Here is a 101,766-nt window from a genome sequence, read left to right as displayed (position 1 = left end):
CTCTGACAACTTGTATAACACGTGTGTATATCTGAAGTTTTGGTAATAATATTAGTTCAATTATGTAAGAGGGTCCTGCAATGCGTCGTTATAAAAAATAATTTATTTTCAAAATTAATTATTATCTTGCCTGTTTTATTTAAGTTGAAACCTGTGGAATTTTTATTCTATCGTGTGTATAATAAGAATAATCTGTAGGATTAAATTATTCGAAGTATTTTCTGCTCTTTTGAAATGTATCTTTTGTCGATATTTATGTTTGAAGAATACTGTATTTATGATTTATTTTGTTATCGCTACTACTTTCGATAGAATTGTTAATAAATATGATTTATTAAAGTATCGATTATCAAGTGTGCAATTTATTACGACATGAATCTTTTCTAAATGTGCAGAATTTGTTTATTATTTTCGTAATCTATCCTCGCATAATATGCCAAAAGTGGTAGAGTAAAGTGGTTAAGTCCGTTTAACACCACGAAATGGTTACATCATCGGTCTACGTATAATATCTGAAATCCTTAACGTCTTTGTAAAATCCTACTGCCGGTTTAATCGATTTGATAAAATTTTAGAAGCGTTAATTATTTATTTATGTAATTTTCAAGTACGTGGTACAGTTAAAAAAGAAACGGAGATAAAGAAAGTTGCAATGGTCTGTAATCGAAGTACTAATTGCACCGAGACTCTGTCTGTCTGACAGACACTTTTGAAACATCTATTAATTATAGGTCCAATGTACAAAGAGTATTTTATCTCTCTGCAACTTATCTTTGTTCGTAATCTTATCGTTTAACTGGCGCGCGACACACTTATACCAAAAATCTCTGCGCAAAATAAAGATTCTTGCAAAGTTTGATGCATTTCCTTCCTATTTCCCAGCATACATTACACTAGGTTCTTCTATTTTTGCTTTCCAGAAAGAAAACAAGATAAAAAATGAGACAAGATTTCATCTGATTATATTAAAAACGTTTCAAAGTATAGTACATATTAAAACTTAAGATCGATGAAATAATGCATTTATATTTGACAATGTAAATAAAATTTGCAGGGCGTTGTGACGTACGATAATTGATCAAGAAATAATGTCTTTTGAATAAATAGAATAAACGACACGTACGCATAAATATTATCGAAAATTGGGTGAAAAATATAGGTGAAAATGTTGTATCATCGAAAACACGAGGAACGAAATCTTGCTATGTAACGCAGTGTTACTAATACTCCGTTTACGACCCTCAAATTACAAACAGATAAATCTCAAACTATCTAAAAATGTCAAATTCACTGTAAATCACGGAATACGTTGTCACTCTTTCAGAGGACTTCTTTCAAATTACTTTTCCGCGTTTTTCAACGTATTCTTAAACCTGTTTTATTTCACAACCGGAAAGGAGCGCCAGTTAACTGGAGTCCGTCTTGACAAAGGGAATTTTACGCGCGGAAAAAGATGGAATCCCCGCCGATTCTACTTTTTCTTCGCGAGATTCGACTCTCCAACAAGTAAGACTTTCTTCCCCCTTCGGGATCATATCCAAGTACCGTAAAAAAGGGGAACTTTGACAAGTTTTCCCAATATATTACCTAACGCGCAACATAAAAATTAAAATATTTCCATTTCTGTTAAATATCTAATTACGAAATTTCAACTATAAATATGTATAAGATTGTCGTCCTTTTCTTTGATACTATTTGGTCTACGTTCTATTTATTAATAATTATACAACGATATAATATTATCCAATTATTATATACATTATATAGTTATTATACGTACACGCTATATAGCTATTAAATATCGTTGATAATCCACGTTGATAATCCTTCACCAACGATAAACTCACTCACTCCATTCCTTCCTTCAGTAGTTTCCCGCACCAACAATTGCTTCTTCTGAAATTAGTTTTCCTCCTCGTTTCTTTTCTCCTCATCGTCTTCAATCTCGATCCCAATTATCAAAACTCTTGACAATGGTATATCATATATATATATATATAATACTCACACCTGCCAATATCAGCTGCTCCTTCAGTTTGCTGTAATAAATAAATAATCGAGTTTTATTCGTTACATATCTTTTCGATACGGAATACGTACAAATAATCGAAATTGACATCTACGTTTTTGCGTAAACAGGCCGTATTCAACGAAACTTCATTGATAATTTCCACTACCTGTTCGCTTATTTCTGTTTCCCGACGTACTTGTGTGTCAAATTTACGTGGCAACCAACGCGTTAAATAACAGTTCCTTGACAGAATTCGTGGAAATAGCGCGAAGGGCAACGATTTTTCGACGTCGCGTCGTTTCGTCGTCGAGGTGTCCCTCGGCTGTAAAAAAGCTGGGTTGGGAGCATCGTCATCGGCGTCGGATTAGGAGGAGTCGCAGTAACTCCCGAAACTTCGCCGTTGCTCTTTCTTTTCGACTACGTATCGAGAGCCACGGGTCGCAGGCACGCGGAGCAGACTCAGGCCCGTAGAGATTCGAGGATTTAGCGACGGAATAAAATCGGATACGGCCTCGTGAATACGTTGTTGCCGTCGCCTGTTCCCCCGAGGACTGCTGGAATTCTGACATTGGAAACGAATATCGCAGCTTGTTCACCGAGAACCAAGATATTCCGTCTTCCAACAGCTGCTCCCGTCCTTTATTCCACAGTTGCTCGGGATATTGACTGCCAGGCGAAAGTTGATCGTAATGTGATTGAGGGAATGCGAGGTGGAAATCGAAGATGGAACGAAATGGCGTATAAACGTTTCATCTTACTTTTCTGTTTTATTATGAAACTTACGTTATTACGTTCTGGTACAAGTTACCTTTAATTATTACGTTTCGAAATTTATATCCGTGACTGCCGATCGCAACTATTTTAATATATTTCTACGTAGATCTAACATTTATAAATTGATCCATTCTGGAGGAATTCAATTTATTGAGATAAGTATTAGGTGGTTTCCTTTTATAAGGAAATATCGGATGCACCACATTTTCCGTTTTATGTTATTTTGTCGAATTGCGTATGATCCATTTTGTTCTATCAGAATAAAAATCACAACGAAAGACACTTTTCGGACAATCTATTATATCATCGTGAAAGTTGTACTTAATTTGTATAAATTTCTTCAAGCTTACATTTATTACGTTCTACGTATACTACCGTATTTAATAATATTCATTCGTTGTTAATCGTTAATCCCTGAAAGGGTTGAAAACGCTCACCTATTAGGTACATTACAAGGTCTTTGATTCAAATGTACTACGTTTAATCAGTGAAAAAATCGTTCTAATATAACAAAGAAGAGATTCCTACGGGTCGAAATAACGAAAGCGGCGACAGATAATTTTCCATCGACGAAAAATGCTTCTTAATACGTTGGAAGACAATTCGCGTTACGAGGAAACGTTTCAGTCCGTTGCAAAATTCTTCCGACAATCTTATGGTAAGCAATGCGGTAACGTCAGAGTCGTAAAACGTCTCAGGCGATTCCGTAGCAACAGTTAAATTAAGGTGCGCGCAACGAGCTTGTCGATGAAAGCGGTGTCTGCAAATAGCGAGCGAAAATCATCGAGTAAAGTTTGTTCTCGAAATTCGAAGGTCTAGTTCCGTGCTGGTTCGAGCGTCATAAAATTCGCGAAGATTACTCGTTCGAAATATCAGGCGTCTGAGCAAGATAAAACGGCAATTAATATTAACTTGAGCAACGTGTCTCACATAGGGTAATAAAGATACCGTGTCTCGTATCTCTGCCAACATCACCGAGAAACATTATCATTGTTCGCCATTGGCGTAGCCTGTGATCGCGTTTACACGACCTTCAAATATCTGAAAGAGTCGTTGCAAATCGCTTTGACCAAGATCAGTAATGTCAAACACTCTTCGATGAATCCTTCTGTACTCGTGACTCAAACCGACGATCTTCGTGGGTTTGTATACGTTTGATCGCATCGCTGAAATTCACTTCTTGGAACAGCTCGTAGATTTTTATCTACCTCGATTAAGCAATCTCCGTTTCCAAAGAGTGTTCAGCAATGACGAAAGATGGTTTTTCAATTTTTTTGAAGTGTACAGAGGTCGGAAGTGGTCCTTGATTTTTTTAAAGAAATTCCCTTTTACTTCGATATAATTTTCGATATTAACTAAATGTAAACATAGTTGCGATAATAATTGACGATAATTTAGATTAGTATTAAATAGCGCACGTCGTGTGCATTCTATGGATTTTTACATTTTACATAAATAAATAACAATCCGTAGTCTAACAGCGATCTTTAACCCGCGTGATAATTTCTATATTATCTAAATATTTTGGGAGCATATAAAAAATTTAGAAATCAGAGCGACGTTACTGCAAAACAATGATACAAATTTCTAAAAAAAAATTGTATCTCTATCTCGTCGTAATTTTCGGTAATAATCCATTTCTACGCCGCGTCTTCTATGTAATTATCAAATTTCATTGTACATAAAGAACTTTACTTTTATGTGACGATCGAAAGTAATAAACGCTTCGTACCCACGTCTAATTTACCTATTTACTTTCACTTTCCGAGACAAGACGAGAACCAATTTTTGAGCAGTTTTTGTCTCGATAAAGCGTATAACAAATTGTGTGTGTGCGCGGCAGTTATATATGTATATTTCAAAACGGAAGACACTTCTTGAAAGATAAGAAATTTTGAATATTCGAAATAGAATTTCAATGTGTTTAATCATTTTCGTTGGTACCTATAATTATTCGGTTGAGATTTAAATGGTCCTGTTATCGGCAAAACTTGTAGTTATTCCGTTTAATTAAAAGCTATCAACTTTGTTATTAAGGTACTCCGTTTTAATCGACTTAATTCCAGTTTAATCAACTTAATCGAAACACCCATCGGTTCCGTTTTGTACAACTCACTTATTGGATTTCATTTAAGTTTCTTTATTAATTTCACCGTGCAACTTCCATTCATCTAGCTAATTAAAATGACTGTATTCCTCGTCACTTTATTTTATTAACTACTCCGGTTTAAATATTATTAACCTCGTATCGATTAACTCTTCGCATATGGAATATTATTCGCTTTCCTTTTATTATATCCACCTATACAGTTCTTTCGTCCACGTATTCTAATATACAATAAAGACTATTTCGTTATAAGACTAATAAAATAATTACATGTATACGACAGAAAATAATTATATGTACACGACACGATAATAAGATATATTCGTCGCTCTTCGATAAAATCAATCTATCGTGCAAGATTTCCGGTTATTTTGTTGTTAAAGTGTTATTCATCCAGAGAATTAAATTAAAATGATCGTTAAAATTTGTCCACGACATCCATCGTCGCATACTGAAAGTCGCGCGTAATTTTCCTCGACTTTTCCTCCTTTCTTCCAAATTCTACGCTTATACAGGTTATACCATGCCGTATCCTGTATATACCGCATAGAGTGGATCTCGAGCAGCGTGTTATTTATTGGCGGTGCGCTGGTTTGAATCGAGCCAAAGCAGCAGACCAGTGCTCCGTCTTCGGCTTACATTCGATACCAGCTGGCTCGTTCGATGTTGAACGAAGTTCAACCATACGGATCGTTCGTTCGCGAGAAACTAATAGGGTTTGCTAGCTTTAATTAGGTTTCGAGGATAAAAAATTGAGAGAAAGCGAAAGAAAATGATAAAAAAAGAAGGGGGGAATAATCAAGGAGGCTGAAGAGGACACGGGGTGATGAATTTTAATAGCGATAACAGGGTGAGGGAAATTAAGGAATTGGAAAAAAGATGAAGAAGGAAAGTAATGAATATATAAGACAGATATATCGTCGTGATTTTTACGTGGACTTTAATAATACTGTCTGACGATGCTATCCGTGAAATTTAATTTTGAATTATTTATCTTATTAATTTAACTCTGCCGCGATCCTCGAATTCTTATATTCTAATCTCACTCTTGTTCTAACAAACAAAGGGCGTAATATTTAAAGATAAGCTTCGGGGAAAAACTTAAAACGAAAATTCGCGCGTATTCTTTCAGATTTACTTCGAACTTAGAGGATTCGTTGACGATTGAAAAGTACGATCGAGTCGAGGATATTTCGAAGAATTTTGAATAATTGAAAGTAAGTTAATACATAAAGTTGTGTATTGCGTGTACATCGCGAGTTCGTATAAATAAATGAAATCTAATCCAGATAAAATAGTTCTACAAAATTTATTATATCTTGTATTATCAGAGACTTATCAGTTACGCTTATGATATAGAGTACGCATATGGTATAGACTAATTTTCTATTTTTATATTATACTTGAAATATGTATTTTACCTTGGAATTATTATACCTTGGGATTTTTAATTTACATTTGTCGTTTATACAATTCGTTAAAGAAAGCTACTGCTATAATTGGTATTAAAAACATTCGGTAATCCCATTTTAATCTAACTGAACGAAGGATTTTCTTCTCATCGTGTTGAAAAATTGGATAAAGATTCAGGATCCTAAGTGTTCTTCTCTTCTACTTCTTCCAACAGTTACGATGCAACGATTGTTCTCCATTTAATACAGTCGACAGCCTTTGTGACTGTGTCGCAATCAGCGTGAGTGCAAAGTGTGATAGTACTTTAGCATGCACGCTAGCGCTTTAGTATAAAACTGAAACGTGTACCCTTTCTAAATTAAATGATAGTCCGTTTACAATTTCAAATAATTACGTCGGTAGATATTGGATAGATACAGGTATTAATTCAGTATTCAACAGAATAGAGTTGCCGTAGAAATCAATATTATCGCTATACGACAATGTTCTTTCTTTTGCATATTTTTTCAAAATTTACGCACTTTATACTAAAAGATTGTACGATATATCGCAAAATTTTCAAATGATCGACTTTAAACTTTGCTCCATTCTGTGTATAACGCTGATATTGTTTAAATTAAGAAGAAATATATATGAAAAAAAGCACGATGAAAATGAAAATACCAAGATATATAACAGAAATCGGTGCCCGATTATTTTTATGACAACCAATTATTTTCATCTTATGTATAAATGCAAAAATAACGAAAGATCCAAAGATCCATCTACTTTAACTTAACAAGTAAATAATTAATTACGACATCACCGTCAACATTTTCGTAGAGCAAGTATCCGACGCTTTTCTAGTTTACCGTATTCTTCGAAACAAACGATTTATTTTTACAAAATTCAACATCTTACTTTATACCGTGAACAACCTCTTTCCAAAATCGCTACGCTAATTTCCTTCCTCGTCGAGGAAGCGTCCCTAAAAAGTCGATATCCTTCTGTTTGATATTATTCCCGCGTTAAGGGAGCCCGACACGAGCGTTCTGAATGCCGCGCGTGTAGATATTAATTTAGCCAGGCCGACAAAGTTCCGGGGAAAGTTAAAAAGGCTGCTTGCTCGCCCGGGCACACGCGCTCGCCGTCGCGGCCGCATAATTTCCCGAAACTTTTTACGAGACAGGACACGACGCCCGCCAGTAAGACGATACAAACTAATCTCGAGCACCGACAAACTTTCAGTAGAGACGCTTGAAATATGCCTGGCTGCGACCGCGCCAACGCATGTGCTAACTGCGAATACGGTTGCGTGCATTAACGCTTCCTCAACTGTACGTAAAGCCTCGTTCAGATCAATCGTGTTACTATCTTGCTTGAATCCAAGTCGCTCAAATTTATATAAGTAGATTAACTTCGAGTTAACGTTCGTACGAGTCAGGTTATGTATTTGAATCGAAGTCATCTTGAGTTCGAGTTCCCGTCATACGAGTTAAATTACTTGACCGAAGTCGTTTTGACCTCGAGTTTCTGTTCGCATAGACCAGGTTACTTGACTTGAAGTTGTTTTGCATGCGAGTACGTAATTTCACTTCGAGTAGGTATGCGCCAGTTCGCTGTACGATCATTCAATTGGCAACGAAATGCCTTTGAGCTTCGTGCACCGTGTAACCATCGATAATGATTCTGATTGCCAGCAAGTAGCTTTTGTTCCGAAGTTTCGACAAATTTTTACAGAACATCGATTGAGACTTATAATACACCAAATACAAGTTAAATTAAATTTCAACTTGAAAACAGTTTTAATTGTTCACGATCGACCAATAACCGATAAATAAGCAGTTCAACGATCAATTTCTTCTATCGAACGAATCGTAAATTTTTAAGTTTAATAATTGTTTAATAGTCATTAAACGATCAAACGGAGAATTTTACTCTAGACGACCGCCTAATCGACGTGCTTTCGAGATAATTATTATATTATTACATTTTTTTTAATATTAAATACCCGCATACTATTCGAGAGTGTGTGTGACGGATCATTCTCGATGTTTCTACAGGATGCCCATGCATAGATGCATATCAGGATCATCTCTGGTACTACATAATGCATCGCCGCGATTCCAGTTCCCTTCTACGTTTTCCTGTATCTATTCGGCGTATACGGCGCATCGACTAACGTGTTTCAAATGGAGCCTTTTGTGGCCACCGACTCGACCGAGATTGAATATAAACGCGGGAATAAGAAGCCGTTTTATCACGTTCTCCGTTCAGCTTTTACTCTAGTGAAATTGAGGGCTTAGAGACAGGGGCTTAGAAAATCGGGCAAATTCTTCGTCTCCTTCGTTCGCCACGAAAATGAAATGACACCGGGCATTGAGGATGGCCTCCGTCGCGCCACCTTACCACCGACCTATTCATTTAATTCTCATGGTAATCGCTATTCGTGCTTTCGAATTTTCCGCGTTACGCGCCGTCCTGCTTCCTCCTCTACGTCGCGTGTCGTTCAACCGCACCGTGTAACACCAGTACCACGGTAATTGAGTATTTTCGCTAACGGAAGTTCCGAGTTGGCTAATAGAATCGAAGATTTAACCATGTGCCCGTTTCCAACCCGATTACCTCATCCCCGCCTTAATCGTCTGCTCGATGCGGCGTGAATTTTGGAGCAGGAGGAAAATATTTAATTTTGGGGGAAGTTGGAACATCGTATTGGCCTTTGGAAATGAAGCACAGTCGAGTCTGTATCCGAACATCCTTTATCCCAATAACGTCTAAACATTCTGTTAGCCGAACAGAATGTCTGCCGGGAAGATCGTTCGTATGTTGCAAATACTGTTATTACACGGGTAATTGCATGTGCCAGAGCATAAGCAGCAAATGAAAATGACGAGGACGCACCTTCTTACGTTAAAGTTTTGCACGGTTTAGAGGTTAAAAAGCACGGAGCCCTTAAATATTTACTAAGACGAATTGACAGTTTCATTGACCTCGAATGTTGGGATTTTTTCATGGACGTTTGATCTTCTGAAATTTTAATGGGTTAGCAGATCGTTTCAGCGATACGTATCTACATACTGGATAGAGTGGGAAAGCTTTATGTGTAAATACAAAGTAATATTAAGTAAACTTTTTATTTTCATATCGAAGGTAGGTAGAGAATTTTCAATATTATTGACAAGTTAAGATTTCCTGACTTTGATGCTTTAATTCTTCGGGATCTTTAAAATATACTCTGCTTATTTTTTTTTCTAGATTTCTGTTTTTAATGTTTTTTAACTTTTTAGTAAAAAAAAAATAGTAGTTACATATTTTGACGTCAGTTCTCTGTTTTTCACAGATAGAATTAAAATACGATATATTTATCCGTAGGAGGAAATTTATTACTTGATGCAAGTTATTTTTTAATACGTATGGCATTTAAAGTGAATTATTTATCACACGTTTACTGTTACATATACCGCTACTTTTTTACAGCATGTACGCCTGAACAATATACAAACAAATTACACGAGTATACAACGTTACATTCGTTTATTACATACACATACGATCATGCGTAGAAAAAAGGATAAGAAATATTTCAAAAACCCTAAAGACAAATCAATCACATCCTCACCAGTCGACCCAATCGTCGAACATCGTATCCAATCATTTCGTTTCACCACCATAAACAAAACCCAATATCTTCTTTCTCTTTTTCGTACAATAACATTAACACCGATTAATCGATCGAACAGCGTATCACATGTGCAACACCGATATATACGAAAGACATGACCGGTTCAAACGTAGATCGCATTTGAAAATTTGAAATATCGAAACAGCATTCGGACAAAACCTATCGTTCGAGAGGGCGGAATTCGTGGGATAAGACGAAGGCACGTGGACGAGAAAAATATGAGCGTTCGGAAAAGGAGCAGAGAGTCGAAGACGAGCACGCACGCACGGTATCGTTAAAGTGCAACTGACGCATGATTCAACGTTCTGTCGTGGAAGAGGATCCGAAACGAAGAGCCCGCACCTGCAGGGCACTTTGAAGTAAGGTAGGTAATCCCTGCTCGCACGACGGCTACTAAGCCTCCATGATTTAGAAGCTCTTGGAGTATTTTAAGAGTCCCCTTTGCTCTGCCACCCCCGAAAACAGCCGCGTACAAATACTCGGACCCGCGACTGGAATGCAACACCGGGACCATCGTCGTTTTTGATTTCTTAATCCCTGTCGTCCCATGTATCGGGTAGTTGATCGAAAACAGTGAAACAGTGACTGGTTCAGCAGCGTAGAATGGACAAATACAAGGTGAGATACAAAGATGTAAAGAACGACGTTTCCAATTTTGAGAAAAGTGTTACGCAATCGGCTTACCGCATATTCGTCTTGCAGATTAATAATTAATATGCCGATGAATGGTGAATGAATAGCGGTATATCGTGAATATAAGAATATTAATTGTCGTAAATTGTAAATTAATATTGTTAATTGATAGTTAACGATAAGCGAATTCAGAAGTGTATATTGAAATGGAGCGTTGTTGAGAATAATGTAAAATATGTTTGACGATTAGTAATTGGATCTCGCTGTTAAGAAAAGTGTTAAAAATATTGTTCGCGCGCTACAAGTCACGATAATGATCGTTGATGTGATAGATATATCAAATACTACGATTAATAATTAAATTACCTATTATCGTCCAGCATTTATAATAGATGTCATACTAATCGAATTAATAATAAATTAATAATCGAAAATAAATTTTGGTATACGATATACAACAAAGAAATATAAAAGGTACAAGTGCAACTAAATATTTTGAAACACGTTTAAAAATCATGTATTACGAGATTACCAGAACTGTAAGGAATTAAAAAGAGTAGATATTAGGTATACCTATCATCTTTGTGAGTTTCAAAAAATGAATTATATTTTTTCTATTTACTTATTTAATCATATATAATGTAAAGGATATTCTGTGAAAGTTTCATTAAAAAATTCCGAAAATTGACAAAATTATAACTAAAATTGTCTAGTTGGTCAAACTTGTCTGACTGACCTATAGCGTCTGTGTCTACTACGAGAGAGAGAAAGAGAGAGAGAGAGAGAGAGAGTGAGTTATTATATAGAAACGATATCATATAGAAACTTCTAGGTAGCACATCGTTGTTGATTAATTGATTAAATTATTGTAACATGGAATGCGAAGCGATATAAATATATTAAACGTTTTACTTTGAAAATGAGAAAAATAATTCTACATTTATATACATTTCATCTTTAGTAAAGGAAACCGTTGGAAGCAAGCAACTCCAAATACAACTCTTGGAGAAGCAAAGGAAACGTGAGAAGAAATACAAAGATCTCCCAGTCGATCTTGGACAATAAGCCTGTTGAAAGAGATATAACGCGAAGTAACAAAATTCTACCCTAACTTTGTATCGTGTAACCAAGATCTTGAACACAGAAGTTGCTTTCTTTATATACGTCAGAGGGAAATTTGAATAATATCAGCGAAATTATAAAGTGACGACACGTTATAGATTAATCGATCGCAGATGAATGTAAAGTTTATAATATCAATGATTTCTTTCCTGTTATATTTTTTGTCCGCGTTATATAAAATATCTCGGCTGTTTTATTTAAAACACTCAAGTCGTTGTGGCAGGTTGTCTAATTAATTATGTATACAATTATTTTTATTATAAAGGCGTTATTCGTTTCATACGTAATATGTAAAATAGTTGTAGTATTTATGTCTACATAAATTTGCTTCAAATTAACAACATTGACCATTATATAGTATCAACAAACATTTATTACGTTTCCGTCTATAATTTAGCACCAGTCCTCCGTTTTAAATTATCATAAATCTGTACAAAATCGTCGACTTCAGGATTTCCTAGTACGTATTGGGAATTTGAAGTAGATCTGGACACCGCGAGTCAGACAAACGACTCGTAAATACAATAGATCCTTCTAAATCTTTACATTTCCAAGATGAAGATTTTACGATGAATGATTTTTTAACGTGTTCCAATAATATTTAATTGTATTTATATTTTTCTATCCATTCAGAAAATTAAATATAACGATCAATTACATTGGTATGGAAAAATTGGTCTTATATATTTCCTAAAATCGCTATTTAACTTATGTACGTCTCGGAATTGATTTAAACGATTCGATAGACTTTTTCGAAATTTACTTTGTGGACTCGAAAGAAATTGATGTTGATAAGATGAAACTATTACGACTCTTCTAAAAGAAGGAGAAGGTTTTATGGTTGTCTTAATTCAGGTCATGTTAATCGTGTATAACGTTTACATTGTTATAATTCATGAAAGAGGCCAGAACTACGAAGCAAATAGTATACGTAATAAGTAAACATTGCAAAAGTCTTTTAGAACGTTCTCTATGATAATTTACGTACGTGAGACACAGTGTATGTAAGTATAGTTATCGAAAGTAGGAAACACGCTTTTTCATCGTTTTGAAACGTCTGCGGATATTCTTAATTATACGTGGAATATTTTTTTTTTTGTATTCAAAACGGATCTAAAAGTATAAATTCGACTAAACATTGATAGAGCAGAACACATTTAGGAAAGATCTATTATATTCATTATCTATGTCGCCAAGGGTTTCCTTAATTATATTCATAAAAATATGAATTTACATAAACCTCCATAGTCCCCATATAACGCAGAATACTAAACAAACTAAAATTTGCCAGAGTTTTCCAACAAATGTAACGAGTAGGTAATCGAGCGCCTAAGCATTAAAACCAAAAAGGAAAAGAACAAACAACAAAAAAACCCAAAGTCCGATATCCAGAAAAACGAAAGATACTCGATCCCCGGGACAATTTGTCCAAATATCAAACTAAAAGTAGAGAATTAGACGGGAGTGCGATGTTGCGCAATTCGAGCTCCGAAGCACATTAAAGTCGGATCCTAATATTCGAGCGGAAAGATAGCCTGCACCTTTCGGATCTCCATTCCTCAAACAACATAATCCCCGGAGACTAAACTTCTTTCCGACGTTCCACGGGCAGCCACGTCAAACCAGCACACATCGTGAGACCGAGAAACGGACGGAAGACCGTGTAGAAGAAGAGAGGATGGTATGGGGGATCGGTAGCACGGAGAGAAACAGAAGAGGAAGAGAGTCTGGACATCCGGAGGCAATGGCCCTCTTCAGTAACCGTAGCTCGCTCTCGAGCTACCCTCCTGGGCTACCCACCACCTTTTCCGACCTACGAACCTACCCACCGCCTTCCCTTTTCGCTCGTTGAATCTAATTACACCCGCCAAGACCCACCCGCTCGAGAGGGAGACACGTAAAGCTGCTAAGAGGAACGGAAGAAGAGGTCGTACGGTCCCTGGAGCGGAGCAAGAGGGACAACGGGACTCGACAAAGGGGGGTTGGAGAGTCGAAGGTTCGAAGGAGAAAGAAGGAGAGACCCGGAGAGATACAGAGAGAGAGGAGAGCGTGGAAAAGCAGAGCGTTGCCAAGCGACGGGAGCCATCTTGGAGGGTTGCAGCCACTAATGGCCTAATGAATTTAATGGAGGCTTCCCGGCATAGAGTAGCAGGAGAACTGAGAACCGAGAATAAGAGGGACAGAGCAAGAAGGAAGCGTGTTCCGAGTGGAACCGTGAGGAAACTTTAGGCGAGACAGAGAGGATGAGAGCTAGACGTCGTCGTCGACATCGTTGTCGTTCTCCTCGTGCGTCTCTAATTCTCTTCTCTACAGAAGAGAAAGCTGGCCAAACGTTGCTGGTGACGAACGAGAAGCAATGGAAAGGTACAGCATGGAACGGGACGTTGGATGATGATAGAGAGAGAGAAAGAGAGAAAGAGAGAGAGAGAGGAGAACTGGCGACGTTAGAGTCGGGGTTTCCTGTTAACCGAACCCTACGCCTGGAAGACCGAGCCTGGTCTACCTTACGACTCTTGGATTTTCGCAATTAAGTAAAGGGCGAGTGGTTGTCGCCTTCGAGGGAGCGGACTTATACTTCTGTCCGCGAAATTGGTCCTCGAAATATACATAATTACATACTTTTATAAAATTCCATTTGACGTTTTCGACAATTACTTTTATTTAAGGTTCTCAAAGAATTCTTAGTAGACAGATGTTACGCGAGCGAGGTATCTTTGGTAAATAATATAGAGGGTGTTTGTTGAATGAACAAAAATTTATCGATCTACTCGCAGGATGATTATGAAATATCGTACACACTATCGTTCAAAAGTCAAGACGCTTGTTTATTTTTGATTATGTAATATAAGCGTTATAAGGTATCTTAATCAGAAAATTACAGATAAAATTGATTGGTAATCATTCCTTATATAATAAGATATTATGATGTAATTAAACCGATTCTTAAAGGCCAACTAGTATCGTAGATATTACGAAAATTCCTAACTTTGACATTTTTTACGTCTGTTGGTAATTTAATAATTTATTGACTGTCACGGTCTCAGCTTGGGAACCGTACCAAGAAATTTGTATAAACTTCAATAGCGTCGATAGCAGCCGTCGAATGAGAATTTTCTTTTTGTTTAACGTTTATAGAAACAGATTGTGAACGACTTACAGTACAATAATGGTAAAAGTACGTAACATCGTAACAACCTTCTATCGAAGCGTAAGTGTATTAATAAAAGTTTTACGCGACCCCGTGAACCTCGAAATCGGATAAATCCGGATCGAAAAACACGTGTGCTCGAAAATGACCCTTGAAAGGGTGGTTTACTCATTGATAACCAACGCATACGATATGAGATTATTACGAAGATACGAAAGTTAAAACGACAGTTGTACCACGCTTTGCCTGCGCGTAGATAATGTAATGAGAAACATGATGTTTCTATCTCTTTAATTGGTCCGCTCGTTTATTTACGTAGCACTTGTGCCATCTTTCGCGCAAGCACAGACAAATAGGACAATATTTGAACGAGGGGGATGAGCACGTTTTTCTTTTTTACGAATTACCTCTTTCAATTTAGATCATGCACATAGTACGTACATGCTTCTCTGAACAAATCATTCGCTTACAGTTACATTATAAGAAGAAAAATTAGAAATCGACACTTTAATCTCGATAAAAGACGTTCTTCTGACTTTAGAATCGAATTCCGAAACGATGAATTCTAAATAATTTCGTCGAAAAAAGAGTCGAGACTCGTATAACGTTTTAACAATAAACGCGCAGCAACTTTTGTGCTTTAATTCACTTTCTTTAACGTGTGTGTGTGTGTGTGTGTGTGTGTGTGTGTGTCTATTCGCTTCCAATGGCACGTAGTTTTGGTATCTGCGCGTGCGTGGATGAACTATGAGCGATCAATCCCGAATTTCAGAAACTCACTTCGTCGAAGATGTACACACTTTACAGCAACAGCTACTCGCCACATAAAGACGAAACTCGCAGCCCATTTTTAAGCAGATCGAATAACGAACGAGTACATGGTAGTTCTGCGTGTACTTTGAAACTGTTAGGTACACGCGATATTACGTTTATTACATTCATAATAGGCACTGACGTGGTATCGTAAGAAAAATAAGGAAGAAGTTTCTAAGGCTTATACTAGTGGAGTTACAAGGTAATCTGACTATATACACAATGTACATATACATAGCATATATATATGTATGTAGACTTATTCGAGATTTTATAAAAGTAAATTAACAAATGACGATATTTATTATATTCATAAAGCAATAGTAGACTGGATGAAAAAGAGAACGTTGCGGAATGTCGCGAGAGATAGAGTTTGCTACTTAAAAGCTCTTTACAAAGATTCGCAGATGCTTAGCGCTGAAGGAACTATAAACAAGAAGCAGGATGAAAATCAAGCGTTCGGAAAATGCGAAGACGCAATGTCCAAGAAACTTTAATCGCGTCGATTTGGCCCAGAAACGCGAACAGAGAGTCGTAGTACATAAAGACCGAAGTTCTGCCTCTTATCAGCGAAGACAAGAAAACCAAAGAACCGTCTAGCCAAAATCCACATCGCTCTGGAAATGGACCGGTGAACGTGAAAGCAGTAAATCCTTCTCGATGGAACGCTTCTAATTACGAGTACGTTGTATCCACGTGTCGAGGTAATTTATAAAATTTGTCCGCGTACCTGGTTCGATTGCGTTCAGCAGGTAGATCAAACGAATGGAAGAACGCCTTTTCACGTGTAACGCGGTCTAATTTTGAACAAGGAACGAAAAGAAAATTTCATCCAAGAATATTCTTCTCGAGTCGAATAAAATGCATGTGCGTATGAAGACCTTTGTGCGACCGTGTGTGTATATTTGAGAACGGAAGCCAAATGAAAAATCAAGCGATCTGACTCTAACTGTTCCTCGTAAAATTACAAGTATCGATCAATTTAAAATGGTCAGCTTGCAATCCTGCGACATAAAGTTACAAATACTCGTATCGCGTATCAAGAAAACGTTCGTTTTATCTTTCGCAGCGAGGAATTGGCGGCAAATTGGCTCTCGATAAACCAAATCAACGATCTAAAGTGTAAAAATCCTAATTACAACTATTCCAGGCAAAATTGTAAGTAGGTCGCGCGATTCGTCGCCAATCGGCCACCGATTTCTCCGGCACAGTTCGCCGGTTGATCCAGTGTCGTGGGAGGCGAGGAAGCCGGAAGAAGTACGTAAAGAATGACAAGTCCCGTCTCTTTCCCGACAGGGCAGAGAGAGCCACGGGTAAAGATGGGTCGAAAGAGGGAGGCATTGCATCCGGAAAATAAAGGAAAGTAGCGGCGGTAATCCAGAGCGCAGGCCAGGGTCTTACCGAGGCTTCTACGGATGTTTATTGAGTCGGTACGCGCACGCGCTACATGCAACACTATCATCTCATCTCATCCGGTCTCGTCTCATCGCCCGTGTACCTCGGCCCAACTCTTTCCTCTTCTCCGTTCTCGCGTCTCGCTTCCTTTCCTCGCTGATTTTTTTCCACCTATCCCTGTCCATTCCCTCTCTTCGCTATATTCCCTCTCCTTCTTCTTCTATACAGTTTCATCTGGTTTTCCCTCCTTTTCCGCCAGTACGCTTTTTCATACCAACCCTGTCTCTTCGTGCGCTCTTTGGATCTTGTTTTTCCTCCCCTCGCCCCCTCGTTCCTCCGTATTCTCTCTATTTTCTCCAGCTTTGTCTTTTTGTTTCCACCCATTTCCACACCCACGTGTGTTCGTTTGTTCGCCAGCCCTGGCTTCGTCTCTCTACACCTTATCCCCAGTCTTCACGACGTCCATTCAATCCTATCTCATCTGACGGAGGTTAGCCGGCACCTAGCGCAGCCCTCCCATTCTCCTCTCTTCGACCGGCAAGGTTCATTCATTTCTGGCAGCGGCCAAAGGAAATCGAGACCGTCCTAGAAGTCGATTACGAGTGTCGTTTCTACATGACGCCCTCCTCTTGCCCCTTTCTATTCTCCGCCGAGCTTTTTCTAGCGATACACCCTCTGGCAACCGACACGATTCCTCTAAATAACACGTAGCAGGATATTAGAGGAGAATCGAAGGCTGACTGGATCTTCGAATCGTTGTAGATATCGCTCCAAGGAACTCGAAATATCGAAACTATATCTACGAGACTGGATATTTTATCGAAGGATGCCTGGAACGCTGATAAATTAAAATTGAAAGATCATCGAGAATGGAGATTACGTCTCCCTGGTGGGCCAGTCGAAGAATATAAGTGAAGAGGCACTCGTGATATTTCAAATGTTACGTCATATCGTTCTTACAGAGTGAGTATCGTACTCGATTTAGAAACGTTCTTCTTCTTTCGGGAATTGTCACTCGTATTTGTTATTTTCGTTGCAAATGTTGTTTGTCTTTCAACGGTATTCGTAACAGTCGAGACATTTTACAAAAATTAATCGAATTAAGCATAGACTGCAAGCAAAGAACGGCATTGTACTTATCCTGTTTCGTGCAAAATTTGATTCGTACTCTTTTGTTCGCCGTATAACGCTGTATCGTATACACGTGTCATGTAACGTAAAACAATTAACGAGTTAGATTTTTAAACAACTTACGAACGATATAATTCGATACTTCCATGTACATGTATTAAATTGAACATTAAGCGTTCTATTCATTCGTATTAAAACCAGAATTAGTCCGAAATATTAGTCTTACGTTATTTAATTCTACATTTCTAAATCGTCCAAAATTTCAGCGCGAAGCTCTTCGAGATAAGTTTCACGATCGAAAATTAAGTTTACGCGAATACAGATAATATGACGATATTACGATACCGCTAGCAGCAACGATGAAATAACGCATTCGCAACAATGGTTACAATAACGATTCGCAACTGTCATTAAAATCTGTGAAAGCAGCCAGTGAAGTACCCAGTAAGGGTAAGCGAATGAGTAAATAAAACCGGTTTTACGGTTAAGAGATTAGTCGTCGGATTTTGGCACGATCACTGTGATTACGCGTCTTATAATATTTTAGTACAGGCGATTAAAGGATTGGCTTCACGACTGATTCGAGATTTTCTTCTCGCTGTTCCTTCGATATCTTCTACAGAGAAAACAATTTTTCTTTCCATTGCACGATCGGTATAATTTTTCCAAATTTTATTTCAATAACGCGTATAATAATTTTATAAATATTTATAAATACACTGCTTCATACAGAAGTATTGTATTATTCGAATTGAAAGTTACTTCTTTCGCAGGAAAATATGGAAACTGAAGAATTATTATCTAATTAAAGTTATCTAAAGTTATCTCGATCGATTAAATATTATCGAGTGACAAAAGCAAAATTAAAATACCGATAACGAGGTGCCAAAGAATGAAATATCTTCCATTCTTAACATTCGGCTGACAATCAAATATTCGACTGATACCAGTTTCTTATGATTAAAAATCATAAGCGATATTCGTTTCTTTTTCTTTTTTCTTCTTCTTTTTTTTTTTTTATTTCAGATTCGTTTTAATTGCTGGTAACTTAATGTTGCTGATACTATTCCTGTAGACAAAACGACCTTTATTTTACGCATCGCTTAATGAATTCTGTCGATTCCCATATTCCCTTACTCTCCTCTTTACTTTATTTGCTCCTTATGTTTTTCAGTATATTTGGCCTGATTTCTTCGTATATGGGACACTCGCATAGTACATAGGCAGTCCCTGTTTTCTATTTCCCGTGTATCGTACATCCGACACGGCAGCTTTTCCGCCCTCTATTTTGTGCCTTATCCCAACTTCCGTCGTTACTGTCCATCCTCGTTCTCCTGGCAATCTTAGCTTCGCCATTGTCCGTTTCACTGATAAAGGAGCGTCCATCTTCAGGTGGCCAGCCTTTTCTAATGTTTTGATCTATTTAATATTTCTACATGTTTCGCCATAGGTAGATTTCGATCTCCTATTTCCGTCTTCTCCGATCAGATTCTACTGTACGAAGGCGAATATCGAAATCTAACTTGCCTTCTTCGAAAGAAGTCCTAGGACACGTTTATCGTAAAACATCGCTTGGTAATTTACAAGGAGTGAGTTTCGCCTTCTTAAATCATAGCAACAGGGCCATGGGTTCGCCTCGTTAAGGAATAAGAGTTCAGGTGAAAGTGTTTGAACGTAAGAAGAGGTTCGCGTGATGATGAGTGGCGCAGGAAGAGCAGAAGCGCGGAAGAATAGGTAGCCAAGAATGCGAAGTAGGGTGATTTTGTCGGGCCCTCTAAGCGGTGGGATTAAGTGCTACGTAAATTCTTCCGGCGCGGCGCCAGCCTGTTCTTCCTCTCTGTTCCTGCGGATAAAGAATCGCCGCTTGGTTAAACACAGGCCAAGGAAAAGTGAAAGTTTTTCGAAAGGTCGAAAGAGGTTGAGTTATATTCGAATATCAATTCTAACGATACACGTAATTTAGAAGCAACAGTACGATAATAACGTAGTTTATACGTCGATTTTGTAAGTGCAATGATATATAGAGGTGAATAGATTGGAAGTGTAATAAATAGAATGTTATATTTTATTAGGAGTAAGGAAAAATTGTAAATAACGTGTATAATGAAATTAATGGATTAAAGCGTAAACTTTAGTTATAAAAATGTAACGTTTGTTAGTTCACGCATTAGCGTGATTTACGGAATATGTTTATCAATTTTATCGAGCAGTCAAGTTATCTAAGCGAATGAATAATAATTTGAGTAATAAATTTTAAATTAGCCAATAACGAATTTGATAACTCTCGATGTTTGAGAAATTCTATTTATTTTATTTTTAAATATTTGCTAAAGCATTATATAGGTACATATATGTAATATGAAAGGTACATCCTTAAATAATTTGTAGATTTACAATTTACGAAAAACTTAAACGAGTTAAATTGCTAAAATTAATATTATTTTAATATGCTGGTATGTTTTTCTTTTTACTACAAAATTTGTTTCAAACGTTGTAAATTCCTGAAATGTAATATAACGTCATCTGTCGGTACACATTATATTTATGAAAATAATTTCCTCGCTTCTTTGTACATACATACATAGAATATAATTATAGTCTTTAATTATATTTCGAAATTCTATTATGTGTGCGAAGACAATTGTTCATAAATTACGAATAACAATAAATTGATATAATGTAGAATAATAAATATTGGGTATACCAATTATTATCTGCAGATATGTTCATATGTACGTAAACTACATTATCGATGTAAGTTAAATTAATATAAAATCATAAAATTTTAATTTGCTGTACGTATGTGTTCAAAATTTAATATTTCCGTTGCAAAATTTCCCAAATGGTATTTAAGAGGATATCCAATGACTTCGTAAATTGAATTTATACTTTGAGCCACCAAAAGAAAATAATTTCTTATGCTGTTTAAAGATATTAATGCGAATTGTAAGTTTTCACAAATATAACAATTATATTTGAAAAAAATAACTATATATAATTTTATTTTTCTTTTTAATTATCATGAACGTTGTTACTACTAGCCAGGAGAAAAAGTAGTATAAATATTATATATTTGCATTATACTATTGCTATTTCTTATGACGAAATTTTAAACCAGTAATGTATGCTGGAAATTTTACTGACAATTAAATTTTTGTGAATATAAATTATTGTGTTACTATATATAGTTTTTACTTTACATTGCAAATATGAAAATTATTATAAGCAAAAATATTAAATAATAATACCTATAGAAGTGTAAAAAATTTGGAGAATACTTGTTTCAAGGTAATAATTATAGAGAATGTGTCTAATTATTGCAATTTTACTTTAAACTATTTAAATATGAAGATTTTCATCCATCGTTAAAAATAATTTCAAATAGCACCGGATATTCCCGCCAATCTGAATAGACCATTGATATGGTCTAGTATGTATATATATTATGTCTCAACTATTGAAATTTACTCCGTCGATAATGTAAAAATTGATATACAGATTAATAGAAACAGAATAAAAAACATTTGTAATATATGAAATATAAATACATATTTGCCTATTCCAAGGATTTATAAAAAAATTTGTTATCTGTTCTATTACATTGTTTATTAATACCAAACATATTAACTAATTAAAACTTATCTGTAAATATTTCTTATCATATTTAAAACTGCAATGTATATAATTGCTAATAATTTACATAAATATTATTGTTTATCGACGATAATTGTAACATAATTTTATACATTACAAAATAGATTTCTATAAATTATATATTCGATCGTTGGTTTTTTAAATGTCCCCTATTTTTTCTTTTCTTTATGTACTACAAAATAGAAATCATTATAAAAATAATAAAAAAATACGTAGTTTTTATATGAGGTGACCATCGTTCGCTTACACTACCAATGGTTATACATCAGGTGCGGAAGAAATTTGTGTAAGCGGATGGATTAATACGTTGATACGTTCACACTTATCGTCATGGCTCCGTTCGTATGGAGTTTTAGAGGGAACATCAACCGGTTTTTAATCGATGTTCAGATATTACAATATCTTATCATACTGGTCGGACTATTTAATTTGTCTCTGTGTCTGTACGAAGATCAAGTTGGAAAATTTGACTGGTAAATTATTTGGAATCCTTGAACAAACGTTGCTTACAATGCTGAATCTCTTAAATAATGCAGTAGCATGTTACCATGATTTGACAGCGTATCAGTTGTGTCGAATCATTCTCAATGAACCATTTGCCGTTGTGCTTGCAGGAAACAGAATTATGTCGGCAAAATTAAATTCGCCAGTTTTGATACTGTCTCGACCGCAAAAAAGATTATTGTTGCTACTGAAGAAAATGTTATTGCTGCGCTAAATCTAAAGTCAGGTGGGCTATAAACATTGACGTAAAGCCGTTTCGATTAGATATGCGAAACTTTTTCATTTGTTTAATTTTACATATACGTGTGAATATAAATTTATCATATTTAATTGAAATCTTTGAAATTAGCCGAAAAGATCAAAAAGTATGTAGCATTTGTCTTTGTGCTATTTTTACAATTTATCATTTTAAATTTAGTATTTTATTACAATTTTATTAAACATTCCTTTGCAATGTGATTATATGATATCATACGTACATGTAAACTATAAAAGTATAAATTATAAGAAAGATAGGGAGACATAATCTTTTGATTTAGGACAAATACTATGGAGACGTGTATTAGAAAAAGGATATGCAGGTCGGATTCGAGCATTGGGTGGAATTGCAGATGGAGATCTTGTTTCTGTAAGTGGAGGTGTACCGGCTATTGTTCGTGCATGGGATTTGGCTACTGGACATATACTTCATGAATGGCCAATTGCTGAACAAAATCACGATAGGTTTGTTAATATTATATATTTTAATTAAACATACTTCTATTTGATATTCTATAGATAATTATAGATAATTAATCGTTTTCAAAGATAGTTTGAACGTTGAAAGAAAATTTTTATATTATTTAATATTAATGTTATAGATTTATTAACAAGATTTGTTTTCATGAAACAGTTATAATATACAAAATAAAATGTAATTATCATTATTGGTTTTCAGACGTTTCTCACCATTTATATCCTTTTCTACACTGGGATTGTACAGTGCTAACAGGTTTCTTTATCCGTATTTAATGCACATTCAATAATATCTTTTTACATACTACATGATTATATCTCACAGTAATATGTTATTACACTTGATGTTACCTTTACGTTATTACGTACTTACCAGGTAGTTCCAGTGTAAAGAAATCTGTAAAGGATTTTGTAAAACGTAATACAATAGAACAAGACAATGAAAGATTTTTTACTCTGAAACAAGATGAATTCGTTAAGCAACTAATATAAACTGCTTCAGATCTTTTTAAGTTTCATATATTAAAATATATCTTGTTTTGTATTCAAAAATATTTCATTTCCTAATTATGGTCAATTTCTATAAAATAATTTCTTTCTAAACATGAAAGTATACGATAATTTTATAAATGTTATATTTCAGCAGCACATAATATTTTACGTTACGTATACTGGTGTTACTAATAAAATCATTTTTTCATACAGAATTAAAGATGTGAAATGGCATATAAAAGATGGAACGTTACACCATATTTTACCAATTTATAATAGTGGCGTAGAAGTAACATCCTATGACAGTAAAACAGGAGATAAATTGAAAACAAGAAGGGTCTCAGCACCATTTATAACTCAAGAAACAGAGTAAGAAATTACTTTATAAAGTAGAAATATGTTATGTTAGTAAAAAGCTCGGTATATTTAAAATTCCTACGTAATAAAATTTTTATAACTTTTTGTCTTTTAGATGTGTTTTAGCAGCTCCATATTTAGCTTGCTTGAAAGGAGACAGTTCATTAGCTATATTGCTTTTGGTACATTTATTTGATACACATTCTCAACCGCAATCAGTTACAATAAATACCATATTTGGTGCTGGTGCACAAGGTCCATATCATTTAGAATCAGTGTTAGGTGAAGAACCTGTTGTATCAATTAGCGCAGATAATAACCAACGGAAACGTATTCTTCTTGTTGGAGAGGTACCTGTTCCTATCCAAAGGGATATAGCAGAAGATTCTATGCTCTATATTGTTTCAGTTGATAATGAAAAAGTGCTTTTAGAAACAACTTATAAAAATGGAGTAAGTATTTTAAAATTTAACTGTATTAAAAAAGATTTTTTGAATATTAATTAACAAAAATACTGAGAACTTCTATTGATATAATTCTAGGTAACAGAAATTGTTGCTTCAGAACTTTTAACATCAAAACCTATGCCAAATTTATCTATCGTTGTAACGCATAATTCACTACTCTCACCAACAATTATGGCTTCTGTTTGTCCTCGACAAACAAAAGGTGTAACTTGCCGTCATTTATTAGCTTCAGAAGATCACAGTGTTGCGCTGCTACAGCATAATAAATTAGTGTGGGCTAGGGAAGAAGCACTTGCTAGTATTGTAGCAGTGGAGATTATAGAACTACCTATGTCAGATAGAGATCAAGAAATAGAAACAGAATTCGATCAGAAAGAGAGTAAGTATAAACTATAATATATGCTTATCATATTTTTTAAGGCACAGCAAACGTTATGATAAAATAAATTAAATATTTTTGTATAAGATCATTAAACGAGATATTAAAAAATAATATTATAAAAATTGATAATTATAATATTAAAGATTCACATTGAGATTTGTAATAAGTGTCTATCTGTTATAAGTAATTTAATTGCAACATTTCTTATATTTGATATAAATATTTTGATATTTGTCAGAAGTAAATCATTTTTTAATGCAAGTAAGTAGTACTTGTATAAAAGTAATATTCTGATTAAAAACTATTTGTATTATTGTCTTCGTTTCTATATTATTACTTAGAAAGTATTAAACAGCTTAATGTTACAGTTTAATTGTAACACACACAACAATAAATAAATCACATTATATATTCTCAACTTATATCTTAATAAGAAAAGTATTAGTTATGTTGTATTAATTACATTTCTTTTGTGAATGGCTGCTGGCAGGTATTGATGTAGACAGTTCATGTAAGTAGTGGAGCAGCAAAGGCTGGTTTGAAAATTACTTTATTCCTGCTGTTTATTAGTCTTATAGGCACGTTAATTTTCTTTAGAAGCTCAAGAAAATATAAACGAATTAAATGCAGACTAGTAAATATTTTTATCTTTGCTATTTAAGAAAGTTCCTACAATGTTATTATTTGCATGACAATATAAAGTATATTAATATAAACTTTTTTAATACAACAGTATGTTTAAATTTGCCTTACAAATAGAATATTGAAGCACTATGCATGAATGATAAAAAAAGATAATAATTATTATTATACTTGTAAATTTGATTGTGCTTTACTGTAACTTTTTATTAACATATATTATTAATATTGTAGTTGTTTGTTAGGTTTGCAGTTAAAAAGTTTGTTGTTCCTTTGTTTTTTATGATAAATATGTTATAAAAAAATAATTTACAATATTAATATTACACATTTGACATATTTTATAATTTTGTGTTATATCTAGGGGATGTATTGAGCATGATGTTTAGAAGAGTCAGTTCTCAACTTAAACAAGCAAGAACATTCTTCCAATCCATATTAAGTCTCACACCTCAACAATCCAATCAACGTACTGATTTAGTACGAGATAAATTTGGTTTACATAAAATGATTGTCCTCGTTACATCAACAGGAAAAGTATGAAAATAAATATACTTACATTGATTAATTAACATATATTATATACATTTAGTTCAAACCATACATTTAATGTTAATCCTTGATTTTATATATTTATAGTTATATGGTATTGAAACTAGAAAAGGTGAAATTATTTGGCAACTTAGGGTACGAGGTATTCGAGGTTTCAATAAAAGATCTGATGCAATAATTTTATACGTACAACGTGGTAGCAGACATTTTCCATATCCGCCACAATGTGCGTTATTGGCAGAGGATAAAGTATGTATTGTATGCATTAAAACATTAATTCAATATAAATAGATCTCTTATTTGATTTTAAATATTTTAGCAAACGGGAGAAGGAATTGTATATACTTTTAATCCGATTACTGGTCAACCATTGGATGGTTTAATAAAATTAGGATATAGAATAAAGCAATCTATGTTACTTCATGTAACGACGGATGATTTTCTGCGAGGCATACTTATTTTTGACACACGAGATAAAGCTCATGTATATCCTGAAGGTGCAACTGCAATTGCTGCATCACTCGCTAAAAATACATATATATTTACTGCTGATCAAACAACTGGAATATTGTCTGGATATTCTTTATCATATAGTACAGCTCAAGTATGTATAAGCTTATTTAGCAAACTTTCTAAATATTCATCTTAATTTCATCCTTTAGGAACTCATTTCTCATAAAGTATGGGAATTACTGCTGTCACCAAAAAACCAAAGAATAACACACGTCGTATCGAAAAATCCAATTGAACGTGTTCATTCCCAGGGTAGGGTTCTAAGTGATAGATCAGTTCTATATAAGTATATTAATCCTAACTTAGTCGCAATTGTAACTGAGGGTGTTGGACGCACTCATAAAGGTACGTTTATTATGCTGCTGTATAAGAATATTGTAATTATTGAAGTTCCATATCATATATATAACTAATTTAAAAATAATTCACGACTTACAGATACGCTTAATTTATATTTATTGGACGTGGTGTCTGGAGCAATGATATTTTCTATTATGCACAAGAGAGTTCGTGGTCCAGTCCATGTTGTGCATTCAGAAAATTGGATAGTGTACAGTTATTTTAACGAAAAGAGTCGTAGAACAGAAATTGCTAGTTTAGAATTATATGAAGGAAAAATACAGAGTAATACCACAGGTATTGTTCACGCCATTTTTTATTATAATTATGTTGATTCATATCCTTGTTCTTGTTTATATTAAATATTATAAATTCAATATCTTATTCTAGTGTTTTCATCGTTAGCTACAACTAAGTTGCCAATTGTAGAAAGACAAGCTTTTATTTTCCCAGCAGCAATAGAATCTATGCGGGAAACTATTACAGAGAAAGGTATCACGAGTAAACACATCATAGGTATGTATATGAATTGTATGACTAATACTATATAATTAGTACTATAGTACTGTACTAATAATTTATAAATAGGAAAACATAATTGTTTATAAATTACTTTTTATACGTATTAGTGGCCCTAGCTAATGGCGGAGTATTGGAATTACCGTGGATGATGGTAGATCCACGGCGGCCTATTAATCCCGAAATACGCGAAGAAGGTGTCATACCATATATGCCAGAAATACCTATTCATATGGATGCAATAATTAATTATAACCAAAGCGTCTTTAGGGTTTCCGGCATTCATACTAGTCCTAGTGGCCTTGAAAGTACTTGCTTAGTTTTTGTACATGGTCTTGGTAAGTACTTTGAGATACAACTTTGTTTTACCGTAACTTTATCAATCACTGAGGGACTAATACATTTAACCCATTAGTAATGTATTACAATTAGAAAATTACAAGTAATTATGTATGTAATACGATGTTCGCAGACTTGTTCTACACACGTGTGGCACCGTCTAAAACATTTGACGTTTTGAAAGAAGATTTTGATTATTATCTTATTGTGATAGTATTGGCAGCGCTTTTAATTTCGTCGTACATCACAAAGAAACTAGCATCCCAGAAAGCGCAAAAGCAAGCATGGAAATGATGTTTGATTTTTCTAGAGAATCAATACATTACATTCTTAAATATTTGTTCACTAAAAGCAAGACGTTTTGCTAATAATAATTTGTAAAAAAAATACTGTTTTATAAAAAAACAATGTTACTGCAAAGTGAATGTTAACAATTTATTATCTTACCTAAGTATCAGAATATATACATATATATATACATACATATATATATATATATATGTATTATTTATCCTTTTATTAGTACAGGACGCACACAATAGATAACATATTTCCGAATATTTTAAAGTGTGCTAATCATCGTATGACAACAGTGGACCAGGATCACTAATTATTAGATTATTAAAGTAACTGACAACATGCTCAAAATATAGTTATTTTTCGTTAAGAAAATACAAAATATAGAGTTACACATTTCTTTAATATACGTACATCTATATTATGTAAATTAATTTTAATAGAAAATTAAGATAAAAATACCAAGAATATTTTAAATTATTAATTTATTTTGTCATATTTAATATTCCAATACTGGAAAAACTAACATTTTCGAATACATATTTAGAAATAATATTTGCAAGACATATTATGTCAATTTAAATTTGCATATTAAATTAAACAGTTTCCCTATCACCCGAAAATTACAAATTCGTCAAGTTTAAAACTCATGATATATGTATATATGTTATTCTAAGGACTATATTTTATAGTTCTTTCTTGCAAGAATCGAAATATTATCATGTAAGCATGTAATGAGAAATGTATATAAATGTGCATATACATAAATGTGTACTTACACAATCTTGTATACACAATAATTATACAAACATCTTTACGATATTGTCTGGTTTACTTCCCTTTTCCTTCCTCTTTGTTTGTGACTACAACATGGAAAAGAATTTCGATGCATTTTCTTAATTAACATTACGATAACGTAATGTTTCCTTAAACGTTATGATAACGATAACAAACGGAGGAAAAGAATGGTAGAAGAAAACATTAAATATATTTGCTATACTGAAACAATTACTTTTCCAATTTTACCATTATGGCGAGTAATACTATGTTATTAATATTTACAATAATAGTTATTTTATCGCTTCCCCTCTCCCTTACTCGCTTCCTCACTCATCCACTCGCACAATCAGTTTTAAGCTACAATCGTCGTAGATTTAAGATGTATCAATTATTTTGATTTAATATAAATCAATGCATCGAGTTAGGGCACTCATTATCAGGATCGTGTTTAAATTGCGGCTACAATCGTAGCTCATTTACTAAGAAGGTAACTATAAATTCTATCTTCTATTTGAAACCTACTTGAAACAACTTTGATCTCAGCGCATACTGATCATTCCTGCCACAATGCCCAAAATCATTGTTTCCGTAGCAGCGACATGTATACTAATAATAATAATATGTTTACAACGTGACCGATTTTTCGAACGTATTGTATTTTTTGCAGCGACTACGCAAAGAATGAGATGATCGTTGAGCAGATATTTTTACACCATTGTCGATACAGCCATGATGATCGCGTTAACATGTTTTCAAACATCCTCAAATGCGCGTTTCCCTAAACATTTTCACTCGTACACCTATATATCAAACACTTATTGTTATGACATATCGCAATAGTTACTTATCATACTTCGGGAGCTTGCACCTTTTTTCTTATAGATTTGAATCAAGAAAAGTCACATAGAATCTTCATCGTTGTACAAAAATGATCGATCATTGCATAATCCGAAGTAGAAAGAAAGAAAAAGAAGGCAATACTATACCAGTGTTTAAAGGATATCATAGAAAGATAATTTTGTGTATAATTACCCACCGATCCTCTTCGTTTTAATGTAGCCTTTACTAATCTCTAAAATCATTCTCTACATGTATTGTATGATGCGAAAATTTTTTAATATATCGCAACTTGCTTAGGATCTTATTAACACATTCAATGCGGCACACAAAATCGAAGGGGATCTCTAGTGGCGGAAATCGATTTTTCTACAACATGTATCCATTTATTCAGGTGCCATCCGCAAAAATATAAGAAATTCCCATGGCGCGTACGTTCACGTCTTACGCATGGAATGTGTTAATATTACGTATACACGTGTATACAAACGTACATAAAAACTGTTACCAGCAAAAGATTGCTTCAATTCGTAGACACTATGTTGATCGTACGTTTAATTCAGTAATTTTTAAGCTGCACGTGCACCTATCAATCTTAATGTAGTATATGTAGTATATGTATATGTATATAATTGTCAAATTTACACATATGCTAACTTGCATCGCGATGTCAATTTACTTGGTAACGCGTGCTGGAGAAAAGGAAGGGGGTGGGCACACGCGCGCGTTAATGAAATAAATTCAAAAATATTTTCTCCATTCGTATTCCATTACATGTTCGGTGTTCGTTTTCTTTATGCCATTACTTATGATGTATAGCATACAACATAATTCGGTATTTCTCTCTCTTAAGATTGGCTTTTTGTAAAAGTAGTATGTAGATTAGAAGATGCATAACATAAACAATCAACAGAAAGTTAACTAAAAACGTGTATCATTGACATTGTACTTCTATTCTACGAAATATTGCATCGTTTCTACGATCTGACAGATCATAATAATAATAGTAGCGGTAGCAACAGAAGTAGTGTAGTAGTAGTAGTAGTAGTATAGTAGTAGTAGTAGTAGTATAGTAGTAGTAGTAGTAGTAGTAGTAGTAGGACTAGGAGTAGTGTAGCAAGAGTAGGAGTGGTGGTAGTAGTAGTACTAGTACTAGCAGTAGCAGAAAGCTATTCAAGCATAGTGAAAACACATAGCTACAAAAATAGATACATCAGCTTTCTTTATTCGACTCCTTTCTCCTTTTCCCCCGCTGTCTTACCTTTTTATTTACTCTTATTTATTTCTCTTTTTATGGTATTCCATTTTTTCACAGAATTCAAGAGTTTGATTAAAATTATATATATTAATTACATATATTGATTAAAAAGATATATATTAGCAACATTGATCCAGCGTATGATTTTAATTGAAAGGTAAATATATATAGGAGATTGTTCTTTAAAGCAAAGATTCTCCAAATGGAGCGAGAACCATAACAGAATATATTTTTTGAATCGTTACAAGGATGGAACGAAATTTTGTTGCTTATCATTTCGATCGCTAACTACGATACGTCCGCACGATATTATATACAAATCACATAGCGTTTTATACATGTACAATAAAAAGGAAAAAAGGAGAAGAAGCAAAAGGGAAACTGAGAGGAAAGGAAAGTTGATCGCATGTGATAACAGAGAGTGTCAGTATTACAAAATGTAAATCGATGCAAATATCGACAAAATACATCGTTTTGTAAAGTTTACTCTCTCCGTGCTTTGCGCTTCGCTTGAAAATAAATGAAAAAATGTAACCGTCGAGTCTCTACGCGGATCGATGTCGATATAATGTCCTTCCGACAGGTGTGATAGACTCACGGTAATTTCTATTCACATTATTTTCGAGTCTCAAGTGAAAGGATTGCTTCTCCTCTTCAACGAACCGAATCGTTTTTCAGGTTCTCTTATTACTTCGAACGGCGCGATTTTCGTATTCCTAATCTGTCTTTCCTCGTTCTCGTCGCTCGGAAAATCTTCGAAGCTCATGTTACTGAAACCAGCAGCTGTGCTAACGACAGAACATTTTTTCGCTCTTGGTGTTTTTTTACCGTAACAAGTCGACTTACTTTTGTGAGTTAGCTTCGACGATGACAGTACATCGCTAATATCGCTATGAATCTCACTGATCAAATGATATTTCGACTTCTCCGATTTATTAGATTTTTCTCTTTTATGTCTTGGCATATCGTGGTGATCGTCATCGGTAACAACCAACGGTTCCGGTGACATGGGTGAAACAATATCCGACGCAACATCTGGTTTCGATACACTGTTCATCGTTTGAACAGTGATTCGAGCAGTATGATGAACCGATTTAATCGTATATACCTCTTGTAGAGTAGATGTTGCTCGATCAGAGATCGGCGGTTGTGCTTTATCTAATAGCATCGCGTCTAAGTTTTCGCCAACAAAACCCGGCTCCTGTGGCTGCGACTGGCGCAGTTGCGTCGATGACGATGACGATGACGATAATTGAACAAATGGTATGCGAGTCTCCGATCTCTTTTTTTCTTCGTTTAATTGTAAAGATGCGAATTCGTCGAACGGAATGGAACCAAAAAGATCTTTCGAAGCATCCAAAAACGTACGCGAATAATCGCTATTCGCAGAGACATCGGTAAATTTAGAGTTCAATACTGTTTTTGTAGTCGATGATGCTGCCGCTGCAGCAGTAGTAATAGCTTGTTTCAAATGACAAACGTTCGGCGAAGATTGCTGGGCTTGAATGGGATGGACAGACACTTGAGTGTAATCATCGTACGATTCTTCTTGATTCGCAAACGTCATTTTTGCCGATTGTTTCGGTGGTTGCTCCGTAACGTTTCGCAAACTGTTAAAATCAAATGAATTTATTACAAAACTGCTCGGGCTAAACGGCGATGAACCAAATAAATCTTTCTCTTTATTTTCTCCTTTTTCTTCTTCCGTTTCTTTCTCTTTCTCTTCGATTATCGCTACTCTCGCTTTATCTTCTTCTTCATCTTCTTCTCGGTCTCCTGCTCCTCCCGCTTTAATCTCATCATCTTGATCCATTTCCTTTATTTGATTCTGCATCGTGTTCCTTTTCCGTTCAGAGTCTCGGCGAACAATCGAGATTGCCTTAGTAACCGGAGATCGTTGCGTTTCTCCGGATAACAAGTCGATGTTCGTGAATCCCTCTGTTTTCGTGACATTTGCACACTTCCAGGATGAATTACATCTTCCTGTAGAAAGCAACTTGTTTTCTACATCCGTCACCGTCTCGGATGGAGCCGTCACGTCAAAGATAGCGGGAGCTACGTTTTTAAATTGATTACTCTCTTGAAAATCGTTACCTTTTTTCGAATAGCTGGACGACTTTGGAAACGGAGCTAACGCGAAAACGTCCTTGTCGAATTTCCATAATACGTCGCTCAGGAGTTTCGTCTTCTCGATTCTCTTTGACGAACCGATGTCGTTGAACGACTGATAATTTGACCCATACCGATCATCCATAACGAATGGATCGCCATAAGAGTAATCGAGTTTCGGTTCCGGATCAAGTTCGTCATCGAGCAAAAGAGGCTTCTCTCCATATTGATGGCCGACAACTGGATCCGTATTTACCGGACTAATCGACGATCGCTCTTCTCGATAATACCTCTTCGACTTTTTCGTTCTGTAATCTTGTTCACTCGTAGTAACAACATTTCTTTCCGAATGATGAAGAGAACCACAAACTCTATATATACCATCCGGAGTTGCTTCGTTTATACCCTCATATTTTTCATCGTTTTCATTAGTTCTTTTTTCGTTGTCGTTGTCGTTATTGTTATCATCTATGTCATCGTTATCTTTATCGTCGTCTTCCTCTTCCTCTTCTTCCTCCTCCTCCTCCTCCTCCTCTTCCTCCTCCTCCTCCTCCTCTTCCTCTTCTTCTTCGTCTTCGTCCTTTTCAGCTTCCCCTTCCTCTTCTTCTTCTTTCTCTCTTCTTTTATTTCCTCCTTCTGTTTCTTCCTTTTTCATACTCTCTCCCTCCTCCTGCACCTCCTCTCCTTCCTCCTGTATTTCTCCTTTGTTACTTCCGTTTCGAATATTATTATGCTTTCTGTACCCATCAGCGCCGATACCATTCAATTTAATGGCGCTGTTACAAATACTTTGATTACGCCAGTTATTACCGAGCGTCTTCGAATTACCAGCCGAGCCTGTCGAATCACCCACGACTTTGTTCACATTCTGCGTTTTCCTCTTCCTGCGTATCGCATTCTTCACCCTTTTTCTCTTTTGTTGAATTCGCTCTTGCGACAAATCTTTGTCGCTATCGCTGGATACGTCTCCAGCGTTGAACGTTAACTTTTCGTACTTGGACCGATCTTCTAGAGGAACCCGAACGAATGGCGGAGAAATAGGAGGATTATTTCCTGTCATCCTGTGGTCCAGTTCGGGGCGCTCGAATCCCGGGTTCCATTGTTTCGGTGGTATTCTTGGTCTACCGTTTAATTGCGACTTGCCTGAAAAACAGAATGTGTCCATAACTTGTGTTATCGTATCTTTTCTAATTCTAACAACTTTCGTCGCGACTCGACAACATATCGATTCATACATTTCCGTATTGTAATGATGTCAGTCTGGCGAAAGGAACAAATAAACAAAAAGAAGAGGAAAGAAAAGAAGAGAGAAGAAAAGAAAAAAAAAAGAAGAAAGAACGATAGCAGCAAGATAATTGATATTTCTTACCAATAGAGTCATGTACATAATCGGCATTCATAGTTTCTTTTGCTAAAATCGTCCCGTCACCCACGTTTCTGTTTAAAACAGCAGAAACTAACTTGTACTTACCTACATATACATATATGCGCAAATATGTTAGAAACCATTTAACGTAATACCAATACATTCTAATTGTATCGTTATTTCGATTCGTACATGTTATCAACCTCTTAATATATCATTCATAATGATGAAAGATAAACGGAAACATCGCGCTTTGCAATCCTACTGCTTCTTAAATTACACGTTCGATATATATATATATTTGCTATTGCCTTTCGCATAAAACAATTTCATCCATCTTACTACGAAGAAAACAATCAAATATTTTAAGTGGTTTGTATAATAAAGAGTCATATTAGGCCTATTCTGTGTCTGATTAGGTCTGTTACAGTCGGTGCACTGTACTTCTAAAACGCTTAAACGTACGTTAAGTACTCCTTACACGACACCAGATATACTAAAAATTAAGCGTCAGTATTTATTTTCTTCGTTCCTTTTCTTTTATCTGCTCTCTTCCTCCTCCCCTCCTTCCTCTCTCCTGATCATCCTTCTTTTTCTCCTTTTTTTTCTCGGTATCAGCCCCGCTTCTATTTTGCAACTGTCCCTCATTTTTCTATTTTAGACAACGTTAATTACTACCATCACCGTGTTACTTCATACCGTCACCATATGGTCTGGAACAGTCCTAATCAGATTCAGGGGGTTAAGGATAATATGTAAGAAAACGCAGTAATGATCTTTGTGTCAAGGTAACATGATTCAATGATATATTATTGCATGTGTCTAGCATAAAAGCGATCAACCCAATACTAGCAGCGGTACTGCGATCAGTTATGTTATCATTTTTCTATATGTAGAATGAAATAGAGTTGCTCCACGGACAAAGAATTGCTGCGTTTTACATTCGAAAAAAACAATAGTCCATACACTATATGGTAATTTACATGTTTATTGCTGTAACATTATCTTAATACAGCGAATAAGAGATGTCCAAGATTGTCAGCCTCCTATGGTGCTCTCGAGTTACGTGCTCGTCATTTGGCATTCGTGATTAAAATGCATGTAAATGCATAAATGCGATTCGTTATATTGCGTATTGAATGGATGGATGGATCAAAGCAAATGTATCGGAACAATAACAAATTGAATCATATTGTGTGTCATCATTATCACCACAACAATCTAAAACTTAGATCTTATACACAAATCTTAAACGGAAGACACAGAGACACAATGGAAGGCAAACGACACGGGACAAATTCTTCTTTTTTAATGCCTCTTTACGAAGAATAGTACATTACTGTATGTGAACGTATAAACTGATAATTCAGTGAAAATTAATTATATATGCCTCCCAAACTCATTAGGGTGTTCCAGACAGTGAGAAATAAAATACAAATATGTACGAAGAAAAACGACAATTACGAAAAAATATTCGGAAAAAAAAAAGAAAAAACCTATCGAGAAGAGTTTTTATTGGCTTTGAATGGTAATGACGTGGCAATAAAATATCACGTTAAAGAAACATTTCGATCAACTATATACTGCTATTCTATTTACATCTTAATATAATCTGCAGTCCGTGAAGACAAAAATCAGCGAAATACTTGCTCGGAGTCACATACGTGCTTATCAAACGATACGATCAGACATTTTAGCCATACAAATAAAGAAAAAATACTTGATGCTTCTCCATTAACATTAGTTAAAAACGAAAAGCAAGACGCAACTACCTACAAGACTTATGGTAGAACTACCATATAAATATTCAAAATACCGATGTATACGCGGAAATACAGATATGTACTACGTGTTTCCACAAATTATAAAGAAAATAAGGAGAGATATAAGCAAGAAGTAAGTAAGTGGGGAAACAGAAGATTAAAGACAAGAAAGAAAATAGACAGCGTGAGCAAAAAGAAGGATAAGTACGAGAATAAAATTTACAGAAGGAAAGGAACGTTACACAGACAAAGATAGAGAGAAATGTATCAAAGAAATAAGAAAACATGAAACAAAGTGAAATTCAGTATGTGAATACTTAGTGTGGAGTTGTTAATCGATTGTTATATTCTTATACGTAGCTGTATATACAGAAAAGCAATCTAATAAATATATTTTATAGTAGAACTCCGTTTATATGAACAGCCGATTATATCACGAAATTTTAATTACATAATGCCTAATTACATAAACTTTTGCCAAATAAATCTACTTATGTGAACGTAAATTCCTATTATATATAAATGAAAAAACATATATAACGAGAAACATCAGAGAACTCCTATTATCAGAATTGCTTTTCCTATGTTTATACGACAGATTCACTCATAAACCAAGTTCTACGGCATAAATATATATATATATATATATAGATAGATAGATAGATAGATAGATAGATAGATAGATAGATAGGAAAGGAAAGAAATAAAAAAAAGGAAGAAAATCGAAAAAAGAGAAAAAGAAGAAGAGAAAGGATTCCCTCGCCTCTTTTCGCTTACTGTTAACTCACCGCGTTGGTTGACAGTTTCCTAATACTTCCTAATTTTTTCATTTTTCCAATTTGTTTGTGCTTTAAAACCAAAATACTATTAATAGTAATAATATGTGTCCAATAAAAGATGAATGAGATGTATGAATGAAAAAAAATCGATAACTACCCGTAAATTCATGTAAAGTCATTCACTGCACTCTTAACTTCACGTAACCCCTTCTAAATTGTACACTATGCGGATCGAAGTTTGTTAAACTAGTAGATAGATAATATTACACACACTATGTTTTTCAATACCATATAAATTTGTCTTTTGACATCGTGAAACATGTGTCTCTTGATGTACGTGCACGCTTGCGTGTATATATATATATATGGCTATGTATACACATATTTATAGAGTTATAAATCTCTCATTCGTTATTTAGTCTTACGAAACTGTTATTTTAACAGAAAAATTAATTGTGCCTATGCACGTATACCTGTAATACGCTAATTAAAATTACAGTTTACTTAAAGATTACAATGCATCGCATTTCTTGACTATGACGTGTACAATTCGTTAAAAGGGATAATATGTAACAACGAATGGATATTGTAATATACATTTACTCTCCGTCTCAATTCCGTATTTAACCTATTTATATTTCTATTTGGAATCTCACAAATTTATAATTCGAGTTATATGTATGAATAAACATTGAAATTTGTTTCGGATAGGTATATACATATGTACATAAATACGTACATAGTTGTGTAATTTCATGGCATAAAAATCAAATTAAAGTATACTGTAACACATATTGTATGAACAATTGAAAACCGAGTATCGTGAAATTGTTTCTAACGTGAAATATTTTATTACGGACAGTACTATCGCCACCATTTATTAAATTCTTATATTTGTAATCTTTTTACTTATCTACAGATATACAACCACGAGAAACACCATTCGATACACTTCAAGTGTATTACTTAATAAACACATGAATAATACAATAATACATCAGATAGCAGCAACGATCGCGATTAGCATCTCACAAATTTTCCCCTTCGAATGCACACAACGAAAAAGTGAACTCGACATCAACGTATCAAATATGTAATATTATCCCTTTCCGATTATCTTTAAAACCCTTCGTTAAATATAGTAACATTGGAATTCTCTCTATGTCTCGCAAACATCAAAATCAAATTTTTCACCTTGTATATAACAATAACCATCATCGATACTTATCAACAGCGATCTTTACAATTTTTACACACGTTTCTCGTGTAATGTATCAGTTTTTCTTCCTTTAACGATTCATCCTTGCCTATACAATAATATTATATATTCTACCACCCCTCTCCCTACTTTTCCTCGCGTCACCGTACGTGATAGAACAGACATTTGTCAAAACTTATTCCTCTATCTTTGGTAATTCGAACAATTATTAAAAACACATCTTACAAAAGACACCAATATCGTACAAATTAGAACGTGAATTTTATGTAATCTTTATCATGGTAATTCGTTAAGTTAGTACGAAATGATGGTAACTTTTATAACGATTATTCATTTATTGTTAGCAATTATAGTTCAGCTTAAAGCGGACTAACTGTTAACTCTGTCTGCGAAGAACCCTACCTATGGGTCGAAAATCCTAACACAAACCCTTGTCGAATATTTTCTAATAACTTCTTTTGCTTTTAATATTCTCTTTTCCCACTTTATCTTTCCTCGTTTCTTTTGTTCTAGAATCGATCGTCGTTTCGGGTCACTATCCTATTCCTGTATATCGCAAGGAATTTGTACACATTATTGTTCTATTGTTCTATCATGTGCGTCATGACCCAGCTGAAACTAATTTTGTTCTGTACCTGACATTACATACATAGCATAATCATGTACATATATATATGATTTCAGAGTATTAACGACAAAACAGAATAAAGAAATTTCTTGTTTTCTGTTATAGTTGTGTATACTTTATCCTTGCTTTAATAAAATCAAATCTCTTTTTCTACATCATCACAAATAATACTTGATCGTTTCTTGAATAGAGAAGCTGTAGTGTAACTCTATAAGAATAATCATGCCCGATTGCATTGCTGCGATCGTCTTCAATGTATGTACACCGAGAATAAGTTATTTTATATTATCCTTTTGCTTTAGATCTTCAAGCATACAAGTCAAGAAAGATGGTAAATTTGTACACATTGTTTTCCCATGTGCACATTATCTTCTAATAAATTTGTAAGTAGTTAGTAGATAGGTTTAAAACGCGTCTATCTAGGAACATAATTTTTGATAGAGATTCGTCTTTGCAACGTTTGTTCCTCGACGTATCGATATATCATTTTATAAATTACATTATTCGTATCACATTAGACAGCAGATTCGACTTAAGCTAGTCTTGCTATCTTTGACAAAAATCTACATTTAAAAAGTTGTACATAAATGTAAGGAAGAATTATACAGCCCTGAGTATACTATTTAATTACGACTTGGTGGAACGTGATTTAAAGAGTGAGAGAAGGGGGTGGAAGAAGAGAGAAAGAAAAGGAAGATTACGAAATATCGATTATGCTTAATACGCTTACGCACATTACGTATCATTTGTAAAACTCTGCTGTATACAGACTCATAAAGGAGAAAAAGGCAAATGGAATAAGAATGTATACGAAGCAGTCTATGCATTACCTCCAGCAAGTGCGGCAGTCTTTGATCCAATTTTGTTCTTCTTTCCTGCTAAAAAATACGTCAATATGTTACAACTATTTCAAACGAACAACAAAAAAGCATTATAGTATAAAGATGTCAATTCTTTTTAGTATAGAGATGTTAATTTATGTTACAACTAATAGTGATGATTTTTCAAAAAACAGATTCGATTAAAGATGAATTTAATCACAACGTGTACTTACTTGGCAAACTAAAAGGTGCAGATTCAAATGGATCTTCTGGTAATTCTGCATACGTCATAACGAGGCTTTCGCGACTTTTTACACCAGCGATGCTTGCATTACTGCCCCTTCTAATTTTATCAAACTCAGCACCAAAAATATGATCTTCCGTTAATTGGTTGAAAGGTTGTACATCTTCAAACGGATTCCAAGCTGCTACATCCGCACTTAAAGATCTTCCTTCAGTAGCAGTTACGCTTGAAAGTTCGCCCTAATTAGAAACATTATCAACTGTTTAGTGATTTCAAATGTATCAAAATATTTATTGACACTGTATACCCTGTATGTTTTTAAGATGGGTGCTATACAGAAAATAAAAACAATAAATTATATAATTCAAACGATTTAAAATCATTTAATGAACTTAAATAGTAATGAATTCGTGATCCAAAAATGTTTAAATACATTATTAATATAATACATATAATGTAATGTAATAAACATTTTTTCAGCGTGTAGTAATAAGAATGGTGATAATAGCAACAATACTGATATAATTAAAATTAAGTAATAGATACCAAATGAACGTTAAAGAAAATTATTAAGACAAATCAGTGCAGTTTATGTACTTACAATACGTACATGCGAAGCACTAGAACCTAGGCAAGGTCTTACACCAGTTAGAACTTCAGGAGTGTTAGCATCTTCTGAACGTGCTTTCACTGAAGCTTCGTACGGTGCTAGAAATTGTGTTGTTTCGCTTGCAAATGCTCTATAGTACAAACAACAAATAAGTGTTTTATAAATTTTGCAAACGTTTCGATATAAATTAGTTTTGTGGAACAAAAAAGTATATACTTACTTATTAAAAGCACTTGTATCGCTAACATTTCTTCTATGACGTACCGAGGAGAGTGTCGGACTATCGGGCGGAGAGGTACTTGAACTTATATTTTGACTTAAACTTTCAGTCTTATTGACTGGTTTCGGTAAAGTTGGTACCATTACAGGAGTAGCTTTATTAGGCCCCGTTGGAGTATTTAGCTTCGATGTTAACGAATTAACAGGCGTAAATTTTGGAGGTGGACAACTAGCAGAAACATTTGCCTTAGGCAGAATTTTAGAAGGTTTAGGAGCGACAGGTGGTGGTATTTTTGCGGGTGGTGGCATAGCTCTGTTATCATCTTTAAACGGATCTGGATAACCTATACAAATATAATAAAGTAAATAAGATACAATCTAATCTAATGAAGAAAAATTTAGAGAAATCTTTGCATATAAATCTTCTTACCAGATGGTGGAAATAGCGCCTCTAGATTTTCTTCATTCACGTTTGTTGCCACTGGTGAATCAAAGTAATATGAACCTACGGTATCTTGAACACTTACAGGAGATCGTCTAATCGTAGAACATTGTGACTGACTCTGTTGTGATTTTTGGATTTGCGACTGATGCGTTCCAAAGGGAACGTTTTGATTAGTCGTAGTACAACAAACTTGAGGCGAAACTTGAGTGAGCGTTGACACTTGATGAGTGGATGGTTGAGAGTTCACTGGTAATGGCTGAACACTTGCTTGCATATTTTGTCCTAAGTAAGGTTGTGACGCGTTTAACGAAGCAAGTTGTTGACCCATTTGAACATACGAAATCGTATTTCCTACAGAACTTTGCGACTGAGTCTGAGTTCCTTGACCAGATATTTGACTCACGATCTGACCGCTTAGACTTATCGGACCTGTGCTCACAGCCTGCCCCTTTGGTCGTTGTCTTGGTGTAACTGACGTACCCTCAACAGTAGTTACTGGAGTCGGTTTTGGTGTCTTCACTAATGATGATCTTTTCATATTTTCAGATTCCATAGGCGGACAAGGTAATGATTCCAAAACTGGTGTTTGAACTTTCTAAAAGAATAAAAGTGTTTCATTACAAAATGCAATATGCACAATATGTCCACGATATGTCTAAACATAAATCTGCATTTTGCATTATATTTATAACATATTATACGAAAAATATAACAATTTCAAATTGAATTTAATAATAAATAATATAATAATATAAAATACATAATATAAATAATATATAAAATAAATAATATAATAAAATATTCAAATATTTAATAAATAAGTACGTGCGCATTTACATACATGTAAATTCTGTACTGGACACTCTTTTCCCTGAATTTGGAATGCAATCACAGACACTTGATAAATATCGGGACGATTATCAGGATCTGGCTCGAGCATATAACGTATCAAACAATGAAGGCTTCTACTATATCTGCATGATGTAAAATAATTGTAATAGTTTTATTATGTAAGACGATCAAAAATAAAATGTATGAAAACAAAAAATATGAATGTATAAAACACAAACCTTGAATGATTTGGTATCGTAAAATTTCCCGATTGAATAGCAAGTGTGCTTTCTCCGAATGGTAATGTAAAGAAACAAAGTTTGTACAACAGACACCCCAATGCCTAAGGATTTATGAAATATTATTTGTTTATTGCTTCTTTCCGCGAGTAAATTGTTTAAATTTGAAATTCTTAATTTATTCTACCCATATATCTGCTTTCGTTGTAACAGGTTTTCCACAATACATATCAACCATTTCAGGTGCTCTATAACTGAGAGTCGTGTATTTTTTAATTTCTTCTTCGACTATCGCTGCTCCCTGTATACTGGGATTTAAAATTTTTGCTGTTGCAGAACCAAAGTCACATAATACATAATGGCCAGTATCAGAGTATAATATATTTTCAATCTGAAAAATATTTTAAGTAAATATTTAAAAAAGGATATTATAAAACTGCTACAGAATTATTGGCATAGCTGACAAATATAGCATGTGATAGACACAAACCTTTAAATCTCTATGTATTATCGGTGTCTGACAATGATGCAGTCGAGATACAGCTTCACAAACATCACAAAATATTTGCAGAACTTCAGACTCGCTAAATCCAGTCTGTAACCTGTAAATAATTCAGTCGGTAAGTACTTGCGAATTTTCTTCTATATCTTATGTGATTGTTCAGACTTATTTAACACATTTTTTTAACCTATTGTTCATCATTTGTAAAACTTGAGATTTGCAGTAAGGCATTAAAAGTAAAAGTTCATGTACTCCTCCACCTATGTGAGTGATACTGCTATCCAAATATCCTATAATATTTTTATGACCATTCAAGTTACTCTGAAAATAAAAATACAAATGTAGCTTTACAGGTAGAAGCTAGATTCAATTCCTTTTATGCGAAAGAAAATTTTATTTCAGTTGAAAAAGTATATAAAACTTACTGCAATCTGTATCTCCCTTTTACATACATTGAGATCATGTTCGTTATTAACATACATGCGTTTAAGTGCATAACGTCCACTCGAAGATTTTACCAGGAATACAATGGCAAATCCTCCTGCAATGATATTATTACAGTATATAACTATGTAGTCATGATAGATTGCAGATGTCAAATATTAATAGATGTTTTGATTAATAGATAATTGTAAAAATATATAACCTAAGCCAGACTATTGCTACAATATGATGTAAAATTCAATTGAATTTCTTATGACTAACTGGTTGTGCTTATCTACTCACAATCTCCTCTACATATCTAAAGATATCATATTTTTATTCAAGTATACACTTGATTAACTTTTATACAAATTAAAGGATCTGGTACAATAAAGTTTCCAAAGAAAACATATAAACATATAAAACAAGTTTTTAAATTCACACTCACGTAATGTAAATATCATCAATAGATTCTCTATGTATATATAAATTAATATAAATGTAATGTAGAAGTTGAGTGTTTCAACTAAAATAGTTGGAATATCAAACAGTATATATACATTACTACTAATTATTCTTAGTTTAATACGGTTAATGTTCGGCGTTCATGTTCGATATCACATAATGAACTATACTGTTGTTTTCTATAAACGAGTTGTATATGGGAAGCATAAGATGATCGAACAGACGAATGAAATAGTGGAAAGGGGTGATGAGTATTCAAGGTTGATAATAAGACGCACCTTCGGCTAGAATGTCTTCGACAGTGACAGTGTAACGTCCCACCACAAAAACTTTTCCTATGTAACTGTTAGGCTCCTTCGACGTGTTTTCGATTTTTGAAAACAGCTTCTTCATATTGGCACACGTCGTCGGCCCCTTCAATGTTGAACTGAGTTGACATAAGGCCTCCTTTACTAAATTTTTTAATCTACAATATGGCGAGTTTGACTTTCTAAATCAATAATATTTATCGTATTCGTACCTTTCAACTTTTAAGTTACGATCAGTTTTGTAATAATTTAACAGCAATGAACTTAACGAAAGGAAATCGTTCCAGTCATGATAACAGTTAACGTATTTTACCCAGCCGACATATTCAGGCCGTAGAAACTGCGCATGCACCATTTTACACAACCTATATCGTAAACATATGTGCACGACTTCCGGTCGAATGTCAAAATTTCCTAATACTTTTATTGTTTATGTCAAATTGACATTTATTCGTATACATTTCTACGTACATTATTTGTTGTGCAGTGATATTTTAAATGAAAAATTCCGATCAACTCCGGTTAACCTAACATTTAATTTTTAATGTGTTCGTGATCGAAATCTTTAAACTTAATCAGCATCATCATGGCTCCAAAATACGTATGTACTTACTTACATATTGAGGCAGATGAAAGAAAAGCAGCACGAATAGTCGAACAACACGTCTTGAAAACTACATCGACACATTTATTTACGTATGTAAATATAGATACACGCAGTTTAAAGTCTTAACACGTACCTATGTTTTTTAGTACACTTCATATTTTATCTTTTGTAATTTGCTTACAATTATTGGAAATATATTAATTATAGATATGGTTATTTTTCATAAATTGATGTGAATTTAATGTTGATCGAAAGTATAATTTGTTAATCGATAAATAATAACGAACTTATTTACAAATCTGTTCGTAATGAACACGGTACTCGATGAAGGTGATGAAAATAATGATCTAGTCGAAATGTTGTTAGAAAGTATATTTCCCAAATGTGAAGATGGAAATCATTTTGAGAATAATTACGAAATAAATGACATCGAATTAATCGATAACTTAAAACAGGAATCTGTTAAAAATCAAATAAGTGTACTACAAAATGAATGTCAAACCAAAGACGACTTTACGGAATATAGTATCGAAAATTGCTATGATATGCTAGAGTATAACAAACAAATAATCTCTTCTTTAATGGATTTAAAAAGCAACATAATCCTTGCTCTTACAAAATGTCAAAAAAAATTAGCAGTGATAGAAGGTAATTTAAAAAAAAATATAGCCAAAGATACAAAAATTTCAATTTGCAATGCTGGCATGCCTTATTTTAAGGATAAACATTATTTTTTTGCTTCTAATAATGAAGATGAAATGTTGAAGGAAAGCTATAAAGAATTACAGCTCAAAAATCTTCCCAAAATTTCTGCATGGACTAAAAAGGAAAGAGATGTGCTTTTAGATGCGGTAAGAAAAGAAGCTGAAGAAGAAAAAGAATACAACAACAGGAAAAAGAAATTTTCATCTACAGATCTTTTACAAACAGTCAATCCATTACAACAAAAAGAATTTGATTGGTTTAAAATATCATCTAATTACTTTGAAGATGTCCATTCTCCATTTGATTGTCGTATCATGTGGAATGTTTTTCTTCACCCTAACATCAACAGGAAGCATTGGACGAAGTCAGAAATTACTAAACTCAAGAGAATAGTACAAAAGTATGAATTTCAAAACTGGGACAAAATTGCCAAAGAGTTAAATACAAATCGTAGTGCGTATCAATGTCTTATTAGATATAATACAAGGAAAACATTACCTAAAGTCCATTGCATTTGGGAAAATGAAGAAGATAAAAGACTTTTGAAACTAGTAGAAATATTTCAAATTGGTGACTTTATTCCTTGGGGCAATGTAACTAGTTGGATGCAAAATAGAACTAAGCAACAAGTTTATTTTCGATGGTCATACAGCTTATCACCATATTTAACTAAAGGCAGATTTACTAAAACTGAAGACGATATCTTGAAAGATGCTGTTACTAAATATGGTACTAACTTTCGTAAAATATCAGCTGCATTAATGCCTAATAGATCTACCATTCAACTTCATGATCGTTATCAAACATTAACCATTAACCAAATTGAAAGTTGGACTTCGTGGACGCTTGAAGAAGATACAAAGTTACTTCATCTTTTTCAGTGCATTGGTCCAAATTGGTCTGTAATAGCTAAAAACTTTTCGTGCAAAACTAGGACTCAATTAAGACATAGATATACAGCTTTGCAAAAATACATTAAGAGAGGTGTTTCCATACTTGAACTGCATAAATATCGCTTAAAAAATAGAGTACAACATTCAGAAAATGAAAACAAGGAACAAAAAAAGGAAGAACTTTGTAAAAATATCTTCGAACCTAATAATAGTATTACCAATGAAGGTCATGATAATAATATTACGAATATAGATCAAGAACTAATTGACTATTTTCATAAAAAATGTAAAGCAGAATACTTGATACGTAAGTGGGAACTTCATGATGTGGAAAAGTTGAAATGTAAAACAATAAGCTTATATAATATTTTACAAGCATTGAATGCCAAACTCTGTATATCCAACAACATTATTGATAAAAAATTAAACAATAGAGATCAACAGCTTTTGCATTCATTAAGGGAATATATAAAACTAAAAAGTGATAAGAAAAAGTACTTTCAAATTGTAGAGGAGTATGAATCACGCATGTTTAAACGCAATGAGTCTGAACAAGATTCTTGTTTTTTACCTCCATGTCCTTTTGATTCGCAAATAAAATTGAAGAAATTAAAGAAGTGTATCGATTATGATATAGATAGAAGCAATAAATTTGTATTCGAACTACCTACAGAGTTTAATACATCAGAGCTTATAATTCCTTACATCGGTGGTGATGAACAAGAATTACAATTTCAAAAATTTGCTCGTTCCTTTCAAGTTAATAATCCAAAATGCTGTGAATCAGCCTTTGAAACTCAAAACTGTTCTACATTTTTAACAAAATTACTATTACAACGTCGATGTCGTACCAATAATAGCAACGATAGAAACAATTCAACTGACAAAACATTAAAAAAATTGGAATCAGTTGTTCGTTTCGACATTGGTACCGCTGCATCTCATGAAAATGACGATGTCAATTACAAATCTCAGTATATGGAATTTCAAAGCAAATGTCTATCTAACAGTATGACAGAAACTACTCAAAACCATGAAACATCTATGATGTATGCTAGCTATGCAACTTTGATAAGTTTTAAAAACTTAACATATTTGAAACGATTAAATGAAAAGTATAGTTTTCTTGATGAATATTTTATACCATCAAGCGAATTACAAGCATTTAATTTATTAGAAACACGTTTAGAACAATTATTTAAGTACCCATTAGGTCTGTCAAATATCTTATTGCCACAAGTTTATGTAGAGGATACATTTTTGTTCGAAGATATTCCACCGAAAAAGAGACGTCTCAAATATTAGACACATTAATGGAACATAAAACAAGGAAGTAACGAATATTAAGCGAGAATTTTAGGATATAATATAAGGATTCAGTTTAGGATATTAGACCATTTTTTATTTTAAGGGCGGAACAAAATTATATAACTTATAAAATCCATTTTATAAGTTTTACACTTCCAAATAAAAGCAACCTTCATTTCACTAAATTAAAGCACTACGTTAATTTTTGGGTAAATATTATTTTTCTCTGGCTTACGGTTTAATTTATGGGGATATTTCAGAAATTTCTGTTTTTATATTATGTAGACATATAGTTTTATTTATAACTAAATCTATATGAAACTGCTACCATTAGGTTGATAACATTTTTCCTTAGTAAAAATGTGTGAAAAAAGATAGTAAATGGAATTAAAGTTAAGTGAATGTGAGCTTGATGTTTGGACACATTTCTATTGAAAGAAGCTTATTATACAATGGCTAAAGGAAGCGGCAGTCCTTTCTTTTATAGGGTCAAAGTATTTTTATGCAAAAGCTTAAACAATTACTAAAGGGAGCTTATAAATTTTAGATGCTACCTTCTGCAAATTTTTCGATATTTGTGGACTTTAACAATTTGTGTATCCCCATATATGAGATCATACAGCCACTTGAACAGCGGCTCGTAGAAGCGACTGATAATGAGATATTCTTCTCTGTGTGAATCTTTATCTATTCCTATTATTAGTATTCATTCCTATAAACTGTAGCACACCAACATATATAATAAGTCGGAAATCTTTTTTAGAAAGAGATGAAACACGAAGAATATGAAGTGATTTTTACCCATACTTAGTAATTCAGGTAATTGTAAATTAGACTAACTGTCAGATGAATTAGAATAATTTCATAATTGCACAAAAATCGGGACCCAAGTTTTGCAACTATGTAAAGGTAGAAACGATTTTCTTTCTGAAAACCGAGATCTTAGACGTGCTGAACGTGGAAAAGAACAACTTGAATGAAAGATAACGAGGGACTGAGAGTCGAAGTGTTTGGCAAATATTAAAGACCCGCGATAAGCTGAGATCTTTAACTCAAAAATAAGACGTTCTTATTTTTAATTTTGGTAAATGAAACTTTTACCAACATGTTTGTTACATTTTTCTGATTAAAATGGTACCAAACACGATATGATTTAGCGCATATTTGCTTATATTAATAAATGATAGGGATATAACAATAAATAAATATAATTCAAATTATATCGTGTTTGGTCTCATTTTAATCAGAAAGATCTCAAAAATACGGTAGTAAGAATTGAATTTAAAAAATGTCGAAAATAAAAAAGTTCCGCTTTTGAATTAGTAGCCACATACATTGTCTCAACCATATCTAATATTAAATTATGTTATATTACTCGACCATAGTTGGTAGTTGAACATTGTCTCACGGTTGGGGGGGAACCTCCCCTCTGTGATGGGCATGAAAACCATGCAATTAACGAGAGGTTCTTTCTCTGCAATTATCGCATATTTCCTGAATTATGTTTTTCTCTTAATCCTATGTCTTTATTATACTACATTAGTTATATTTCAATATATCGATTAATATACTGACCACAATGATATTAACATCTTTATGTATCTTTATGTAAAATAATTATCTTTCAAGCATTTTACTTTATAAAAATCGTATTGTATTATACAAAATAAATGTTTATTAAAAGAAGGGAATCAATATTTCTTTCTTTTTTCAGGTCATTATACATCAGTAATAATTTCATGAAAATGTAATAAGAAATATAAAAATTCAAATATTAGTTGATGGCATAAATCTTTTATCGATCAAATTTTCGAAATGATTTCATTTACTTTTGTTGTAATAATATGATAGTTCTTTTCACTTGAGGAAGAAAAGTGACACAGAGCTACTATACTAACTACATTATGCAAACATATACCATTTTAATCCACCTGGAAGTGGACTTTCTGACCATTTTTATTTATTAAATGCACAACAAATTTCAAAACATACTATATACACTTATATTACATTGCAATAATTACTTAAAAGAAATACATTCAGAAAAATAGATCACAAATAATTTAATTTAAACTTAAATGCGATTTAGAGTATTATCGTATGTATGGACATATCATAGAACATATATATGTATCATTTTTGAATAAGGTAAAGTAAAACGATTTAATACATGTATAAAAAATTTGACAACAAAAAACGTACTTATAAGTTTAGTACAGATATTTTACAGTATTATTGATAGGAAACATATTGTATATTTTCTCAGTAAATTCGTTCTCTCCCCCCTCCCACACACCTTTTCTAAATTTTATGTAGATGCATATGATCAATAGATGTTTGATTAAGATGTATGAAAAAAAAGAAAGAAAAATGTATTGAGCAGATGATTATGTATTCATAAAAATATAATATATGCATAATTTATGAAATAATTTATATGTATGATACAACCAAACTTGATTACGACTATACACAAGCACGTTTTTATAAACATAACCAACTATGAATTATTTTTTACTGAGAACATGACAAAAATGAGATAAATACTTACTTTTTCTTTGACATTGAATTATTGTAACTAGTCATGATGATTGTACAACCTGCTGTAAAAACTCCCCATAAGAGAAGGCTAGCTTCGATTTTGTAAACCAGAGACCTAATGCTATCGAAGAATAGTTTTAACGAATCGTTTGTTATTTTGAAAGTCGGCTTATCTTGAATAATTTTCATTTTTGATAAATATTCGAGAAGCGGTGGATGATCGTGACTAAATATTGGAAAATATTCCCCGATTTTTTCTCTTGTCCACCAAGCTTGTTTATTCCACCTAATAAAAGATAAGATGAAACAGAAAATAATTAAGACTATTCAAACTTAAGAATAATTGAGAAGATATACATGCGTATAAATACTTACGATTGACTCCATGGGGTGTAATGATAACGATAAAGACTAGCTTTAATATATCTAGGTGGTTTTTCAGCAAATGGGTTTTTCATGTTATTCATTAGAGCCAACACTTCTGGTTGACCGCTCAAAAGGCGATACGCTAATGACATTAACCATGGATTTTGATGATAAGTACCTAACGCAGCAAACCACATTTGCCAATCGAGCCGTGGTTGATGAGGAGCTGAAAACAATAAAGATTAATAATAATTAATTGCAATTCTTAAAGATGTTGAATAATGTGATTTAGAAAGAAGAAGAAATGACCAACCAACAAACGGTAATGAATTATTAACATTTCCTGGTTTATATAAAAATTCGTATTCTTTCCATGGCCCGTCAATGTCATTGCTTCCTTCGATGATTACTTCTAGTCTACCTCCTACTCCGGTCATACGTCTAAATAATCCATAACTATTTACAAGATGAAGATGTTCGACTTTCCCTTGTATCTGTTTTAATTGCACTGGTATTGTTGAATTATAACTGTGATGTAAGGTGGCATATGGTACCTAGGCACACAAACATTATGAACACGAATATTAAATGACATAAACAGTGACACATAATAATAGCAGGTACATACGTACAATACTTATAGCGAAGATAGAACAAACTGCTGCTGCATAAAGAATCGTAACGAATGTTGCCAAAATTTTATTTTGTATTCCTTTAATGGCTAATAAAGACGTAACTAATGCATTTACAACTGTAAATGCGAGGGATATTATGCCGATGGAGATAGAAACTGGGATTGTTCGTGATAAAATGTAATCAAATTGTTCTTGCGTAAATGCTGAAATAATGAAGTAAATAATAAAAGAAATGGCAATTAAGAAATATATTTGTGTCTTTTGTTAAAGATATCTACATACCAATGTCGCTTTGGATTGTCCAATTATCAGATATTCTAAGATTGTAATACACATATGTTGCATAAAAAATTCCTCCATAAACTACAATACACAATATCGTAGAAAAAGATTCTATGATATTATAAGTACCATTTTTAGACTTTTTTTTATAAAAGAATTGATCATCAAGTAAAGAGATACATAAACAGATAGTTAAAAAGTTGAAAAAATTGTAGTTTCCTGTTGCTATAATGTGTATCTGAAGAAATACCTAATAGAATTAATATAGATTATTAAACAATCGTCATATATTAAACATTAGGTAATACAAATAGTTATGACTCAAATTATTGATCAAATATATTTACCTGTGTATAAAATGCAATTATTCTGACTTTTCTGTTTGGAAAGAAGAATAAAAATGGAATGACAAGTTCAATAATATTGACAATCACAGTAGTAAAACGTAAAAACCATGTTGGCAAATGATGTGCATACCATGCTAAATGAGTAGGTATACACTGTGACTCAAAATGTACATTTAAAGCTGAAACATTGTTGCAAAGAACTAAACATTCTTCTTTCACTTGGTTATAGTGTAAATGCATGTTTGACAAAATATTATACCATTTAATTTCCACCACACAGGACAACCAGAAGTAAGTTTCACTACTCCACTGGAAAACATTAAGCGGAAAAGTAGCCAACGCACAGTCCAAAAGGTTACAGCATCGCTTGGTGTACTTAATTTTCCACGTTGAGAATAGCAAAATGGTGCTACAAATATACATAAAAATCCTGCTTCCAATAAAAGTACATCCCTGTAAAAGTATACAAAAATATCTATAAGCTTATCATAAATGATTTATATGGAATTATTGGTTTATATTTTTCTAACTATGTTACACATAATTGCAATATGTTTTTATTAATTAACTTGTAAATTGCTTTAACCATGTTATATTATATTATACATATATTTGTGCTGATTGAAGTCAATTTCAGAAAACAACAAAATTAATTAACCCAATTTATCCATATTGAATTAATACTATTAATCGATATATTATTCTGTACTTTATAGATATATGTGTATATGTTTGCATATGTATGTGTGTATGTTGTCTCTAATGTTATATATATATATACATGTATGTAATGTGCATATACGACACAAGTATTAACAAATTTAGGAAATATTACTTGCCATTGAAACCACATAAATGTTTGACCAATTTGATACAAAGAATAATATAATGACCAAAGTAGTGCAAATACCAATGCAATACAAAATCTTTGTGATATAAATCTGAAAATAACCAATATTTACATTATTATAACCATTTATGTATACATACACTTTGGTTATATAAATTACAATGAAATGATCAATCATTACCCTGCGAAAGAAAGAGCAACACCCACAAGTGATAATACATCTAACATGTATTCTATATTTAACCCAAGATAAGGAGCAAACCACAGTAATGTTGGTTTCTGTCTTAATTTATGAAACAAAGGTGAACGACTTTTAAGATCCAGCTGAGTTCTAGCCGGTAGGATGCCATTATCTCCATATAATCCTTTATCACAAATAGAAAAAGAAAAGAATAAATGTTAGAAGGAACAATGTAATAATGTAACAATGTAAAATAAATATTATTTATTTTGAACCTTTCAATTTGTACTCACCCGGTATTTGTATATAAAAACTAAGAAAGGCAAAAAGATATATAATGCAAATTCCTCGTAAAAATAAATTACGTGTATATCGTACTTGAACCATCGTCGATTGCTATACGCTAGGATTATTTCAAGAGATTAAAATGTATTCAAATGTAATGATTGAGACCTGCAATGTGAAACAATATGTATATACATATACATACTGTACGTATATGTATACATGTGCGTATAGATAAAATTAAAATTTCATTTAAATCCTTTAATCTTTTAATTAATAATTATAAATATTTTCTGAAACATTGTTATTATTTTATAGATATAGTTACCTTATTATTTCATAATCTGATAGAATATTGTTCATCAAGTCGTAATCCAAATTCGTGACCTTTATTTCTAAATACATATACGATAAAACTTACAAGTGATACAACGTTCGAGCTGTTGTCAGATTTCGATTGTTTTTTCCTAGACGTTACTATCTAGTAGTATCATAGAGGAAATGAGAATGTTCACGCCCGTAGGTTGAGTTGCTGGTGCAAGTGCTGCACCAAGGGACCAAGTGTTGCACTAACTCAACTCTAGTATATAAAAGAACCACGGTCGTGACAAGAACTTATTGTGTTCCATCCTAGCATAGACAAGAACTTATTCAGTTCTATCCAGACGAGTTATGTGTGTAATTACATACATATAAGATAGATTAACAAACAGTGGTATACACAGGTCTGAAAACTCTTCTGGTGGGGTAAGACTCTTAGTGACTGGACGATGTTGATCACCTGCTGCAGTAAAGCGCTTCAATCAAGTAGTTAGGATTCGTTGCGTGACGCCATCATGTAAATATAGTTCGAACCAGGTTGTCTCTGTTTCTTTCTCTCTCTTTTTAATGTTGTAGTGTATTCGACTCACGGCGAACTGAATAGCAGGCGGGATGCAAAGAAAAGACGGTATCACAATACTGATACTAGAGACTGATCTTTGCCTTATATATATATATCATTATTACGATTACATTATTATTATTTTGTATCGAACTAATGTCTAATAAATGTTATATAACATAAAAATCTTAGTGAAACTGTAGAAGGACTGATTCGCTCAGTATATTTCAATTGAAAAAATATCCGAAGTAAAATATTACTATCAAATTAATTAAGCGAACACTCTATAAAAATAAATTACTCAAAACAAACCAATAAAACAGTGCTATTGATAAATTATAAAAATTAACAATAACACAATCCACATGTTATTATATTAAAGTAACACATAGTATATATACACATTATAATGATTACACAAACAATACTATTGTCATTTAAAAATTCTAACTGCGCTAAAATAGAGGAAAATAAGCGACGGACGAGTAATTATTTTAGTATTAAACAAATTAAGGACGCGTCATTATACTTTTACTAGAGACATTCACGAGCGGCTATCTTGGATTGTTATGATAGCTCTTACACGTGCGCATCGGAATACATACAATAATTATACACAGTAAATAAATGCAAAATAATATTATTCCCGCTGCAATTATACGTCAACTATTAAAATAAAGTCACAAATAATTAACGGATAAATAATAGATTTCACATTAATAAAATGTCACTGTATACTAGGGACATTCACAGGCGGCCATTTTGGATAATCAACACGTGCATATAGTAGCCTTTATGCGTTGCAGGATAAATCATATTTTTAACGAAGGAATAAATATTTAATAAATGATAATAAACTGAAAGATCGTAACGAGGAGGGAATAAATAATGATCAATACAACGTAACGCAAGAATATTAGAAATTAATAGAATCTAGCCGTGAGAAACAAACCATGAAATAATATATTAAACTTACTATTATAAAAAAAAGAAAATGATATTTTATTGAAAGAAACAGGAAATAACGCATAGGAAGACTCGGCAAATACTAAGTTGCCACGCACCTTGAACGATTCACTGGTATCAGCAAGGAAGTTACCAGATACATCGTAGATGCAACTTCAGCAAGGACAAGTTGGCACGCGCCTGCCACGTTCCACTAGCATCAGTAAGGAAGTTCTGGGAAACATCGCAGACGCAACATTAGCAAAATACGAGCTACTACGATACCTACATCTTATCACGCACCTTGCATGTCCCTAATACCCAACGAAATACGAGAAATTAAGAAGACGAAACTTCAGCAGCATCTACGTGTCTCAAGGATATGAGAAATTAGGAATAGCGTAAATAAGATAATCAAGAAGACGAAACTTCAGCACAATCCGCGAATGTAGACAGTTACAAAATTCCTAATTTGTCACGTAGCAATGCTGTGATTCCCATAGAGATGATCCATCACGTGACAATTAGGATATTATAAATAAGCGGGAATAACATAGAGTAGGAGAGTCCTTATTCAAAATTCAGACCATTCACATCGTCACTCTGTCCGTCGAAATCGAATATTAGAAAAGTTAAATAGTTTCAAGAGTCTTCATCCAAAATTCAAATTGTTCACATCGTCACTCTGTCCGTCGAAATCGAATATTAAAAATGGTTTCAAAAAATCATCATTCGTATTGTCACTTCATCTGCGGAATCAAAGTTAATTGTCAAAATTCGACACATCACCAAGCCATACATACCGCCGATCGACTTTACATCTAATCAAGGTAGGAAATTTGAAATTGTATATCCTCTTCTCTTTTAACTTGCAGTCGAACAAAGTTGTCTCTGAACAAAAGCACCCGTCGGCAGTTATAGTTGACAGATAAAACTATCAAGCACACAATTTACGTAGATTTCATCCGAACGTCTTGAATTCACGATATAAAATTGAAATAAACGTTCTTGGCCAAGATTTAATAAATTGTCTGGAATAAAACAACTTTATCAAATTTCGATCTATTTCGTTTACAATTGTTCGCTGTATCAACCAGTGATTACGGCGTTTTCAATGCAGAGAACTTCTATGGTTTTTCGTTTTCCTCTTCTCATCGTTAGCAGATTGCTCATCCTTGGGCGAGGCCTACGAAGCCACGCTGATTGTCCACAGTGAACCCAGTTGCCAATTAAAATAATCATTTCCGGCTTACGACTCCACTAGTTGCCAAGAACGACTTATATTTTCTAAATTGTTAAATCTAACTGATTATTCGCTGTGTTAAACCTGTGTTAACGGTGTTTTCAATTATCGAAAACACTTATTGATTTTCGCATTCCTCTTCCCATCGTTGGCAAATATCGCCAGTCTTTGGGCAAGGCTTGCGAAATCGCACAAGTCGCACACAGAGAGTGATATTCATTTCACCATGATCATATCAGATGACAAAAACAAGAAAGAATCGAAAAGATAAAAGTCACCTCAGCAAGAAGCGAGCCGAACGTTGGTACAAACGATTAATTGCTGCAGAAGTTAAAAGGGAAGAAAAGAGGCGCAGAGAAGAGATAGAATTAAATCACGAAGATTCTGTACCGAGTTTTTCGTCCTCGAGTTCGCTTATTTCCGAACATTGCGAGACGCATTCCTTCTAATCTCGATCGCCATCGCCTACATCATACGATAGCGTTTGTCATAAACCGTATTATGTTAATCGCCCGAACGAGTAAAAATTAGCTTTTGCCATTAATCCTATCGACACAAATAAATCTTACCCTACTAAACATTTGTAATACTTATCCGATTAGAAGTTCGAGTATTTACTATACCTACATATATATATTTATTGTACACCACCATATACTATTTCTATATTTGTATCCGACGATACTTATAACCGACATTGTAACACCTTTAATCGACAAAAATCGAATAAATTATAACATATTTACATCGATATAACTCAATAACTCGGACGAAATAAATTCATTTGTCAATATCAATTGTCTATTCCGAATAACTTTAATCCTCTCCCGTGCCAGTACTCCTGCGCATAGCAGGTTAGCCGAAAAGTGGAATTCGTTTGCCAGTTGCATTAAATGTTAGTTAACGCTACCCATTAAACGTAAATTATTGGATAAGCACTTACGAAGTAACAAAAACCCCGACAGACGAAGGTACAAAGATTTGTCTTCCTACAGCCAAGAACGTGCTACAGATGTACTTCCAGACTGGGAATTCAATCTAGTTACCAAAGACACTATAGACGAACAATATTCATCACACACTAATACTCTTAACTTGAAGAGAAACAATAATAATAGTAATAATAAAAAAAATTTTTTTTGAAATAGTCCTTAGTCTATTTCTGGTGGCAGCAACTACCGTATTAATCAGAAATCTAAATCAATATTTCATACACAATAATATCATTTCAATATTTCCCTTCCGATTAAATCCAAAATCAAACGGAAAATAAATTTAATAAAATTTAAATTTAAAATTTGATCGATTTAAACAAATAAATACGTAACAGAGGTTGATTTTTGGTATATGGATTATGGATAGTAATATTAACAGAAAGAAATGACTCGGACAGGAATTAAGAGTATATAGATACATGTTATAAAAACTTAATAAAGTTAAACAATATCTAAAAAGTTGTTTAAAAAAAACAACTAAAGTGTTAATTGAAAATGTTTTATTAATTGTTTCAACCATGGTAAAATTGTTTTATTTGAATTAAAAAAAGGGATATATTTCACCAGCAAGGCTCGAAATCCGCTATTTGATTTTCCATGTGTCCAGGTGACACATAAACTATACGTATGCAGTTTGTAAAGCCTGCTCCTTGACGCCATCCACTAACAATCACGATCGCATCGCCAACTCTAATGTACCCTTTTCTTCGGAGAGAGTCGATACCAGTCTGTATTCGAGTTTGCATGTCTTTACCCCAATCAGACAAGGGCTCCGCTGTATTGATAATTACATATATTAAATACAATAATTTTTACTAAAGGACTAAACCATTAGTACTAATTGCATTATAAGACAGCGATAAGAAATTTAATTTATTACGCTGCGAAACTCGTTTGATTTAGTTTCATCACAATGAAATAATCAACTGTCTATATGAGTTCACCACAGTTACAAATACTTTGATATATGTATCTTTCTTTTAGAAAATTATCCACGCATAAAAATCTAATGCCGTAAAAGTGGAAACGATATTGAAAGGAAAAGTATTGTTCTCTTGGTACATTTCGTATTTTTATATTACAATCTTTTAATAAAACTTTAAACGATCTACGTTTATATAACGTTTTTTACTCGACTCTACTCATAGAATATACTGGTAAGGTTTAGTCGTTAAACCCTTGGGGACTCTGTATAATAAAAGACATATGTGCACATCCATACATATGAAGAAATGAAAAGGACAGTATATTTATTTTAAGGAAAAACATAAGATATACTTACTTCTGTAATGAAGAGAATGGATACCATAATACAGCTGTAGCCATCTAGCAACTACTCCATAACGAGTAACTGCAAGAATTAGACATTTAGGACGATACATTGATAATAAAACAGCGCTGCGTCCTGTTGTTGTAGTAACGACAATTGCTGCTGCATTTGATTTTATCGATGTCTCAACTGCTCCAACTATGATAGAGTGTAAAGGATCTAGAGGTATTGGCACCTATTTTCGCACAAAATATCTTCATATCAATGCATATTGTATTACGAAAAATCGAATTATAATAATATCAGCTTAATTCCACTGAATATCCCTACCTTGTAGCTTAATTCATCGAAAATTTCCTTTTGCCACCGAGCGCTTTCAGCTTCTCTGCATACTATATCGACATCTCTTAATAATTTAGTAGTATCTTTCATATTCATAGCACCAGTTTTCAGAAAAATTGCATCGACTCCATTTAAAACAGCATGCGCAATTAAATTCATATCAATATTTAACTGTTCGTTATTATATACTTGAAACCCTAATACAATTGGTTTTCCTATCTATAGGAAAGGAAAAAGCAAAGTAGAAATTTATTTATGGATCATGATCTTGAGAATTATAGCTTGCTAGTTTCGTTAAATATTAGCTACGATTAATTAATATAATTTCTGAACAATTCCTCTTTCTTTTTACTTATACATTACCTAATTACAGAAACAAAAACTGGACTTAAAAGGAACATAAATTTTTGTGACAGATATTCGTATTGACGATTTGTAAATTTCTATCATTATGGCAAATCTGTTTTGTTACGGAACTGAATTGCATAATATTCTAAAGAATTTACAGTGAAGTTATGCAAGGCAAATATTTATTAATAAAAGCTTACCTTTATACATTTCGCAATAATTATTTTTTCGACTAAAAATAGTTTTTCATTCCCTACGTCTATTTCAATATTGTTTCTATCGAGAAGAATAGCATCAGCTGAATGTAAAATTTCATCGAAATTTTCGAATCCTTGCTGAGTTGAGATCTTTGCCATAACGCAAATTTTAGTAACACCTTTAATCAGTATCGATTAGCGTAATATCAATGTCGTGCATCGAACAGATCATTGGAATTATGTACAGTTTATCCATACCCATTTTCTTCAAGCGACTTTTAATGCCGTACAACATTTTCTCGTTACGTGTATGATTCATTATAAGGAAATCACATTCTAACATTGAAGCCAATTTCATATGTTCAGTGTCTTTTTCCGAAATTTGTGGTAATGAAACTACACTGTCTAGTAATTGCACCAATTTGTTATCCCTTACAATACCACCTTTAATTATTTTACAAGTTACAGCTTCTTCATCTGCGTTAAAAGTATTTTGGTTTCTATTAATGTTTATATCGTGTGCATATTAATGTTTTGTAAATCAAGCTCTATTTGCCGATCAAAAGCTAAAATAAGTTATTATTAATACTACTGTTATTTTCTTAAATTTATATTTTACAATCAGCGAAAGGTAGTTCCAGTAACCATAGCGAAAATTTGAATCTAAAACATTTAAAATCTGAAACATTCACAACTAATTTATCCATTTAGTTATTAATTTATCAACATAGGGTAAGTGTAACTAACGGATACAGGTGACTTGTAATAGAGCAGCGCCTCGATCAATCAATATCCTATCTCCTACCCGACATACGCGAGGTAATTCAAGGTAAGAAATCCAAAAACATGTAGCACACCCTCCACGTTTTGCGATATTGTTCGTTACCAATTTTACCATTTTACCTTCCTCTAATTTAGCGTATCCCTATAAATATTAATACTCAGTATATACAATCGCCACATAGAATGCCATGTAAAAATTTTACTAAAACATATACAATATACATGTATTAAACAATATCGTCAATAAATATCTTGTTTCAAGTGGTTTTAGATAATAATCATACTATACTCTTCTCATCACCACGGAATACACCCGTTCTTATTTCGGGACCCTGGAGATTCATTGCAACTCCCAAGGGGTAAACCTCCGTCGTCAATTCATACATTCTATTTCCTGCTTCTCTAACAGATTGTACAGTGATTGCGTGCCATTTCTCTGTTTCATGAGACATATTCAAACGAACTATGTTCGCACCAGCCATCATCATATTAACGACGGCGTCAGGATGAGAGTTCGCCATGCCTTATTAAATATATAAGATATTTTACAGTACACACTCTATTCATATCTAGAGTTTACTTATCTATTCCTTTTTAATAAACTTAAATAATATAACCCAATAATCAAAGGAATGTCACTACGAATGAGGTAGCCAGATTTTAAAAATTTAATGTTTTATGGTAAGCAATGATTGTGTCTAACAACTGGAAGACAAACTAAAGACACTTGTTAAAGGAAATATTTTAAAAGAATGTACTTTATGGACATCGTTTTGGTCATTGTAAATATAATTTCAAATATCTAGTTTTGAAAAAGCAAAAATTTTTTATTTAGAGACATATAACTAAAGTTTATCCGAGCATCTTACGGTACCGTCTTATCAAAAGCAATTTGTATTAAAAGACTAAAAATGACACAAATGTTTGCTCACCTAGGGTAACCATAATTCGTGTAAGCCTTGCTAGTTTAGGGCTGGAATTGATATCTAGTTGTATGTTGTGTTCAAGACGTGTATTTTGATATGCTGCTTTTACTTGATCGTCTGTTATATACTGATCTTCAAGATTTATCATCTGTGTATTACGAGATAAATTGACAAATTTAAAAAACATATTTTATGAGATCAGATTGGAATGAATCAAAAGCATAAAAGCAAAAAGTTATAACATAACAAATATGGGACATTAGCGTATTACTTATATTTTTACTATAATCAACGCAACTTATCTTCTATTTCGTTGTATAAACGTATTTGGTTTTACATTCTATTCTCTTTGTTCCCTGTATGATATTTTTATGATTTTTACTGTTTTGTATTAAAATATTAGAACTGTATTGAAGAAAAAGGAAAATGTTTCAAAACATAACGCTAAATTTTTATGAAAGTAAATAGAAAATTTTAAATTAAAAAATAAAACCATAATTGTATAAATTCAGTACGTTTAATATGTTCAATCGAAATAACAGTCCTTGATTCCTACTCATTTATTAATGTAAATGAAGCACGTATACCTAATCACGATAATTAATCAACTAATTTCTATTAGGTGCAAAAATGTCAATTATAAAAATAGTACCCATGGCATTCGGCGGCATGATTTTATCCATTTAGTTGCTGGTGCAATGTCATTGCTACATAACATTGTGTAATTCAGTATATGTTACAATTGTGTATCCTTCGAAGCTTAAAGAGATGTATGTGATTATTAAGAATGGGAATTGTAAGTTATTTGTCCATTTTATTAGTAATTTGGTAGAGGTTTATAAGTGGTCAGGTTACATGTTGTGGTTATTAAAAAATTTGAACACTGCATGCTCTGATATAAGAAGGTAGTCCAGTCTTTTGAAATTTAATACAAGATGTTAGAATTTGAAGTTTGTTATGTTTATGAGTAATTTTAAAACGATAATAAAAAAACGCATTATATTTATGTTTCCTGCAGAAGATAAAGAATCAAGCATAGCGTTTCATTTGGTGAACAATAATTCAAGTTTCAATAATTTACTATTTCAAATAATTATTGTACTTTATTATTGAACAATGGGTTTGTGTACATGTATATGTACATTTACATATATATACGTAAAACCTGATATACATACATGTATACACATGTAGATACATATGTATATATATATACATTTTGGTGTGCTGTATTTATGGAGGTACATTGTAATGATATTAATACTGCAGCTACTGGCATCTTTAGATTGTTATCCTTTCAATGATTTTACTAAGTTTATCATACATCATCATACAATGTAAGTTACATATTAAATTTCCAAAATCTAAAGTTATTTAGTATCTCCTGCTCTTTACAATACAGCCAGTGTACATTTATTCAACCGTCCTAAAAAAAGAAAAATAAATATTAAAATTATATCACGAGTTTTTAAGAGTAAAAAATAAAAAATATGAAAGTTAATTCGTTAAAAGTAAAAATACAATAGTTAAGGACACAAAAGGTAAGACAAAAACAACATTTACATTCTAGTACTTTTCACTATGTACAGTTTGCTATAGTATATTTCAAACAATTTTTTAATTATTATTTGTGAATCTATATATTCGATAAAATTATTAGTATAAAAAATGAATGTGAATTAAATCACACATTTTAAATAAAATACCTATTGATGATTTAAAATTTTCGTTGGAAACTGCTAAGAAATGAAAAGAATACGATCGTTACCAGGACAAATATAAGATATGTTTTGATATATTAGCCCTCACTAAAATAAAGTACACCCAAAAATATATCAATTTGAACCGATTTTTTCAAATTTTACTTTATTGATAACTAGAACAGATAACTTTCTTCCGATGAAAAATTTTCATAAATTTAAAATTACGATAATAAAATCGAAAACATTAATGCGAATTGAAACAAATCTTTTTAATGCAATTTATAATTTAAAAGTAGATAATATTATTTTTTAACTATTTTCTATTTCATTAAGCAGAACGATATATTTTTATACAAACTGAAAATTCACTGCATGTTTTCTGAAAAATATTCTTCACTTTCGTGAAAATATTGAAATATATTATTAATACACAACATAATATTAATACACAAAACGTTATTAACAAAGCCAAATACATAAATGTTAATTAGACTAACTATTTTCTTTTGTTTAATAAGCTTTGTTAAAATGGGCACATATAATGTAATAAATTTGTATTTTTGCAAAGTGCAAGCGAAATAAATTAGCAATTGATATCAATGGACTGCATACAATAAATGCAGAAATTACATAATAGATTCATAACTATCTGTATCACTACGTATAGTACATGCATCATCATCTCGGGGAACTTCTATATCTACGTACACAATACGAAGTGTATTCGTAAATCCTGGGCCTTGTTTCAAACCAGTAACTATTACAACTGAATCTCCAGATTTAATGAAACCGCGGCCTTTGCCGAATTTCAAACCACACTGGACGCGTACATCAACGTCTTTCACCCAATCAGCTAATGGCGCTTCTACACATAAATAAAAAAAGTGAAATAATTATTATAACATAATTATATACAAAGTTTTCATATTTAAATTATATTTATACTCTTATTAGAAAAGTTTTATTCTACATTACTTAGTAAACGTCAATAGTATATTACATAAATATAATGTAATATACTATTTTCTGGTTAGTACCTTCATAATAAAGGGGCAAAATGCCACGATAAAGATGTGCTTGTCGTGCAACTTGATGGAATCTAGTTACTGCTATAATTGGACAACGTGGTCTGTATTTTGCAACTATGTGCGCTGAACGGCCGGTAGTTGTGATTACTATAATAGCACTAGCTGCACATTTTACGGATACTTCTACAGCAGCGATTCCAATAGCATGAGTAGCATCAATTGGTGGTAATGCTTTGTGAGTAAGATCTTGGAAAATTTGTGTCTGCCAAATTACAGCCTCCGCTTCTTTACAGATGTTAGCCATTGTGCGCACACACTCCAGTGGGTAATCTCCTTTGGCAGTTTCACCTATTGAAACAATAAATAATTACATATTTATGTAAATACTAATAAATACAAATTTAGTAGATTAATTAAGAAATTATATATAGATGATAATCGCTTATTATGAATTAATAATATAGTAATTAAATAATTTATACCTGATAACATGACACAATCTGCACCATCAAGTATAGCATTAGCTACATCCGATGTTTCAGCTCTAGTTGCACGTGGTTTCTTCACCATAGACTCAAGCATTTGCGTAGCACAAATTACTGGTTTCCCAACTTTATTACATCTACTGATCATACATTTTTGTGCTAAGAATACTTTTTCTGGCGGTATTTCAATACCAAGATCACCACGTGCTACCATAATACCATCAGAAGCGTCGATAATTTCATCAAGATTTGTCATTCCTTGCTGATTTTCAATTTTGGATATTATTTTAATGTTCTTTCCCTTTTCACCAAGAATTGCGCGAATTTCTGATAAAGCTTTAGCATCTCTTATAAATGACGCAAAGATCATATCAACGTCTTGTTCAACGCCAAATTGCAAATCAGATTTATCTTTTTCAGAAACAGCTGGCAAATCTACTGGTGATCCAGGTAGATTGACACCTTTGCGAGAACCTAACATTCCACCATTTTCAACAGTAGTTACAATCACATCAGGATCTAAAATATTCAATACACTTTAATTAAATTGAAATCAACTAAATTGTATATTTTTTAAACATAGAAAAGGAAAGAAGAATATACGTAGAGAAATGACACGTACTGACTGCAGTAACTATGAGGGAAATCAAACCATCGTCAACGTAAACGCGACTTCCAACTTTCAATACTTTAGAAATATTCTCGTAATCTACGTAAACAAGATTTGCATTGCCTTTTTCCATGTATGCCTTATCGGTAGATAATTTAAACGTTTGGTCCTTAAGTAATTCGACTTCAGCAGATCCACCCTGAGAAAGTAATAAACAATTAGGTATTATATGTTAATTTTATGTCTTACACGATATAGGATGCGTGAAAAATCCTATCACACTACATATTTTCATTAAAAAATTTCTCGACGAGGATATTGTAAATAGACAGAATATTTTTATATATTTAAACTTTTTATTTTCATAATTTGTGTGTGATTGTGTGGTAGTGGCTCTGAAAGATCTTGAAATACTTTAAATTACTGTATTATGATCCAATATACGAACAAATAAATGAGTTACGTACACCTTCCAAAAGTCCAGTACGGATTTCAGGACCTTTTGTATCGAGAGCAATCGCTACAGGAACGTTAATGCCTGATCGACTGGATAAGTTCTTCTGCGCTTTTCGTACGTTGCTAATAGTCTCAGCGTGGTATTCATGAGAGCCATGAGAAAAATTTAATCGAGCGATATTCATGCCCGTTTCAATCATCTTTTCGAGAGTTTCGACGGATCTTGAAGCCGGTCCGATCGTGCAAATAATTCCCGAAAGACGGACGAACGATGCATGGCTGTCGATGTCCAAGGCACACATATGATCTAAATGGCTTTGAGCGTACAAAACTTGCGTGTTCGGCTTTCCAGCCATCTGTGAAGATACATAACGATTAAATTTAATTCTGTTTTCATAAGAAATATTTCAAGATTATTAAAAACAATTCAAACATTTAATAGTTTAAAGCATCGCTAGACTCTGCGTAACATTTAACTATAAAAGTAGTTACTACGTAAAAAATTGTCTAAAAAAGCACTGCATACTTGTTTCTTAATTAGCAAATAAAATCTAATATGTGCAAGTAAATGCAATTACTATCATAATATTATATAAGCTGTAAAGGTGCTCATAAGGCGTAATTCGTTTATATGGAATTGTGTTTTTAAAGCGTGGTTATGACGTAAAGGGAATGTCTTGTAACCCCCACACAAGAGTCTATAAACTACTACATCTTATTATTATTATAATATCGATGAATTTAAATTTAAAGTGGTGTTTACATAAAACTGCGCAAACAAAATTATTATTATATAATACCAGGGAAATTCGTTTAACTATTAACATAAAGATTTGTTTAAAATGGCAAAGCAAACAATAGACATCCTTCATAAAATTTAGGTTGATTATAACTACAAGCCTCCATTCTATTGAGGTATGCATAACATAAGATTAAAGTATCGTAACTACTTATGTACATATATATACATACAGGATGTTCCATTTGAAGTTTCAAATAAAACTTACGCTGTTTCGGGAGAAAAGGAGAGAAGAGGATCTTACGGTGGTCGCAAATCTCCTTTAGGTGCACACACTTCCCTAATTTCAAGGTGACCTTCGCTTTCTGTACGAAACCATATGTTTTTATTTAGGTAGGCGTATATCCCGTTTCGTAGCGAACTTATCGACCTATAATGTTGCCGTTCCAAAGTTATTGAACGTTATTTATTGTCATTCCAAATTTGTCTTCGTTGGACGTCCCTAAGATTTGATTTACCGGAGTAGTGCATCCATTAGGATGTAAACATGAATCGAAATCACACTAATGATGCGATTTATCATTATTTTTATTTTTTCCTTCTTATTCTTATCTATAATCTGCTGCTAGGCAGATCTTCTCAGTTTCTGTTACAGTTGCTTCGAAGGAATCAGTGTTATTGCAAATAGTATTACGTGTGCTTCCTTTCAGTAACCATCTGCTTTACTATAGTGCATTATACGCTTAATGAAATCGTCGGTCTGCTTGTGAGTTTACGAGAATGCGAGGAAGTTAGAAGAATTAGAGAAGAATTTGAGAAGAGTCGAGCTATCATTTGGGGATAGAGTAAATAATTGTATCGACGTCCAAAATTATTCTTTTGAATACAGGAGATAGGAAAATAGTAAATTTTAAATGACAGTAAATGATTTTGGATGACTTTAGAATACCAACACGTTATGGGTCGATGAATTCGCCATGAAACGGGGTATACGCCTACCTAAATAAAAACATACAGTATTGCATAAAAAAAAACAATGGTCACCTTGAAATTATGGAAGTGCATCCATCTAGATTTGTGGCCATGATAAGATCCCCTCCCTTTCTCGAAACAGGGTAAGTTTTATTTGGAACATTTTTTAAAACGACCTATGGCTTGGGAAACAATTGCGTACGAAACATTAAATAGAGCATATATTATAAAACCGGTATAAACCGTATATCGTACGTAGATGAACTAAGCTTGCATACATTTGAATAATTATTTAGCTTAAAATTAACTTAAAATATATTATAATATAAATCATAATTAATTTGTTTTAAGGGAGTAAAAAATGAATATGATACTCATCTAAACAGAGAATTTTTAACCATATACTAGATACAAGTTAAAAAATAAATTAGAAGATTCTAAAATTTGTCAATTACTGAAAATAACAAATATTTCTAAACATTTTGTTTCCATCAAAGTGTGTATATTCTCGTCAGTTGTGAAGAGCATACTACGTTTTGATACTTTTTTGAACACTTCTACCTGAGGCTTGCCGTTTAGAGTTATAGATAACTCGACAGACAAACGTCCATCATTGTTGGTAAGATGGTTGTCGATGATCACAACCTAACCCATGCTTAGCATATATTATTTTAAATTAAACTCATTCATTAAAAAACGTGTATTTACTAAGGAAATTTATTTTGCTTTAAATTTATGATGCTTTTATTCTTCGAGAGAAGTCGCTCAAAGAATGCAATGAATCCAAATTAAAGCTAATACACGTATAATACAAAAATCATAGGAATTGGTTATCTAGAACTATTAGGTACGTATACAATGATAATAATGATTCATCTTGTGATTATTTCAAATTATTTGTTGCTTTAGTTATAACATAATTTCACGTTAAACAAATAAATAGGAATGCTACTAATTGGTCTTTGTTAATTGGTAAACAGCTAATACTAGTCATAAAAAAAACGCTAATTTATTTTGTTAGTATCTACGAAGTGCACAAGGAAAAACAAGCATTCTGGTGGCCTTCAAGTTTAAATAGATCCTGTTAAAATGTACTTATGCTAAAATATTGCCTTGGGATGCTTAGTTGGAGAAAAATATCAATTTCATCGAGCATCAAACTTCCTTTTACATTTATCTTAATCGAGGAAAAACTTTCTGTTAATTATCTTGACCTTCATAGTCTTTTATATGATACAGACCGTGTTAAGGACAAGATTGCTTACAATTTATTAGGAAATTACGTTTTGTTGTAAGCTCAGTAAGTTAATTTCATCATATTTCTAATTGTATTGTATTTTTCAATACATTTCAGGTCTGAATATTTACGAACACTTACTGAAATTGCACATACGCCAATAATAGAAAATATTTTTTTAAACCCTTTAGTTTGAATGAATAATTTGTCATTGATATTTATTGCATGCTAATTAGTATAGATGTTGAGATTAATCGAAATAAAAAATGCGAATGTTGATCTAGTAATAAGATTCATTCAAAGGTCATGCATCTACGTTATTACTTGGCACTGAAAATAACATGGTTATAAGATAAACGTTTTAAAAATGCTCTTAAAGAAGAGTAAAGTTCTCTTGACATGCATCTATTAGTTTGTCACGTCGTGCATATAATCCTTCGCGACAAAAAGATAGCGCGCTATATAAATATAAATATTTGTAACTTTCGAAAAACATTACTTTTTGCCTTTTATACCGTTTAATAAGAATAGTGTATTATTTCGATATGTTTGAATACGTATATTACAAGAAAATTTTATTTTACAATACGTATTGAAAAATAACGAAAAATCGAATGCCTAAATGCCTAATATGTATAGAAAAATATTATTTCGTAGCTCAAACGTTTGCTTTTATAAGCAATTAAACGTCATTAAACGTCATACATTGGCAAATATTTAAATCATCTTTTAACAAACTTTCGGCTTAATATCCAGTTTCGCTCGATGCATTTTTTAAATTTCTCAACGCCGTGAAATTATCTTTCCTTGTCATGTACTGATCTTTCGTAGAGGCTCAACTTAGACCACGAATATGTACGATCGTGACTTAGATGGGCCACTTTAGAACCGTAGCTGAACCATAGAACGGTGGTTGGACTATGTTCGGACAGAACGACACGCCGACCACTCGTGACCATTCGCAGAACACGCGCGAATCACTCGTCTCTATTCTACCGTGTTTTGTACTTGCATGGTTGCGAGTAGTAGCGAATAGCCGCGAGTGGTCGCAAGTGGTCGGCGTGTCGCTCTGTCCGAACGTAATCCAACCACCGTTCTGTCCAGCTGTGATTCTAAAGTGGCCCATCTCAGTCAAGTCCTAGTGCGACCACCATCGAACATTTTCATTCTAAAACTTGGATAATTTGCTGTCTGAAGTATTCTTTTGACTTTGCTTTGCTAATACTTGTATTATTCTATTGGAAAATAAAGTTTGTGCTCGGAATTATTACAATGTATTTCTTCAATTGTTCGTCTATTAAAGTAATACAATTTGAGCTCTTCATCTTTCCACTTGTAAATTTAATCTCAGTGTTTCCATAGTACCCAACGCCAGCCCACACCGTTACTCTTCTACCACCTTCTAGTCGGCAAGTTAATATCTCTATGTTCTATCAGTTTTTTTGACTAAAAATAACTCTTCGCCATTTTTCTCTCTCAAAAGCATATATCTTTTAGGAAATTGTAAACGTGCTTCTTTACGTTGCCTCGTTAGTGGTGGTGATCAATTTTTGACGTTTTACGTATTTACGTTCTTTTCTAATACATCGTACATTACGCACATTAGCGTTTACACCAACGTCTGCAACAATTTCTCTTGCAATAGCAGTAGAATTTGATGCACTTGTTAAAGTCGCACGTCGTTGACGATCGGCTTTTAATTTTGGACGACCTATGCTTTTTCTCTTTCCATACTCCTTTGCATTTCTTAAAACATTGTATACAACTTTCCGACTACGATTTAATTGTTTCGCAATTTTAGAAATAGAACAGTTTTCTTCGCGTAAATTATGAATTGCTGCTACTTCACCGTCACTCAATTTTTTACCACGACCCATTGTTCTTAATTGCACAAAATTTCGATATTGAAACACGCAGTATTAAATATCTTCTCGTATGAGCAGTTTGACGTCTTCGCGCTAACTGAAAAAGGAAAACTTTGAAGCAGCGCTATCATTTTGACGCAGCGATCACCACTAATGTTTACGTTCTCAGTTTTAGTTTAACCCAGTAGGCAAAAACGAAGTGTTTACCGCGAAACGTGTAATTTATCGCTGACCGAAATGATACACAGAGTGTCTCCAATTGAAATGTCAAAACTTTGGGGACCGATAGTTATTTAAGTTTGTTTCACGAAATCTTGTAATTATTTTTTTGTATAGATATGAAGAAAGATTGTGAAATTTTTCCAGTTTCATTGTTGAAACATTACAATATAGTAGAAGATGTATTCAATTTTCAATTACATCTATGGAGTCTTTAGAACCATCAATATACAGAATCGTGTCTTTCGTGGACATAATATTAGGTTGTACACAAGAAAAATGAAAGTCACAGTAAACTTCAAGCATTATTTATTCAAGTATTATAGTTTAGTATAATAAATGACTATTATCACACAGTACTCTCCCAACATGGTCTTTTTTCCAAACTTACATTATATTACTGCTACACACCGACTATTTACTTACTTGTATTACATACTGTGGTAATTAATATTTACTTAGAGACATTTATTCTTATCGATTTGAATTACCTTGAAACATGCTGTCATCATTCCGAACAACCTTCCCTTGTACATGTTACCGTCGCGATCACTCGATCTTATGTTCTCAGATATACAGGCAAGAACACTTTTATCACAATGTACACACTTTTAATATTACGTATTTGTTAAGATCTTTATTTAAATAAAGGCTAATTAACGAGAAATAAATACATATATTACGATTTATAATTACTAAATGTATCGCTACGTATCGTAATTGATATTATGTAACCGGAAAATATTTCTACCACTATATCGAAAAATGCAGTTATTCGATTAGCAAAATTATACCGGCGACGAAATAAAAGTTCTACGATATAATGGTAATTTTGTTCACAAGTTCCGTACGTCTTGTCTGCCTGTTCGTCACGTACATACTAATAGTAATTAGAGTCAGCACTCAACCTGAGTATCATCGTTCAAATATGTATAAATGTATCCCACAGCCAACCTAGCGATAATCCATGGACGATCTTACTTTGCGACTTATACATGAAAGTATGTTTGTCGATATATTGTATATATAATACTAAATGGTAGTAATCGAATTTACGATTACACTTACAAAATCAATGACATAAAATTAAGTCATAACAGCGTTACCGGCCGCCTCGCGCTGATCGAATATTAATCTAATCCAATTTACATATAACCTATTGATTTATCCTTCTTTATTTTCATAATAAAGATGATTAGCATCAATGAGTTGAGTTTAGGCTGGGTTACATACAAATAATTAATTGAAGTTCTTTGCGAATATATATACGTATATAGAGAAAAGTTGTTCAGAATGATGACCTTGACTACGTATTTCAAGCTCATCAAGATCGAAGAGGCGTGCCTCTTTGTAAATAATTATCCATAGATATGTAGATAGGTACTGTAGATAAGGTTAAAAATCGATTTTACATCCATTTTCGTTAAAGTGACGATACCGATATGAATGCGAATACAACGAAGCTATAAATCGAGCATTAGTTTACAAACGAAGAAAAAGAAGCAGAAAAGTGAGTTAAAGAAAATTGTCGATTTTTTGAAATGATATTATATTATCATCGAAAATGAGCGTTATGCGTTTCAAATTTTAGCTCTCTAGCTGGTTGAGAAGTGGTTGAAATTTCGCTTAAAAAGTTCCATCCATATAGATCAGCATAGAAGCAAACCAAAATAATTGCATTATTCAGCACAGAACACTTAACATATTCGCTATTACTAAAATATAGCTATTTCTCGCCAGAATATCTTTTATCAGAGATATCTTTAGTTTAACTAATAACATTTGCTTTCGCTTCATTTCTTACGATTTTGTTTGCCTCTCTACATATTTTCGTTAAAATGCGTGAACTAAAAAATTTAACAACTGCGTCAGTAGTTATTATTGAGAGGCTACTTATCAGCTATGTAAATTTTAAATACGCAACGTATGTGCCAATAGCAGTAAATGTGATAATATATTCGCTAAAACTTGTAATATACATTCAGTATATGTATATATTCTGTTACAAATCTTGTATATATAGTACCAGAAACAGATTAACTCAATAACAATGAGCGTAAAGTCCGATAACGTCTTTTGAGAAACATTTGTTGTTATTCGGACAATTAGAATCAGACTTGGACATGATTTGTAGGAAACTAAAAGGTTATAAAGAGAGTATTTTGGTTTAAAAAAGGACACTATTAAGTTGTTGAAAGTTATATGACATAGAAATTAGTAAACACATAAATAGTACACTTAGATGTTTAATTTTCTACATATCTTGAATTTATCGATTTAACGATAATAAAACAATATTACCCATATTACTGGAATTTGTTACAAATTCAATGAGCTTCTAAAGTTTTGTAATATAGCTTATAGAAATATAAATTAACATGCTTAAAAAAATGAAGAACGTTCAAAGTCAATTTCTAACGAATACATTAGGCAATATACTATGTGAAAAAATGGAAACATTAAAATTCATACTGCGAAGAACACACATAGCACAGGTCAGATACAAGTCATGCAAAAACTAAGTTAACTCTAGATACTTATCGCGTTTATTCGATAATTATTTACCTTCGATTATTATTAAGATATTATAAAACAAGCGAAACAAATTAAATAAAAAGAAAAACATCGCAGAAAATATAAAATGTCATCGAATCATTGCATTGAGATAAATTCGAAGACAAAAATGTTTGCTAACATTACATTATCTTTCACGATCGTGATATTCGACAAGAATTACGCATAACTCTTTGTCTATGAATAATATCTACAATAGCATTTTTTCACTTCCTAAGCAGTTTAAACTTTTGAAATATGAACATTTTTGCCGATTGACGTAGGCACTAACTTTCGTAAATTAGAAATTCTAATTACAAAGTTTGTGCCAAATACTATAGTGACTTTTAAATCTAAAAGTGACTTTTACATTTTAAAAGTTGAAATCAAGCGAAAGGATCGCATGCAAAAAAGGAAACACAATACAAATCTATTATTTATAATTTGTTACACTCGACAACGGTGTATTTAGCTACGATCAAATTCGATAACAATTTTTAATCGTATCGGACACTGCGGTAAAACTTCGTTTATATGAATCTATTGAAAAGCAAGTTCGTTCGTAGAACACTATCTGTGATTCTTCGTTCAGTGAATAGGAGTTCGTGTTTATATAAGAGAATTCCACGAAACATTTACTCTTAAACACATAATAATATTGCGAACTTGTAGCAACTGCGAAGCGTAAGGGTGTGTTACATAACATTTCATTCATATAAACAGAGTTTCACATATTCGCGACATTCAGCGTAATTCGTGTAATGGCCTAAGCTAACGAAATAATAATATACGTGCGACAGAAAATCGAAGTTAAAAAAAAAAAAAAAGAAACTGTGGCAACACATAAAGTAAAATCACTGCAAAACAGTTGTCCACAATAATACCTTATCGTAGATGGTAACCCAGACCATTTTGGTAGGCTGCGCAAATAAAGAGGACACAGGAATTAGTTGCAATACTGGCTCGATGACAGCGAGCCTACGTCTGACTGCATTCGTTGATGTACAAGGTATAAACTGCTTATCGCTTAAGCAACGGAAGTTTCGGAACACACGGAAGTATATAGAGGAATCGAAAACGTCCAATGGACGTCTTAGACGATGGCGGTACCAGTGCACACAGCAAGTGCGGCAAAATTCAAATGACGGCATTCTAATTCATTTATTCAAAAGAATTATAATTTCCACACCAACTGCGTTCTTTCATTTCATTAATGATATAAAAAGTATCAAAAATTAGTTCAATAAAGTAAAAGTCGTAAAGATAAAGAAAATGTCTGTGAATTTGTCTTACGATATCTTTTTCTATGTCTCGTAGATTTAGATAGCTTGCCTTAGTTACGTGAAACACATTATACGTATGTATAACGACAATTTTATATCAAGCTGATTCTTCGTACAATTTTAAGTAGTCTCTTTGTATATTTAATTTACTATTAGATTATACAGGAAATCGAAATTATATTCAAATAAATAAAGTATACGATGCATGTGTTGTTCTTCTAAGCAAATGTTGTCAAAATTGTATCTAAAAAATTGAAGTAATAACTCGGTATTAAGCTTCACACAGCCTATTGTATGGAATACAGAAAACACGCATCAAACGAAGCAATTTGCGATTCACGCAATGTTCAGATAATACATAAACATCATTAACCTAATAATTATCGATCATAGTTAAGAAATGTTTGTATTTCTTCTATGATTCGTTTATATCTTATCGATATCTTCATTTACAATATCAAATAAAAGAATTGATACTAATATACAATTAATCAAGTAATCAATTAATAATGAATTAATCAATACAAATTAATAAAAATAAAAGGTGAACAATCAAATAAAAATATTGGCTTTTACGGAATACACATGTATGTATATCATCCGTCTGCACTCGCCGCCATCGTCTGAAAATATCTGGGGTCTTTAATTAACTGAATTATACGATTCTTTGACAATTACGAACTTAAGAAATAAAAACAACATAATATGTTTGATAACAAAATACGTGTATATGCACGTATATATTTTTTGTTTCATTTTTACTGTCACATTTCTATGAAATATTATATGTTCATTAAACAAACATTTTTCAAGTTAACGTAATCTAGTTTTCAACAAAAGTAAATCCTCACTTTGTTCGAACGAAACAATAAATGCAGCAATAAATTAAACTTAACAGGATAAGATAAACATCGTCGATGCAATATCAAAATTGTCTGATGATCTTGATGAACATTTGTGAATATTACCTACGATGAAATGATTTGAAAAATAACATGTTTTATATAAGTTGACCATCATATGTCCTATACATGTTTACCAACATATAAATTACTCACATCAAATTATGTGCTTCTAAAAATTTCTCAATTTTTATCCGAAACATTTTCCATCAGTTTTAAAGATACTCACAGGAATCGATTTAAGCGAGACATTCTATATTAATGAAATTGTTTAATGAACTTTCGTGATGCGTATCTATTGTATTTTTTAGAATTAATCGAACATATCTATATAACATATCTATAGCAAATTTTGGCAATATAGCATAACACTGGAACTAACTTTTCTCTTTTTTCTTGTTGTACCGTAGCGTTAACTCAATTGTAGTGATATTACTAAGAAAAAAGGTTTCGTGTTACTACGCATCTTCTTCGTCGAAATAACCATCTTGTTTCTTTATGTTCTAAACTACATGTAATCCAAACGATATTATATTTCAATACGCTCCATCGATTTTTACATCTTCTATTCGTTCAAAGGAAAAATGTTCCCAAACGAAGATGTAACTTGTACCATATTTTATTGTGAGTACTGTACCCTAGGACCTACATATATATATATTTCGGTCACAATCGCATCGAGGAACGAGAATTCGATCTATAGTGCTTTTTTCTTGATATCGAGTGTCCAATTTATAAATTGTTTAGCATATTCAAAGCGTTTCTTTCTTATTTCGTGATTTTAATAACTGTTTCGTACATTCCTTGTTTTTACTAACTATTAATTATTGATATTTTATTGTAGTTAGAAACAAGTATGTACAGGTAGCAAAACTTATTGACGATGGAGCGTATGCATTTATCTTCTTTATCTATACTTTTGTGCTTAAGACAGATATAATACCTACTTCAAACTAATAAAATGCTTTCAGATGAAATAAGTTTATAGTAATATAAATAAATATTTCAATTAGAGATTTAGAAATAATATTTCTAACATCGCTATTATTTAAATACTCAAAAATGTACAGTAATATAGCGTAAATATATAAATTTATACTATTTCGTACAAAATAAAAATTTATATTCAGTAAATTTCTAATAAATTTCTGAGAAATACGAAAAATTAAGAAGACGCATACTTTTTCGCATTTAATTTCTATTTTCACGAATTTATTACAAAAAAACATCGTAGTCCAGATATCAAAAATTCATATTTAATATTAAAATAATTGTGTAAAATACATTAGCAGAGAAATTGTTAACTATTGTATTTACTTCTGTATTTAAATGATATATCTATAAATTCATTGAAATAATTAATTATTGAATATCAGTAATTTTTCCAATAATTATCAGTAAACACATAAGGACATATCTGATTAACAATTATCAACGAAATTAGATATAACTTCAAAACAGGAGATTAATTACGCGCGATGATAAAATCATCACGCTATAGTGGCGTGTTATAAATCATGTCACACATACAATTTCATAAAGACCGTGTCATTAAAGTTTCATCAACTAATCTTCAGTTCAACAACTGAAGCAATTGGCGATATAAAATTATTATGGAATCGTATTTCATGACGTAAGCTTCGCTATAACGCAGTGATTTCCAAGTCATACATGCATTATTTTTCCCTTTTTAGACGAAAGAAATCCCGAAACATACTGCATGATAATCTTTACTATAAAAGATTATCGAATATCGCCAGAATATCAATGCTTTTATAATATGATATTTCGACCACAAACATGTATTTTTCAAATTATATGTTCATTCTTTTTTTTTTTTAGAATTTAATATATTACAATTTATTCATAGGTCAATAAAATGTCCAATTAAAAAAGTGAATTAATTTCACACACACATACGCATATAATTTTATTACATAATATAACTTTTTCATCACAAAGTGGCATTTGAAATATCATACTGATATGTTTTTTATTATTTGTTCCCCCACTAAACTTTTTTGTATAAGACGAGTAATCTAATCGCTTCACATTTCCTAACAATATTATAAGTAAAATTTCGTTCCTCTCGAGTATAAAAATTATTAAATTCATGAAAAATATAACAATCTTTGTCAATTTCTACCAAAAATATGTATACTTCATAACAAAGATACGACGTTAGGTTTTTATTCCAATAATATATACTCATATTATCATTTATGTATAACTTGAATTTTTATTTTATACGACAACCAATTTCGTATCTCTTATAAGCTTAATTTCATATTTGTATTATAATTTATGATATTTCAGATGTAATAACGTTACGTTAAAGAAAAGACGACATCTTTTTTATATATATGAAAATGTCTTTAAGACATATACTATGTCTTAAAAATTATTTCAACGAAAAAGCTGAGGGATATTTATTTGAAATATAAATTTAATTTTCATACTATTTTTTAATATATACTTCATTTAAGATTCATACAAGACTTATATATTACCTATGTAACCATAAAATTTAAAAATGCAAAATTGAATCAAAGTACATATGTATATCTAAACAAAAATATATTTTTTATAGAAATTGTGGGTTAATATTTAATTTCATTATTATCTATCTATTATGTCATTATTATTTATCCGTATAAAATTTGTACACTTTAATAACGTAAAGTATTTATGCACAATACAAAATTTAAATATAGTTTAAATATTTTTGTAGTCATATTGTACATATGCAAGGAATGATGAATTTGTACAAACTAAACAACAAATGTTTGATATATTAATCCTTAAAAATGTGTCCAAACTAAAACCATTTGATATATTACTTATCAGAAATGTATTCAAATTAAAATGTCTGATATATTACTCATCGAAAATATAAAAATCATAAAAATATAAAAATACACTTTGTAATTTGTGTATAAGTATATTTTCTATTTTTATTAGTTATTATACAGTTAATTCCAAAAAAACTCTATACACTATTATTACACTTTTATGAATATATAAAAAATTATATAAAATGCTAATATAGTTTAAACAAAAGAAAGAATAGTTAATCTCAAATATATTAACTGAAATTTTAATTATATCAAGAATAAATAAAAAACAATTTTGGAAAATATACGAATATTATAAAGTATAAAAATGATTCAAGATTACTTTCAAATATGGTACTGAATTTTTAGAAAGCAATTTAAAAGAATTTATTGTTTCAAGGTCAAAACGATATTCGTTGTTCTAGCTATATATTTGTTATAAATATCACGTATTCCTGAATAAAATCCATGTGGTAATACATACATACAATGAAAATTAAGTAAAACCCTATTAAATGAAAAGAATAAGTAAAAGTTGGAACTTCTATCGATAGTTACAATGATATAGAAAAAGTTACTTAAAGTATACAAATTCTTAAGGTTATAATCATCAAAGCGACAGCAAAATTTATATCACTTTATGATGCATTACTTTATAAAACTACATAATTTATTTTAACTATTACCTTGCCAAAACTGTTGAAACAAACTCGAATTTAACGAGACAGAAACCAATGATCAGATCAGACGTCTATAAAAACCAAACTAACACGCCCACAGCTTACAAGAAACTGATGTTTAAGGACACGAAAGGTCGCTGTCGCTAGTCGCTATTTCCTAGTGCGCCCATCTTGTACCTCTAGACTGATTTTCAACGCAAAAGATCATGTGCATTCAAAATGTTCATAAAAGTTCTTATCGATTCATTAACATTATTTAAAATAGCCATATTAATACAGGAAGAAGTATATACAACATGTTTTTATTAATTAAATCATTTATAATATTTTTATTAAAATTGTATACATAATATAAATTATAAACTACTAATATGCTAATACAGTTATACTATATATTAATATGCAATTTGTGAAATTATCGCGGAATTACAAGTAATTTATTTTAATCACATCAAGTAACAACATACAACTCAATTTACGTATTTGTAAAAAAAAATCTATATTGTAATAAAGAATATATGTTTTCAACTTAAATAAGTGGTTTGTATCTTATATTAGTCATGAATTTGATAAATTAAGATATAAAATAATAAATTAATAGAGTACGAATTATAACAGCTTGTCTTATGACAATAATTGTCATATAGGAAATATAGAAATCTCTCTGGTTATACTTTACTTTAGGGTTCGAAAAATTTTTTATTTTTTTATTCGCAATCTTGTGGTCTTCGACGTGTAGAATCTGCGGAATCCATTGGTTCAAAAGTTTAGACTATGTAAAATTGAGCATTTTAAGGGTATTTTACATATTACTTTGACGCCATATTGACTTTTATCTATGCTTCGTCCAATGAGTGGACCGCACAGGAGACATCTGATTGGTTGGCACAAGTGAGCATTCACATGCTCTCTACATACACTTACCTTGTTCAAGAATAGAGTGTTTTTCGATCGTTTCTATCAACAAAGCCAACAAATCGATGTTATAACGGCAGAAACATCACCAAACAAATTCGCACAGGTGATGGTCAAATTCATTATCATGAAACGAGGGAAGTGACCTTTCTCCCACAACTGAATTCGATTCTATTTTTTACATATTTAGGCATTTACGTATCAGTAGCTGTACATACTGTACGTATAAACAGATTTGGACACTCTCTAGGGAAAATCATCCTAATATTGAATCGTGACCACTTGTGAAAAATCAGCATGGAAGACAAGAAGGTATGGTTCTACGCATGCGTGATATACTATGAATGCTCAGATAGAGACAGATACAATCTACTCATCTTTATCTGTCTCGAAGGAATGCTAATACTGATCTTTTATGTTGATTTTTTACGATTAGACGGTTTACCCTAGCTAGCATCTAGATCTTTCTATATGATCGTGCTTCATATGTATCTATGTAAGAATATATGTGTATCATGATGTACATGTAACTATATATATATATATATTTATATAAATGAACCAAATTATAGTTTCGCCTAATTACAAAAATATCTAATACAATTATTAAAATTTCATTACGTAACAGTAAAATTTATAAATTATTTTAACTCCTACTTGAAAATATCATAAAATTATCTAATTCTTCTTAATTACTTAATATTTCGTTTTTTATGACAAACAATGAAAAATTATATAAATTATAACGTAAGTACTTACTTTGGTATATATTTGTTATTGAATATGTGTACATTTTCGTATAAATGTTTTTACGTATATAGATATGTATTAAATTTTGACATATATATATTTTAACATATATGTATAAATTTTAATATATATATATATATATTAGGACACATTCGAATCTTTAATGCAATAGATGTCACCCTTAGATATACAGCGACTATATATATTTACATACATATTTTGGTTTTATTACATCTGGTCATGATGTCCGATATTTTTTTACTGATTTTCGTGATATTTAAAGAAAAGTCTATCGGTATGCGCTATGGCAAGTAAAATAAGTAAAAAGGTTTCTAGTGACGATTCGCTTTCATTATCTTATAATAAAGGTGTTGGAAGGTAAAGTAAATATTGGTATAGGTTAATATTATAATTTGACATTTTGACAGATATTAATATGAAAAGTGATTGTGATATTAATGCGTAGGTTTTGCAAGCAGTACCTCCATAATCTTTAATTTTTGTTTCATCAATTTGTATTTAGTATAATAGTATTAAGTGTTCATTGATTATATTTAAATTTATTTCAAACTATTTGTGCTTATCATAACATCTATATAATTTAGAAATTGGAAGAATAACAATAGAAATAGTAAAATATAATAATTCTATGGTTATATTTTATAATTTTTTAATATGTATGTTTTTAATTCGTTTTATATTTTTAATATGTCAAAATATACAGTAGTAAACAAACTTACATCATTTCTTTATAGTATATGGATCTGTATTTGCAATATCTTACTCTTTTATATATAATAATACAAACATAAACAAAGCACAAAACACACATTATTATAAATACAAGTAAAAAAGCCTGTTTTACGATAATATTATGTCCAGATAAAAGTATTGGCAAATTCTTAATAATAATATTTGATTTAATGGTTTCGATAATGGAATATGTTAAATGTTAAGCAACTATAATTTAGTATTTTATAGTGTATCTTTTTCTGTTGTGTTCGTAAAAATATAAATTTGCCATACTACTCAAAGTTTAGTTATTAACTTTAATAGCTATACAAGTAACATTAACGTACGAGTAAGAAACATTAACGTACCTTTTTAATTAAAAAAGCAGCAAATAAGTATCTCTCTGTAATGGTTTTGAAGAAAATGCTTAAATTCTAAAAAACAAGTGAAGTTACTAAATACAATTCAGAGTATGGTATATAAAACAGACATATAATAACTTTATTTCTTAAATTATATATTAGTCCAACATTTTTAATTTGATCTTTGAGGCATATCAATCTTTTCATAGTAATTAATTAAGTGTTAACATTGCATTTGTTTTAGTATTTTAATGCATGATATATAAATATTATTTGTCATTATTATTTCGATTAATAGCATTATTGAATATGTATTAGCTAAACATGTATAATTATAAGGTAGTATATTCAATATAATAAAAGGAGGATATACATATAAACAATATATGAAATTTTACATTTTTATGCAGTATATTATTTATATTATTTATATCTTTTTTGTATTTAATTGTTTCTAATTATTTTGATTGAGTGTGTATTATATGTATATTTCAGAATCACAGGTTTTAAACATTATTCAACATTTAAAATATCTCCCGCTGTCATAGAAGAGAGACAAAAATTTTGGAATGAATTATTTCTTAAATATTCAGAAAGAGTATGTATAATTTCTATTTTTTTTATTACATAGATATTAACTAAAGAGTTTCTTCTTTTCATAATAATAGTAGTAATTATAATATATTTTATTTCAGGAATCTGATGAACCTGAGTTGGATATCTTTACATTAAAACCATGTCGAAAAAAATTCTATGAGGAGGAGAAAACAAAAGTAGAAACGATAAAGCAGCCTATGTGTAAACCATTAAGTGTGGTACAATATTGGGTAAATACAGGTTATCTACCTTATAAAGAACTTTACGTAAATAAAGACAAACAATTGAATATTGAATTGTCTTTGACAAGCGAAGAATGTATAAGTTCATCGCATCATAAGTCTTCTAGTAGTTCTGTTGATACTGCTGCTTATATTTTATCAAATATGAACACAACTAATAAAGTAGAAACAATGGCTATTGTAGAGGGAGCAAAATATAATTCAATAGGAAGTTTTCAAAAGATACAGGATATCGATATAATACAAAATAAAATATGTGAAGAGAATAACGGAAACAGTAATGAAAATATATTGGAGACTAATGGTAGTGATGAACAGCAATATGCTCCTAAGATTTGTGAAATGTCAAATCATGTGTTATTACAAAAGGATAAGAATGAGGAGGAATATACGACACAAGCACAAAGAAATATATGTGCAGATGTTGCTAGAGATATGCTGTCAGGAACAATTAATAGACATGAAAAGCTAATACGTACATTTTATGATAGTATTAATAGAAATTCTTACATTGAACAAAATTTATCAAATACAAAATCACCACATGTCAACCAAACTTACTTGACAGAAGAAAGCTTTAAGTTCGAAGATAGTCCCACAAAAATAGGACATCGGAAGAAATTATATACTGGTAGAGATTCACCTGTTGATCTTATTAGCATGAAAAGTAGTAACAGAAGTACAATATCTAATTCAAATAAAAATTTACATCCTGCATTAGATTTTGAATGTAAGTTACCAAAAAAATGTAAAATTAGTAAGAAAAGAAGAATGAGTTGCTTTTCCATATATAATAAACTAATGAATAATAGCCAATTTAGTACTTCTAATCATAAGAAACGTAAATGGGAGAAAAGTATACCAAAATTCAAAACTATAAATGACAACATTACAAAGAATTCAGTGATAGACCAACATTTAGTAAAAAGTGGCACTGATAAATATATAAATAGATCTCTATCACCTAATGTATTTATAAATAAACAATCCGAATTTAATAAATCCGTAAATCGTTTACAAAAAATAAATACAAAAGAACATAAGAAATTAGAAGAATTACAAAGTTTGAATCCAGTAGTTCGTTTAACACGATTATCAAAAGATGATATTGCAAAATATAAAAGATCAAAGAAGATAATAAAAAGTATTAACAATTTAAGTACAATTGAATTATCAAGACTTAGTAATCAACGACGTAGACGATTAAATAAAATGACAAATATGAAACACTTAGTTGTTCGTTTATCACGTTTGTCAGAATACGATATTAAAAAATATAAGAGACTAAGTAATGTGGCATTAAACCTAAATTCAAAGGTTCGTTTAAAACAATTATCAGAGATCGAAATTCAAAGGTATACAAAATCTACTAACACTATGAACAATTTTAGAAATTTAAATCCAGTAGTTTTATTAAAAAGACTGTCAAACTTTGATATTCAAAAATATAAAAGTGCCAATAATAAAAGTACATTAGGTAGAAGTGATTCATTTTCAAAATTCGCCCAATTACAAAATGGTGATAAGATTAATAACCTTTCACAACTTGATAAATTAACGCATATGACTTCTATGTTACATGCTGTTGCAGTAACTGAAGACACAGCTAGCGACCAAACTACTGTTTTGCTTTGTAAGTGTGATAATATGTCACTCGGCGACTGTTCTACAGATAATTTATCTATATTTTCAAAAAATAGTTCTCAACCCCATTCTATTTCTGTAAAAACTCGTAATAATCATATGTCACAAATAAAAGAAAAATTTCATGAAAAAGGAGAAGAATTAAATAGCGAAATATGTAATAAAAAAGTAGGTATGACAAAAACGCTTGCTAAAAATAAAATAGAAAGGGAAAATGATAAAAATCAATTAAAGCTTAGTACCAATAAAAGCAATCTTAAGAATAAGCGTGATTCGAGAAAAAAACAATTTACAAAGCTACATAGTAAAGATAATTCTTTTGAGACTAATTCGGAAACTTCAGATATAAATAAAGATGTACGTCATATAAATGATATAGCATCATCTTTGAACAAATCAGACGTAGTTCTTGAAAGACGTAATGAATGTATGAATAAGAATAAAAAGAAATCACATATCTCGTTTTCCTCTGACGAAGATAATGAATTTATGAAACTTGTACATTGTTCAGAAGATATGCAAAAATTAAAACTAAGACAATATTATAAAGTATTGAATGAAAAATTCAATAGTACAGTAGATAAATTAGAAGAAACAAGGAATAGTATAATAAAATTTACAGTTTCAAGTATGAATTCAACTAGTTTATCAAATAAGTTATTTTCAGATTCTATAATTAAAGATGGTAGGTTAAAAAAAAAACAAGAAAATTTAAGCCCAGTGAAAAATGAGAAGTGTTTGTAACAATGTAATTTATTGGTGGAAGAAGATCGTAATCAAAAGTTATGTAAAACAGGAACTGAAATTGAAAATTTAAGTTATTATCCAAGATGAGTGTTACAGAAAACAAAAGCAAGTCTTTATGTCTTAAAACAAAAATTTTTGATCCTGAACCATTGACCTAATAATTTATTTTGAGATGACAAAGAATAACTTAATAGAAAATAATTTAATTATTATATTAAAAAAAAAAATCCTTGGTATATATAGCAAAATGTAATGCATTTAACTCGTTGCAGCAAATTATGTGTGCAGAAGTAAATGCTGGTGACGTAGAATAAGATTCAACTAATATGGAATAGATATTATATACAGCATATTCTTGTTATTTTTAGTGCGCATTTTGTTCTTAAATGACAAATACGAAGAAAGGATGACAGAAGAAAAACTTATACAATGTTTTATAAGCGATACAACAACGTATATTAATTTTCTATATTTGCAATTTTTATATATGTTATTGTATTTTTTCTCTTTCATCTTGTTTTGTCTTCGTTTACGAGAAAAATGTCTATACATCTATCTTATAGTAATAATGTACATATCTGATATATTTAACCTTCTGCCGCACATTTCTTTCGTAGGCGACACTAAATGCAGTTTTTCGTGACGACCATAGTCGTCATTTGCGGCAATACGTTAACCGGTACTCTCAAATAACGATTCAAGTTTTTGATAGAAAGTAGTAATATGGTTAAATGTAATAGGTTCCAAAGGTTAGATATCTAAGTAAATGTGTAAAAAATGTAGAAAAATTGACAAGGAACTTATTATCGCTGCAACGAAATGTAAAAATATAAAAATTAATATAAGTAGCGTACTTATATAGAAATTAACTCGATCTGAATTAATTAAAAACAGGTAATATTGAAGTATCTTTATTTTAAAATTGCTGGATGATATTTCAGAGACTTGCAGGAGTATTTAAGAATTTTCGGGGCTTCTCAAACATAAAGAACTAAAACAAGCTGCCTGAACTTAAACGACTTAGTATGCAAATGATATACATAACAAAGGTTAAAAAATAGGTTGGACGGAGGGTTAAATGAAGAATTTGTTTGATTCTCTATATTGCATGTTTTACATACATATAAAGCACTATTATATATTTTTTGCTCTTGTATATATATTTTGATTAATTTCTTATTTTCAATTAATTTATTATTTACAATTAATCAATGTTTCGTTCCTATGATACTTTATAACAACTTATATTAAAATATAACAATAAACTGTTTTTTTATACATGTTCTGTTCCAGATCCAAAGCTATTACATAGTTTTATTATTATTATTTGTTTGAGTATAGTTTGCTAAGCATCCTGTTTCTTGTACATATGTTCCCTATAATCAAAATTTGCAGAAAGTCTTTCCAATTCTTTTCTTTTCCATACAGTTCAAAGATGTTTACATTTCAGTGTTTTCAACTTTTCTATATTACGTCTTCATTTGCATTGCTTATCTTATATATATTCTGTTAGCAAAAGATTGTCCTCAAACAGCAACAGTTCCATTTGTTTGATTACTTTTTGGTATCCTCTTTTTATAAAAAAGTCATCAATATCGTATACTAGTAAGGAATACAGAGTCGTGCTCAATGAGTCCTCCACGAGTCTCATTCCATCCGCTGTCTCGACCCTCATCATTGCTTTTTCATACTATTTTTTTTATCAGCCTTATCATTCGTGAACTCAAGCTCATGTCAAATAACTTTTTCCATAATACTGAGTTTACGACTGAGTCGAATGCTCTTCGAAAATCTATAAATGTTGTCGGTAATTTTCCTTTTTATCTTTTACTTTCACTGTTATCTTGATGTTCAGTACAAACAGGTTTAATACAGACTCGTATAATCTGTCTTCGCTTCAGAACCTGATTAACAAATTCCGAAAGAATTTTAGTTTCCTTATACGAATTAGTGATCCTCCAATTTGTCAACATTTATGTATATATATGTCTTTAGAATTGCAAATATCAGAGTAACAACTCTGCAGCTCTTAGAGTCCAATTGGTTGCCATTCTTCTATAGCAATGTCTGTTCGAATTTACATCATTTTTTATATGTTATTAAATTTTTTTAGTAATTGCATTTCACGTTTAGAAGCAGTTCTTTATAAAACTCTATTTGTATTCTATCTGAATAATTTCTAACATGGATTTTTGGCGTCAACATATTTGGCGGTGTCGATGATTCCTATGGAATTGTCCTATTGGATTCCTCAGTCTTGCTTATCCCTATTTACGTTGCTTGGTTTCTTATATCGATAAATCGCTGTTGACCTTGAATTTTTGTATCGCGTAACATTGGTCCCGAAGAACAAAAGTCTCAAAGGAATCCGAGGAATCTCTTGCAAATGGGTTGCGTTCTCTTGGAAAATGATCTTAAATTTCCATTGGCTCTTACATCGATGTTATTTATATTTCGAAATCGGATGGGATTCGAGATGGGAAGAGAGTAGTTTCATATTAGGAAACAGGAAATTATTCCTTAGCGCGTGAGATAACCCTCGTAAATAGAACGTAGCACCTCACTTCATGATTTTAAACTATTGCAAAGTTACTTACTGTATGAAGAAACCTTTACAACGTATTTATACGTGGAGGACATATTGTAGAAGTTATACTTCGTAAATGAATAACACTTTATTTGTGAATTAATTGACATTATAAATATGTAAGTACACTTGCTTGAATACAGTGTACTTCCACATGATAATTTCATTTTAGCAATTAATTCTACCTTTGTTTCCATACATTATCAGTTTGTTAATATATGCATGCATGTATTTTTTATATATATAAATGTTTGTAATTTTCTTCGTTTTGTTAAGCTTAACTATCGAATCGCTACGCCCAATATATGTTGCCTCGAAAGAATCAAATGAAAAGGGTGGGATACGTAACCGTCAAGAGTAAATATATCCCATGTAACATGATGGAAACCAACATCTTTAATATTCACAATAGGATCGATATCCAGGTGGCAACCTCCAAAAAGCGATGGCCATATTTTTGTTTGTGATAACACTTTTTGCAACCATCGTACAAACGTTCCTTCATTCTCAGGTACATGTTCTATAAATAAATATTGACCACCCTGTAACAAAGAACAGAACAAGTTAGATAAAATCTTTATACATATATATATATGTATATATATATATGTATATATTTATCTATTTGAATAAAATATCTGCTGATAATATTAAATTGCATTTTTGTATTTAATTATGTATACAAAATTGAATTATAGTAATAGATATATATATATATGTATAGAAAGACGAAGAAAAGTATGATTGGAAAATAATAAGTAGATTTTTATGTATTTAATGCACATAATATGCGAAAATACATAAAATAGTTAACATGCAATATTTACTCTTCACATAAGTACGATATTTACCCTTTATAATATTTAATGGATAATTCGAAAATTATGATATAAATATTTGCAAGCATTTGTTATATTGTTTACACCAGAAGTATGAAGATTAAATAACAACGCTGTTTATTCCACTAACATAACTTTGTTGTATTGGCGCAAAGATTTATAGATAGTTCAAGTTAAAGATATTTATATTCCTGTAAAATCGAAAGCCTCCATAATCCAAATTATTATTAAAGCACAGACATGTACTTGTGGTTTTTGTCCGAAAAATTAATACGAAGAGAATGTAATAATAATTTTGATAAAAGCATTTGTCTTCCATTTCGGATTATTTATTAAATATATAACGTATGGATGTCGTTGCGAAAAAAGAAATGCCGTCTTTCAAAACGATAAGATTATCGATATATTTTTTAATTCCGCCTATTAACCAAGTACTTTTGCTGAATATATTGAGTAAGGCAAGATCTATAGATTTTAGGTCAAACGATGCCTTTTTAATTCAGTGGCAATCCGGTTTGTACGATTTCGCGTTATCACGAAGTAGAAATCGCTCGAAGATGATGGTCGGAGTCACTTTAAATTATACGACAAGATATTTTTACATTTGTGTCGTATTTTTATCCAGACACGTTTTCGATACTCGTCTTCGATCGTCTAAAGTCGTTTAAAACGAGATACGCCGTCCGATTTGAAACCACCATCTCTAAGCCTTCTGGACAAATCGTGAAATTTGTTTTCATACTTCTGTCAAGTTATTTCGGTTGTTTAGGTCATGGATTTTTCACGATGAGTATAATGAAATGTACGATGGCGAATATGTAATCTATTATTTATAATTATGTACATGGTTGATCATATCTAATCGCAAGCCACTATATATATATATATATATATAATTTCTGAAATTTAAATTTCTTAATCTTACTAACAAATAAAATATTAAATAAACGAATATCATTAGCATTATTTAAACTTTACCACGAGAATTTATCTATGTATACACGTGTGTATACATAATATATACATATTAATTGTTAATAATTATTAGCTTGGTTCTCATTGATTGTAATACATAGGAATATTAATATCTTTTAAGTTAAATTACGACATGGCGTACATTGAAAGCCTTCGATTAATATGTCAATCAAATTTAGTACGTACCATATATATATAGTATAGTATAGTATAGTATAATATAGTATAGTTGATTAATTATTATTTTACCGGCGTTAATACCCTGTGGATCTCTCGAAGCGTCGACTGCAACGATTTCACCGAGCATAACGATCTTGTTGTCACAACTACGTCTACATGTCCAGTGGGTATCTCTTTCAAACAGCTACCATCGCCAACTATTAGACGTTCGATAATGATATGCGAGAATTGCCAGGAACGATTCCCGTTTATCAAATATTCTGGTAGTTTTAGATTTCGGTCGACTCCGATCAAGTGCGTACTGTCCGAGTAAAATTGTATATTTTCACCTGTAACATTTAAACTTAATGCATGTATATCCACGTTACTTTGATGCTTATTTTTATAAAACAGAATTGCGTAGATATGTGTATAATACCTTAGAGGAATAATCTAATCAACTTTAACTTTGGTATAGTTGAGTCATGTTACGTTCATACCTATGCATACTGAATTATACAACAAGAAACGAATTAACCTAAGGCGATAACGTGATCCTATCAGCTGCCGAATGTTAATCGCCGATGGTCTTTTGCATTTTGCTAGGACGTTCGGAAATACATATTGTGACATTTGAATAAAGAGAGTAAATATTAAGGCAGACACGATTTTTAGAGAAACTTTTGTATCGGTATTTTGTATCGTCTAACAATAAAAGCGGGAAATACCGTTGCATGTCAATGTTACTGATAAAAGAGTTTCCTGTCGCAAATTATACTTGTGTAATTTATGACTACAGCTATACTATGTGACATAATCGACGCTCATCAAAACATTTGTAGGATATAAGTTTTACGATTGTAATGTCATTAAATATTCAATATATTAATATAGAAATAACATAAGATGATATTGTCTATCCTCTGTGAAAAGATACAGTTACTTCGTAACATCAAGTATATTGTAATTTTGTCCTGCTTTACGTTGATATCGTGTATCGAAGAAGTGTAGTTTATGTGTGTTTTTATTCATTTCATTTTATTCGTTTTATCACGCGTACCGAGCGAAGATTCAAAGTCGATTTTCTCGAAAACAAAGCCTCGAACGAACAATCTTTATTCTATATTTTCGACTTCTTTTTTCGCGTAGAATCACCCCCTTTCCGCTTGTACCACCAGTTACCAACCACCCTGTATGTACGTGTGCTTATAGCGAAGTAACAGAAGTGCGCTTTCGATACAACGAATAAAGCTTAGACAGCGCGTATATGGAAGAATAAGAATTATATCGAATAACGAAGTATCTTTGTCTCTTATAATTTATAATTTATATTTAACGGTACAATGATACGTAGATGCAAAGTCGTCGAAATAATACGTATACTCCTTATCATTTTATTACTCGTTACCATTTCTGCTGCATACAACGATCTTTTATCGCACGAAATTATAATTAGTAGTACGCTGTTAATACGCGATTTATTATTCAAATATTTTTGTTCTTCCTTTTATTATCTTAAATTTGACCCACTTGCGAGGAACAATATCTTCAAGTCTTTACGCTTAATGCTTGATGTTTAATATCGACGCTCGATGCTCGTAGTGTATATTCATTTAATTATTCTAAGTCGTAAATATCGTAATGTAGCTGTGTTACATACGTATCCAAAATATCACGGATAATACGAGCGGTATAAAGACAAAAATTCCAAACAACTTTCCAACTGTCCATTTGCATTTTTGGAAGGAAAAATTGAAACGAGTTCTATATGTGTTACGATATAAACCGCTGGTACAAATAAAAAATAATTGCTCGAGGAGTAACTCTTCTCTACTTTCGGTAAGATTTAAACGTACCACGATTAAAGACGTCGTTTAATTTCAATAATTCATCCGGTAATAATAAATTAATATCCTTAATATTAAGCTCAGTTTCGTAAACAGGAATAAAAAGTTAATCACGGAAAAATCTCAGTGTATTATCGCGTACCAATTAATCACGAGGCAAAATACGTATTTAAGTAGGATTTCAGTTGAACATTACGATATTAACCGTTAATAATGTACGTACATGGAATGCACACCCGTTTTAACGCCAATCTCAAGCAGACGTATGCAACCCATGGATCGTAATACTTTGTCGCTTGAAACAATGTACTGTAACGACTTGAATAAATGCTTCTTATAAGGTACCATGAGTTCGGCACACTCCACTTCGAATCCGGTTAAGTGAACCTTGTAAACGTACTGTCTCAAATTTGGCCATTTTCGCAATATCGAAATCACCATGGTAAGAAAAATAAGCATTAACAATCCATAACTTGTAATCACGTCGCGCATCCACAAATCCTTACTGCTCATCTTTTGTTCTTTGTGGCCTACACTCGTGGAAAACTTCTTAAATATTTTCGTAACGTGTATCTTGCTGACTGAACCAACCGACTAAGTAAGAAGACCGAGCGGCGACACTTTCTAAGTTTCAATGATCGGCTTTGCTTGTTTCGCGCTTCTTATGTAAACCTCTTGCACTGATTTCGAATATGTTTTATAAGACATGCGAGTGTACATTAGTAGGCGAGTACGCTTTAACACGGCCAGTGTTCGCTGAAACGAATATTGTTGGCTAATCATACACGATAAGATAAGTATTACTGCCATATTTTCTGAATGAGTACTACTTCATTATAATAAGTTCTATTTTAAAGAACGTAGTTAACCGGTCATTAGATTTTGCACTAAATAATACCAACATTCCTACGCATACATGACAAACAATTATTATTATATCAGCTTTAGGAAAATATTCTCTGCTTTCCATTTTATTTGTACTATTTCGTTGGCTCAAATCTACACGGTACGCTGTTTAGTGTTCTTTGATGCGTTTACAACGTTAACGTGTAATTTATACGAAACAAAATAGACAAACTCGAAGATGGTAATCCGCTGAGGGTAAGCCACCCACATGTTGTTTGGCAATTAAGCTAGAAAAATTTACCGAATGTTCAGCTGGACAAATTGTAAAGTACAAATTAAATGATAATAATAAAAAGAAATTTAATTTATATTCTATAATTACGCATAGATTGCTGCTACATGTTTCGAAATGTGCATAATGTGCACGATGAAAAAAGATCGCCACGAAGGTTATTTCAATATCGTCGATATCTTTTTGCATGTTATTATCAAGCTCTTGTAATATAATGTGACGTTGTACACGGTATCAAGAGCAGTTCAATAACCTATGACACGATGACTTTGAAACGATCCGAGAAAAAAGTAAAAATTGGAACGATGCGAAAATAATAAAGCAAGAGGAGGATAATGAATCGGTTGTCCGTGTTTGAATCGCATCGTTCCGTAAGCTCGAAATTCTATCGATATCGGCCAGAAACTAACGCAAATTTTCTAATTACTAGTAATACGTCTTCTATCCGAGACACGATTTCTAACAGAAGAATAATCAACGTGCCTTTAAATTCAAACGATTCAAATAAAGTTTTTCCTATATGCGATAGATCATTGTTGTATATTTTTGAAAAAAACGTAGACTTTAGACGTCGGTCTATCGTTTTCGATTATAGGCGCACAAAATTCGCCACACTTTGATAAACTTGGAAATAAATAAACAAATGTATATGTATATTCGCCGTACGGTTCGCTGTGAAAAATCGGAGAGAAGACGCGAGAAGGAAAAGGGGAGGAGGAGGATGAGGAGGAGGAGGAAGAAGAGGAGAAAGAACGCGTGTGCTGAAAATTTTACGGAAGAGAACACGATTCGGCTGGTAGAAGAAGAGGGAGAACAATAGTCTCACGTTTTCGAAATGCGAGAAAGAGCGTACAAGTTAACAAAGGGGAAACAGCCAGCGGGCAAAAAGAAAAACGTTCGAAACGAACATATCGGCGCTAGGGGAGCATGATTCTTTGTCACTCGAGTTTTAAGAGTGACCACAAACAAAACGGGTTCGATCAATTTGGTCCCTCGAGCGAGTGCGTGCATTCGTTTGCCTCTTGCTCGTGCTCTTACGCGTACGTACACGCACCATACATATATCTTTGCGTTTCACATGCACGAAACTCGAAATTCGTTCGATTCAGAAGCATTTCGCCAGCTCCAGAGAGGCGTTTTGTTGTTGGCACTGGGGCGGAGAGGAGGCCGACCGTTTTCGTAATGGCTCGTTGATTCCAGAGAATCGCCGTAAAAAATCATACATACATCTTCCCTTCTTCGTTCTTCGTCGGCGTTTTTATTTTCTCTTACTACGTGCTCGTCGTGGCTCGCTCTGTTCCTCGACGTTTCACTTCGAAAGAGTTCAGCTATATCGGGTCAAGATACATTCGACATCTCAGGGACGTTTTCAATCGTATTTTGCAGATCCTTTGGAGATCTTGAGAAGATACAGCAATCGACAACACCATATTTATCTACGACGATAAAATCATATTTATTTGATCGTATTTTTACGGTCAAAATGATTACACGAAATTAAAGCAGGCGGACCGTGAGATAGAATTGTATACTATGCAACTAAGAGGCACGTAAGATGTCTCTTATACGTTGGAAATATCTTGGTTCGATATAATTGGTCGAACGATATTTTCACAGCGATAACTGCGATATTTTTACAGCGATAACTGAAAAATCGCGTTTTTTGAGTTGCGACACTTTCCGTGCAACGGTACGATACGCGCAAACATTAAATTTGTCTTATTTGGGTAGAAAAGTACACGTCCTTTTACTCGACGAACTAATTTTTTTTAGTTCGGTATTTAATTCGTTGTCTACTCGACTGGAAAGTTTCGGTATTTTTGTCCCCGCGTTCTTTTCATCCCGCTTTTTGTCATTCGAGAATGCCCGAAGGCTCGTCAGCAAATTTAAGTTGGACACGTACAAGCACGTGAACAGTTCTTCGAGTACTTGGACGGCTTATTGGTGAGCACGAAGCGAACGGCCTACCTATCTGTTTGATCTTTCGAGAGTGAAAAATATTTAAATGCTGCCGTTGCTGTTTTATATTTTACCCACTTGCGCGCGTCACTCCGCTTCTCCTGACTTTCCCCTCGCAAACAAAGCCAGTATTTGATAAACTACCCGTCCACAACTTTCATGCAAAATACCTCGAAATGTTATCATTAAACGATACAAGACAATATTCCATTAACCTACGATTTACGTTCGAAAATTTTGCCCCGAAAACGTAAACAAGCTATTATATATTATACAGGGTGGTTGGTAACTGGCGGTACAAGCGGAAAGGGGGTGATTCTACGCGAAAAAAGAAGTCGAAAATATAGAATAAACATTTTTCGTCTGAGGCTTTGTTTTCGAGAAAATCCACTTTGAATTTTCGCTCGGTACGCGTGCACTTTATCGCGTCTCGTTATAACGGATCTCACTGTAGATCGTTGTCTCGATGAAAAAATTAAAAAAAAAAAAAATTAAGCTAGTCATCTTTTCCATTTATTTAGCAATTTACTAACTTGAAGTCGAAGATATAGAATACAATTTTTTTGTTTTTTTAATTTTTCCATCGAGACAACGATCTACAGTGAGATCCGTTATAACGTACCGCACGCGTACCGAGCGAAAGTTCAAAGTCTATTTTCTCGAAAACAAAGCCTTAAACGAACAATTTTTATTCTATATTTTCGACTTCTTTTTTCGCGTAGAATCACCCCCTTTCCGCTTGTACCACCAGTTACTAACCACCCTGTATATTATATTTGTCCCGATCATCGTACTACGGGCTATGCCCGTAGTTGTAGGTTAAGGGGATATGGAACGCTACTTGCTTATCATATCTTATTTACATCTTTCTACTAGCGAAAGATTATTTTCCAACGTTTCGTAAAATTCCATATCCTAATATTATAAACTATAACGTGAATTTACATACTTGCGACCGTAGCAAACAATTAATCAACGAACTAATAATTTGCATTAATACGAATACGAAACATCGTTACCTGTAGTTAAAGTATATCTTAGTCGATGTTCCGACTCTTCTAGTTAGTCGTCGGTATCCCATTTGCATCCAAGCGCGGATTAATCCGCGCGCTGCGACTGTCTTCTATCGCCATTTTTTTTTTAAATAAATAATTTTTACTTTCTTCCTCTGTTATAAAGGATACAAGATGCGATGTCCACGAAATAACATTGTTTACCAATCGGTTTAAACGGTAAATTTTCGATAAACTCCACGAAGAATTCGGATGTCACCTACTGCACCTACGCTTAAGTAGGGCCATGATGCAAATGGGGTATATGTATGTAACGTAATTCTAAAAACGCGTTCTTTTACGTCAATTATTCCGATATCGTAATTTTTAGAAGCACCTCGAGTATTTTACCTCGAGTATTTTTACAACAAATCCCGTATAATATATTCATCGTAGGAGGGATTCAACTTGAGCGAAACACGACGCCGTGAGGCATACAAGACGTACTCGAGAAGAAGCTCTTTTTTTCAAGTGTCGCTACGGCAGCGAAGTCGACGGCATTGTCTCCATTGTTGGCGAATCGTAATCAATATTTTCACAATATGGCGCCATTGTGCTTAGCACGAGCTAGGTGCAAGGGTTCTTCGTGTACTCTGTGAGAAGCTTTTATTTCTCGGCATCGTCACGGATCATTGTTTAACAAGTACAGTAAAGTAACGCAAAATAGAGTATGGCGAAACGAAGAGTCCGTCATATTTGCCTCGTACCATTGTTGTTCGATGCACATTAGCCAAATATTCGATCCGGTAGAATTTTCGAAATTTTGTATACGATGCTTTGGAATCGCGACTTTAATCGAGAAAGCGACGATAGTTTGACGACGAAGCTCGAGAAACGTAGCTTCCTGGGTGCGCCTGTCGACGAGCAACCAGTCGTATACTTTCCAGCTTCCGTGGAATTTCGTTAAGGTTTTCGATTAAAAAATCGCGTATTTCCTCGTATAGATACGATCCTTTGATTAAAATTTCTATTTAGAAAATTTGATTCGATATGTTGTTACATACGAATTCGTCAACGATTATCAATTACATTTCTGTAAGATTATTACAATTACTTCGATTTCTCTGCGGGCACCGTATCGATTTTAACGCAAAACTTAAGAAAACGCCGAATCCTTTTCTAACTAGAATATAAATTAATTTTACAATTCCTATGTCCACTCTGACTTTTATTAAATCGCTGTAATTATCGGTGTACCATTGCAACCATTGTGTAGCACCGAGTTTACCGAATTACCAGCAAAATATCATTCTCAAGGAAGATACCTCCGATTTTACAGTCGACGTTAATGCCATGTTTTCGTTTCAAGGTAGTTAGGCATCTTTTAGTATCCAAGCATCGCAGCAATATTTCACGCAACGAGAGTCGCGTGGTAGTTCGTAGCGTTAGCGCATGCCACGGCCAAGGTATCAGGTCGTAAACTAACAGACGCATTAACTAAGGCCGACACAATACATCACGCGCCAAACAAATCATAAACGATCACAATACATAAAGAAAACTATAGATCGAGTAAAGGAATACCGTAAAAGCGATGGGTCGTGCTCTTGATTTACGACAAGTGCTTGTTTCCGAGGTTACGGTAACACGCTGACACGAGGACACTTCCTCACGATTTAGTTTCCTAACGGATTTTCTCTTCTTTCGGTTCCGGTATTCTCGTTTCGTGGACGATATTCTCTTTTAAACAATTGCTTGCGATATCAAATTCAGCTTCTGTCTCTGTTAGATCGTCTCGTAAATAACGCGGTCGTTGGTTTTCGTATATACAGTTTAAAAAATTGCACATTGACGCTTTATCGGCGATCGCGTGCGGTATTCCGATATCAGACGCAAACTGTGCGATTTGTTTCTGTTCCGTACAATCGCGCAGCCTAATTTACGGTTTCGATGCGATCAGTTGCAGAGACGTGCGTTAATTCGAAACTAATACAACGCTGGTCGATAGGCCCACCTCCGTCGTGTCTGTTTTAAGTAAGAAACGATAAGGGGGATTCTTCCCGTTTCTACGGGAACAGAAGCGTTCTGTTTCCCAACAGAAGGAGATTTGGAAAGGAAATATTTATGAAGAACGCAGAGAAGAAGGCGTTGTGGGTTCGAAGTAAGAGATCCGAACAGGGCTCTTTTCCCCGAAAGATCGGTGTCGGCAAAGGAGAGCGACAGAGGTTCTGTCGGGACGAGAGCTCGTCGGCTCTCTCTGTAGTTCGATCGTGGGCGGAGCGTCGCGGTGCGCGGCGTCGTGTGTGAAGCAGAAATTGTCAATGGACGGTATTGTTGGGACGCTGGTGCGTGGCGGGAAATAATAAATGGCCGAGCTGCCATGCTTCGGTCCTGTAAAAACCTACGATATCGGGCAACACCCTCTTTTTTCCCTCGACGCTGTTAATGCGCAAAATCTTTGCACCGACGTCAGCCTCCCTTCTTCCACGTCGGCCAACCTACCGACGCTTCTTCTCCATCAAAATGGAATCTATTCAACGCCTTGCTCGATTTTCTATTAAGTTCGACCCTTAATGCGCCCATCGAGTTTCCGGGTTTACCGACACGCCACACGAGCCGTTTCATTTTTTCTTTTTTTCAACTTTACCGAAACTCGTTCGTCCTCGTCCCTTTCGCTCCGTTCTTCGTATCAACGGTCTTGCAAATCGATCCGATAATTGCAACAAATCAATCGATCACCTGTCTCGCGCGAATATCCGAACGCTGCAATTTCGCCAGCGCCGTAACGAGACACGGCTATCGCGAGTGTATCGATGAAATTTAAAACGAATTTCAAAATATTCCAAGATGGTATCTCACTAGGGGGTAGCCATCCACGTGTTGTATTATTGTACCACTAAGCTATGACATTTTACCAAATGTCCTACTGGACAAATTGTAATAAATAAAATTCAAATAAGTAAAAAGAAAAAGAAATATTTAAAAATGTACAAAGAAAGTCCGCCATACTCCTCGAAATAACGCAACTTCGTCTTGAGAAATTTTCTCACGCAGCGATACATATGGCGAATGATCGATAACACGTACGTACATCTAACGTTATTAGAGAAACACCTTACGTATCTATCGGTGTAGTATCGTGTCGTGCGAATTATGAACAAGCGGTTGCTGAGCACGTACGCGATGGCGCTAAGACAAAAGACACGAGGCTAAGACAAAAGACAAGGGGTTGCTATGGGACATAAACGAATCAACAGCAGTATGAGTTGAGAAGCCAAAGAGCGCGGATTGCGTTGACGAGAGTTGTTAATTAATTATCCAGTTGTCTTTAATTATTATACGTTTGTCGCAATCGGTTCATGTTAAATAAGCATTGTTTTCCGTTTAATTTACATCTGCTTAATCCATTTACCGTTGATAAACTGATCATAGTTATTTATATAGCGATACTACGCTAACATTACGTTCGCGGAATTAGAGAACCTTATTAATTAGAACACCTTATTATCGTTAAGAATTTTACGTCGATTAATTATAAGCAGCCACGTGCAATCTTACAATTTTCCTTGCTAAATGTACCTGAATGCATAGAAGCGCGTGGACGTTTAGCACTGGCAAAGAGAAAAATCGCAAGCTAACATTCGTGTCACGATAGGCTATTAGTATTTTACGACACGATATTATCCGTGCTGTCACGGCTGTCGCTAAAAATCAGTCTCGATCTGTAGCAGGTCGAACGACGCGACGTACCAGTCTCGGAGAAGAGGTATACGACTTTAGAGGGAAAAAAGCGTCTTTTTCGTTTACCAGATAAGTATTGATCCAGACATCCATTGTTCGCAAACATTGGAAAGGGATCGGTACAAAACTACGTTGCTCGCACGCGGCGATCTTTCTTTTTCATCGTCTCTCCGTAAATCTGGCATGTTTAACCGTGACGCAATGAACATCAGTAATTTACAACCGTATTCTTCGACCACCCGCCGATTCCCTTAACTTCCCCGAACAACGTCCTCTTTTCAAATCTGCAACTTGTTACTCGCGTATTCCAATTTTTTTCTTACTCTGTCGTTATTGTCGTACCTACTCGTCAGGTGTTCGTCTGCGAATTGTGCGAGATTATGCAAAAAGAAACGATCAGTACCTGCTATTACAAGTTACGATCCTATTTAGAGCGGTATTCGTTTTTCAAGCTACGTCGAAATATTTATCGAACGTGTATTTATTCGTCGACATTCGTCTATATATCGAGAATGTTAATTAGATAATATCGATCTACGTTTCGCGATGGGTTCTTCTCCTTTATTTTACAAGTAATAGCCCTCGTACGTATACAGATATAATACGTTTTATATGACATTATCGACGATAACGTTAAAATTGGTAATATCGATAGATAACGTTAAAAATTCGGAATTCCTTTACTCGGCAAACTTTATACGGCCACGTGTTTCGATAACAAGCTCTCCTCGATACAAAAAGGCTGTCACGACGCCGCGTTGAAATTTCAGCAAACCGAAGTAAACGAATCGAATTCACTGGCAACGTTTCTCGCTCCGTTCTTCGCGCTGCCTTTTCGTACCTGGAAAAATACCGGATGCTAACGCCACCACCATCGTCGTCGCGGACTTGTTTCTCTAACATCGGCATCCAACCACCATCGTCCATGTCGCTTGTTCTGCCAGCAGCATCTGGATCTCGCATAAAGACCAACCACCACAAACAAAAGGTCTCACAAATCGACAGCCCCGCCCTCAAGAAGAAAGAAGTCAGGGGTCCACGCCGACAATACTCTGGCATGTTTTTCAATATTTAGTCATCATGACTTTTCGTCGGCCCTTTCGGGCGAAATCTCCGCGTCGAATTGGAAACTAGATAATTCAATTAGAGAGCAGCTGCCGCTACAGCTATACGCGCAGGTAGAGCCTACCTCGGGATTATAGGGAGACCGTGGAGACGCGGAGAATTGAAAAGAGTACAGCAAGGCAGCCTCCGCGTTCACCGAAATCCATGATATCTTTATTTGCACTTCGCCGCTGCCTTTTCTCTCTTCTTCATCGAAAGAAAAAATTAGTAGCCTGAAAGAGGTATTCCTCTTTCCTTGATACGGATCGTTTTATAAACATCGTCTGGAACACGCATTGTGCACGGTTTTGTTTAGGATTAGAATCGACTGTTTATAGTATCGAGAGTCTGTGGTCTAATATCTTCATATGGTATAAATTATTTGCTAAAAATCATATTTGCTTTATTAGATTATCGTACGATAGAAAAGTGCAATCAACGGAATTTCATACCGTTAAAAGTCTGTAATAACGAATTTGTCATATAGCAACAAATCGGAGTTCTATATACGTAATTCAATCCTATTCCAAAGCTATTTTTTTTTATTATTTAATTCGTACTTTAGAATTTGTCCAGTTGAACGTTCAGTAAATTTATGTTGTTTCAAAGCGCGCAATAAATTTTTGTCTTGTAACGATAAAAATTTTTTTTTATTTATTTATTTATTTACATTTTACAATTTGTCCAGTAGGACATTTGGTAAAATATTATAGCTTAGTGGTATAATAATATAACATGTGGATGGCTACCCCCAGTGGGATACCATCTTCGAATTTAACGATAAAAATGTACCTGTTTTATCGTGTTATAGAGTATCGCAGAGTATCGATATAGAGTACAGAGTTTTATCGTGTTACATACTAAAAATATAGCTTCATACATTACATACATACATTTACGATTATTAACGTTCCATAATATTCTATAACACGATAAAACAGGTACATTTTTATCGTTACAAGCCAAAATTTTTTTGTGCACTTTGAAACAAGATAAATTTACTGAACGTTCAACTGGACAGATTGTAAAGTACAAGTTAAATAATAAAAAAAAAATAGTTTTGGAATAACCGTAAACGTCTGTAAAACATAGTTTTACTCCATATGACCGAATTACGTATAGAGAACTCCGATTTGTCGCTATATGACAAAATTAAAAAGGAAACGCTCAACAGATCTCATAAAGGATATAACTTAACAAACACGAAGATGGTACCCCGCTGGGGGTAACCACCAACATGATAATCAAACAGCCAAAAAATTCTACCAAATGTCCAAATTGGACAAATTGTGAATGTAAACAACTAAAAAAAAAAAAAAAATATGACAAATTATAAATATATCATACAGGGTGGTTGGTAACTGGTGGTGCAAGCGGAAAGGGGGTGATTCTACGCGAAAAAAGAAGTCGACAATATAGGATAAAAATTTTTCGTTCGAGGCTTTGTTTTCGAGAAAATCGACTTTGAATCTTCGCTCGGTACGCGTGCACTTTATCGCGTTTCGTTATAACGGATCTCACTACAGATCGTTGTCTCGATGGAAAAATTAAAAAAAAAAATTAAAAAAGAAATTTTTATTCTATATTTTCGACTTCTTTTCTCGCGTATAATCACCCCTTTTCCGCTTGTACCACCAGTTACAGAAAACTTGTTTAGAAGAGATAATTTAAAATTTATTTTATAAATGTATTTAGTTCAACTTTGAAAGTACGGGAAAGGAAGTTCAATACATAGCATTGTAAAATTCGATGACAGAGTCACAGCTTCGTAGCGGAAGGCAGGCTATCCCATAAGAATCCCATAGGCATTGTAAGAGGGCGATTATGCACGCAATAAATAGATTATTGGCGATAGTGACTCCTGTGGTGAGTGACGAATTTTCCTGAATACTCGTTAAGAATTCGTCCAAGACTTACCCCGAAAGGCAGGATCAACCACTTTCCGAAAAAATGCGAGAGAAATGTGTCGGAGGAAAAGCTTACAGAAGGTTTCTTGCGAGACAGTCACGGTGAATTTAAAAAATTAGTTGCGTCTGGTGCCTCTTGTTCGCCTCTGTCCTCTGAGTACAATCGAAGACATCATGTCGCGTAA

The 101,766-nt window shown here is 32.8% G+C and overlaps 8 protein-coding genes across 16 annotated transcripts; 3 read left to right on the top strand and 5 right to left on the bottom strand.

Annotated features, from left to right (window-relative positions):
- Window positions 1-22,128: 22,128 nt before the first annotated feature.
- Window positions 22,129-28,370, top strand: LOC117235762 (ER membrane protein complex subunit 1). 2 transcript variants are annotated; one of them, XM_033498084.1, is made up of 15 exons: window positions 22,129-22,338; window positions 22,480-22,595; window positions 22,909-23,092; window positions 23,810-23,965; window positions 24,069-24,405; window positions 24,496-24,799; window positions 25,293-25,313; window positions 25,806-25,978; window positions 26,081-26,242; window positions 26,313-26,597; window positions 26,656-26,851; window positions 26,945-27,142; window positions 27,236-27,361; window positions 27,475-27,702; window positions 27,837-28,370. In XM_033498084.1, exons 1-15 carry the CDS (start codon window positions 22,196-22,198, stop codon window positions 27,995-27,997), a joined length of 2,790 nt encoding a protein of 929 aa, XP_033353975.1. In that variant the 5' UTR covers window positions 22,129-22,195; the 3' UTR covers window positions 27,998-28,370. The 2 variants fall into 2 exon arrangements, with proteins under 2 accessions (XP_033353975.1, XP_033353976.1); XM_033498085.1 differs by lacking the exon at window positions 25,293-25,313 and having other exon boundaries at window positions 27,837-28,117.
- Window positions 28,371-30,814: 2,444 nt separating this feature from the next.
- Window positions 30,815-44,561, bottom strand: LOC117235760. Of its 2 annotated transcripts, none has more exons than XM_033498083.1 (14): window positions 44,059-44,561; window positions 43,817-44,004; window positions 43,076-43,191; window positions 42,838-42,971; window positions 42,639-42,750; window positions 42,336-42,539; window positions 42,149-42,252; window positions 41,920-42,052; window positions 41,064-41,673; window positions 40,635-40,977; window positions 40,415-40,544; window positions 39,794-40,043; window positions 39,570-39,617; window positions 30,815-34,127 (listed from the first exon to the last, which is right to left on the bottom strand). In XM_033498083.1, exons 1-14 carry the CDS (start codon window positions 44,199-44,201, stop codon window positions 31,504-31,506), a joined length of 5,139 nt encoding a protein of 1,712 aa, XP_033353974.1. In that variant the 5' UTR covers window positions 44,202-44,561; the 3' UTR covers window positions 30,815-31,503. The 2 variants fall into 2 exon arrangements, with proteins under 2 accessions (XP_033353974.1, XP_033353973.1); XM_033498082.1 differs by having other exon boundaries at window positions 40,406-40,544; window positions 44,059-44,560.
- A 93-nt stretch (window positions 44,562-44,654) lies between these two features.
- On the top strand, window positions 44,655-47,364 carry LOC117235763 (snRNA-activating protein complex subunit 4 homolog). Its single transcript, XM_033498086.1, has one exon. It carries the CDS (start codon window positions 44,762-44,764, stop codon window positions 47,354-47,356), a length of 2,595 nt encoding a protein of 864 aa, XP_033353977.1. The 5' UTR covers window positions 44,655-44,761; the 3' UTR covers window positions 47,357-47,364.
- Window positions 47,365-49,274: 1,910 nt separating this feature from the next.
- Window positions 49,275-53,335, bottom strand: LOC117235764 (lipase maturation factor 2-like). The gene is made up of 11 exons (XM_033498088.1): window positions 53,175-53,335; window positions 52,855-53,014; window positions 52,562-52,745; window positions 52,370-52,471; window positions 51,790-51,983; window positions 51,531-51,709; window positions 51,184-51,433; window positions 50,899-51,104; window positions 50,580-50,820; window positions 50,276-50,492; window positions 49,275-50,186 (listed from the first exon to the last, which is right to left on the bottom strand). The coding sequence occupies exons 2-11, from the start codon at window positions 52,946-52,948 to the stop codon at window positions 49,907-49,909; spliced, it is 1,947 nt and encodes a 648-aa protein (XP_033353979.1). The 5' UTR covers window positions 52,949-53,014; window positions 53,175-53,335; the 3' UTR covers window positions 49,275-49,906.
- A 4,065-nt stretch (window positions 53,336-57,400) lies between these two features.
- On the bottom strand, window positions 57,401-61,496 carry LOC117235800 (pyruvate kinase-like). Its single transcript, XM_033498146.1, has 9 exons — window positions 61,431-61,496; window positions 60,785-60,926; window positions 60,137-60,375; window positions 59,817-59,994; window positions 59,328-59,546; window positions 59,073-59,248; window positions 58,513-58,743; window positions 58,195-58,417; window positions 57,401-57,687 (listed from the first exon to the last, which is right to left on the bottom strand). The coding sequence occupies exons 1-9, from the start codon at window positions 61,494-61,496 to the stop codon at window positions 57,473-57,475; spliced, it is 1,689 nt and encodes a 562-aa protein (XP_033354037.1). The 3' UTR covers window positions 57,401-57,472.
- Window positions 61,497-61,854: 358 nt separating this feature from the next.
- On the bottom strand, window positions 61,855-78,537 carry LOC117235801 (pyruvate kinase-like). Of its 3 annotated transcripts, XM_033498147.1 has the most exons (7): window positions 78,351-78,503; window positions 73,530-73,565; window positions 65,072-65,416; window positions 64,617-64,803; window positions 63,992-64,513; window positions 63,519-63,857; window positions 63,108-63,346 (listed from the first exon to the last, which is right to left on the bottom strand). In XM_033498147.1, the coding sequence occupies exons 2-7, from the start codon at window positions 73,554-73,556 to the stop codon at window positions 63,108-63,110; spliced, it is 1,659 nt and encodes a 552-aa protein (XP_033354038.1). In that variant the 5' UTR covers window positions 73,557-73,565; window positions 78,351-78,503. The 3 variants fall into 3 exon arrangements, with proteins under 3 accessions (XP_033354040.1, XP_033354038.1, XP_033354039.1); XM_033498149.1 differs by lacking the exons at window positions 73,530-73,565; window positions 78,351-78,503 and adding an exon at window positions 61,855-62,204 and having other exon boundaries at window positions 63,190-63,346; XM_033498148.1 differs by lacking the exon at window positions 73,530-73,565 and having other exon boundaries at window positions 78,351-78,537.
- A 502-nt stretch (window positions 78,538-79,039) lies between these two features.
- LOC117235799 (general transcriptional corepressor trfA-like) lies at window positions 79,040-85,433 on the top strand. 5 transcript variants are annotated; one of them, XM_033498144.1, is made up of 4 exons: window positions 79,251-79,365; window positions 79,450-79,571; window positions 81,599-81,701; window positions 81,799-85,433. In XM_033498144.1, exon 4 carries the CDS (start codon window positions 81,898-81,900, stop codon window positions 84,328-84,330), a length of 2,433 nt encoding a protein of 810 aa, XP_033354035.1. In that variant the 5' UTR covers window positions 79,251-79,365; window positions 79,450-79,571; window positions 81,599-81,701; window positions 81,799-81,897; the 3' UTR covers window positions 84,331-85,433. The 5 variants fall into 5 exon arrangements, with proteins under 5 accessions (XP_033354034.1, XP_033354035.1, XP_033354036.1 ...); XM_033498142.1 differs by lacking the exons at window positions 79,251-79,365; window positions 79,450-79,571 and adding an exon at window positions 80,211-80,387 and having other exon boundaries at window positions 81,799-83,947; window positions 83,993-85,433; XM_033498143.1 differs by lacking the exon at window positions 79,450-79,571 and having other exon boundaries at window positions 79,040-79,365.
- Window positions 85,407-91,461, bottom strand: LOC117235802 (methyltransferase-like protein 7A). Its single transcript, XM_033498151.1, has 4 exons — window positions 90,977-91,461; window positions 88,984-89,243; window positions 86,518-87,462; window positions 85,407-86,237 (listed from the first exon to the last, which is right to left on the bottom strand). Exons 1-3 carry the CDS (start codon window positions 91,251-91,253, stop codon window positions 87,202-87,204), a joined length of 798 nt encoding a protein of 265 aa, XP_033354042.1. The 5' UTR covers window positions 91,254-91,461; the 3' UTR covers window positions 85,407-86,237; window positions 86,518-87,201.
- Between the last annotated feature and the right edge of the window lie 10,305 nt (window positions 91,462-101,766).

This window comes from Bombus vosnesenskii, unplaced genomic scaffold, assembly GCF_011952255.1.
Source record: "Bombus vosnesenskii isolate JDL3184/JDL3185 unplaced genomic scaffold, Bvos_JDL3184-5_v1.1 scf7180000013319, whole genome shotgun sequence".
Classification (NCBI taxonomy): domain Eukaryota; kingdom Metazoa; phylum Arthropoda; class Insecta; order Hymenoptera; family Apidae; genus Bombus; species Bombus vosnesenskii.
Note: the sequence above shows the minus strand (reverse complement) of the source record. Positions and strands in the feature narration are given on the sequence as shown.

Bases quoted from the DNA above. Each gene is read 5' to 3' on its own strand.
- LOC117235762 (XM_033498084.1), top strand. From the start codon at position 22,196: ATGGCTCCGTTCGTATGGAGTTTTAGAGGGAACATCAACCGGTTTTTA. The intron at 22,339-22,479 runs GTAAATTATTTG...TTGTGCTTGCAG, and splicing joins CAAGTTGGAAAATTTGACTG to GAAACAGAATTATGTCGGCA. The intron at 26,243-26,312 runs GTATGTATTGTA...TAAATATTTTAG, and splicing joins CGTTATTGGCAGAGGATAAA to CAAACGGGAGAAGGAATTGT.
- LOC117235760 (XM_033498082.1), bottom strand. From the start codon at position 44,201: ATGGTGCATGCGCAGTTTCTACGGCCTGAATATGTCGGCTGGGTAAAA. The intron at 42,253-42,335 runs GTAGAATAAATT...ATAAATCCTTAG, and splicing joins CAACGAAAGCAGATATATGG to GCATTGGGGTGTCTGTTGTA. The intron at 39,618-39,793 runs GTAAGTACACGT...CGTATTTTTTAG, and splicing joins TGCACCTTTTAGTTTGCCAA to CAGGAAAGAAGAACAAAATT.
- LOC117235763 (XM_033498086.1), top strand. From the start codon at position 44,762: ATGAACACGGTACTCGATGAAGGTGATGAAAATAATGATCTAGTCGAA.
- LOC117235764 (XM_033498088.1), bottom strand. From the start codon at position 52,948: ATGGTTCAAGTACGATATACACGTAATTTATTTTTACGAGGAATTTGC. The intron at 52,472-52,561 runs GTAATGATTGAT...GGTTATTTTCAG, and splicing joins GTTGCTCTTTCTTTCGCAGG to ATTTATATCACAAAGATTTT. The intron at 50,187-50,275 runs GTAAGTATTTAT...ATCTTTTATTAG, and splicing joins TACACCCCATGGAGTCAATC to GTGGAATAAACAAGCTTGGT.
- LOC117235800 (XM_033498146.1), bottom strand. From the start codon at position 61,496: ATGTTATGTAGCAATGACATTGCACCAGCAACTAAATGGATAAAATCA. The intron at 59,995-60,136 runs GTATGATTATTA...TAATATTTATAG, and splicing joins GTGGTGATGAGAAGAGTATA to GGATACGCTAAATTAGAGGA. The intron at 59,547-59,816 runs GTTAGTTACACT...CTTTTAACGCAG, and splicing joins ATTACAAGTCACCTGTATCC to ATGAAGAAGCTGTAACTTGT.
- LOC117235801 (XM_033498147.1), bottom strand. From the start codon at position 73,556: ATGGTCTGGGTTACCATCTACGATAAG. The intron at 65,417-73,529 runs GTATTATTGTGG...GTATCTTCACAG, and splicing joins GGGTTACCATCTACGATAAG to ATGGCTGGAAAGCCGAACAC. The intron at 63,858-63,991 runs GTATAAATTATT...TTGTTTCAATAG, and splicing joins AGATTGTGTCATGTTATCAG to GTGAAACTGCCAAAGGAGAT.
- LOC117235799 (XM_033498141.1), top strand. From the start codon at position 80,314: ATGGCAAGTAAAATAAGTAAAAAGGTTTCTAGTGACGATTCGCTTTCA. The intron at 80,388-81,598 runs GTAAAGTAAATA...TGTATATTTCAG, and splicing joins TATAATAAAGGTGTTGGAAG to AATCACAGGTTTTAAACATT. The intron at 81,702-81,798 runs GTATGTATAATT...ATTTTATTTCAG, and splicing joins TTCTTAAATATTCAGAAAGA to GAATCTGATGAACCTGAGTT.
- LOC117235802 (XM_033498151.1), bottom strand. From the start codon at position 91,253: ATGAGCAGTAAGGATTTGTGGATGCGCGACGTGATTACAAGTTATGGA. The intron at 89,244-90,976 runs GTGTGCATTCCA...TAAATGTTACAG, and splicing joins TGAGATTGGCGTTAAAACGG to GTGAAAATATACAATTTTAC. The intron at 87,463-88,983 runs GTAAAATAATAA...TCTTTGTTACAG, and splicing joins TCCACAGGGTATTAACGCCG to GGTGGTCAATATTTATTTAT.